Source organism: Taurulus bubalis (assembly GCF_910589615.1).
Source record: "Taurulus bubalis genome assembly, chromosome: 17".
NCBI classification, from domain to species: Eukaryota; Metazoa; Chordata; class Actinopteri; order Perciformes; family Cottidae; genus Taurulus; species Taurulus bubalis.
In genome coordinates this window covers 21,412,449-21,555,095 of record NC_136605.1, presented here as the reverse complement: position 1 = coordinate 21,555,095, position 142,647 = coordinate 21,412,449, and the positions used below count along the sequence as shown (strand labels likewise).

General features: G+C 42.7%; 13 protein-coding genes across 17 annotated transcripts in view; 4 read left to right on the top strand and 9 right to left on the bottom strand.

Annotated features, from left to right (window-relative positions):
- srsf2b (serine and arginine rich splicing factor 2b) overlaps positions 1-1,706 on the top strand; it is a 3,910-nt gene extending 2,204 nt beyond the window's left edge. For 3 of the 5 annotated variants that reach the window (XR_013771194.1, XM_079233464.1, XM_079233463.1), the window contains one exon: positions 698-1,706. The gene's annotated coding sequence lies outside the window, so the exon portion shown is untranslated. The remainder of the gene's footprint in view (positions 1-697) is intronic. The other 2 variants (XR_013771192.1, XR_013771193.1) reach the window with 1 other exon arrangement.
- Positions 1,707-2,133: 427 nt separating this feature from the next.
- LOC306749614 (GTPase IMAP family member 7-like) lies at positions 2,134-4,627 on the bottom strand (the record flags this gene model as incomplete). Its single annotated transcript, XM_079232926.1, has 3 exons — positions 4,598-4,627; positions 2,669-3,354; positions 2,134-2,148 (listed from the first exon to the last, which is right to left on the bottom strand). Exons 1-3 carry the CDS (start codon positions 4,620-4,622, stop codon positions 2,134-2,136), a joined length of 726 nt encoding a protein of 241 aa, XP_079089052.1. The 5' UTR covers positions 4,623-4,627.
- Positions 4,628-8,284: 3,657 nt separating this feature from the next.
- LOC306749374 (eukaryotic translation initiation factor 1b) lies at positions 8,285-10,033 on the bottom strand. The gene is made up of 4 exons (XM_079232655.1): positions 9,881-10,033; positions 9,076-9,239; positions 8,831-8,932; positions 8,285-8,716 (listed from the first exon to the last, which is right to left on the bottom strand). Exons 1-4 carry the CDS (start codon positions 9,909-9,911, stop codon positions 8,672-8,674), a joined length of 342 nt encoding a protein of 113 aa, XP_079088781.1. The 5' UTR covers positions 9,912-10,033; the 3' UTR covers positions 8,285-8,671.
- Positions 10,034-12,065: 2,032 nt separating this feature from the next.
- LOC306749747 (uncharacterized protein) lies at positions 12,066-15,106 on the top strand. The gene is made up of 5 exons (XM_079233069.1): positions 12,066-12,143; positions 13,097-13,177; positions 13,267-13,377; positions 14,081-14,218; positions 14,988-15,106. Exons 2-5 carry the CDS (start codon positions 13,151-13,153, stop codon positions 15,072-15,074), a joined length of 363 nt encoding a protein of 120 aa, XP_079089195.1. The 5' UTR covers positions 12,066-12,143; positions 13,097-13,150; the 3' UTR covers positions 15,075-15,106.
- Positions 15,107-17,037: 1,931 nt separating this feature from the next.
- Positions 17,038-50,401, bottom strand: LOC306749613 (uncharacterized protein). The gene is made up of 29 exons (XM_079232925.1): positions 50,268-50,401; positions 48,641-48,661; positions 48,284-48,461; positions 47,925-48,193; positions 47,137-47,282; positions 46,007-47,060; positions 45,638-45,809; positions 44,992-45,245; positions 44,773-44,873; positions 44,254-44,546; positions 38,885-39,012; positions 36,160-36,337; positions 35,801-36,069; positions 34,919-35,064; positions 33,873-34,842; positions 33,362-33,533; positions 31,700-31,953; positions 31,481-31,581; positions 30,866-31,116; positions 30,700-30,811; positions 22,315-22,468; positions 21,947-22,124; positions 21,588-21,856; positions 20,282-20,427; positions 19,941-20,205; positions 19,591-19,762; positions 17,811-18,064; positions 17,592-17,692; positions 17,038-17,332 (listed from the first exon to the last, which is right to left on the bottom strand). Exons 1-29 carry the CDS (start codon positions 50,320-50,322, stop codon positions 17,048-17,050), a joined length of 6,948 nt encoding a protein of 2,315 aa, XP_079089051.1. The 5' UTR covers positions 50,323-50,401; the 3' UTR covers positions 17,038-17,047.
- Positions 50,402-52,958: 2,557 nt separating this feature from the next.
- On the bottom strand, positions 52,959-75,397 carry fus (FUS RNA binding protein; the record flags this gene model as incomplete). Its single annotated transcript, XM_079232924.1, has 16 exons — positions 52,959-54,290; positions 55,761-55,965; positions 56,114-56,199; positions 56,413-56,569; positions 56,785-56,883; positions 56,954-57,083; positions 58,128-58,237; positions 59,211-59,246; positions 62,931-62,965; positions 66,646-66,859; positions 66,961-67,394; positions 68,823-68,964; positions 69,037-69,197; positions 69,698-69,774; positions 70,130-70,134; positions 75,385-75,397. The coding sequence occupies 16 exons, from the start codon at positions 75,395-75,397 to the stop codon at positions 54,251-54,253; spliced, it is 1,944 nt and encodes a 647-aa protein (XP_079089050.1). The 3' UTR covers positions 52,959-54,250.
- A 337-nt stretch (positions 75,398-75,734) lies between these two features.
- On the bottom strand, positions 75,735-82,237 carry arl6ip1 (ARL6 interacting reticulophagy regulator 1). The gene is made up of 6 exons (XM_079233331.1): positions 82,117-82,237; positions 81,259-81,392; positions 80,660-80,779; positions 79,047-79,164; positions 78,637-78,721; positions 75,735-77,786 (listed from the first exon to the last, which is right to left on the bottom strand). The coding sequence occupies exons 1-6, from the start codon at positions 82,150-82,152 to the stop codon at positions 77,668-77,670; spliced, it is 612 nt and encodes a 203-aa protein (XP_079089457.1). The 5' UTR covers positions 82,153-82,237; the 3' UTR covers positions 75,735-77,667.
- Positions 82,238-83,914: 1,677 nt separating this feature from the next.
- On the top strand, positions 83,915-97,256 carry atxn2l (ataxin 2-like). Its single transcript, XM_079233234.1, has 23 exons — positions 83,915-83,970; positions 84,207-84,258; positions 85,369-85,425; positions 85,776-85,847; positions 85,935-86,118; positions 86,512-86,630; positions 86,755-86,846; positions 88,593-88,799; positions 89,409-89,698; positions 90,407-90,490; positions 90,660-90,797; positions 91,486-91,554; positions 91,631-91,692; positions 92,205-92,473; positions 92,681-92,750; positions 92,840-92,998; positions 93,142-93,205; positions 93,636-93,802; positions 93,943-94,075; positions 94,776-94,885; positions 94,974-95,156; positions 95,975-96,137; positions 96,894-97,256. The coding sequence occupies exons 1-23, from the start codon at positions 83,954-83,956 to the stop codon at positions 96,950-96,952; spliced, it is 2,820 nt and encodes a 939-aa protein (XP_079089360.1). The 5' UTR covers positions 83,915-83,953; the 3' UTR covers positions 96,953-97,256.
- An 867-nt stretch (positions 97,257-98,123) lies between these two features.
- On the bottom strand, positions 98,124-99,962 carry LOC306749611 (uncharacterized protein; the record flags this gene model as incomplete). Its single annotated transcript, XM_079232923.1, has 5 exons — positions 98,124-98,537; positions 98,941-98,982; positions 99,082-99,120; positions 99,614-99,678; positions 99,799-99,962. 5 exons carry the CDS (start codon positions 99,960-99,962, stop codon positions 98,416-98,418), a joined length of 432 nt encoding a protein of 143 aa, XP_079089049.1. The 3' UTR covers positions 98,124-98,415.
- Positions 99,963-107,020: 7,058 nt separating this feature from the next.
- Positions 107,021-117,912, bottom strand: spns1 (SPNS lysolipid transporter 1, lysophospholipid). Its single transcript, XM_079233132.1, has 13 exons — positions 117,752-117,912; positions 115,092-115,303; positions 114,311-114,376; positions 113,906-114,042; positions 112,509-112,660; positions 111,945-112,011; positions 111,004-111,146; positions 110,552-110,704; positions 109,707-109,896; positions 109,544-109,609; positions 108,995-109,093; positions 108,176-108,341; positions 107,021-107,636 (listed from the first exon to the last, which is right to left on the bottom strand). The coding sequence occupies exons 2-13, from the start codon at positions 115,297-115,299 to the stop codon at positions 107,566-107,568; spliced, it is 1,518 nt and encodes a 505-aa protein (XP_079089258.1). The 5' UTR covers positions 115,300-115,303; positions 117,752-117,912; the 3' UTR covers positions 107,021-107,565.
- A 1,364-nt stretch (positions 117,913-119,276) lies between these two features.
- On the bottom strand, positions 119,277-122,980 carry nfatc2ip (nuclear factor of activated T cells 2 interacting protein). The gene is made up of 9 exons (XM_079232833.1): positions 122,964-122,980; positions 121,909-122,004; positions 121,780-121,840; positions 120,999-121,110; positions 120,837-120,911; positions 120,546-120,759; positions 120,304-120,448; positions 120,095-120,225; positions 119,277-119,788 (listed from the first exon to the last, which is right to left on the bottom strand). Exons 1-9 carry the CDS (start codon positions 122,973-122,975, stop codon positions 119,627-119,629), a joined length of 1,008 nt encoding a protein of 335 aa, XP_079088959.1. The 5' UTR covers positions 122,976-122,980; the 3' UTR covers positions 119,277-119,626.
- Positions 122,981-123,771: 791 nt separating this feature from the next.
- On the bottom strand, positions 123,772-129,006 carry sgf29 (SAGA complex associated factor 29). The gene is made up of 10 exons (XM_079232659.1): positions 128,933-129,006; positions 128,333-128,406; positions 128,175-128,250; positions 128,027-128,099; positions 127,533-127,597; positions 127,270-127,399; positions 127,025-127,171; positions 126,489-126,524; positions 125,794-125,956; positions 123,772-124,535 (listed from the first exon to the last, which is right to left on the bottom strand). Exons 2-10 carry the CDS (start codon positions 128,396-128,398, stop codon positions 124,419-124,421), a joined length of 873 nt encoding a protein of 290 aa, XP_079088785.1. The 5' UTR covers positions 128,399-128,406; positions 128,933-129,006; the 3' UTR covers positions 123,772-124,418.
- Positions 129,007-131,466: 2,460 nt separating this feature from the next.
- On the top strand, positions 131,467-132,566 carry nupr1b (nuclear protein 1b). The gene is made up of 3 exons (XM_079232572.1): positions 131,467-131,639; positions 131,732-131,866; positions 132,170-132,566. Exons 1-2 carry the CDS (start codon positions 131,543-131,545, stop codon positions 131,857-131,859), a joined length of 225 nt encoding a protein of 74 aa, XP_079088698.1. The 5' UTR covers positions 131,467-131,542; the 3' UTR covers positions 131,860-131,866; positions 132,170-132,566.
- The last annotated feature ends 10,081 nt before the right edge of the window (positions 132,567-142,647 follow it).

The following is a 142,647-nucleotide window of genomic DNA, read 5'->3' as shown; positions in this document are numbered from 1 at the left end:
TTACACACATTTTCAATGTGACAAATTCCCTTTAAAACTTTAAAAATATTTATTTGGTTGGCCTGTTGTAGGACTCTCTGCGTGTCCTGCAGCCTTCAGTTTAAAGCCACTAAGTTACTGCTGCAATGATTCATCTAAACTGCTTCCTGTAGGTCACTGGTCATTCCAGCTACAGAGTGCAAATCTTATATATAACTAATATTGTGTATTCTTTATTTCCCCCTGTTGAAACGTAAGGTCTCTTGTGTCAGAAAATGTCCACAAGTGGCTGGTTGTATGTGACCAGCAGTCCAAAACTCAAAGACACTCAGTTTATTAAAGATTGATGATAAATAATGAACGATCTATTTCCAGACTGGGGTTTATAAACCTCTGCAGCTCAACGTGAACCGAGAGTCTGCTACCTGCTGAAACAACAAAGTACACCCATAGTACTCTAATAGTACGATACTACTACTAGAGTATGTGAAAATACCCGTGGAGGAAAATGCAGCGTGTGCAAAACATCCTGTGATTCCGGCTGAAGGATGAACTTCAGGAGACGTTTGAGGCTCTGATAGACACTTTCTTATGGTGGAACTAATTATTCCATTAAAAGCTTAGCTTTTATAAACGTAAAGTAAACAAAAAGAGCATAAAATGTGTAACTGGCACCTGACTTTGCATTTTAAATCCTAACTTGTTCCTGTTCTGACAGTTTTCAGGTGAAGGCTGAGCTCCGGGTCCTCGAGGATCGACCTGAGCAACAGTGTCCTGCTGTCAAAGGTTATTATTGTGTCTTCCATGCTTTGCTTTTGTTTTATTCATTTGGTCACTTCATTGATGTGGTTTTATTTTCATACCGATTTTAAAGTCTGGTCAATGTGGAGAGGAACTACTACCGTCATCGAGTCTGTTGTAGTTGCTCTTTTTCTTTTGGTTCCAACCTCACATTGATCCTGTTAACTGAAGCCTGACTCAACAGTTTGACATGATAATAATAAACGATCACATGCAACATGAACGGAAACATCGTGGATGATTTAATTTAACTTTTAGGGAAGTTATGTTTTAGTGGAAAGTAAAGCACCGTACAGTTAGGATAACTATGATCACACACTTCTAGGACTGCAGCTGATTATTTTCATTTCATCTGTTGACCTTTTTTCTACATTTGATCGTTTGGTCTGTAAAGTTTTTGTCAAAAGATTAAACAATTCTCCAACTGATTTATTTTCTTTCGCCGCTCTTTGATAAAATAATGTCGTGAAGCTGTGGTTCTAAATGTCTCGTCCAAATGTCGGCTTATTTTATACGTTAAACTCAGACAGAGTGGAGCTCAAAGTTAGCCGGCTAACTGGTTAATCTGGAGAGACTCAATGCTTAGTGATACGTCAGATAGTTTCAGGTCAGAGGCTCGTCTACAGGACTTCATCTACTGGACTCTAAACAGCGTTTATTTTCTCCTTTTCTATTTCTTTTTTGCTCCTAATCCTGCTTGTGTGTTTGTTTTGTGCACTAGGCGCAGTTGTGTAGCAGTTGAGTATTGCTGGTTAGCTGTTAAGGTGGCGTGTTGCTCTGCTGAGTGCTGGGATGTTTCCAGTGTTCTCCAGAGACCAGTGGTGAACCAGTATGAACCAGTGCTGCGGTCGCTACCCCCTGTAAGACATGTTCCTGCGTGGTCATGGACGACATGTGACTCATTAAAGATTTGTGTTTTGTCTAAACCGCCTCCTCCTTATTGCTCCGTCTCACTTACAGGTGTACAGTTTAACCGTGTATATTTACTATTACTACTAAAAGGTGTACATGTACTACCTGTAAGTAAAGTGCTTCAACATCACATGTACTAGTCTGGTGGAAGAAGTATTCACTTTTTGCAGGTAAAAAAACTCCTTGACAAACTATAAGTATCAGCAAGAGTTAAAGTTAAAAAAACTAATATCAGGATTTTTTATTGCAAGAGGCTAAAAAAGAAAGCTGATTGTTTGGACACATAACAAGAGAAATAATCTATCAGTAAAACATTAAAGTTATGTAAATGACTGAATGCATTGAGACATAAATGACAAAAAGCTCACATAGAATAGTATTAGTATTAGTATTAGTATTGTTTACATCCTCACGTCCTGCAGTGTTAAAGGTTATAAACACTCAGTTTGGAATCTCCTGCCAATAGAAAGGGGGCGGGGCATATACAATATTAATATTAAAATGGACCCCACATTTACCAGACATTAATGCAGCAATAAATATAATCCAATAAAGTTTCTTTCTGAACCGGGCCGTTCAGCATGAATACTTTTTACTTTTAGTATATTAATAATTTTACTGAAGCAGAACATTAACATTGTAGTAAAACCACAATGCATTTAATTACTTTGCATATTCAGATTATTTATTCAAACAAACATTTATTTGTATTGTATTATTAAAGATAAATACCCAGCAGTAAATATAGTAAAACACAAACTCCACCGTTACCAACATCAAAGCGATGAACACATGAATGAAGCAATAATAACAACATATACATTAATGTTGGTACTTTCAGAACATGTTGATGCTGATGTTAAACATCCCTGACTAATAACAGACTGGTAGCTTCAGACATTTATCTACTCTATTTATTCATTATAAATATTGCCAATAATGCTGCAGAGAACAAAACCACTAATGCCCTTCCCACGTAATCGTTGCCTCCCGCGGTTCCTCCCTCTGGAGCTTCCAGTTGGCCCCCACGGCCCCATTGGCCCCCACGGCCCCATTGGCCCCCACGGCCCCCACGGCCCCATTGGCCCCCGTCTCGGTCTCCATTCCTCTGCACCAGGTTTTGGATCTTCTGCAGCAGCTCCACGACCTGAGAGGGGTCCGAGTCTCGGTTGTCGAAGACGTGGTATCCCCCGCGGCATTCCCGGATGAAATCCCGTACGGCTGGATCCGCTCCGATGAGCTCGTCCACGCTGCGGCCCTCGGCCCTCAGGTCGTCCCCCCGGGTGAACAGGGCCACGGTGAAGTGCTCTGCCTCGGGGCCGAAGGCGCTCTGGATCATCCTCAACGTCCGCCGCTCGTCCGGTGTGAAGCGGCCGCTCTGGACCACGACCAGGAACACCACCGTTCGGGGTGCGGCCTGCGACACGCCCCTCTGGATCACACTCAGCACCTCGTCTTGACTTGTGGATCCAAACAGACCAGGGGTGTCAACCACAGTCAGGTTCTGCCCGTTCAGCACTCCACTCTCCACCTGGCACATCTGGGTCACTGCGGTAGAAGACAGACACGACTGGAAGGCCGGCCTCCCCAGGACGGTGTTCCCCGTTGCACTCTTTCCAGCTCCGACCCTCCCGATCAGCACGACCGTCAGCTCTCTGCCGGCTGCAAGCGCAACGAGGCCGTTACTGGTTGTTATGCTTCATAATAGTTCTGTTTATTGTTATGTCTAAAGAGTGTTGAAGTGGGTAAACAGGGCTGACATTTATTGTGTTATTTAGTAAATTCTGCATGAATTCAAAACAATGAAAACAGCCATTATGTAGAAATAGAAGAGGAATAATAGAAGAGGGGATCTAAACAAATCATCAGAGTCACAAAACAACTAAAGACACAAAATGACTAGTGATGGCGAGATGAAGCTTCCTGAAGCTTTGAAGCTTTCCATCCAATCGGTTCGCTCACGTCCCGACGCTTCACGGAGCTTCATCTGCTCTACTGCGCCACCAAGTGGACAATACATGTAAAACAGGCAGAGTGATCATAACGACACCGTGGCTTTGGTGTGTGAAGCTTTAAATTGAATATGAATGTTTGTGACGCCAATACATCAATTATGAACTTATTAATATTGTGTCTATCTTTATGATATAATGGCGGGGTCAAAATCAAAAGTCGAAACCAATTGGGAGAGGGTTGTGATGTGACTGTGGGTCAGTGGTTAGAATATCAGACTTTCAGTCAGAGGATCGGTGTTTCGATCCTCGGCTCCGCTAGTCCATGTTGATGTGTCCAATTTTTTAAGTAAAAATAAGAACTTTTCCACAGTGCTGGGCTTTTTGAGAATATTTGCCTGCTTTATAAAATAACCTTCACAGGCACAGATGAAGCTGTACAGAGAGGAAGGGGGAATCCATTGAGTTTCGCTGCCCCTTATATTTCAAATCGCACGGCAAACCCACGAACCATGTCCTGAATCAGTCACGTGGTCCGACCGGCTCAGAGGCTTCGAACGTCACCGCATACGTCATCGACACAAGCCTCGATACGCGCTTCACCAAAATCTACCTGATTACTCGACACGCGCATCGAAGCCTCGACACGAAAGGACTCATCACTAGACGGAACACTACTCTGGGACAATAGAGGGAACCACACCTGTTTGAAACGGGATGGATCACATTCTGGTCATGTGACTCAACATGTCATCCTCTCGTTTCCACAATCTGAAACACAGCTAGCAGCACCAATCTCTGCCTGTCTGACGGACACCTCTCAGTGGATGACATATCAACTCTGACAAGACTGAACTAGCTTTCCTTCCAACGCGTTCCTGTAGGTCCATGCTGCTCAACATCAGGCTGTAAACTATCAGTAAGAGTACTGTGTGTATAATAAATGTACTTACGAGGCTGGGAACTGGTGCCGGACATGCTTGCCAAGTAAACGCAGCTGTACTGTCAAATAGTTTCATTTTCACTTTTTAATAACACAGCGGAGGCGGAGCTTATTGAACTACTTTAAATACTTATTTATTGTGTTTTTAAGTGAGAAGGTTCCTCTTGTACACATAGTATACACATCATATTAAAAATAAAGTAAAAAGTACTTCAGTACTGGGGTGGATCAATTATTGTGTTCACAAGTACCTCATTAATGATGTATTCAATTCAATTATGTTTATTTTGTATAGCCCAAAATCACAAATACAAATTATTGAGGGCTTTACAATCTGTACAAATACGATATCCCTGTCTTAGGACCTCACATCGGATCAGGAAAAACTCCCTAAATAAAGATAGTAAAAACCCTTTCACAGGGAAAACAGGAAGAACCCTTCAGGAGAGCAACAGAGGAGGATCCCTCTCCCTGATCCATGGTAACATGAGGCGAGGAAGCACAGAGGCTCCGGGAAGAACTAGAGTTATCAATGTGCATTGAAGAGGCATGAATTCATCCAGAAGGAGAGAGAAGAGGAGAGAGGAGCTCAGTGTATCCTCAGATGTCCCCCAGCAGTCTAGGCCTATAGCAGCATGTCTAGGGGCTGGACCAGGACAGACCTGAACCAGCCCTAACTATAGACCTGAACCAGCCCTAGCTATAGACCTGAACCAGCCCTAACTATAGACCTGAACCAGCCCTAGCTATAGACCTGAACCAGCCCTAGCTATAGACCTGAACCAGCCCTAACTATAGACCTGAACCAGCCCTAACTATAGACCTGAACCAGCCCTAACTATAGACCTGAACCAGCCCTAACTATAGACCTGAACCAGCCCTAACTATAGACCTGAACCAGCCCTAACTATAGACCTGAACCAGCCCTAACTATAGACCTGAACCAGCCCTAACTATAAGCCTGAACCAGCCTTAACTATAGACCTGAACCAGCCCTAACTATAGACCTGAGCCAGCCCTAACTATAAGCGCTATCAAAGAGGAAAGTCTGGAGTCTACTCTTAAATGAGGTGACTGTCTGCCCCCGGACTGAAAGTGGAAGCTGATTCCACAGAAGAGGAGCCTGATAACTGAAGGCTCTGCTCCTATCCTACTTTTTAATACTCTAGGAACCACAAGTAACCCTGCATTCAGTGAGTGCAGCTCTCTAGTGGGGTAATATGGTACTATGAGTTCTCTAGTGGGGTAATATGGTACTATGAGTTCTCTAGTGGGGTAATATGGTACTATAAGCTCTCTAGTGGGGTAATATGGTACTATAAGCTCTCTAGTGGGGTAATATGGTACTATGAGTTCTCTAGTGGGGTAATATGGTACTATGAGTTCTCTAGTGGGGTAATATGGTACTATGAGTTCTCTAGTGGGGTAATATGGTACTATGCGCTCTCTAGTGGGGTAATATGGTACTATGAGTTCTCTAGTGGGGTAATATGGTACTATGAGTTCTCTAGTGGGGTAATATGGTACTATGAGTTCTCTAGTGGGGTAATATGGTACTATGAGTTCTCTAGTGGGGTAATATGGTACTATGAGCTCTCTAGTGGGGTAATATGGTACTATAAGCTCTCTAGTGGGGTAATATGGTACTATTAGCTCTCTAGTGGGGTAATATGGTACTATTAGCTCTCTAGTGGGGTAATATGGTACTATGAGTTCTCTAGTGGGGTTAATATGGCACCATAAGCTCTTTAATGGGGTAATATGGCACTATAAACTCCTTAATGGGGTAATATGGCACTATAAGCTCTCTAGTGGGGTAATATGGCACTATAAGCTCTTTAATGGGGTAATATGGCACTATAAACTCCTTAATGGGGTAATATGGCACTATAAGCTCTTTAATGGGGTAATATGGCACTATAAGCTCTTTAATGGGGTAATATGGCACTATAAGCTCTCTAGTGGGGTAATATGGCACTATAAGCTCTCTAGTGGGGTAATATGGTACTATGAGTTCTCTAGTGGGGTAATATGGCACTATAAGCTCTCTAATGGGGTAATATGGCACTATAAGCTCCTTAATATATGACGGTGCATCACCAGTTAAGGCTTTGTAGGTGAGGAGAAGGATTTTAAACGGGATTATTGATCTTACAGGAAGCCAGTGCAGAGCAGCTAGTACAGGAGTAATGTGATCCCTCCTCCTAGTCCTCGTTAGTACACGAGCTGCAGCATCCTGGATCAACTGGAGAGATTTACTAGAGCAGCTGATAAGGAGTTACAGTAATCCAGTCTTGAAGTAACAAATGCGTGGATCAACGTTTCTGCATCGCTTTCAGACAAGATGTCCCTGAATTTTTAAATGTTACGTAGGTGAAAAAAAGGCAGTGCTTGAGATCAGAGGTACATGTTGTACTTTTTACTTTTCTGTACTACATCTCAGAGGTACATGTTGTACTTTTTACTGTACTAACTTTAAGAGGTACATGTTGTACTTTTTACTGTACTACATCTCAGAGGTACATGTTGTACTTTTTACTGTACTAACTTTAAGAGGTACATGTTGTACTTTTTACTGTACTACATCTCAGAGGTACATGTTGTTGCTGTACTAACTTTAAGAGGTACATGTTGTACTTTTTACTGTACTACATCTCAGAGGTACAAGTTGTACTTTTTACTGTACTAGATCTCAGAGGAACATGTACTCCTTACTGTACTAATTCAGAGGTACATGTTGTACTTTTTACTGTACTAACTCTGAGGAACATTTTGTACTTTTTACGGTACTACAGCTCAGAGGTACATTTTGTACTTTTGATACAGTTCAATTCTTTCAGAAATATGACATTTACACTTTCAGGGTGATCGTAATAATTGTAGAACTATAGGATAGGAAGTGAAATACTTTGATGTGAGCTGAAGCTACAGGAGCTGAAGCCTCCAACATGAGGACTCTGCTAAACAAACAAACCAGACGATGCGTTTCAACTGCAGACATTTTATTGAACCAGATGTGGAGTTAGCAGAACAGACTGCTCTCCTCTCCCTCAGAGCACAGTGTGACCTGGCCATGGCTTGTTTTTACTGCATCACTACATCTTTAACTCAGGTAGATAAATTATTGCATTATATATGAAAATTAAAGATTCAAGTGTCCTTAACCGCAGCTGTGGTACCAGAATACTTAGCAGAGCCCAGCCGTCAGCCGGGCGCCAGAGGAGGAAGCGAACCTCTACTAGTAACACTGGAGTTACACGTGCTCCCGTCTTGAAACAATACTTTAACTGGACTAAAGTATTACCAGTATTCAAGTTCACTTCCCACTCTGGAGGGCTCATCTGGTCACAAAAAGAACAGACTCATTACGGGCCTCGCTCCGGCTGAACGCCCGTTCAGGTTTAATACTTGGGTCAGCGGCAAATTAACAAAAAAACGAGTTAGAAAAATTATGCGAAAAGCTAAACCAAAAAGTGCCTGCAAAGATGGTCAGAACTTTACACGATGGCGGCCGAGTTATTGAAAAAGAGGGACGTCTCTTCTGTTGGCCAACAACAGAAATCGACTTCTGCAGCGAACGCCGTAACAAAAAGACCCTCCGGCCTTCTAAATGCACCCACGTCAGCAGGTAACAGTTGTAAAGTCAGGGACCTTCCGGTACAAACCCAGCCCCCAATCCCCATGACAACACTCCGTGTGGAGACGCAACGTTTTATTGAAACACCTTGAAGTACAAAACAAAAAAGTTACATGAAACGGTGCCTCCTTGTTGTGACACAAGACCTAAAAAGAAAAATTTAAAAAGGATATAAACAAAAAAGGGGGAAGGGAAGGGCGGGTCATCACCACTCGTCCCTGATGTTGTGTGGAGCTGCAGTGGTGTGTCTTTGTGAGCGCGAGCCTGCCCCCTGCTGGTGGAGGGCGGTGGTGTTACAGAATCCCATGTTGTCAGAGGTAATTCACGTGTTGGCTAATAGGAGCTGGTGGGGTTGCAAGGGAGAGGAGGGAGGAAGGGCAGCAGCACATAGGAGGAGGAGAGGAGGGGTTAATGGCCTTCTTGGAGAGAAGGGGCTGCTAGCAGCTTCTAGAAGCCGTGGACTTTGAGCTGCTCCTCCTTGGCCAGGCCAATCTGGAAAGAAGAAATGAGATTAATACATGTAACGCGCCCCAGTCGGCCATGTTCTCTACACACACACACACACACACACACACACACAGCGAGGGGAAACCCCACGACGCTCACCTCGATGAGGAACTGGCAGATATTCTTGCGCTGGTCTCCCTGGAGCTGGATCACTTCACCATACTCTGGGTGCTCAATCACAGTCCCATTGCACGCAAACTTCTGCCGGGGGTCAAAGAGGGAGAGGAAACAACGAGTCAGTGTCTGCACAGCACCGCCCTGCAGCAGGGTTTGGCAAACGCCGTAAAAACAAAACCGTGGCAACGGCAAACTACGGCCGACGGTGCTCATGAGGATCTCTGTACCTTCTTGAAGGCCTTGACTAGCTTCTTCTTATCATAGTCGATGGCAATGCCCTGGACAGTGGTGAGGGTCTTCCTGCCGTTCCGCTGTTGGATTCTTATGTGGATATAGTCCTCTGTCCCGGCTGGGAGGCGGTCATCACCCTTAGTTGCATCAGCAAAGGGGTCTGGAAGGAAAGCGAGAGGAGGAAGACGTCATTTAAAACACAACAGCAATCAACTACTTTTATAGACACAATAATCTCATTATCAGCGATACAAAATCAGATGTTCGTGTCTCCTTTGTTTACAATCTGGCAGACAACCCGAGGAAGGGCCGTGTTTTTTCTTTTTCGGGTTGAACTGCGCATGCGCAGAAGCCTGGCAGCGTTACTGCGCTAGTTTTAGCTGCCTATACGGGATTGCACGCGGCTTACCAGCCGTGACGTGGCGACTTCCGTCTTCGGAGCGTGAACCTGGGCCTCTAAAGTACAGCCATGTGAAAAATAAAATGGTATTTTGGTGGTACAAAGGGACGTTTTCACGCGGCCATTTTTCGTGTGGGAAGAATAAGCTAACCGGGCGCCGCTCGGGCCTAATGGCGGCAGACCGAGTGGGAGGCCGCCGGTCGGCCGAGCGGCAGAAATACCGTCAAATAAACACATTTAATAAGACACATCGACCACCTCGAGACTGAAACGTTGTGATTGATTAAATTAAAGCCGATGAAAGCCCGACAGACGCGGGGAGGAAACGGCCGTTAGCTTCGCGAGCACGCGCCCTTCCCCCACCTCACCCCGCACACCTCGGCTCCTTTATGACGACTTACCAAAAGTTTGGAGGTTCTGGATATCGGACATACGATAAGATTTGCTTTCCTTTCGGATGATAACTTGGTTAGCGAGCGGTTCGTCGGCTGACTTTGAGCTATTTGAGTCGTTTCTAGGTTTTCTCTTTCCTCGGGGACGCGGCTCTGCTTCGACGGCTCTCACAAAATGGAGCTCTCCGAAGTCCGTAGCTGGAAAACAAGCCTTTGTAGCCCCGCCCCGAAACTACGTCATCACGTTATTGACGTAGGGAAAGGGGGGCCGTCGTCGTTTGGCTTGCCACGCCCTGATATTGCTCAACTTTACTGGAAAGCTGACGTCATCGTGTCATAATATTCGCAACAGGAACATAACAGAAAATAAAGAAATAATGTAATTGTACATAGAAGAACTAAAGGAACTAAAATAAAATAACATACACAAATCACTACAGCAGCATTTAAACATTCAGGAAAGCAATCGAATATTTAAAAAAATCACAATGTATACTAAAATAGAATAGAATAAAAATGCACAATGTATACAAAAAATAGAACAGAATAATAGTACATTCAATAATTTAAAATACATGAGTATATATAAAATACTGAACTGGAAGAACAACATCAACACTGTGTAGAAGAAGGGGATGAGTTGACTCTTTTTCTTGAGGAAACTTTGATCCTTCAATGTGTGCAGCAAGATGTTGGAGATGCTCTACCAGTCTGTTGTGGTGGAGTGTTCTACCAGTCTGTTGTGGTGGAGATGCTCTACCAGTCTGTTGTGGTGGAGATGTTCTACCAGTCTGTTGTGGTGGAGTGTTCTACCAGTCTGTTGTGGTGGAGATGCTCTACCAGTCTGTTGTGGTGGAGTGTTCTACCAGTCTGTTGTGGTGGAGATGTTCTACCAGTCTGTTGTGGTGGAGATGTTCTACCAGTCTGTTGTGGTGGAGATGTTCTACCAGTCTGTTGTGGTGGAGATGTTCTACCAGTCTGTTGTGGTGGAGATGTTCTACCAGTCTGTTGTGGTGGAGATGTTCTACCATTCTGTTGTGCAAGTGGGGAGCAGCATTGGAGACACCAGCAGACTCAGTAAACTGGTGAAGAAGCTCGGCTCCTTCATGGGCTGCAAACAGCTGGTGGAGAGGACACTGAAGAAACTATTGTCCATATTGGATCACCCTCTCAACCGCCTATTGCAGGGACATTTATATGTATATATATATATATATATATATGTATATATATATATATATATATATATATATATATATATATATATATATATATATATATATATGTATAGATATATATATATGTATATATATATACATATATATATCTATACATATATATATATATATATAAATATATAAATATTCCACCCTCTCCACCACATACTGCAGGACTGCAGAGCACTTTCTCAACAGACTCATCCAGCTACGCTGTCACAAGGACCGATACAGGATAACCTTCCTGCCCACTTCTATAAGACTTTTTAATCAGTCACCTCTGGCCAGATCCTACATTAATTAATCAACACCAACAGCCCTTGCACCGCTTTTGTTGTTTGTTGCTCACTGTACATACTTATATACGCTTATATAAGCTGCATGCACTTCATATACACTACATATACTTTGCATTTGTACACTTTCTTTATTATTTTTATTGTTTAATTTCCCAAATGAATACATTCTGCGGTTTTGTTGTATATATTGAGTTTTGTTGTATTGAAAATCTTTTATTCCTGTTATTTTTGTGTCTTGCTACTGTGACAAACACATTTCCCCTTGGGGATGAATAAAGTATCTATCTATCTATCTATCTATCTATCTATCTATCTATCTATATATATATATATATATATATATATATATATATATATATATATATATATATATATTCATATATACCTCCTGTAACTGTCCTTGTAGTTATGAAAATTATTTTGCACGATGTATAAACAGATTGTATAAGTATTTGTACTTTCGCGTCATAGTATTTGTTTTAACAGTAAATGTTTAAACTATTTGCCCTGTACTGACTGCACGTGAACCAGGTTGAGTTTATTTTCCCCTTCGCGCTACGTGCGCCTGGTTTTGTCCCTTCCGGGGACCCGTCCGAGTCCGACTCCATGGCGACACCTGATCCCGTTTGTTTCAGTGGAAAACGCTCTTTTTGTACAATTAACGATAAAAACCGGACACGTGACGTCACTACAGCTGCACCCGCGTGTATGTGGACTGCGCAAGGCGCGTGCGTGAGGATACGGGACCTTTAGGAGGTAAGAGCTGCGTCTCTTCTCTTTGTTGTGTCTGCACATGGAAACTTGCACCGTTGAAGTATTCAGACCCTCTACTGCTGTACAAGTACAATACCACACTGAAAATACTACAAGACCATATATGTATTTGGCTGAGATCATTTTATTCAGTAAAAGTAGTAATACAACAGTATAAAGTCCTGCATTAATATTCTTCTTCTTTTGCAATCAGCAATAAAAACACAACACACGAGATAGAAACTACACAAACCTGAGCACACACAGCAATACAACACAAATACACAAGTACTGTGAACACTAGAAAGTTACAATACTCGTGAGGAAGAAAGAAAGAAAGAAAGAAAGAAAGAAAGAAGGAGACGTGATGATGCTACCGGTACCTAAATAAATACAAAGTACAGTGAAATAGAAGAAGAATTCATATCTATATCTATATATATATATATATATATATATATATATATATATATATATATATATAGATATAGATATGAATTCTTCTTCTATTTCACTGTACTTTGTATTTATATATATATATATATATATATATATATATTCATGCATATATATATATATATATATATATATATATATATATATGTAAATATATATATATATATATATATATATATATATATATATATATTCATATGCAGAAAAATTTACTAAAAGTATCAAAATAAGTAATAAGTACTGATGGTGCAGACTGTTAGATAATTATTAATATCATCCTTATTAATACAATAAACTAACATTGTTTACACCGGTGGAGAAGGCGCTAATGTGAACTGATTATATGTTTTTAATGTAAATATACATGTAAAATGTAACTATATTTGTACATGTTGTATACACAAGTACAGTACACAAATGGAGATACAGAGCATGTACCTCAGTGCAGTACTGGAGGACATGTACTAATACTGCTGGCTATTTTTTATGTACACAAACAGAGACCTGAATACAGACTGCCGGTCCTCCTCCTGCAGAGCCCACATGGGACAAGGATGTCTTCTCATCGAGAGACAGTGCAGGTGAGGAGGAGCACGTTTCTCTGAGCAGGTGCTCGGCCCGGCTCGGCCCGGCTCGGTGTACTCATGTGTCTGCTGGTCCTGGTCCTCAGGTGTGGCCGGTCTGGGAGCTCTCCATCCCGCTCCCGGCGGTGCTGATGATCACGCTGGGTCTCTACATGGTCGTGCTCGGGCTCGGGCTGTGGATCCGGTCCTGCCTCAAGGTCGGTGCCGCAGGACTCCTCTCCTTTTTTTTCTGCAGCTTGTGAGCCGTCAAACAAACACAATGTGATGTTTACGGGAACTCGTCCTGCACGTAGAAGCGCAGACTACAAGTGGTCTTTGCCGCCCTCTGGTGGTAGAGAGCAGATACAGCAGGAGTTCGCTCAGAGATATCAAACATATCAAACTGTGCTTCTTCTGTTCAACCTTTTCTTAATGAATAGATGATGTCAGTTCTTTTTGTTTTTATTGAAGGATTTATTTCAACTTAAAGTCCAACGTCTATAAACTCTGTGACGATTGAAGGGAGCAGATGTTCCTTCTTTAGTTATTATTGTATTTTAATACTAAATCACAGATCACAGTTAGTTGAACAAACAAATCTGTTTCCTCTGGAAAACACATCTGACGCTATGTCATAGTGGAAACACCGACCTGGAGCAGAGCAGATTCCTTCTTTAAATATTTAAACAAACTAGTTTCCTGTCCTACAGGTAACATTTTAGCTCTCCCTCTGCTGCACACCTGTACGCTTTTCAGCACTTCCTCATTCAGGTATAAATACATACGGCTGTAATGAAGTATCTGGTGTCGTCTGGTGCTGCTCTTTAGTTCCTCCAGTGTGTAGCTTATTCTCTCTCTCTCTCTCTCTCTCTCTCTCTCTCTCTCTCTCGCTCTCTCTCTCTCGCCCCCCCCTCCCATCAGGACCGGTGCCCCCCGGCGTGCGGCGGCAGCTGTCCGGACGTCTCTCTGGGCGAGCGCTGCTTCAGATTTGCAGAAATGTGCGACTGTCGCCTGCCGACCCTCCGCTCGTGTCGGGCCGTCTCGTGCCCGTCTCCTTCAGTAAGTGATCTCACCAGGTCCCACAAGGTCCCACCAGGTCTAATCAGGTCCCACAAGGTCCCACCAGGTCTAATCAGGTCTCACCAGGTCTCATGATGAGGGTCTTCAAAGAGTTGGTGGGAGATGAAGCGCTTTAATGCGGGCTGTCACTCCCAGAATGCTTTTCTTCTGTCCTTCAAATGCACAAAGGTGTGCACTTGAAAGCACCACCAGCGCTGGCAGACGGGGAAACTAGTCACGCCCCATAGATCACAATGCGTTTCTAAAATCTCCCTATAGATCACAATGTAATGTGTCTAAATCGCCCCATAGATCACAATGTAATGTGTTTCTAAATCTCCCTATAGATCACAATGTAATGTGTTTCTAAATCTCCCTATAGATCACAATGTAATGTGTTTCTAAATCTCCCCATAGATCACAATGTAATGTGTTTCTAAATCTCCCCATAGATCACAATGTAATGTGTTTCTAAATCTCCGCATAGATCACAATATAATGTGTTTCTAAATCTCCCCATAGATCACAATGCGTTTCTAAATCTCCCTATAGATCACAATGTAATGTGTCTAAATCGCCCCATAGATCACAATGTAATGTGTTTCTAAATCTCCCTATAGATCACAATGTAATGTGTTTCTAAATCTCCCTATAGATCACAATGTAATGTGTTTCTAAATCTCCCTATAGATCACAATGTAATGTGTTTCTAAATCTCCCCATAGATCACAATGTAAACTGAACTCTCTTCTGTATGTTTTTACCACAGTGTGCTAAGTGTGACTGCGCTTGCACCTGTCAGCCTCCGGAGTGCGACACCTGCAACTGCCTCTGCTTTGAGATCAGGATCAAGTAGACGAGGATGGAGAGAGAGAGAGGATGGTGGGAGAAGGATGGAGAGAGGGAGAATGGAGAGAGAGAAGTGACTACTCCTCTCTGTGACCTTTCACCTCTACTAACACTTCAGTGTGAATATGAGAGGCGGAGTCTGCAGAGTTCGTGGAGTCTCTCAATACCGTCAGACTTCCTGTCTGCGGCTCTCGGCTCCAAATGGATCCGCCTTCGTCTCAAATATGTAAATATAAATATTACATTTTTCATGAAAGTCTCGTAATCTCCTCAAACAGCGGGCCCATGTGTCATTGGGGACTATTTTCAGCAGCGGATTGATCCACATTCGGTGCTCAAGCAGCGGTTAAAATGTTAGTTTTGGACCTTTATTGACTTGCATAGAATATAGAATATTTTATAGTTATTATAAATGTTGCACAACATGTTGTGATGGTGTACTTGGTGTACTCTGTGTTCTTGGTACATCTACCAGGTGAGCAGCTCATACATTCTGTTTTTCTAAGTTTTATTAAATTCTGAAATGTTTTAAAAATGGATCCATCACTTTCTGTTTTCTTTGTCCTTTATTTATACTAGTGATAAAGAGTCTTTTGGAGCTCCTGGTCCTGGACTTTACTTTAAAAGGCTTTCTGTAACGGTCATCGTGTGTGTACCTAATAAACTGACCACTGAAACACACCAGGAAAAGAAACAACACCAACATGTTCTCTGTATGTCCTCTAATTTAATATAGATATTAACCAAAACAATTAAAGCGTCAATCACAACATGACGAAGACAGTGTCTCAGAATCGTTCAATCCACCTGGGAGACAAAGAGGCAGAGAGGCAAAGAGACAAAGAGCTTTCACATTTAAAGAAAGACTCCTTCAAACCAAATAATGATGCATCTAAAGTGCGGCTGAAGTATTTCTTCAGTGGATGAATGGCTTCATGTAGATCTCAGCCTTATGGAACAGAAGCTCCTGTGAATATGAGGAAGATGATTGACAGGCGGGTCAACGCCACTGTGCCTCAGATCAACTCAACATAAAGACTTCATGGCATATCTCTTCTGTTCTACTTCTCTTCTGTGTTTTAGAGCACGTGTCAGACAATATGACCCAAAATTATGATTTGATCCATTTAACAGTCATTCTGTTCTGAAAATGGATGAAATATAGTGCAAATATTCATCATTAGTTCAACATTATATATTGCAAGGATTTCCCACATTTCTTCATTGTATTGATTTAAAAACATTAATAATAAAAACATCCATTGGCTCCCTTCAGAGACCCAGTGGGATAAATATGAATATACTGTTGATCAGTGCAGCTTTAAGACATTCTTCCCAGAATTCTTCTTAGAACAAACCAGAAGTGGTTAATGTTTCTATAATTATTCCTGATATCTGACAATTAACATTTTAGGCTTTCGAGTACAAAAAAAAAACGTAGTTAAAATCTCAAGTTTCCAATGTTAACATCCAGTGCTGATTTGAGGTAATAATCAGATCTTTTTCCTTAAATAAATATCTGTTAGGTGACAGTCTTAATATTTAAATTATATATATAAATATATATACAAAATATATATTTATATTATTATTATTATTATTATCATTATATTACTTATTATTATTATTATATATTATTATTTATATTTTTGTGCAATGCTGTTATATCTTTTATATTTTGTGCCTTATTTTTATATTTTTTTTACCTTAAGTTCATTCTAATTCTGTGTGTCAGGAGGACCCAGCAAAATAAGCATTTCATTGTATAGAATAACTGTTATCTGTGCATATGACAGTAAAAACATTTTGAATCTTGAATCTATCGTCACGTGAAGGACCAGAATCTTTCCTCCTGACCGGATGTTTCCTCCGTGCAGCTTTGGGCTCAACTGTCTTTCAGACTGAGGTTCCTTTGTGCTCATCATGTGACCTACAGGTCACAAAGGTCACATGACGTTACACAGATGTGACGCTGCAGGTTTACTGCACGGAGAGCTGGAGACACACGGAGGAGACGAGGATGATGAGGAGGAGGAGGAGGAACGGGGAGTGAGCAGGAGCGCCCCCGCTGGTGGGAGATGTGGTGTTGGAGGTGGAGGAAGGTAAGAAGCCCACTGTCTCAGACAGAAAGGTCCGGAAGTTGCTTAGTTTGGCAAACATCGTCTGAGCTGCTCGTCTTGACCTGGTGGCGTTTTCAGATGACAACACTGCTGCCTGGAACCAGGAGCCGTCCAGCTTACACATCATCGGACCTCCAGAGTCCCCCTACACACACACACACACACACACACACCATTTAGTATGAACGATTCGATAGAGGACAGACCGAGATCGTAGAGAAAGAACTAAATAGTTTGGTAGTTATTAGTAGTGATACCTTATGGAAGAGGTTTGAATCCGACCTATGACCTTTGGGGTCTCTCTCTCTCTCTCTCTCTCTCTCTCTCTCTCTCTCTCCTGACTATCTCTCTCAAATCCAGACCACATATCATCAGAAGGACACATAGAAGTAGAACTCTCTCACCTGCTCCAGTGTTAAGAGTCCGGTACAAATGGTGTCACTGGCCGACGACGCGTTCCCACAGCTTTCCACCGAGGTCTGGAACTCCTGCAGAACTTCTTCCTCTGAAGATGGAAAACAAGGAAACGGTGAGAGAGGAAACATCTGGATCAAACCCAGACAGGCAGGAACCCGGACCAGCCGATTCCATCCAGAGAGGCGAAGCGACGGTTCTGGACTCACCCCCTCCTCGCCCGGAGCTCCAGCCCGCCACCCAGCACGTGGAGCCCACGGCGAAGGTTTGTCCGTTGTCCATGCAGACGGGCTGGATGTAGTCGGACAGGCCGGGTCGGGCTGCCAGTCGCAGCACGGCGACATTGGACCCGCTCAGGGTGCTCAGGGTGATGTTGGTCACGTTCAGCGTCACCTCAAAGGGGTTGGATCCGTTCTGCTTCAGCCGACCCAACACGACGGTCCATTCAGACGGCGTGGGGGAGCTGTGGGAGATGAGAGAAGTTCTGATTGGTTTGAAATGCACTGTCAGCTCACAGCAAGACGGGCCCGGGTTCTCCCTGTGGCAGTGTGGGTTTCCTCCGGGTGCTCCGGTTCCTCCCACAGTCCAAAGACATGCAGCTCAGATTAACTAGACTCTAAGTTGCCTGTAGGCATGAATGGTTGTCTATCTCTATATGAGCCCTGAGATAAACAGGACACCTGTCCAGGTGAACCCTGTCTTTCCCAAATGTCAGCTGGGATCGGTTCCAGCGCCCCGACCCTGAATAACAGTGGCGGGCCGTGCATTTTCTACCTGGGCCTTCTGTGCCGTCTGATATCGTATACGTAAATACGGGCATGACGGGATGCTGCGTCATTAACGGACAATGCATGTTTTCCACATCAACAAGAACAAATTCACAAGAACCAGTCACATTTAGTTATGACAAAACAATCCAACAAAACTGCGGCACTAAAACACCGCACACTGAAGAGTACAAACCACGAGCCAGAAGGAACGATATTAACTATAAAATAAAAACAACACCATACATTAACACAACGCTATACTGCAGATGTAAAAACACAAACAGCAGTTACTTAGCAAATGCTGTTCACTTAAAGACAAAGTCCATCCGCCTTTCTTTGTTATCAAACAGTTCAAAGACGCGGTTGTACAGTTAATCAGTGGGCTTAAGTTCCAGTAACAGCTCCTTCTTGATGGCCATGGACCAGTGAGGACAGCCGATTCTTTCTGGAATATGTTTTGATTCGTTTTAGGGGTGAACATTTCCGCTCGACAGTGGCAGTTGATATTGGGATCGTCACCGTAAAACATGCCCGTAACCCTCCGTGAGAAAGGCCACCAAGTCCGTTTCTCCTCCTCCTTCAGCCATTGAGTGTTAAAAAAACTACACTAAGCAAAACACTAAAAATGTCATAACTTCTCTTATGCTTCACCCTGAATTAGTCTTACTACTACTGAGTTATGCTAGCAGCTAGCTAGCTTTCTTTTGACAGAAGTCACGCTGGCCCACTGACCAATCACAGGGCATGTTAATACTGATGTATTTCCAGTGGCCCTGGCGCGTCAAAGAATACGCCCAGCATGTCAAACTGAAGATCTGATTGGTTGAAGACTATGACATCATGACAACGTCCCCATGTACTTTAATCTGCAAAGGCCAGCTAGAAGGCCTCTTCCATAGAGACATAGAGGTGAAATCTGATTGGATAAGAGCTCTCCTTAAAATCAGCTGCACTGGAAGCAGAGCAACAAAGGAAGACAGGAGCTGTGCAATGAGAAAATAAGCTAATAGGGAAAATTAATTATTATACATGTAGTGTATTTGTCGAAAAAAAAAAAAATAATAATAAAATGGCTATAACTTTGTCATTCTGTTTAGGCCAGCAGAGAAGGCTTAGCTGGCCCTGACAGCCACCACTGCAGCGGTTCGGATAATGGAATGGAATGGTTGAAAAAGAACCGGCGCACTTCCTCTACAGTTAAACGTCCATGACGTCTCACCTGGAGAAACAGTTGGCGTTGCTCAACACGGCGTCCACGGCCACCAGAGTCCCGCCACATGCGTGACTTCCATTCTTCTGCAGGCTCGCCATCCACGGCCACACGGCAGCCGTCACCGCGGAGCTTCCTCCCAAAATACGTGAATTCATCGGGGCTCGGCCACAGATCACCGCTGAAGGAACAAAGGTCAAGATCAAACACAAGATTTATGGGGGGACTGTTCCTTTATGTACACATTTTGTTCTGCTACATCTCAGAGGTACATGTTGTACTCTATACTGTACTACACAGAAGTAAATATTCAGATATATAATTCAGAGGTAAAATCAGTGTTTACAAGTTGGACTCACGTGGGGTGGTGCTGGTTGGAGGTGTGGTGGTGGTTGGAGATCCAGCACAGGTGACGCCGACGTCACTGTCGCTCCCGGTGGACGCGAAGGTGACGAAGCCCGGCTGATTGTTGGAGATTTGGCTGTTGATCCAGGACTGGTATTCGGACACTCTGGTGTAGACTCCTGGGAAATTAGGCTCTGCACAACCTCTTCCAAAACTCACGATTCCCGACTGGGTCCAGACTCCACCCTGCTTGCTCACCATCGGACCGCCTGAGTCCCCCTTTTAGCAGAGAAACAATCAGGAGAATGACCTTTGCATGAGGTCAAATCTGACACAAACAGATAAAGATGATCACCTGACAGGAGTCCTTCCCTCCCACACGGAGCCCGGCGCAAATCATGTTGCTTGTGATTGAGCCCACCCCATAGTCACAGTTACACTGTTTGTTCCCCACGATGGGCACCTCCACCTCCATCAGGGCTTGTGGGGACGGAGCAGCCACTAAAGAGACACCAATATAGTTAAATAAACAGACTTTTTAAACTGAAAAAATTTGTGATGCAAAAGCTTTATATGTTAAAGCTGCATTGTCTTTCCTGACCACCAGGGGGCGACTCCAATGGTTGTATAGAAGTCTATGCTTCATGTGTTAAAGCAACATTCTCTCTCCTGACCATCAGGTGGCGACTCCTCTGGTTGTATAGAAGTCTATATAAATGACTCTACTTGATGTATTCCCTCAGTAAACATTGTAAACATGAGTTTATGTCTCAATCTCTAGTTTCAAGTCTTCTTCAATACAGCATGATGTTCATTTAGTAAATTATGGTTATTTAGAGTCAAACAGACCAAAAAGCAGGGATGCGTTTCTGGAATATGCTTTGATGCGTTTTAGGGCTTAATTGTCAGCAAATCCACCACCAAGTCCGTTTCTCCTCCTTCAGCCATTGAGTGTTAAAAAAACTACACCAAGCAAAACACTAAACATGTCATAACTTCTCTTGTTTCAGCCTGAACTCTTCTTGCTCCTACTGAGTTCTGCTAGCAGCTAGCTAGCTTTCTTTTGACATAAGTCACGCTGGCCCACTGACCAATCACAGCGCATGTTAATACTGACGTATTTCCAGGCCACCACGCAGGCCCTGCATGTCAAAGAATACGTCCAGCAAGTAAAACTAAAGACCTGATTGGTTGAAGACTATGACATCACAACAACGAGCTAGAAGGACAACCAGCTGGAAGGCCTCGGGCCGCTCTTCTTCCATAGAGACATAGAGGTGAAATCTGATTGGATAAGAGCTCTCCTTTATAAGTTGCACTAGAAGCAGCACTGCAGGCTGAAGCAGAGCAACAGAGGAAGACAGGAGCTGTGCAATGAGTAAATAAGCTAATAGAGAAAAATAATTATTAAAACACACAAAAAAAGGGGGAAAAAAATTATTAGAAAATATCTATAACTTTGTGACTCTGTTTAGGCCAGCAAAGAAGGTTTAGCTGGCCCTGACGGCCCACCACTGATATATACATACACACACACATATGTATATATATATATATATATACATATATATATATATATATATATATATATATGTATATATATATATATATATTACCCGTTGTTACTGTCACGCGACCTCTGAAAATCCCCCCTGACCCACCTTCGAATGCAATGTTGCCCCAGCCGGTGACCCAGGACTCGGTGCCGTGGTGGAAGCTGCTGTTTGGAGCTGCCAGGCAGACGGGCAGAATGAAGTTGGTGAAAGTCACCGGCGAGGAGAGCTTCAGGAGGGTAATGTCGTTATCACTGGTCAAGTCATTATAGTTGGGGTGGTTGATGAGCCGCGTCACCGCCCGTTGGACCTCATTGGGGTTGGCGCCCTGCTGGTTCTGGCGACCCAGAATCACAACCAGGTTGTTGATGTTGTTGCTGAAGAGACACGTCACAGAGAGTTAAAGCAAAGCTCCTTCAGGGGAAATGCAAGAAAAAACAAGAAGGTGCTCCGGGCTCTGTGCTTACGAGGGGAAGAAGCAGTGGGCGGCGCTCATCACCCACTCACTGTTGATGAGCGATCCTCCACAGGAGTGGGACCCAGACTTCTGCAGACTGGCCATCCAGGGCCAGTTGCCCACGGGGGCCACCTCCCCCCCAACGATCCGGGTGTTCAGCCGGGTGTTCAGCGGAGGCCGACCACACACTGAAGAAAGACGGGCGGCAGAACCAGGGAGAGCGATTATTACTACGGTATTACTGCGGGGCTCCTGACCTCCAACAGCCCAGAGCTTCTACTCTCGTTTCATAATGATAATAAATACTAACGATAATAAAACTGTGGACAAAACAACTGAAGTCCCAACAAGAAACAAGTAAAGTAAATTGTGACTTACCATTTAGTTGCGAGAGAGACTCTGAAAAATAGAAAACATTTATATTCATATTTGTGAGACATTGATTGAAGGCTTGAGCAGGTGAGGTGAGTGTAATCCCTTTAACCCATCTGACCCGCTCCACCGCCTCGGTCCACTTCTTCTTTTCTTTGAGCTCAGACAGAAAACACAGCAACATTTTTTTGTGTCATATTTTTATGAATAGCATTGTGAAATGGAGACACGGAAAGGCGTGTGATGACGGAGACACGGAGGGGAACGACCCCAACAGTAAGTGAACGCATCATGGGTCAAATGCAACAAAAGTCAGAATGTACAACAGTAAGTGAACGCATCATGGGTCAAATGCAACAAAAGTCAGAATGTACAACAGTAAGTGAACGCATCATGGGTCAAATGCAACAAAAGTCAGAATGTACAACAGTAAGTGAACGCATCATGGGTCAAATGCAACAAAAGTCAGAATGTACAACAGTAAGTGAACGCATCATGGGTCAAATGCAACAAAAGTCAGAATGTACAACAGTAAGTGAACGCATCATGGGTCAAATGCAACAAAAGTCAGAATGTACAACAGTAAGTGAACGCATCATGGGTCAAATGCAACAAAAGTCAGAATGTACAACAGTAAGTGAACGCATCATTTCACATTTAAAAGCACATCCTGGTGATTTACGGGATTAAGACGACTAAATGTCTGCGGTGTAGCGGATCAATGACTAACTGATCAAACATTGTTCCAGTAACTAAATGACGTCAGGATCCACATTTATCAGATCAACACAGTTTGATGGATGATCTGTCCAGCCACCAGATATTCTTCTTTTCTTCAGTGGATGTTTTGCAATCGGGAGCTGAAGGATGCAGGGCCCTGTGTTTACCTGACACCTGCTTCAGTGACAGACGTCTGTTGTTGCCACAGCGACACAAATCCCCTTTAATGTGATAAAGGTCATACTAAAACTGCTTTGACAAAAAATGTATTCCACTAGATCTCACGTAATAAACCACACGTGGATGTTAAGCAGACCTCAAAGAAAATTGGATGAAGTTTAATATACATATGTATATATATATATATATATATATATATATATATATATATATATATATATATATATATATATATATTTAGACTATAATATCATTTTATACGTTCAATATATATATATGCAGGATTTTTCCGTGTTAACCTTTCATCCATTTAAACGCCGTACATCCTGCTCGACCAGCGGATCGGATCTCTCACCTGATTGTTTCAGGTAATTGTTTCAGGTAATTGTTTCAGGTAATTGTTTCAGGTGTGTGCTGATAGCGTGTGTCAGTTATTGGATGCCTGGTGGAGCCTCCGGAGGAACTCAGTTCAACAACTTCTCTCGTTCTCTATATTTATTTACGAAATGATCACAAGTAAAGAAATATGCGCTGCAGTTGCAAAAGCAGTGAGTGGTCCAGCAACACGCAGGTTGGGCAAAGAACAACTGCCCCACCAACAGAAGTGGGGCCTTTCATACACAGGTTATCGTCACAGGTTCGTCTCGCCTCGTCCTAACATCTGATTGGCTCTATCCTGTCAAGAGGAGGAGAATCATGTTCTCATCTTTTCTCACAAGACTGGACCGTGCAACGACCCGTCTGCTTCACTCATGTCAACATACTGATAAACAGGTGTGAGTGTTGAAGTGCGCAGGCGTGTGACTGACTTGAACTGGACATTTCATAGACAACCAACTCCAGCTGCATAGCTGTGTTATACTGACCTCGTTAACCTCAACTTTAATAGACATGAAGAGTAATGGAGAATAGCAGCAGAATATAAGGATTTATATTATCAGTGCGGAGGAGGGAACTTACCTGGAGTCAGCAGAGTCAGCAGAGTCGCCACAGAGATGCATTTGAAGAGAGCCATGGCTGAGAAGTCCCTCTCATCAGGTCTGCTGCGGCATAAATAACCTCCTCTTCCTCCTCTTCCTCTTCTTCATCCTCCTCCTCCTCGTCAGTCTCCTCCTCTTCCTCCTCCTCCTCCAACACACACAAACCTGTCCAGAGACACGCCCACCACCTCACCTGTTCCAACACATCATCATGTCACGTCTCTTAGTTAGAACTGTTGATTTACTGCCAGCTAGTACTTAGTACTACTTCACTAGTAATACTTCACCTGTACTTTGCATCCCAGGAAAGCGTTGTACTTTTACACCTGGAGGAGAAGGGAAGTATACCTGTAGACACGAGGTTTTGAAATTAAATACAAATGCATTTTAAATATCAGCAAATAAACAAACAATGTATTATTTAAAATAATTAATAAGCAGTTAACTTGTATGAAGCGGTGTACTTGTACCACAGATGTACTTGTACCACAGGTGTACTTGTACCACAGGTGTGGAGTAACATGACTAATTTGAAAAATAAATAAATAATGATTTGTCATGAAGAATATTTCCACATATTCAGTCAGCTGATACACCTAAACACATGTCGATCATAATAATGAACAAATAAATCATTATTATTACTAATAAGATGAAGTTGAAACACTAGTAGTTTAACTTTATTGAAATTGTACTTTCTTGATTCTTGTTGTTCTGAGTTTGTACTCATGGTGGAATTGCACTTATTGTAAGTCACTTTGGATAAAAGCGTCAGCTAAATGAAATGTAATGTAAAAACACCTTTTATATTTAATACACACGTTGGTGGTGAACGATTTAGGGGATTTCTTGAGGAATTACTGTTCGTTAAAGACGCAGATCTTCCAGGAACTCTGAGGAGGCGGACCGGATCGGCCAGTCGGAGCAGATCAGGATTAATTCACACTGAGCACAGGTGTACTTGAACAGCAGGGTCCTATTCTTCATAGCTGGTTTACTGAGATAGCCGGATATTTTTTAGGATAAGATGACGCAGGTCAGGCTTTTCAGTTCCTCGAAGCAAGTTTAGAAAAATCACCATCAGTTTGTTGCTTACCTTAAATATGTATGTTAAAGACCAACAATTGATTAACTTTATACAAAAGCAATCAATGCTTTTGATCTTGTTCAGTTCAGTTTTTCTTACTCAGTGAGAAAAGTCCAGTCTGTGTTGCTTGAACAAGAGCATGAAGTCTGGTTGAATGAGGTGGAGATGTGAAGGACAGCTAACAGGTATCTCAGTGGCGGCTTTGCGCGATTAATGTTCACTCTGGATGCGGACACTGCAGCGCGATGTCCTGTGAGCGCTCTCTGCTCGTTGAGGACAGAAACTACAGAACAAGACGTGCGTCAGTCTGTTGGCAACAAGCCGATCGGTGAGGCTGTGGAAGCGCGCGCGCATACGTAAAACGCCTTCAAAGTAAAAGCAGTGCCGTTGTATTGCATTTATGGCGTGTATTTCTTTCTTTTTCTTTTTTGATTGACCTCACACGGGCCGGACTGGGAGAGCCCAAGATGCCCAGGTCTGAACTACGCCGTCTGGGAGAGATTTTAAGTGCAGCACCTGTGTGCGGCGGCATTAAGCCCCTCCCAATGCAAAAAACAACTAGTTAGCGCATGGTCAAATAAGTAACGCTGTTAATAGTGTGTTGGGCACGTTAACGCGTTTTTAACGGCCCTAGTATATACAAATATATAGTACATGATACATACGCACATGCAGTACGTATATCCTCACAAGTATATATAAATTTGTATACTACTGCCAGCAGGCACATTTAAATGAATATAATCTGATTGATTTTGGTGATGAGGCACTTAAAAATAGCCGATACATTTTCCCAACACTTACGCATTTTACTTGATATTTTGCGATGCTTATGTGACTCTAGCAGACCAGCGGAGGCGGCGTTATGCTGCGTTAACAAAAACAGGAAGTGTTGCGAATATTCGCTACGCTTTGGATGTGAACGCACCATTAGACTTTGCCATGATTATGCACTTAAATTCATCATATATAGTCATAATCATCTCCTGCTCCTCCACGGAGAGAAGGGACGCTCTTTCTCTGAGCTTATTTGCCATTGTAGCTCATGTAGATCATCGAATCTGTGGTCGACTCCTCCCCCTTTTGAAGAGGAGCGTGCACGCACAATTATCCTGATGACTGACGGTTAGAATTAATGAGACTGTTTCAGCACGGATCAGGTATGAAGAAACCAAATTAGCCTTTGATCGACTTTGTTGAGCCACGTACGAGAAATAGGGCCCAGGTGTCTGTCAGGTGAGCGGATGTGCAGTCATTTATGAAAACAGTTGTTTATGTTAATAAAGTAACATTATGAACCAGGTTGTTAATGTTAATAAAGTAACATTATGAACCAGGTTTTTTATGTTAATAAATAATACCATGAACCAGGTTCAAAGTTCAAACGATATTGTATCGATCCACGGAAGCCAAGCATCAATCTTTTATTACAGAAATGATAAACTTGTTGGTCCTAGAATAATAAGATCGATTGCTTTTTCACTCCACTAGATGGAGCTGGAGTGTTGTTTTCTGGTGATGTCAGCAGAGGTCAGCATGATTGGTAGGAAGTTGGTCGACACACAAAAAATGGAGACATTGGAGAGAGAAATTAGAAATCCATCGTCCACGTTTAAATCAAACATCTGTGCTGCAATAAATATGATTGAATGGAGATACACTTTATTTTATTAGATAGTCTTTTATTCCATCCAGTCATACATAGCCTGAAACTCACTTTTTGAATGCTTATTTGTTTCATCACTATATCTGAAGCACTTGTGGATGGCACTTTATCCCAATAAAGTTCATCCACACAACCGACGTAAGTTTTATTTTGTGAGCAGTTTTCTTTTGGCTTTTATTTGTTATTTATTTTATAAAGGCTCACTTTATTTTGGCTTAATCCTTTGAATGACATTTCAGTCATACGAGAAGGTCCAACAACCCATTCTCCATTTCTTAACGCAGCACACGAGCCTGCTGCTCCTTAAAAAATGCACTTTTAAATCTGTCTTGCTCTGGCGTTTGTCTGACACAGGGCAGCTGTTAAACTATTTAACACTTCTACTGCTAATCATTTTAAACTAATACACCAGAGAACAGGATGTTTTCCCCTTCAGCTCCGCTTTCAGAGGGATATCAGCATCAATGATGTCATCCTTGGCCAGATCCCACACACAGCCAATCAATCTTACAATGATTTTGTTCAGTTATTTAATGTACTGGCTCAATTTATTACGTTATCTATCTGATTATTTATTTACTCCGTCTAGTGGTTAACGCCCGCGCCAGAACGAACCACAAAATACTTGTTATACTTATGCGTACTTATATTAATAATAGTGACGGTTCCCCACTGAACCTTTACTCCTCTTTTTTTAGTTTGAACTCTTTAGCTCCAGATTTATATTTTAGTTTTTCTAGTATTTTATAAACTCGTTAAAGCGACACATACACACAGGATGAACTGAAGTTTAAAAGGTATAACTCATGACAAGCTTAATTCAACAAGCATGCAGTTTATCATGCACACACTTTAAGTTTCAAAGCTTTATACGCAACAACAGCCACACAGCCAACCGACAACCGAGGCTCATGAATCTTTAAGTTATGTCTCTTCTTTTATCGTCTATGAATCTGTCCTTTATGGTATCACTTTGTCATAATTTTCTTGAAAATACATAATTTCTTAAATTCACTTTTTAAAGTCTCTTGCATATGTGATATATAACCATGTGTTACATCAACAATTGCAGAACAATCTCAGCTCTCTATATAATGAGGCACCATTGTCCTAAGGCACAAGTGTAAAGAGAAAATATGGCCCTAAAGCTGAAAAATGTAATCTTGATTTTGAAAATTGTTAAAACATAACTTTACTCATGTGGACGAACTGTTTTGGTGCTTGAAATTGGTTTACCAACGGTCTTAGGTCTTAGGTCACAAAAGTAGTGGAATATATGAATAAAATGGTAGATAATAGATGTCTAATACCAAATTTTGTATTATCGTTTTTTGATTAGAAGTGTTGTCTGTCACTACTTTCATCAGAATGAGAGAGGGACTGAGAAAAAATGAGACTGACAAATTACTTCATACTACAGACCAAGCTTCATGGGGTGTGTGCACATGAAAAATTAATAATACAACGGTTCTGTTTTCAAACAAAATATATATTTGAGTCAAAATATGTTCTATTGAAAAACAAACTATTTAGTATGTTTACACAATGTGCAGGTTTCAGTTTCTTTTTTCAAGAACATTTTTCAGAACAAGAACAACATATGTACTCTGCATGTATGTGTGTACTATGTACTCTGCATGTATGTGTGTACTATGTACTCTGCATGTATGTGTGTACTATGTACTCTGCATGTATGTGTGTACTATGTACTCTGCATATATGTGTGTACTATGTACTCTGCATGTATGTGTGTACTATGTACTCTGCATGTATGTGTGTACTATGTACTCTGCATGTATGTGTGTACTATGTACTCTGCATGTATGTGTGTACTATGTACTCTGCATGTATGTGTGTACTATGTACTCTGCATATATGTGTGTACTATGTACTCTGCATGTATGTGTGTACTATGTACTCTGCATGTATGTGTGTACTATGTACTCTGCATGTATGTGTGTACTATGTACTCTGCATGAATGTGTGTACTATGTACTCTGCATGTATGTGTGTACTATGTACTCTTTAACAGCTGCATGGTCGTGTCTCATTGTGCAGAGTAAAACTGAACAGCTGATCGGAGCTGAGCGATGTCTGTATGTGGCAAGTGTTGTTTTTTAGTACACTGCAAGAAAACACTGTGTTTTTTTTCCTCAGGTGGGTAGTGTGATGCTTATCTGACTAAAAAACAGTGTCTTTTCGCAGCGTAGGTGGGTGGGTAGGTCCTTAGGGATTTCCTGAGTGTTCATTGGGTAGTTTCACATAAAATGTCGATGGACACCTGAATTGACAAAAATGCATCAGGCAGAGTTCTCCTGTGAATCACAGAGGATACACACTTTGCTCTTGGCCATGAGACTTATACAGCGCCTTTTCTTTTTTTTTCTTTAACAAAACAAACAACTCTGTCAATGCCCGCTCGACTGGTCTATAAATATCTCAACTCTGCTCCAGTCACGAGTTTTAACCTGATCACTTGATTACTCTCCCCTGCAGGAATTTCTAGCTCACGAGTTTTAACCTTAAAGTCTTATTAATTCCAGCCTCAGGATTTCCACACCTATGCCCTGTAATCACACTCAGGCTTCTTAAACATTTTAAACACTTATTGGGAATGTTATATTGGACTCTCCTATGTAGGAATTTCTAATTCACGAGTCTTTCCCCTGATCACGCGACTAGTGTCATCTGCAGGAATGTTTTTGTTCAACACACATAGACATACAACACAGCACGTGTCCCGGAGTTACCCTCCGTGTTGTTTGCAATGTACTATCGGTTGCCCACGTGACATGAGCGCCTCAGCTGTGTCCCTGCAGACGTGAGTGGTGCATCCCGTACAATCTGCCCAGTCGACAGCACGTTGTCTACGTAGTAAGTGGATCCGGGATAAGCTCCGCCTTGGTATTGAAATAAGTGTTTATTTGTTCATAGAGTTGATTATTATAGGTTGTGTTTAACAGTGATTGTGTGTCTGCTTTCCGTGTCTCCGTGTGTGTTGTCTCTGTGTTCCGGAGCTTTTGCCACGAGTTATTTCCGTGTCACGAGACTACCAGATCTGTCTACCTGAATAAACGGCTGGTAATGAAAAATCAAGTGTGCCTGACTGAAAAATACACAACGCAAGGAAGAGAGAGAATACACAACTGCTACACACAGAACACGAGAGACACTGGATTGATGTTCACTACAGATTTATAGATTTATTTGCAACGAAACATGTCACAAACAAAACAGGCTGGTCCCGGTAATCTGGACAGTAGTTCTTGCCATCATCTGTTTAACATAAACCTCGAGCAAACACCAGGCATAGTAGTTTATGGTACATCATTCAGTGCAGGTAACGCACTCAGCCTTATGGAACAGAAGCTCCTGTGAATATGAGGAAGATGATTGACAGGCGGGTCAACGCCACTGTGCCTCAGATCAACTCAACATAAAGACTTCATGGCAGCAGTTTAATTCTATTCAGTTTACAATTAGGATTTTGTCCATTAAACAGTCATTCTGTCCTGAAAATGGACAAAATATAGTTACAATATTCATCAGTAGTAACATTATGTATTGCAAGGATTTCCCACATTTCTTCATTGTATTGATATAAAAACATTAATAATAAAAACGTCCATTGGCTCCAGACCAAGTGGGATAAATATGAATATACTGTTGATCAGTGCAGCTTTAAGGAATTCTTCATTTCAGACCGGAAACTCTTCTAACCCTAAATAAATGTCTGTTCGGTGACGATCTATCGTCACGTGAAGGACCAGAATCTTTCCTCCTGACCGGATGTTTCCTCCGTGCAGCTTCGGGCTCAACTGCCTCTCAGACTCCAGCTCGCTTGAGGTTCCTTTGTGCTCGTCATGTGACCTACAGGTCACAAAGGTCACATGATGGGACACAGACGCGAAGCGCCAGGTTTACTGCACGAAGAGCAGGAGACACACGAACGAGACGAGGATGAGGAAGAGGAGGAGGAAGGGGGAGTGCGCAGGAGCGCCCCCGCTGGTGGTGGAGGGCTCGCTGGTGGGAGATGTGGTGTTGGAGGTGAAGGTGGAGGAAGGTAAGAAGCCCACTGTCTCAGACAGAAAAATCTGGAAGTTGCTTAGTTTGGCAAACATCGTCTGAGCTGCTCGTCTTGACCTGGTGGCGTTTTCAGATGACAACACTGCTGCCTGGAACCAGGAGCCGTCCAGCTTACACATCATCGGACCTCCAGAGTCCCCCTACACACACACACACACACACACACACATACACACACACACACACACACACACACACACACACACACACACACACACACACACCATTTAGTATGAACGATTCGATAGAGGACAGACCGAGATCATAGAGAAAGAACTAAATAGTTTGGTAGTTATTAGTAGTGATACCTTACGGAAGAGGTTTGAATCCGACCTATGACCTTTGGGGTCTCTCTCTCTCTCTCTCTCTCTCTCTCTCTTTCTCTCCTGACTATCTCTCTCAAATCCAGACCACATATCATCAGAAGGACACATAGAAGTAGAACTCTCTCACCTGCTCCAGTGTTAAGAGTCCGGTACAAATGGTGTCACTGGCCGACGACGCGTTCCCACAGCTTTCCACCGAGGTCTGGAACTCCTGCAGAACTTCTTCCTCTGAAGATGGAAAACAAGGAAACGGTGAGAGAGGAAACATCTGGATCAAACCCAGACAGGCAGGAACCCGGACCAGCCGATTCCATCCAGAGAGGCGAAGCGACGGTTCTGGACTCACCCCCTCCTCGCCCGGAGCTCCAGCCCGCCACCCAGCACGTGGAGCCCACGGCGAAGGTTTGTCCGTTGTCCATGCAGACGGGCTGGATGTAGTCGGACAGGCCGGGTCGGGCTGCCAGTCGCAGCACGGCGACGTTGGACCCGCTCAGGGTGCTCAGGGTGATGTTGGTCACGTTCAGCGTCACCTCAAAGGGGTTGGATCCGTTCTGCTTCAGCCGACCCAACACGACGGTCCATTCAGACGGCGTGGGGGAGCTGTGGGAGATGAGAGGAGTTCTGATTGGTTTGAAAGTGCGAGGGCAGTGCAGTAGCTCGCACTGTCAGCTCACAGCAAGACGGGCCCGGGTTCTCCCTGTGGCAGTGTGGGTTTCCTCCGGGTGCTCCGGTTCCTCCCACAGTCCAAAGACATGCAGCTCAGATTAACTGGACTCTAAGTTGCCTGTAGGCATGAATGGTTGTCTATCTCTATATGAGCCCTGAGATTAACAGGACACCTGTCCAGGTGAACCCTGTCTTTCCCAAATGTCAGCTGGGATCGGTTCCAGCGCCCCCGACCCTGAATAACAGTGGCAGGCCGTGCATTTTCTACCTGGGTCTTCTGTGCCGTCTGATATCGTATACATAAATACACGCATGACGGGATGCTGCGTCATTAACGGACAATGCATGTTTTCCACATCAACAAGAACAAATTCACAAGAACCAGTCCCATTTTGTTATAAAAAAACATGGCAAAACAATCCAACAAAACTGCGGCACTAAAACACTGCACATTCAAGAGCACGAGCCACGATCAGAAGGAACAATATTAACTATATAATAACAACAACACTATAGACACATTAACACAACGCTACTGCAGATGTAAAAACACAAACGGCAGTTCACTCACCAAATGCTGTTCACTGAAAGACAAAGTCCATCCTCCTCTCTTTGCTAACAAACAGTTCAATGACGAGGTTGTACAGTTTATCGGTGCGCTTCAGTTCCAGTAACATGCCCGTAACGCTCCGGGAGAAAGGTGTCGTCAGTGAATCCGCCACCAAGTCCGTTTCTCCTCCTCTTTCAGCCATTGAGTGTTAAAAAAACTACACCAAGCAAAACACTAAACACGTCATAACTTGTTTTATCTTTCAGCCTGAACTCTTCTGACGACTACTGAGTGCTACTAGCTAGCTTTCTGTTGACAAAGGTCACGCTGGCCCACTGACCAATCACAGCGCATGTTAATGCTGACGTACTTCCAGGCCACCTCGGTGGTCCTGGCATGTCAAAGAATACGGCCAGCATGTCAAACTAAAGATCTGATTGGTTGAAGACTATGACAATCAACGATAACGTCCCCATGTACTTTAATCTGCAAAGGCCAGCTAGAAGGCCTTGGGCCGCTCTTCTTCCATAGAGACATAGAGGTGAAGCAGAGCAACAGACGAAGACAGGAGCTGTGCAATGCGAAAATAAGCTAATAGGGAAAATGATTATAATACATGTAGTGTATTTGTGAAAGAATACATCATTAAAAAATAAGTATTACTTTGTGATTCTGTTTCAGCCAGCAGAGAAGGCTTAGCTGGCCCTGACGGCCCACCACTGCTGAATAGGATCAGCGTTTCGGAAAGAACCGGTGCACTTCCTCTACAGTTAAACGTCCATGACGTCTCACCTGGAGAAACAGTTGGCGTTGCTCAACACGGCGTCCACGGCCACCAGAGTCCCGCCACACGCGTGACTTCCGTTCTTCTGCAGGCTCGCCATCCACGGCCACACGGCAGCCGTCACCGTGGAGCTTCCTCCCGAAATACGTGAATTCATCGGGGCTCGGCCACAGATCACCGCTGAAGGAACAAAGGTCAAGATCAAACACAAGATTTAAAGGGGAACTGTTCCTTTATGTACACCTTTGTGGTACCTACCTTGAGAATTTCCATGTTCTGCTGCATCTCAGAGGTACATGTTGTACTCTTTACTGTACTACATCTCAGAGGTAGATGTTGTACTTTTTACAGTACTACATCTCAGAGGTACATAATGTGCTCTTTTCTGTACTACATCTCAGAGGTATATGTTGTACTTTTTATTGTACTACATATCAGGGGTACATAATGTCCTTCTACTCTACTACATCTCAGAGGTATATGTTGTAGGTAGAATCTGTGTTTACAGGTTGGACTCACGTGGGACGGTGGTGGTTGGAGGGATTGTGGTGGTTGGAGTGGCGGTGGTGGTTGGAGGGGTGGTGGTGGTTGGAGGGATTGTGGTGGTTGGAGTGGCGGTGGTGGTTGGAGGGGTGGTGGTGGTTGGAGGGATTGTGGTGGTTGGAGTGGCGGTGGTGGTTGGAGGGGTGGTGGTGGTAGGAGTGGCGGTGGTGGTTGGAGGGGTGGTGGTGGTTGGAGGGATTGTGGTGGTTGGAGTGGCGGTGGTGGTTGGAGGGGTGGTGGTGGTTGGAGGGATTGTGGTGGTTGGAGTGGCGGTGGTGGTTGGAGGGGTGGTGGTGGTTGGAGTGGCGGTGGTGGTTGGAGGGGTGGTGGTGGTTGGAGGGATTGTGGTGGTTGGAGTGGCGGTGGTGGTTGGAGGGATTGTGGTGGTAGGAGGGATGGTGATGATTGGAGAGATGATGATTGGAGGGATGGTGATGATTGGAGAGATGATGATTGGAGGGATGGTGATGATTGGAGGGATGATGATGATTGGAGGGGCGGTGGTGGTTGGAGGTGTGGTGGTTGGAGGGATGGTGGTGATTGGAGGGATGGTGATGATTGGAGGGATGATGATGATTGGAGGGGTGATGATGATTGGAGGGGTGGTGGTGGTTTGAGGTGTGATGTTTGGAGGGGTGGTGGTGGTTGGAGGGGTGGTGATGATTGGAGGGGCGGTGCTGGTTGGAGGTGTGGTGGTGAGTGGAGGGACTGTGGTTGGAGATCCAGCACAGGTGACGCCGACGTCACTGTCGCTCCCGGTGGACGTGAAGGTGACGTAGCCCGGCTGATTGTTGGTGATTTGGCTGTTGATCCAGGACTGGTATTCGGACACTCTGGTGTAGACTCCTGGGAAATTAGGCTCTGCACAACCTCTTCCAAAACTCACGATTCCCGACTGGGTCCAGACTCCACCCTGCTTGCTCACCATCGGACCGCCTGAGTCCCCCTTTTAGCAGAGAAACAATCAGGAGAATGACCTTTGCATGAGGTCAAATCTGACACAAACAGATAAAGATGATCACCTGACAGGAGTCCTTCCCTCCCACACGGAGCCCGGCGCAGATCATGTTGCTTGTGATTGAGCCCACCCCATAGTCACAGTTACACTGTTTGTTCCCCACGATGGGCACCTCCACCTCCATCAGGGCTTGTGGGGACGGAGCAGCCACTAAAGAGACACCAATATAGTTAAATAAACAGACTTTTTAAACTGAAAACATTTGTGATGCTAAAGCTTCATATGTTCAAAGCTGCATTGTCTTTCCTGACCACCAGGGGGTGACTCCTCTGGTTGTATAGAAGTCTATATAAATGACTCTACTTCTCTCTTGATCTATTCCCTCAGTAAACATTGTAAACATGAGTTTATGTCTCAATCTCTAGTTGCAAGTCTTCTTCAATACAGCATGATGTTCATTTAGTAAATTATGGTCATTTAGAGTCAAACAGACCATAAAACAGGCGATGCTTTAGGGGCGGGGTTCAATGTAATTGACAGGTCGCCACCAGAGACGTAGACGGCTTCTCTATGTTACTCCTCCTCAGTCCTAATATGGCCACTTCCTGTTCACTAATTGAAACCAATATGGCGACGGAGAGATCACTGAGCTTCAAAACTACAGTCCACAAACCAACGAGTGACCAAGTCCAGTTCTTATATATCGTCTTTGTTTATCCACAGATGGTTTAAAACATTTTTTTTTTTTACTTTTCCAGCCAAAAGAAAAGATGCTATATATATATATATATATATATATATATATATATATATATATATATATATGGTCGTGTGACAGTAACAACGGGGAATATATATATTTATATATATATTCCCCGTTGTTACATTCACACAGTAACAATCGTTGTTACTGTCACGCGACCTCTGAAAATCCCCCCTGACCTACCTTCGAATGCAATGTTGCCCCAGCCGGTGACCCAGGACTCGGTGCCGTGGTGGAAGCTGCTGTTTGGAGCTGCCAGGCAGACGGGCAGAATGAAGTTGGTGAAAGTCACCGGCGAGGAGAGCTTCAGGAGGGTAATGTCGTTATCACTGGTGAAGTCATTATAGTTGGGGTGGTTGATGAGCCGCGTCACCGTCCGTTGGACCTCATTGGGGTTGGCGCCCTGCTGGTTCTGGCGACCCAGAATCACAACCAGGTTGTTGATGTTGTTGCTGAAGAGACACGTCACAGAGCGTTAAAGCAAAGCTCCTTCAGGGGAAATGCAAGAAAAAACAAGAAGGTGCTCCGGGCTCTGTGCTTACGAGGGGAAGAAGCAGTGGGCGGCGCTCATCACCCACTCACTGTTGATGAGCGATCCTCCACAGGAGTGGGACCCAGACTTCTGCAGACTGGCCATCCAGGGCCAGTTGCCCACGGGGGCCACCTCCCCCCCAACGATCCGGGTGTTCAGCCGGGTGTTCAGCGGAGGCCGACCACACACTGAAGAGAGACGGGCGGCAGAACCAGGGAGAGCGATTATTACTACGGTATTACTGCGGGGCTCCTGACCTCCAACAGCCCAGAGCTTCTACTCTCGTTTCATAATGATAATAAATACTAACGATAATAAAACTGTGGACAAAACAACTGAAGTCCCAACAAGTATCAAGTAAAGAAGTAAAGAAAAACATCAAGTTGTGACTTACCATTTAGTTGCGAGAGAGACTCTGAAAAATAGAAAACATTTGTCAATGCCGAGTGTTATTTTAAACTGGATTAAACATGTACCATGGTTTTGTCTTTACTAAAGTTTATTCCTATTTTAGGGATTATTTTCTAACTATTATCTTCTAAATTTATTGTGAGACTGTTTATGTTGTTCCATGATAAAATAATGTTTCTTCTGGAACCTGTTCATAAAAACAAAGAACTATTTATATAACGATTTATATACTGTATGTTAACTTGCTGTTGCTCCAGAGTGCCTGTTATATTGTTCTGATAACATTACTTTAAAATAATAGCGTGCAATACACTAGTTTTTCATTCATAATTGAATTTTGCGTGTAATGCAATTAATCGCTGTTAATTACAGAAAAATCATGCGATTAATCGATTATATTTTTTCAACTTTGCCCAGCACTAATTCTAACCCATTCTAACACAATATAACCCCCTCAAACCTGTTTTAACCCCATTGAACAACACATCTAATCCCATTCTAACCAAATCTAACCTGTTTGAACTTGTTCTAACCCCATCTAACTAGTGGTGGGCCGTCAGGGCCCGCAAAGCCTTCTCTGTTGGCCTAAACAGAATCACAAAGTTTCAATTTAAATATTGTTTTGTTATTATTACTATTTTTTTTTTATAATTAAAAGTTATAGCTATTTTATAATTTAACACACTACATGTATTATTCCACTCCGCGGAAGAAGCACAAGGTTAGTTAAAGTTGTAATAAATGTAATTTATTTTTTAACTGTATGTTGTAGGGAAATTAGCATGAGTGTTGGTTCGGTTTGTGTGTGTGTGTGTGTGTGTGTGTGTGTGTGTATGTGTGTGTGTGTGTGTGTGTTTGTGTGTGTGTGTGTGTGTGTGTGTGTGTGCGCACTATTAATGCAAACGAGGAGTAAGCAAACATAATTATCGTTTTTGTGCCTGTGTACACAGCTCTTACGTTGGTTTTGGGAATTTATCAATACATTTGAAATCATCAGTCAAGTGCAGGACTATCTTTCGGAGGGGTATGCAATATGAGATACTTTTTTTGGGGTCATTTTTGTAGTAATGCCTCGAAGTGTGATGACGGAGACACGAAGGGGAACGACCCCGACGCCTCAGTGCTGGCAGGATGACTCATGAGTCTAAATATTCATACTCAGACACAACAATCCAAAATACCCAAACCTTATACTACTACTACAACTACTACTGCAGCTACTACACAGTTGTTGCACTACTGTACTACTGTTTGCTTTAATACTACTGTTTGCTTTAATACTACTGTTTGCTGATGCTTTAACGTCACAGAAACATTACAGATGTGAGATTTACTCTTTACGAAGCGTTCTGACAAACTTACGTGATCAACGTATGTTTTTTCATGTGCGGCAGTACGTCCAACAGTAAGTGAACACATCACGAGTCAAACGCAACACAAGTTAGAATGTACAACAGTAAGTGAACGCATCACAAGCATACACTATATAGGTTTGTCTTTGGAATGAGGAAACATTTCAAATGAAATGCTGGTGACTTATGGGATTAAGAATTAAATGTTTGCAGTGGATGTTTTGCAATCGGGAGCTGAAGGAGGCGGGCCCTGTGTTTACCTGAAACCCGCTTCAGTGACAGACGTCTGTTGTTGCCACAGTGACAAAAATCCCCTTTGATGTGTTAAAGTTCATACTAAAACTCCTTCAACAACGAATGTATTCCACTAGATCTCACGTAAAAACCACACGTGGATTTTAAAGCAGACCTCAAAGAAAATTGGATAAAGTTTAATATAATATAATATATATGACTATAATATTATACTTAGCTGCTTCATTCACTCCGGCTGAAGCTGCTGAAACTCCCCAAAGATCCAGAGCTTTCAGATTTGCTTACTTGTCTTTTCTCTGCAGCATCTCAGAGAAATATACTACTTTTTTACTGCTTACTTTGTAGATTGATTTATTTTTAAACGACGGTTTTTGCCTCCAGAAATCCTTAAACTGACCACATTTGGACTTAAAAGAGTTTCTGAGAATCCGGACACGACTTTCCTTCATTTACTTTTTTCTTCTTTCCTCTTTGATCATTTTACACGTTCAATATATTCATATTTTAATTAATTCCCATGTAGTGTGCACTGAGCACTTTGTTTCTTTTGCTGCTACTATTTTGTAAACAAAAAAACCCTGAATTTTAGATGCAGGATTTTTCCGTGTTAACCTTTCATCCCCGTTCATGCATTTAAACGCCGTACCTCCTGCTGATTGTTTCAGGAGATTGGTTCAGGTAATTGTTTCAGGTGTCTGCGGTGAGGAGGGAACTTACCTGGAGTCAGCAGAGTCAGCAGAGTCGCCACAGAGATGCATTTGTAGAGAGCCATGGCTGAGAAGTCCCTCTCATCAGGTCTGCTGCGGCATAAATAACCTCCTGCTCCTCCTCCAACACACACAAACCTGTCCAGAGACACGCCCACAACCTCACCTGTTCCACCACATCAGGCATGTCACATCTCTTAGTTAGAACTGTTCTGCCAGCTAGTACTTAGTATTACTTCACTAATACTACTTCACCTGTACTTCATATCCCAGGAAAGCGTTGTACTTTTACACTTGGAGGAGAAGGGAAGTATACCTGTAGACACGAGGTCGTTCAAAGTGCTCAACAGGAATATGTTTAGAAAACAAATACAAATGCATTTTAAATTTCATAAACAATTCATTATTGAAAATAATTAATAAACAGTTAACTTGTACCAAGTGGTGTACTTGTACCACAAGTGGGTGTACCTGTACCACAGAGGAAATAATGATTGGTGATGAAGAATATTTCTATATATTAATTTTTTTCTCCTGTGTCTCTATGGCATCAAAGCATTTTAAGCCTTTGCAGATTAAAGTACACGGAGAGTGGACGTTGTGGTTGATTGTCATGGACTTCAACAAATCAGATCTTTAGTTTGACAAGCTGGGCGTATTCTTTGACGTGCAGCGCCTGCAAAATGGCGTAGACGTATGATTGGTCAGTGGCCCAGCGTGACTTCTTTCAACGGAAGAAGAAGAAGAAGAAGAAGAAGAAGAAGAAGAAGAAGAAGAAGAAGAAGAAGAAGAAGAAGAAGAAGCTAGAAGCTCAGGCCTGAGAAACGGACTTGCTGGTGGATTTACTGATGACTCTTTTGCGCAGAGGGTTACAGGCATGTGGTGAGTGAAATGCTGGTTATGTTACTGTTTTTACATCTGCAGTCGTATTTAATCATAAACAGGCCACAGCGCTGTTGTTGCTGCTGGTTGAGCCGGCACTGGGGCTGATCCCCTCGCCAAGTGTGTGCAGTGTTTTAGTGCCGCGGTTTTGTTGGATTGTTTTGTTATAGCTAAATGTGACTGGTTGTTGATTTGGACATCATTCAGTGTCTGTTAATAACGCGGCAACGGCGAGGTTGGAGGCTTGCTCCACGAAGTGTCCGCTCTTATGCGCCCCAAGCACCCAGCGCCTCATTTTCGGACAAAAAAAACCGGCACCTTAATAATCTCCACAACCCCATGTTTTTTTAACTTCATTTAAATTGCCTCAATACCGTAACCCTTGTGAGAAGGGTGAACAATTTAAGTAACCGTCAAAGTGGTTAAAATAGTGCCACAGGTCGGTCCACACACCCTGTGTGACCTCCATGCCCATAATAGTGCAAAAAAAAATTGTCCGTATCACAGAGTGAGCATCTGCTGTCCACACATGACGGTCTGTATGAACGAGCCGTGTAGTGGGCAGCGTTCTGACAGTAACTCCCGGGACACTCCTCCCCTCCCCCCCCTCACCAGTCCGCATCTGATGGCCTAGGTCGAAAACCCACGGCCCGCCACTGCTAAACACATAATTAAATATTATCATCATTATAATGAACAACTACTATTATAATAATCAGAATATTTAATTATTATAATAATAGTAATAATAATGAAACACATTTTATATTTAATACACACGTTGGTGATGAACCATTTACGGGATTTCTTGAGGAATTATTGTTTGTTAAAAACGCAGATATTCCAGGAACTCTGAGGAGGCGGACCGGATCGGCCAGTTGGAGCAGTTAAGTCATTCACGCTGAGCTTAGGTGGATCGACATGTGAAACTGTACAACAGGTGTACTTGTGAGCAGATGTGCAGTCATTTATGAAAACTGTTCTTTATGTTGGTAATAAAGTAATACTATGAACCAGGTTGTTTATGTTTATAAAGTAATACTATGAACCAGGTTGTTAATGTTGTTAATAAAGTAATACTATGAACCAGGTTGTTAATGTTGTCAATAAAGTAATATGAACCAGGTTGTTTATGTTTATAAAGTAATACTATGAACCAGGTTGTTTATGTTGTCAATAAAGTAATACAAAACATGAAGGCATGGCAGGTTTATTTGTACATATAAACTCGTGGAATGCTTCCATCACACATAAGCACAAAAGAAACCAACAAAACATTCATACAAGCCTTAAGGAATGGCTTGTTAACAATCAGGTCTGAAGCATTAATGTACTCTCTGTCCTGCCGGCTTTTTATTATGTGCATTTGTCTTGTTCAGTGTTCATGTATTGTATGTGCCTCCAGTGTTTTATATGTGCTTATACTGTAGGTTCACTTTTATTTATCTTTGATGTGAATTAGTTTTGCCTATATGTTACTGTCTGTCTATCCACGAATCTTAGTTCCATTATGTTATTGGAAATGTTGTAATTTCAGGCTGCCATCAAAAAATCTGTCCACGGACAGCAGAGGAAGATTAGCCTCTCTGGCTAACTCTGGCCCACTTACAGTTGTACTGTTGATTCATGTGCATTGTCCTTGCAAAATCAACACATAAATGAAATAACTAATAAAGTAATACAATGAACCAGGTTGTTTATGTTAGTAAAGTAATACTATGAACCAGGTTGTTTATGTTAATAAAGTAATACTATGAACCAGGTTGTTTATGTTAATAAAGTAATACTATGAACCAGGTTGTTTATGTTAATAAAGTAATACTATGAACCAGGTTATTTATGTTGTTAATAAAGTAATACTATGAACCAGGTTGTTTATGTTAATAAAGTAATACTATGAACCAGGTTATTTATGTTGTTAATAAAGTAATACTATGAACCAGGTTGTTTATGTTAATAAAGTAATACTATGAACCAGGTTATTTATGTTGTTAATAAAGTAATACTATGAACCAGGTTATTTATGTTGTTAATAAAGTAATACTATGAACCAGGTTGTTTATGTTGTTTATAAAGTAATACTATGAACCAGGTTATTTATGTTGTTAATAAAGTAATACTATGAACCAGGTTGTTTATGTTGTTTATAAAGTAATTGTCACAGTTCAGCTTCCAGTTTCTCCTGCCACTCTGTCTCCCACACACTCAATCAGTTCAGTCAGTACACCTGTTGGTCACACCTCATCAGCTCTATCACTCTCACCTACTGACTCTGCTGCGCCTGTTCTCGCGAGTATTTAAGTTCCAGCTTCCGTCACTGTTTCCCCTGTGTGTTCTGCTGGGCACACTCGCGTGGTCAACACCATTTGCATGTACACATCTGTCTCTAGTCCCTGTTCCACCGAACACAGATTGGACACAGAACCCAGAGCTGGGTGGGCCTCTCTGAAGTGTATTAAAGCTTTACTATCATGGGGAACTTGGTCAGAACCTTCCGTCTCCTCTCCGTAGGAAGAATAACTTTCTGAACCATCCAGCTGAATGTACCATGACTTCTGTCTGTATTATGGCTCGTTTGATGACTTGTAAACTCGTTATGATCTTACTATATCTTATCATGTAATAAAGTATTCAAAGACTAATGTGGTTAAAGTACTGTTGATTTCGCCTAAGGAAAATTATTAATTTCCACAAATTGGTGACGAGGATGGGATGGACGCTCACGATTACAATGCCATTGCCCAACGTGGGGCTCCAAATCCCAACCTTTTTTCTGTTCCTGGCTAGCTCAGTCAGTAGAGCATGAGACTCTTAATCTCAGGGTCGTGGGTATGAGCCTCATGTTGGGCGTTTGTGTTTTAGGCTTGGACTTAAACTGAGATTAATGTGTTCAGTATCAGACTTAGGTTCCGCATATTGGGCTGCAGACCTACTGCAGATACGACAAGACCTGCATTGCAGTGTACATATTGTGATGGAAGATTTTCTCTGGAAATCGGGGAAGGAGGAATAAGGTCTCTGAATCAAAGTTGAAGGACCAAGTCTGGTGGATGATGAACGTCCAGCAGAGAAGTACAAACGCACCTTGGTTTGGGGCTCAGTTATATACCTTTCCTTCCAAAGGGTCGGACATACACAGACAGTGAGTGTGTAAGGGCGGAGGGAGAGGTGAACTCATGGTATGATGGCCAATGTGGAGAGAACGCTACCTTATCATTAGGGAGGCTACAAGTTTCTGCATAGTAAGCATATTTCTCACCAACACAGTGCCATCAGTGCTTTACTATGTTAGAGACGCAGGTCGTCTCCAGACAGAGACACATTGTCTCCTGTGACCCTCAAATCACTTCTGCTCACGTCGGCTTGTTTTTTACCTTTGACTTAAATAGAATATAGAATATTTTATAGTTATAATAAATGTTGCACAACATGTTGTAATGGTGTACTTGATATACTCAGTGTACTTGGTACATCTACCAAGTGAGCAGCTCATACATTCTGTTTTATTAAATTCTGAAATGTTTTAAAAATGGATCCATCACTTTCTGGTTTCTTTGTCCTTTATTTATACTAGTGATAAAGGGTCTTTAGGAGCTCCAAGTCCTGGACTTTATGCTTTTTAAAAGGCTTTCTGTAACGGTCATTGTGTGTACCTAGTAAACTGACCACTGAAACATACCAGGAAAAGAAACAACACCAACATGTTCTCTGTATGTCCACTAATTTAATATAGATATTAACCAAAACAATTAAAGCGTCAATCACAACATGAAGAGGACAGTGTCTCAGAATTCACCTCAGAGGCAAAGAGACCAGGAGACCAAGAGACAAAGAGGCAAAGAAGCAAACAGTCATTCTGTTCTGAAAATGGACAAAATATAGTGCAAATATTCATCAGTAATTAAACATTGTATATTGCAAGGATTTCACATTTTTTTTTATTGCATTGATTTAAAAACATTAATAATAAAAACGTCCAATGACTCCCTTCAGAGACCCAGTGGGATAAATATGAATATACTGTTGAATTCTTCATTTCAGACCGGGAGCTCTTCTTAGAACAAACCGGAAGTGGAGTGTTTCCCCCTTGTGATGGAGTAGTGTCAGAGTTAAAGCACATTTGAATGTTTCCTTTTCCCCCAAAAATCCGCCTCACTCATCATCTTCTGCACTAGTATGTCCATTTATTGCACTTTTTCTTTAGACGCTGAACCTTTTGCACAACCCATTAAAAGATCTCTCATTCTCACACAAAACTGTACAGCACATTTTAAAACGCATATATTACTTATAGTTTCTTTCTATTCTAAGTCTACTGTCGCTTTGCAGTGAACAAAAACTGGATGATCAAATCATCAGGTATTATATATATACATATTAAAACTTTGTTAAAATCTCAAGTTTCCATTGTTAACATCCAGTGTTGATTTGAGTTAATAATCAGATCTTTTTCTTTAGGTCACATGATGTGACACAGACGCAAAGCTGCAGGTTTACTGCACGAAGAGCTGGAGACACACAGAGGAGACGAGGAAGAGGAGGAGGAGTAAGGGGGAGTGCGCAGGAGCGCCCCCGCTGGTAGTGGAGGGTCCATTGGTGGGAGATGTGGTGTTGGAGGTGGAGGAAGATAAGAAGCCCACCGTCTTAGACAGAAAGGTCCGGAAGTTGCTCAGTTTGGCAAACATCGTCTGAGCTGCTCGTCTTGACCTGGTGGCGTTTTCAGATGACAACACTGCTGCCTGGAACCAGGAGCCGTCCAGCTGACACATCATCGGACCTCCAGAGTCCCCCTACACACACACACACACACACACACGCACACACACACACACACACACACCATTTAGTATGAACGATTCGATAGAGGACATATGGGGATCGTAGGGAAAGAACTAAATAGTTTGGTAGTGATACATTACGGCAGAGGTTCGAATCCAACCTACGACCTTTGGGGTCTCTCTCTCAAATCCAGACCACATATCATCAGAAGGACACATAGAAGTAGAACTCTCTCACCTGCTCCAGTGTTAAGAGTCCGGTACAAATGGTGTCACTGGCCGACGACGCGTTCCCACAGCTTTCCACCGAGGTCTGGAACTCCTGCAGAACTTCTTCCTCTGAAGATGGAAAACAAGGAAACGGTGAGAGAGGAAACATCTCGATCAAACCCAGACAGGCAGGAACCCGGACCAGCCGATTCCATCCAGAGAGGCGAAGCGACGGTTCTGGACTCACCCCCTCCTCGCCCGGAGCTCCAGCCCGCCACCCAGCACGTGGAGCCCACGGCGAAGGTTTGTCCGTTGTCCATGCAGACGGGCTGGATGTAGTCGGACAGGCCGGGTCGGGCTGCCAGTCGCAGCACGGCGACGTTGGACCCGCTCAGGGTGCTCAGGGTGATGTTGGTCACGTTCAGCGTCACCTCAAAGGGGTTGGATCCGTTCTGCTTCAGCCGACCCAACACGACGGTCCATTCAGACGGCGTGGGGGAGCTGTGGGAGATGAGAGGAGTTCTGATTGGTTTAAAACTGTGGGGGCAGTGCAGTAGCTCGCACTGTCAGCTCACAGCAAAAGGGACCCGGGTTCAATCCCCAATCCAGATCATGATCTGCCTGTGGCAGCGTGGGTTCCCTCTGGGTGCTTCAGTTCCTCCCACAGTCCAACGACATGCAGCTCAGGTTAACTGGAGTCTAAGTTGGCCGTAGGCGGGAATGGTTGTCTGTCTCTATATGAGCCCTGAGATCAAATGGACACCTGTCCAGGTGAACCCTGCTTTCACCCAATGTCAGCGCCAAGATAGGATAAGCGGTTCGGATAATGGAATGGAATAGTTTAAAAAGAACCGGTGCACTTCCTCTACAGTTAAACGTCCATGACGTCTCACCTGGAGAAACAGTTGGCGTTGCTCAACACGGCGTCCACGGCCACCAGAGTCCCGCCACACACGTGACTTCCGTTCTTCTGCAGGCTCGCCATCCACGGCCACACGGCAGCCGTCACCGCGGAGCTTCCCCCCAAAATACGTGAATTCATCGGGGCTTGACCACAGATCACCACTGAAGGAACAAAGGTCAAACACAAGCTTTTGATTCAGGGGGAATTGTTCTTTTAAGTACACATTTTTGGTCCTTAATTTGATCATTTTCATGTTTTTCTGCAACTCAGAGGTACATAATGTACTCTTTACTGTACTACATTTCAGAGGTAAATATTCAGATGTAGAATTCAGAGGTAGAATCAGTGTTGGACTCACGAGGTGCGGTGGTGGATGGAAGGACGGTGGTGGTTGGTGGGGCGGTGCTGGTCTGAGGAGCGGTGCTGGTTGGAAGGACGGTGGCTGTTGGAGGAGTGGTGGTGGTAGGAGGGGTAGTGGTGGTTGGAAGGACGTCGGCGATTGGTGGCGTGGTGGCGGTTGGAGGGGCGGTGGTGGTTGGAGGGGCGTCGGCGGTTGGAGGCGTTGTAGTGATTTGAGGGTCGTTGGGGGTTAGAGGGACGGTAGCGGTTGAAAGCGTGGTGGTGGTTGGAGGGACAGTGGTGGTTGGAGGGGTGATTGCAGTTGGAGGGACGGTGGTGGTTGGAGTGGCGCTGGTGGTTGGAGACGTGGTTGCGGTTGGAGGGGCGGTGGTGGTGGTTGGAGGGACGGTGGTGGTGGTTGGAGGGACGGTGGTGGTGGTTGGAGGGACTGTGGTGGTGGTTGGAGGGACGGTGGTGGTGGTTGGAGAAACGGTGGTGGTGGTTGGAGGGACTGTGGTGGTGGTTGGAGGGACTGTGGTGGTGGTTGGAGGGACTGTGGTGGTGGTAGTTGGAGGGACGGTGGTGGTAGTTGGAGGGACTGTGGTGGTAGTTGGAGGGACTGTGGTGGTGGTTGGAGGGACTGTGGTGGTGGTTGGAGGGACTGTGGTGGTGGTTGGAGGGACTGTGGTGGTAGTTGGAGGGACGGTGGTGGTAGTTGGAGGGACGGTGGTGGTAGTTGGAGGGACGGTGGTGGTTGGAGGGACGGTGGTGGTTGGAGGGGTGGTGGTAGTTGGAGGGACGGTGGTAGTTGAAGGGACGGTGGAGGTTGGAGGGACGGCGTTTGGAGGTGCAGCACAGGTTACACCGATGTCACTGTCGCTCCCGATGGACGTGAAGTCGACGTAACCCGGTCGATTGTTGGGGATATGGCTGTTGATCCAGGACTGGTACTGGGACACTCTGGTGTAGACTCCTGGGAAATTAGGCTCTGCACAACCTCTTCCAAAACTCACAATTCCCGCCTGAATCCAGACTCCACCCTGCTTGCTCACTAGTGGACCGCCCGAGTCCCCCTTTAAGCAGAGAAACATTCAGGAGAATGACCTTTGCATGAGGTCAAATCTGACACAAACAGATGAAGATGATCACCTGACAGGAGTCCTTCCCTCCCACACGGAGCCCGGCGCAAATCATGTTGCTTGTGATTGATCCCACTCCATGGTCACAGTTACACTGTTTGTTCCCCACAATGGGCACCTCCACCTCCCTCAGGGCTTGTGGGGACGGAGCAGCCACTAAAGAGACACCAAAATAGTTAAATAAACAGACTTTTAAAGCTGCCATGTCGACAAAAAGGAAAAAATAAAGCTTCATATGTTAAAGCGGCATTCTCTTTTCTGACCACCAGGGGGTGACTCCTCTGGTTGTATAGAAGTCTATGCTTCATATGTTAAAGCTGCATTCTCTTTTCTGACCACCAGGGGGTGACTCCTCTGGTGTATAGAAGTCTATATAAATGACTCTACTTCTCTTGATTTATTCCCTGTTTCTTCAATACAGCATGATGTTCATTGAGTAAATTATGGTCATTTAGAGTCAAACAGACCATAAAACAGGCGATGCTTTAGGGGCAGGGCTTCAATGTGATTGACAGGTCGCCACCAGAGACGTAGACGGCTTCTCTACTCCTCGACTCCTCCTCAGTCCATATATGGTCACTTCCTGTTCACTGGTTGAAACTACGATGGCCACGGCGAGATCACTGAGCTTCAAAACTACAGTCCACAAACCAACGAGTGACCAAGTCCAGTTCTTATATACTGTCTTTGTTTATCCACAGGTGGCTTAAAAAATGTTTTCTTTTTTTTTTTTACTTTTCTAGACAAAAAAAAGATGCTAGATATGTATATATATATATATAATATATGTATATATACCGTCCAATTTAATGCTGCCCCAGCCGGTGACCCAGGACTCGGTGCCGTGGTGGAAGCTGCTGTTTGGAGCTGCCAGGCAGACGGGCAGAATGAAGTTGGTGAAAGTCACCGGCGAGGAGAGCTTCAGGAGGGTAATGTCGTTATCACTGGTGAAGTTGTTGTAGTTGGGGTGGTTGATGAGCCGCGTCACCGTCCGTTGGACCTCATTGGGGTTGGCGCCCTGCTGGTTCTGGCGACCCAGAATCACAACCAGGTCGTTGATGTTGTTGCTGAAGAGACACGTCACAGAGCGTTAAAGCAAAGCTCCTTCAGGGGAAATGCAAGAAAAAACAAGAAGGTGCTCCGGGCTCTGTGCTTACGAGGGGAAGAAGCAGTGGGCGGCGCTCATCACCCACTCACTGTTGATGAGCGATCCTCCACAGGAGTGGGACCCAGACTTCTGCAGACTGGCCATCCAGGGCCAGTTGCCCACGGGGGCCACCTCCCCCCCAACGATCCGGGTGTTCAGCCGGGTGTTCAGCGAAGGCCGACCACACACTGAAGAGAGACGGGCGGCAGAACCAGGGAGAGCGATTATTACTACGGTATTACTGCGAGCTTCTACTCGTTTAATAATGATAATAAATACTAATGATAATAAAACTGTGGACAAATCAACTGAAGTCCCAACAAGTAACAAGTAAAGAAGTAAAGAAAAACATCAAATTGTGACTTACCATTTAGTTGCGAGAGAGACTCTGAAAAATAGAAAATATTTATATTTGTGAGACATTGACAGGTGATATTTGAGGAGGAGCGTTGTGATCATTTTCAAATACAGAAAAGGAGCTTGCAGTCGTTTTTTAAGCTTCCCTCAGAAATCCTTCGGCTTCAATGTAAACGTTGTAATTTACTGCTCACTGCGCTGAAGAAGGATTATTTTCCGCCTATCGTCTTCTTAATTTATTGTGAAAATAATAAAACGTGTCTTTCCCTCTAACCCGTCGTAACCCACTCTAACCCAGTTCTAACCTGTTCTAACCCTATCTGACCCGTTCTAACCGATCAAACCCCATTTAACCCCATTTTACCCCCTCCAACTCCATCTAACCCCCTCAAAGCCGTTCTAACCTTATCTACCTTGTTCTAACCCCATCTAACCCGTTCTAACCTGTTCTAACCCTTTTGGGGCGGCTGTAGCTCAGGGGGATGAGTGGTCGTCCCGCAACCACAAGGAAGCCGGCTCGATCCCCAGTCCCCCCATAGTTCACATGTCGAAGTGTCCCTGAGCAAGACACCCAACCCCCAGCTGCTCCCCGGGCGCCCCACAGGGCAGCCCACTGAAACATTACAGATGTGAGGTTTACTCTTTTTGAAGAGTTTGGACAATTCTACGAGATCAACATATGTTTTTCTAAAAAAAAAACACGATGACTTCATGCGCGGTAGTATGTACAACAGTAAGTGAACGCTTAAGACTTTCATCTTTGATAGCTTATAGTTAGGGCTGGCTCAGGTTTGTCCTGGTCCAGCCCCTAAATATGCTGCTATAGGCCTAGACTGCTGGGGGACATATTGGGATACACTGAGCTCCTCTCTCTCTCTCCTTCTGGATGAATTAATGCCTCTTCAATGCACACATTACTAACTCTACTTCTTCCCGGGAGCCTCTGTGCTTCCTTGTCTCAAGTTTCCATGGATCGTGGCTGTTATGAGCCGGTCCTGCCCCGGTCCTAACCCGACCAGGAGGCCCTCTGGTCGAATGTAGCTCTCAGTCGCGTCAGTTAATGGCAGCTTTCCACTAATGAACCTTGGCTCTTGGTGAGGTGCCAGGTTAGGTTTTAATAGCTAGGAATACGCTCTAAGGGTCTGTTTAGTGGACTACGAACTAGACTTACCGTTCAGAACTATATTGATATTCGACACACAGTACTTTGATTTTTACGACCATGAATACACTTTACTACTTTCATATGAAAAACTTCCAGAACGGCTTTGCTTTAAATGCAGATTATATATTTATTGCAGGATTATTAGTAAGCATAGCAACATCTTAATGATCTACTTCATTTGATTATATTACCGCTTGTTCATAACACAAAGTTCCTGCTGAGCCGAGGCTGGTTGGAAGAGTCTTTGTGGTTTTAGTTGCGTGGAAATGACCCGTCCGGTTCGGGCGAGTCACCCAACTCCTCTTGCTAGTTCCTCCTGCTACTATTTTGTAAAAAAAAGACGATTTCTCCACGTTAACCTTACACCCCGGTTCATGCATATACACACTGTACCTCCTGCTCGGCCAGCGGATCTCTCACGTGATTGTTTCAGGTGATTGGTTCAGGTGTGTGCGGTGAGGAGGGCGCTTACCTGGAGTCAGCAGAGTCAGCAGAGTCGCCACAGAGATGCATTTGTAGATAGCCATGGCTGAGAAGTCCCTCTAATCAAGTCTACTGCGGCATAAATAACCTCCTGCTCCTGATCCTCCAACACACACAAACCTGTCCAGAGACACACCCATCACCTCACCTGTACTTACTTCAGTCATTTACACGTCATTCAGGTGGGCGGACACACAGTCATTAATTAAAACTGCCCAGCAAATAATTTAGAGCTGGTTGAACAGGTTTATAAGAAAGGATGAACATTATGTGTATTATTATTATTATTAAAAGTTTGAGTAAAAGAGCAGAAGAGGTTCTTCGAGGCCATTCATGTGTTCATCCTGATCCATAAAAATAAAGCTGTCACGGGGTGGTTGAAGTTACGCCAACGGCGATGTAAAGTAATTTATTAAGCAACAAAAAGACAGGATCAAAAAGGCTGAGGGACAACTGGAAACAAACAGGCTAACACACAGTACGATCAGACACTGGGGCAGAAGACAAACAGGGTTTAAATACAAGGGGATGGTCAAGGTATTGATGTGCAGGTGGAAACAATGAGGGGAGGTGAAGGTAATGAACAATCAGGAGACACATGGGAGGCAGGGGAGTGTTTGAGGACATGTGAAGGCAATAAACAATCAACAACCCAACACCGTGACAAAAGCCTAATAAAGCTTAAAAATAAAGCCTTCAGATTTACATTATACAAAATATACTTCTGCTCCTACCGCTAACATGTTCAACTTCATAATCTAGCCTGTTAGCATGCTAACATGTCCACCTTCATAATCTAGCCTGCTGGCACGCTAACATCTCCACCTTCATAATCTAGCCTGTTAGCACACTAACATGTCCACCATCATAATATAGTCTGTCAGTGTTACGATACGGTTTAGGCTGGACCCAAGCGCAGACACTGGGACGGCAAGGTAGGGTGAAGGAATGGAAGCCGGCGTTTTTAACAGGAAGGATTTGATGAGATGATTGTGGACAGGTGCTCGAGATGACGTGCAGGTGCGGAGATGAGCCCAGGTGCTGGAAGCCACGCCCACAGCCCAGGTGGTGGGGTGGCTGGAGGGAACCGGTTTGAGTAGGGAGACGTGGAAGGTTGGGTGCACGTTTGAGCCGGACCGCAGAGGGATTGATGATCTTACCCACCTCAGAGGGTCCAATGAATTTGCGGGATTCCACCTGAAGGGGTAAGTCCCGTGAAGAGAGCCATACCCTTTGACCGGGGTGATAGGTGGGTGCAGGGATTCAGCGAGGGTCGGCCAGGCATCTGTTGCGGGTGACCGAACGGAGGATCGCAGACTGGACCTACCTCCAAATCCACCAGCACCTAAGAAGGCTGGCTTGAATGGAGGGCACTGCCACCTCCTCCTCCTGGACCGGAAACAGGGGTGATTGGTATCCTAAAAAGGCCATGGGGCACATGCCTGTGGCGGAGTTGGTCAGGGGATTATGGGCATACTCGACCCAAAGAAAGTGTGCGGACCAAGAGGACAGGTGGCGAGCAGTGACACAATGTAATGCTGTCTCCAAATCCTGGTTTGCTGTTAGTCTGGGGGTGGTAACCAGTGACGAAATCCACTGCTATGTGGGACCAGGGGCGGTGGGGGTTGGCAAAGGGCGCAACTGGCCCGCCGGGGGTTGGTGGAAAGCCTTGCTGCGGGCACAGACTGAGCAGACTGACACGAAGATACGGGTGTCTTGGGACATGGATGGCCACCACAATCGTTGTTTGATGAGAGTGCGGTGGAACCTAGGGTCGCAAGCCAGCCTGGAGGAATGCACCGATTTTAAGATTTGTGACCTGGCGGTGTCAGGCACAAACAGACAGTTTGGGGAGCGCTTGGCCTCCCGGTCGAGAAACTCAACTCCCCAAGCCACCACAGGGGAGGAGGAGAGGATGGGTTCAGGCTCGAGGGTAAGCTTCTCTGTGGTGGACTGACATGAAAGGGCATCGAGTTTGGTTTTGCGTGAACCAGGGCGGTAGCTGAGGGTGAAATTGAACCTTCCCAGGAACAAAGTCCACCGAGACTGGTGGGCGTTTAACCTCTTGGCGGAGGGAAGGTAATAGAGCTTTTTTGTGGTCGGTCCAAACGATGAATGGTTGCTCCTTTCGGATCAAACTCACACTTCTCCGCCTTGACGAAAAGTTGGTTCTCCGGCGCAACACAAGCCTGTTGGAGAACAAAGTGGCTCAAAGGCAGGGTCAATGAGAGGGAGAGGGTATTTGTTCTTAATGGCGATTTCATTAAGGCCACGGTAATCGATGCACGGGTGTAGCGTGCGGTCCTTCTTGCCCTCCCATATGAGGGAAGCGCCAATCTGCATGCAGGAATGGGAAATTGTCGAAGATGTTGACGTCTGGCTCATCAGGTCCCCTCCAGTCGCTGATGAGCCTAATCTTTTGGCAGGAGAGGACAGGAAGTGAGAAAGTGGCCAGCCTGGCCTCAGTAGATGCACACGCCAGCCTTAATTCGCCGTTGTCGCTCCGACGGAGGGAGACAAGCTCGTCCCAGCTGTATTGGCTCCTCGATGGGGGCGGAGCTATGGCGCTGACTCTTCACGCCACCCGAACCGCATCACTAACTTCCTACTCAACCAAACGTTTAATAGCTGCACAAAGAAAACACCGGAAGCACGAATGCATCGTTTGCTTTTTAATCAACACTTTCATTTGAAAACCAGCATGTGCACAATTCAAAAAATACTCATAAATAAAGACACGAGTTAAACTGCTGATGACGTGTGTTGTTTAGGTCTAAACGTGTTTATGACGAGACATGAACTGGAAGTTTGACTGGACCGAGTCATTGACTGGAACGATGAAAGAAAATGTTTTTCCGGTTGCATGACATTTTGTTTTAAATAACCTGGGCCACGTTCCTCGTACGTGGTTTAACTAAGTATCAAATGTCCTATTATCCATCTTAAATTACCCCGATGATGAGTCAGGCTTTGTTGGTTTCTCAAAGGCTGATCCGCGCTCAAACAGTCTCGTTTATCAGGATAATTGCGCGTGCCCGTCCTACTTCAAAAAGGGAAATAGTCGATCACTAAATCCATGATTTTCTAACAGTACAATAGCAAATAAGATCAAAGGAAGAGCAGGATATATGTACTGTATGTGCGTATGTATCATGTACTATGTGTATATACATGTATGTGTAAATTACCATATAACTAGGAGTTTGAATATGTGTATGGGCAGATCAGTATGTATGTATTATTCATAATCAGAAATTCAATCAATTGAAGCAGTGAAAAGAAATTGTGTGTGACTCTCTGTATTCTTTTCATGAGTCCACCGTAATCATTTTCTACTGTCATATAATTATGAGTGCTTTCAACCACCATGTAGATGCAACCCAGCCATCAAGAGGACATGGAGCAAGTAAAAACTAAGCACTAAAACATTATTCAGAATTGTGAGTCAATACAATATGTGCCATGGTAATGTACACGTATTTTTGAACACATCCATAAGAAACTTTATTATCGTTTTCTCTTCTCTTTTCAGATTTCTAGATTTATTCTTACGATTCAGTGCTTATTAAAATAGTTTAAGGACACAAGTGCAGCAGTTTGTGAGAAACTAATAATGACGTTGACAAAGTGTTCTCTTTAAAAGGTGGACGAGTCTGGTGGAAGTAGAACTTCTCCAGAGCTAACGAAGCTAACAAAGCTAACAAAGCTAACAAAGCTGATACACATAATAAACATATGAACAGTGAAGCAGGGCGGATGGGATCTGACTGTAAATGAGGCGACCAGAAGAGGAGGTGGGGCGTTACGGGGGGCGTCACACAGTGGTGGGCCGTCAGGGCCTGCTAAGCCTTCTCTGCTGGCCTAAACACAAAGTTAAAGCTATTTTATAATAAAAAAATGTGTATAATAAAAAGAAGTCAGCAGAGTTCCAGAAGAGGAGAAGAAGAGGAGGAGAAGAGGAGAGATGCTCCGCTAGTAGGGACGGCCTCGTCGCTCCTGTCTGTGGTCGCCCCTGGAAAACAACAACACACCGATTACATCATTACATTCACATTCATTACTCAAGTAGAAGTATAGATACTAGGGTTTAAAAATACTTCTGTAAAAGTTGAAGTATCAACTCAAGCTTTTTACTTCAGTAAAAGTGTAAAAGTACTGGTTTAAAAACTACTTAAAAGTATAAAAGTAAAAGTAATGTAAGGGGAATGTTTTTTTTCCATTAAGGACAAACTCTTAAGCCGCGTCTCAGGGGCCTATAGTGCACTACCCCACCTCCCCCAAAACAATCATTTTTATAAAGGCCATAATGACTATAATGTTTTAAAATGTTATGCTGAAAAATGTGGGATGCACTAGGCTACCCATTTCAGCTGCATATATGCCCATTTAAAATGATCACATTTTATTACAATGCAAATACATTAAAGTACCATATGTGTACTGAGCATTAACATGCGTTTCATGGAGCGGAAGACATGATAACTAGTTGCCTATAAGTATTGTAATAGTGGCGGCGACTCCGACACAAACCCTTAAAGCTGTGGTTCTCAAACTTTTTCTGTAAATAACATAATTGTGTGACTCATCTGTGCTTTTATAAATAACAGAATAAAGAAAATTGCAATCACGTTCAAGTAAATCAGATTGCCCAAAAAATTGTGCAAAAAATTGTGCAAAAAATTACTCATATTTAGTTACTACTAAATAGCTCATTGTGGAAAACAACAAGCTTTTAATTTTTTTTGCCAAACAAAACAGAATGAGAGCAGATATGTGAACCATCAGGTTGTATCAGTATTAGTGGAGCAGTGAGCTGCTTTCCTCGACACATGTGTTATAAAAGGGGTTGTAGATTTGATACGGCCTCTCTCAATTCATGCTCAATATTGAGCTTAGATCTATTTTTAAAATGTAGGGAGTAGAAAGTACAGATATTTGCGTGAAAATGTAAGGAGTAGAAGTAAAAAGTCTGAAAAATAAATACTCCAGTAAAGTATAGATACCCAAAATTTCTACTTAAGTAAAGTAACGAAGTATTTGTACTTCGTTACTTTACACCTCTGCAAGTGAGCAGGTGTGTGTGTGTGTGTGTGTGTGTGTGTGTGTGTGTGTGTGAGACAATAGAGACACATAGTAAAAACAATCAAGTAATATAAATAAAATAACAATAAACAGTAGTAAAAACAGCAAGAGAAGAATACAGTAGCAATTTTCAATTAAATATACAGACGTAATAAGAGTATATAAAAGTACTTAAATGTATTTATATTGCACCAGGTGAGTGCAATTAAAGTATGTGTGTGTGTGTGTGTGTGTGTGTGTGTGTGTGTGTGTGTGTGTGTGTGTGTGTGTGTGTGTGTGTGTGTGTGTGTATTAAAGTCGGAATCTGAAAAGGTTGGTGAAGTATGAAGAGTCTGCTCCTCTAGTGGAATATTAGTGTATTTGTATTAAATCTAATAAACTGTGTGTCACTGGGTCTGACCTTGCGTCCATCTTCCCGGGGCTGTATCCTCCTCGCTCGCCTCCTCGACCTCTGAAGCCGCCTCGCTCGCCTCCTCGCTCGCCTCCTCGCTCGCCTCCTCGCTCGCCTCCTCGGCCCCTGAGGCCGCCGCGCTCAAACCCGCCTCTGCGCTCGCCTCCTCGCTCGCCTCCTCGCTCGCCTCCTCGCTCGCCTCCTCCGAAGCCTCCTGAACGCAGAAAGAGAAGACCGGTGACTTCAACACAGGGGAGACCCCGAGGGAGGGGTCAATATACAACAGACACAGCATGAGGAGGGCAGCTTACATATATATGTATATAAATATACATATATACATGTATGAACACACAACAGACCTCTCTCCATGGGGGACGTCCCAGCATTCGGGGATTTGCACTGGTTGCACTCGTTACGCCACGAGAAGTTCAGGTTGCCACAGTTGCTGGAGAGGAACGAGCAGAAAGGACCAAACTCAGATGAATGAATGAATGAATGAATATATACTTTATTAAACTCAGATGAATGAATGAATATATACTTTATTAATCCCCAAGGGGAAATTTAGTGTTTGTCTTCGTAGAGCTCCAACATCATATAAAGTGACTTTAAACACAACATTTAGAATGTTTCTATGCAGATGTAAAACTACACTTACGGGTTTGAACACTTCCAGTCTCCGGCTCTCTGTTGTCCTCCTCCTGCTCCTGCTCCTCCTTCGTTGCCTCCGTTGCCCCCGTTGCCTCCGTTGCCCCCGTTGCCTCCTGGGAACCCTCCACCTCGTCCGCCCCCGAACCCGCCTCGCCCCATGGGCCCTGTGCCGAGCAGCAAAGCAGCCCGTCAGCAGCTGTTTGTGTCCCGGGTGGACGAGGAGCCCTGAAGTGCTCGTGAGACAGGAGACCTGAACATTCACAGCTCATCTCTCGCTGCTGAGGAAGATCATGCGATACGACTGAAAGTCTCAATGTGTCTCAAGTGGAACGGGCCTTGTGATTAAAATACCAACCTTCAGGTTGAGAGAACTTCTCACCTCCTCGTCCTCGGCCTCCCCTCATCCCACCTCGGCCCCCGAAGTCGGCTCTGCGGGTGGCGAAGGACACCTTGATGGGGTTCCCGCTGAAGTCTTTCCCTGAGGAGGAGAGGGAGACGCTCAGGGTGCTCTCTCTCTCCTCGTCGGGAGCGAGAGAGCAACAACTCACCATCAAACCAGTCGATGGCGGCCTTGGCTGATGGGGGGTCATCAAAGGACACGGTGGCCTCGCCCTTCAGCTTCCCCGTCTCCCGGTCGGTGTACAGGTTGATCATCGGCAGGCCGGTCTTCTTGTTGATCTGAGAGGTCATACATGATATATATGTTATATGTTATATATATATATTATATGTATAATAATTCCATCCATTATATATATACAACATATATATATATATATATATATATATAAATCATATATTTCTATTTTATTTTTATTATTAGTATATATATGATATATATATACATAGTATATATCATATATATTTAAATATATATGATATATATATTACATAAATATATATAATAATATATTAGTATATATATTTATGTAATATATATAATCTATTATATATATATATTATATGTATAATATTTACAACATATATATACATATTATATATTTTATATATGTCTATTTTATTTGTATTATTATATATAAATCATATATATATATGTATATCATATATATTAAAATATATATTATATATATATATATTACATAAATGTATGTAATAATATATATACATATTATTACATTTACATTTATGTAATATATATAATCTATATATATATATTATATGTATAATATATCCATCCATTATCACCCCTCGGGTTGCGGTGGCAGCAGGCTTCTCTATATATAAACATATTATATATTTTTATTTTATTTGTATTATTATTATATATATATATATATATATATATATCATATATCATATATATCATATATCATATATATTAAAATATATATTATATATATTACATAAATATATATAATAATATATATATATATAATAGATTATATATATTACATGAGGAGCCGAGGGAGATTTAATTGTGGAGAATCAGATTTAATGAAACCATCAAGTCTAATTGGATGTTTATCAAAGTACTAATTATATATATATATATATATATATATATATATATATATATATATATATATATATATATATATATATATATATATATATATATATAATTGTGCTGCAGTTTGAGATTTTATTTTAAGAATTTCCTTTGTTGGTACTTCTTACACACTCACACACACACACACACACTCACACACACACACACACACACACACACACACACACACACACACACACACACACACACACCTTGATGATGCCGATCTGCTTGAAGAAGTCGGCCACTGCCTCCACGCTGTACTCGTCTCCCAGACCCTGGACGAAGATGGTGTTGTTGTCGGAGTTATCGAGGTCCGGCACTGAGGAAGAGGAGGAGAGACATCAGGACATCTTCGTCTTATAAAACTACATCGTTCATATTTAGAGGTCTGGACCAGAAATTCAGAAATCCACGTTCTCTATGCATGTATCTGGTAACTGTATGTATTTATTTGATTTTGTTAAGTTTTTAGTAATATGGTATTTATATATATATATATATATATATATATATATATATATATATATATATATATATATATATATATATATATTATATGTATATATAATAATATATATATATATATATATATTTGCCTGTCTGTCTCCCTGTCTCCCTGTCTATCTACCTGTCTGTCTGTCTCCCTGTCTATCTACCTGTCTCCCTGTCTCCCTGTCTATCTATCTGTCTGTCTGTCTCCCTGTCTATCTACCTGTCTCCCTGTCTATCTACCTGTCTGTCTGTCTCCCTGTCTATCTACCTGTCTCCCTGTCTCCCTGTCTATCTACCTGTCTCCCTGTCTCCCTGTCTATCTACCTGTCTGTCTGTCTCCCTGTCTATCTACCTGTCTGTCTGTCTCCCTGTCTGTCTGTCTCCCTGTCTATCTACCTGTCTGTCTGTCTCCCTGTCTCCCTGTCTATCTACCTGTCTGTCTGTCTCCCTGTCTATCTACCTGTCTGTCTGTCTCCCTGTCTATCTACCTGCCTGTCTGTCTCCAGCCCGTACGCCGAGTTCTGTTGTCTATGTTTCTAATGAATATTTTGGGGGCGGGGCTTCTGAGGCCTGAAGCGACTGAAGCGACTGTCAGTGTTGACGACTTGAAGAGTTTCCTGCTCTCACACACACACACACACACACACACACACACACACACACACACACACACACACACACACACACACACACACACACACACTTTAAAGAAAAGTATTCTTTCTCATACATACGTATTCTAATGACATAAAACAGATCTAAACTCTTGTGTTAGAGTGCCAAAAGAAAAGAAGACCTACTGAAGCCGGGTCCTCCGTGTCCCGGGTCTCTTGGTCCTTGAGGGGGAAGAAAAGCAAACAGAAATTAATTGAGGAAAAGAACAAAAGCCCCCTTCCAGTTCCCCGCCCCAGTTCTCTACTGGTTCCCAGCAGAACTAGTGGGAAGCTCTTAGTCTATCAGCTGTGTGTCAGAACTAACCACCACCCTGCCTCCTCGTTTCACACCACACACCTGGACCCCCACACACCTGGACCCCCACACACCTGGACCCCCACACACCAGGACCCCCACACACCTGGACCCCCACACACCTGGACCCCCACACACCTGGACCCCCACATACCAGGACCCCCACATACCTGGACCCCCACACACCTGGACCCCCACACACCAGGACCCCCACACACCAGGACCCCCACACACCTGGACCCACCAGTAGCTCCCTCCTGGGTGTGGTCCTCATGTGGGGTCTCGGGCCCGTCATGCAGAGCCTGACAGCTTCGGCTCTTTGTTGACGCGCTCCACATCGTGACCTCCCCCCCCCCCCCCCCCCCCCCCCCCTCTTCCCCCCCCCTCCACCAGTGTAATTAGGTGCAGTGATTCGGCTTTTGTTTTGTTTCTCAGAGCTGAACACGGGGTTCTCCGTCACCGTCTGTCATTCTGAGAATGTGAAGCGTTTGTTTTCTGAGTCACCTTCTGGGAGACGGAAAGACGTCAGAGGGATTCATAATGTCCTTGAACGCACCAGAGACACACCTTCCACCAACACGACTGTCCCTCTGTCCGTGAGTGAAGGAGTCATGATTCCTCTTGACTTCAACGGAAGTCACTCATCTTACTCATGATATCATGATCATTATTACCATCATTATCATCTGGCATGGAGGATGGTGACTCATCACTTTCATTCTCTAAACACACCGACACACCTTTTCTGTTGAAGAACTCCGTGTCATCATGACATCATAACATGTGTCCAGATGTGAAACACAGCACTCCTTTATTGTTTTTGTGACTCGTGTTTTGTGAGATTCATGTTATTAAAAAAGGTAAAAGCAGCTGTAAAGACCTCGGTCATCATAACAGGAGGCAGCAGCATCCCCGAAGCCTCCTGTTCAACACCGAGAGGCCGAGAAACCTCAGACCCGCATGGTGAACTCTGACCTGTGAGTCACGTTGACCTCTGTGCATCATGTTGACCTCTGTGTATCATGTTGACCTCTGTGCATCATGTTGACCTCTGACCTCTGTGCATCACTCTGACCTCTGTGCATCATGTCGACCTCTAGTTTGCCTCACAACTGTGACTTTCTGTGTACTTTACACACATGAATTGCTTCAATTCAATGTTGGTTTTGATTGTTTATATGGTTTTTTTTATTGTGACATAAAGCAGCCGATTACCTGGATATTCTAAGTAACACACGTGATGTTGCCATCATGAGCATAACAATGGCACATGTCCAACACTAGCTTCCTCACAATGATTGTGAGACAATGAAGTTCCACTTTTCTCTGTTGGCCTAACACAGCCTCCAGGAGGCCACGCCCATCCGAAATACGCTGCATTGTTCCGGAAGGTTGATTACATTATTAAGAAAACCATCAACATTCCTTCCTTTGATTGAAGTTACGGCTACTGGATAATGTTCCACAGCTGAAACCAGTTTTCAACCTGGAATGTAGAACCGAAACTTCCGCCTGAGTCGCCAGAGAACATGCGTGATGATTCTCTTATTGTGTCTTTTGAAGCACAATCTCGTCGAACACGGCAGGTTTTATGACCCAGAGCCCAAAGCTCTGAACTCCCATCAAGCCCTCAAACACCCTGAAGGATCCATGAAGACATAATGTGGGCTTTACCGCCCTCTGCTGGACAGGAGCACACCTGAAGTACGCATCACCACACGAACGCCTTGTTTCCACCAAAGATAAACGGATTGAGGACCTGAAGCTCCGCCTCTTTACAGCCTCTGTGGGCTGTGCAACCGCCTAGAACAGTGGTCCCCAACCTTTTTGCGCCACGGACCAGTTTTGTGTCAGACAATATTTTCACGGACTGTGGGCGATAAATATGACGTAATAAAATGATACGACCGGCCTAAAAACAATAATACAGTGCTTAAAAATACAACTCACCATTACGCCGAATTAGTGGGAGCCCTGAGCTTGTTTCTCTGCAAGGAGCCGGGTCGGGGTGATGGGAGACACCGACGTGTGTTCTTTATGTCCAGTCTACTGCTTAACTTAGACCTTATTGTCCACTCTACTGCTTAACTTTGACTTTATTGTCCACTCTACTGCTTAACTTAGACCTTGTTGTCCACTCTACTGCTTAACTTTGACTTTATTGTCCACTCTACTTCTTAACTTAGACCTTATTGTCCACTCTACTGCTTAACTTAGACCTTATTGTCCACTCTACTGCTTAACTTAGACCTTATTGTCCACTCTACTGCTTAACTTATACCTTATTGTCCACTCTACTGCTTAACTTAGACCTTATTGTCCACTCTACTGCTTAACTTAGACCTTATTGTCCACTCTACTGCTTAACTTAGACCTTATTGTCCACTCTACTGATTAACTTAGACCTTATTGTCCACTCTACTTCTTAACTTAGACCTTATTGTCCACTCTACTGCTTAACTTATACCTTATTGTCCACTCTACTGCTTAACTTAGACCTTATTGTCCACTCTACTGATTAACTTAGACCTTATTGTCCACTCTACTTCTTAACTTAGACCTTATTGTCCAGTCTACTGCTTAACTTATACCTTATTGTCCACTCTACTGCTTAACTTATACCTTATTGTCCACTCTACTTCTTAACTTAGACCTTATTGTCCACTCTACTGCTTAACTTATACCTTATTGTCCACTCTACTGCTTAACTTATACTTTATTGTCCACTCTACTTCTTAACTTAGACCTTATTGTCCACTCTACTGCTTAACTTATACCTTATTGTCCACTCTACTGATTAACTTAGACCTTATTGTCCACTCTACTGCTTAACTTATACCTTATTGTCCACTCTACTGATTAACTTTGACCTTATTGTCCAGTCTACTGCTTAACTTTGACCTTATTGTCCAGTCTACTGCTTAACTTAGACCTTGTTGTTGTCTACTCCTTAATTTATAACCCGCTTCACAAAGACAGGATGTTGAAAATGAAAACAGGGCTTTCAGAGCTTTTTTGGCGATCTGAGGGTTCCCTTGATTTTAGACCAGAACACCGGCAGAGCTAAACAGACTTTTAAGTTTCATTTTCGGGGTAACGTATCATGTAACCTCTTGACATGTGTCAAGATGTTCAGACGCACAGACTGATGTATCCGATCATTTTTCAAAATCTTCCGAACTTAATTATTTTTTCCGACATTTTTTTCATTCTTTCTTTCCCGGTACCAAGGGGCCACGGACCGGTACAGGGCCGCGGCCCGGTGGTTGGGGACCGCTGGCCTAAAAGATGACGGTTCCGCTCTAAACTGGTGGAAACGCGGGTTCCCAGAAACCTGAGGAACCGGCTCGAGAACCAGAGCTAATTTAGGGTCGGAAGGTTCTTACCTGTGACTCTACCTGGTGAAGGTTTTGACCTCTCGTCATGGAAACCTCCAGAAGCTACAAATACTCACTTGTACTCAGATTACTTGACAACTGCTGGAGGGGACCGCCCCTTTCAGCTTCGACTCAAACTTAACAAACCTTTTATGTTTTTTTTTTGTCACTTACCACCAAACTTATTGAATCCTCCACGATCGCCCATTCTGATGAGGAGGAAGAGAGAAAGAGCATTGAAGGCTGGTGCTGACAGCGGTTTCTCTCAGGGGGTTGTGGGTAACCGTCCCTCTCAGTCTGACTTAAACCCACCCCATGAACCCTTAGTCTGCTTCAGAGCCTCGAGGACAAGAGGCCGGCTTAAAGACCTTGTCATGTGACGCTCAAGTCTTCAATGCACTCATTTTATTTCATCCTGTAACCTGGTTGTGGGTCAATTAACCAGCACAACATGTACACCTCTGACCCCTGATGGCTGTATTTTTACGTTTCAGACAACCTCTTTTGCTCTCCATAACTATTCCTCGTTCTTTCCTGCGACTACAAGAAGACTGTGAACTCTCTGTAGACCTCCCCACATGATGGCTTAAGAGCAGAAAGCAGCCTGGAGATCAGGTAAAGCCTAGGGGAAGATTCAGAGATTGATTAAAGCAGAGCATGACACAGAGCGCTGGTTGGGAGGGAGGTGGGAACAGGTGAGAAAGGCAGGTGATGGATGTTTAGTGTGGGAAGGCCACAGTTTACACGCCGCTTTAGTCCAGTTATTGCAGACAAAGAGACACTTGTGAGAACGCCGTACTGGCTTCAGACTCCACGGCCGTTAGAAGGTGCAATGTGTCAGATGGGGCCACAGACTAGTATTATGAAGTGGACGTTGGTTTGAGGACGTTTTGAAGCCTCCAGTTCGGTGTTTTGTCCGTCGCCATCTTGTTTTTATGCAACCAGTGAACAGGAAGTGACCAAATATGGACTGAGAAGGCGTGACGTAGAGACGCTGTATACGTCTCTGGTGTCGAACTGTCAATCATCTTGTAGCCCCTCCCCTAAAACATCCCCTGCTTTATGGTCTGTTTGACTCTAAATGACCACAATTTACTAAATGAACATCATGCTGTATTGAAGAAGACTTGGAACTAGAGATTGAAACATAAACTCATGTTTACAATGTTTACTGCGGGAATAAATCAAGAGAAGTAGAGTAATTTATATAGACTTCTATACAACCAGAGGAGTCACCCCCTGGTGGTCAGGTGGTCTCTTTAAAGAATTGAGGTTGACACTGATATTATATACCGATATTAGCATGCTAACCAGCTAGCCCCGGCCCGTCCTGTCTTGTAATACCACTTGTACCTCTAGAGGCGATAGTGAGTCACTGTAGCGTCCAGTCTGTCCAACATGAGAGGACGAAGACAAACAGCTCGTCAATAATACACCTCTGGTTTGTGTGCATTTTGATCGTTTATTGGATTAAATCCAAAGTGGCAGAAACAACAGAATGCTTGTATCTCCGTTGTGTTCCCCTCACCACCAGGAGACGGGTTGAAATACTTTAACCAATTAAAGCTGGCAGACCTCTTCTGGTCTTCTGGTGACGAGGACGACGAAACAAGTGTTCTTGTTTCTGCCGTTTCTGATTTAATCCAATAAAGAAATGATCAAAACGTACCGTGACATGGTCACACAGACACAGGAAGATTATAAGATAACGTTATTTCTCTCAGAGTTCAGGCAGTTGAATGTTGCATAATCTTGCCCCGCTGTTAGGACATTAAACGTTTGGACCCAGTCGAGGCTCCTCCCCTTATTGGTTTGGAGCTTACGGCCAGATCTTACACACTGCACCTTTAAATACGTAGAGTGAATATCTAAAATATCAAATGACTTGTTGTGTCTTGATCTCATTTGTCGTGGAGTTACAACCTTTAGTTCACACGTTATAGTTTTACACTTTACATGCTCCTCCGTTCTCCAAAACCATTTCAGCTCTTCACGTGAACATTTAACAGAGCTATTGATGACCAACAAGCTGATTGTTGCTCAGTGCCGTCTGCCTGCTTAAAGGAAACTGGTGGGTTGAGCTCCTCATATTATATATATTTATAGAACTATATATCTCGTCTGTGATGAGTGAGAGAACAAACAATGAAATGGAAAACTAATTCTATGTCAATGAGGTCATCACCAACATCACGAGGAAGAACATGAAATATTGTGCAACCTCCAAAACAAGAACATCAACTTACCCGTTTACCAGTTTGTGCCTCACAGCCGTCACAAAGTCTCTAATTTGTCTATTTTCTGTGGAGTATATTGGCTCATAAACATCCCATCATTCATATCCTCATAACACGTGCATCTTTCTGCAGCGTGCACAGAACAGAGAGCCTTGTGAACTCTCTCAACCCTTTACTTTCCTTCTTTGGGCTTTCACAGAACTTCCTCTTTGCAGAAATAAATGCACATGTTAAATCTAAATTGTTGTTTATAATATTGAGGGTGATCATACTATTTCTGTCATAACAATAATGATGATGGAAGGTTTGGGAACAGGAATGTTGTATTTTATCATCTTTAACCCCAGTTGAGCCATTTTTCTGTCACAACACTTGTGAGACTAGTTAAGAGGTTCATATAGCAGTTTATGGGTTACTGGTTTATTGGTTGATGATAGAACACTATAAAATAGCGCTATGTGTTAACAGTATCTCTGCAAAGTTTGACTTTGATTAAGTGAAGTTAAATATTTTTAGTAATTCATTTAGTGCACATCTCGTAAACCGTAGTTTTAGATCAGTTGAGAAACAAAAGTGCCCTAACTTTCTTCCTGGACCTTGAACGCCTCTGGTTCCACAACAGAGGGGCTCTGCTCAAGCAGATGCATCAAAACATACCAAGCAGGTATCGTTTCATCCATAAGTAAGTCATATTTCAGTTTTCTGGCTGGAATATGGTTGATATCTTGCTGAGGCTTTGTCTCACAAGGTATTTGGCGGATTCTGTAGGTCGTAAGCTTTCCAGAAAGGTGCGCTAATCATGTGTAGCATCAAGCTAGGGACATGAAAATGGATATTTCCATAACTTGGGGAGCTCTCTCTCACCTTACAAGAACATATAAGTCCATTTTACATGTGTATAACACAATTCAACCTTAAATATTAACATAAACCAGAAATATGACTTGAAAGTCATATTTCTGGTTCATGTTAATATTTAAGGTTGAATTTTTTTTTTTTGCTATGTCACATCAGTGGCTCTGGTATGGATTCATGGGAGTAGGTTGGTGTTTGGCTCCTCCCCCTGGCTGTGGAGAGTCTGCACACCGGACCAGAGGTGACCTGCAGTCTGTTTATGCAGAAGCAACCTTCCTTCAAGGATGCTTCCTTCACGTTTCCTATGAACCGGTGCAGTGTTGAGCCACGAGGACCAAACCCTCCATGATGGACTCATCAAACCTCCTCCACGTTCAGAGCACTCTATTACCTTTGAGAGACACAGAGGTTTCTCTCCTCATCAGATCGCATTCATCGTTACTTCATAGCAAACCGTCGGAAGTGGGCGGAGCTAAGAACACACTATAAACAATGCATCTGTTCTGGTAACATGAACTCTCTCTGCTGTGTTTGATTCAGATATTAGTAATCACTGATTATTGATGATGCAGTCCCCTCACATGTCGCGTGGCAGAGCTCAGGAGTGCTGAGACATTAGAGCTGCTCGCCTGCTGGTACGAGTCCTCAGAGTAACTCAGGACCTTTGAAGGCCTCTCACTGTTCAGCGTGGAGCTACAAGCGGTTCTTTTCTCCTGCTCCCTCAGGAGAGGATCCCTTTAGGAGCCTCCCTGTTCAGGACTGACACCATGGACCCTGGATGGACCCTAAACACTCACCCCATGCCTCCTCTTCCTCTTGGTCTGCCTCGGCCACCTCGGTCAAAACCGCGATCGTATCCGCCGCCGCGGCCTCCAAATCCGGCGCTGCCGCGGCCTCCAAATCCGGCGCCGCCACGTCCCCTGCCGCCGCGGTCCTGACCTCCGTAACCTCCGTCGGGACCTCCGTACCCTCCACCTCCTCCGCTCAGCGGGGGGCTTTCATCTCCATATCCTGAGGGAGAGTCCAGACAGTCAGTCAAATGAGAAACGGTCTATGTTTGAACCCATGGGCCTCACTGTAAACCGTAAAGTGAAATTGAACCCATCGCTGACCTCCACCTTGACCATACTGGCTCTTTTGGCTGTGGCTCTGTGCTGGAGGGGTGCTGTAGCTCGGAGGCTGGTTGTAGTGGCCTCCTCCGTGTGGGGACGACTGCTGGTGGCCCCCGGTGCCCCCGTAGCCACCAGCCTGGCCCCCGGTGCCCCCGTAGCCACCAGCCTGGCCCCCGGTGGCCCCGTAGCCACCGGCATGGACCCCGGCGCCCCCGTAGCCACCGGCATGGACCCCGGCGCCCCCGTAGCCACCGGCCTGGACCCCGGTGGGCCCGTAGCCACCGGCCTGCCCCCCGGCGCCCCCGTAGCCACTGGCCTGACCTCCGCTGCCCCCGTAGCCGCCGGCCTGGACACCGCTGCCCCCGTAGCCACCTACGCTCTGTCCGCCGCTCGGCGGGTGGTTGTAGCCAGCAGCCTGCGAGTTCCCCTCGTAACTGTGGAGGGTTGAGAAGAGGAACCTGAGCTGCTGCTCCACATATAGATATCCATATACATTTATCATTTTATTTGTGAAAGTATAGCCCGTCACATCCCCTTCCTGTGTATCTGTGTGTACTGGACACACAGGACGTCTTTGAGTCAAGTTACTGTCCACATCCATCCAAAAGTCTGGCGACGCCCCTCACACAGAATGTCCGATTGACTCATACCAAACTTGCTGTGGATCGTGATTGGAGCTGTATCATCAAAAGTTAATTAAAATACTTTTGCTATCTCATTGTATTCAGGAGATAACAACCAATTAACCTCTTAGGGGCGTGTCTTTTTTTCAATACTCATAACTTCCCAACTATTTGGACTAATGACTCCAAATTTGTAGCATATGTACACATTGCATCCTGTAACATGCACGAAAAAAATCATGCAATTTAAGCACTAGGGGGCACTACAGTAATTCAGCCAATTTGGGCCTTTTTGTCATGTTTCGTCGTTTTCAGCATTTGTACTTTTACGAAGTCCTCCTAGAATATTTATGCGATCGACTTCAATTATGTTCAAGAATGATCACAAGACCCTTATGATCTTAAGTTGTGCTAATTGTGCGTTTTCAGTCAACGGCCTTGATGCGTTGTGGACCCAAGACACACCCATTTTGTGCCGTTCGCTATGTTATAGAAAGCTGTTGTAACTCCAAGGTACATCATGAAATCCACAAAGGAATTCTCAGGCATGAAGCCGGTACAGGCCTGAGCACATTTACATGAAGAAATTATCACATTGCCATAGCGCCACCTACTGGCGAAAGGAAATCAGCCAAACAGCATCGGATTTGCATGTAATTTACATGACGTGGTCTACTCTTCACTTGATGTATGTGTATGTTCACATTGTCATAGCGCCACCTACTGGCAAAGAAAATGACATGTTTTATACTATGATGTATTACTCCTTGTTTAGTGGCTTGGGATGCTCAAAAACTCATGCAACTCCATACACATGTCTCCTCATTAAACAAGCTCTTGTAACTCCACTGGAATCTGCATCAAACTTTTCATGCATGATCAAATTCACGGCCTGAGGATATCGACAAGCTTAGTTTCACTCGTAGTCAAAGCGCCGCCTAGTGGCGAAAGGAAATCAGCGTCACGTGACAAACTGCATCCGATTTACATGACATTTACACAACGTGGTCTAAGCTTCACGTAGAGAGACGTGATGCACGCTGTCGAGCGTGTCGTCTACAGGACCCGTTCATCGCTGCTCGCAGCTTTAATTTAATTAAACTTTTTATGTGTGCATGAAATTGTTATGGATGGATTATTGCGTGATGTCAGTGCGTCTCTGGCTGTCTGAGCACCATGGAGGCGGCTCCAGATGAAGCCGCCGCCCCTCCGGCGGTGAGTGAATGGGGATCATCGTACCTCGCGGAGGATGAGGACGGAGGCTGCTGCTGGTACCCGGAGAAGGAGGACGGCTGGTTGCTGTTGTTATAACCTCCGGGGCTGTACGACTGATTGTAGGCTCCTCCTCCTCCTCCCTGGCTAGAGGGTGGAGAACCGTATCCTGCAGGGAGACGACAGGAGTTACAGTCCGCTCCACCACTGGGCAACCAGAGGAGAACCCGTCTTCCTGTACCTGACTGGGATGGAGCGTAGCTGCTGTAGCCTCCTCCCGGGCTGTAGGGGGCGCTGCTGTCGGGGCTCTGGTTGAAGCCTCCGTAGCCCTGCTGGCTGTAGCCCTGCTGGCTGTTGCCCTGGTTGGCCCCTCCTCCTCCACCTTCTCCATAGGACCCATAGCTGGCAGAGGTCACCAAAACAAAACACTCACACCAGATTTCATAATGTCATTTCATATTCTTCTCATACTTTTCTTGCCTTGAAATCAATATATATATTAAAAAACTACATAAATGTGTCAAGGTTGAATGTTACATGACTTACCCCTGGCCAGAAGTTTGAGAATAATCTATGGAGTAAACAAAATGCAGCATTAATATCAAGACATTAATAAGTAAGAACTAACACCTAACGAGCGTTGGAATGCAACGAGGAAAGAAACTGTTTCAAAGAAAAGGAAAACCTGAAAGATGGAGGAGAAACATGAACATGAAACATGGGAACACCGGACGCTAGCTTAACCGGGAACACCGGGCGCTAGCTTAACCGGGAACACCGGGCGCTATTACCGGGAACACCGGGCGCTAGTACCGGGAACACAGGGCTAGCTAAACCGGGAACACCAGGCGCTAGTACCGGGAACACCGGGCGCTAGTACCGGGAACACAGGGCGCTAGTACCGGAAACACAGGGCGCTAGTACCGGGAACACCGGGGGCTAGTACCGGGAACACAGGGCTACTACCGGGAACACAGGGCTAGTACCGGAAACACAGGGCGCTAGTACCGGGAACACAGGGCGCTAGTACCGGGAACACCAGGCGCTAGTACCGGAAACACAGGGCGCTAGTACCGGAAACACAGGGTGCTAGTACCGGGAACACCGGGGGCTAGTACCGGGAACACAGGGCTAGCTAAACCAGGAACACCGGGCGCTAGTCCCGGGAACACCGGGGGCTAGCTTAACCGGGAACACCGAGTGCTAGCTTTACCGGGAAAACCGGGAGCTAGCTAAACCGGGAACACCGGGCGCTAGTGTAACATAGTTGAAAAAGTTCAGGTTAAATCCCGCTAAAAGGGAAAACTCCGCCACCTGCTGTTGCAAATGTGTACCTGCGCTGAATAGTAGACACAAAGGACTATGGGTAATCCTCAGAGCTACAGAGGAACATGTCTATGAATGTCTGTGGACAATACAGATTTAACTAATTGTAAAGGTACTTAAAAGTTGAGCTGGCTTTATATGTTTGGAAGGTAATTGTCTTAGATCATATTCACCTTGATTTCATTAAGTTAACTATTCGTTTGTTATGTGTTTTATTTCCAGTAAAGAATGTCCCCAGTGTAGCTCGCAAACACTATCGCATGCGCTGCTACCCCACGCTGTTGTTCTATAGAGGATGAATGTAGGTATGTTACAATGTTGTTCGATAGAGGATGAATGTAGGTATGTTACAATGTTGTTCGATAGAGGATGAATGTAGGCATGTTACAGTATTGTTCTATAGAGGATGAATGTAGGTATGTTACAGTATTGTTCTATAGAGGATGAATGTAGGCATGTTACAGTATTGTTCTATAGAGGATTAATGTATGTTACAGTATTGTTCTATAGAGGATGAATGTATGTATGTTACAATATTGTTCTATAGAGGATGAATGTAGGTATGTTACAGTATTGTTCTATAGAGGATGAATGTAGGTATGTTAGAATGTTGTTCGATAGAGGATGAATGTATGTATGTTACAGTATTGTTCTATAGAGGATGAATGTAGGTATGTTACAGTATTGTTCTATAGAGGATGAATGTAGGTATGTTACAATATTGTTCTATAGAGGATGAATGTAGGTATGTTACAATGTTGTTCGATAGAGGATGAATGTATGTATGTTACAGTATTGTTCTATAGAGGATGAATGTAGGTATGTTACAGTATTGTTCTATAGAGGATGAATGTAGGTATGTTACAATATTGTTCTATAGAGGATGAATGTAGGTATGTTACAGTATTGTTCTATAGAGGATGAATGTATGTATGTTACAATATTGTTCTATAGAGGATGAATGTAGGTATGTTACAGTATTGTTCTATAGAGGATGAATGTATGTATGTTACAGTATTGTTCTATAGAGGATGAATGAATGTATGTTACAGTATTGTTCTATAGAGGATGAATGTAGGTATGTTACAGTATTGTTCTATAGAGGATGAATGTAGGTATGTTACAATGTTGTTCGATAGAGGATGAATGTATGTATGTTACAGTATTGTTCTATAGAGGATGAATGTAGGTATGTTACAGTATTGTTCTATAGAGGATGAATGTATGTATGTTACAATATTGTTCTATAGAGGATGAATGTAGGTATGTTACAGTATTGTTCTATAGAGGATGAATGTAGGTATGTTACAGTATTGTTCTATAGAGGATGAATGTATGTATGTTACAATATTGTTCTATAGAGGATGAATGTAGGTATGTTACAGTATTGTTCTATAGAGTATGAATGTAGGTATGTTACAGTATTGTTCCATAGAGGATGAATGAATGTATGTTACAGTATTGTTCTATAGAGTATGAATGTAGGTATGTTACAGGATTGTTCTATAGAGTATGAATGTAGGTATGTTACAGTATTGTTCTATAGAGGATAAATGAATGTATGTTACAGTATTGTTCTATAGAGGATGAATGTAGGTATGTTACAATGTTGTTCGATAGAGGATGAATGTATGTATGTTACAGTATTGTTCTATATAGTATGAATGTATGTATGTTACAGTATTGTTCTATAGAGGATGAATGAATGTATGTTACAGTATTGTTCTATATAGGATGAATGAATGTATGTTACAGTATTGTTCTATAGAGGATGAATGTAGGTATGTTACAATGTTGTTCGATAGAGGATGAATGTATGTTACAGTATTGTTCTATAGAGTATGAATGTATGTTACAGTATTTCTTCTATAGAGGATGAATGTAGGCATGTTACAGTATTGTTCTATAGAGTATGAATGTAGGTATGTTACAGTATTGTTCTATAGAGGATGAATGTAGGTATGTTACAATGTTGTTCGATAGAGGATGAATGTATGTTACAGTATTGTTCTATAGAGTATGAATGTATGTTACAGTATTGTTCTATAGAGGATGAATGTAGGCATGTTACAGTATTGTTCTATAGAGTATGAATGTAGGTATGTTACAGTATTGTTCTATAGAGGATGAATGTAGGTATGTTACAATGTTGTTCGATAGAGGATGAATGTATGTTACAGTATTGTTCTATAGAGTATGAATGTATGTTACAGTATTGTTCTATAGAGGATGAATGTAGGCATGTTACAGTATTGTTCTATAGAGTATGAATGTAGGTATGTTACAGTATTGTTCTATAGAGTATGAATGTAGGTATGTTACAGTATTGTTCTATAGAGTATGAATGTAGGTATGTTACAGTGTTGTTCGATAGAGGATGAATGTATGTTACAGTATTGTTCTATAGAGTATGAATGTATGTTACAGTATTGTTCTATAGAGTATGAATGTAGGTATGTTACAGTGTTGTTCTATAGAGTATGAATGTAGGTATGTTACAGTATTGTTCTATAGAGTATGAATGTATGTTACAATATTGTTCTATAGAGGATGAATGTAGGTATGTTACAGTATTGTTCTATAGAGTATGAATGTATGTATGTTACAGTATTGTTCTATAGAGGATGAATGTAGGTATGTTACAATGTTGTTCGATAGAGGATGAATGTATGTTACAGTATTGTTCTATAGAGTATGAATGTATGTTACAGTATTGTTCTATAGAGTATGAATGTAGGTATGTTACAGTATTGTTCTATAGAGTATGAATGTATGTTACAATATTGTTCTATAGAGTATGAATGTAGGTATGTTACAATATTGTTCTATAGAGTATGAATGTAGGTATGTTACAGTATTGTTCTATAGAGTATGAATGTATGTTACAGTGTTGTTCTAGAGTATGAATGTAGGTATGTTACAGTATTGTTCTATAGAGTATGAATGTAGGTATGTTACAGTGTTGTTCTAGAGTATGAATGTAGGTATGTGACAGTATTGTTCTATAGAGTATGAATGTATGTTACAGTATTGTTCTATAGAGTATGAATGTAGGTATGTTACAGTGTTGTTCTATAGAGTATGAATGTAGGTATGTTACAGTGTTGTTCTAGAGTATGAATGTAGGTATGTTACAGTGTTGTTCTAGAGTATGAATGTAGGTATGTTACAGTATTGTTCTATAGAGAGTATGAATGTAGGAATGTTACAGTATTGTTCTATAGAGTATGAATGTAGGTATGTTACAGTATTGTTCTATAGAGAGTATGAATGTAGGTATGTTACAGTATTGTTCTATAGAGAGTATGAATGTAGGAATGTTACAGTATTGTTCTATAGAGTATGAATGTAGGAATGTTACAGTATTGTTCTATAGAGAGTATGAATGTAGGAATGTTACAGTATTGTTCTATAGAGTATGAATGTAGGTATGTTACAGTATTGTTCTATAGAGTATGAATGTAGGTATGTTACAGTATTGTTCTATAGAGTATGAATGTAGGTATGTTACAGTGTTGTTCTAGAGTATGAATGTAGGTATGTTACAGTATTGTTCTATAGAGTATGAATGTAGGTATGTTACAGTATTGTTCTATAGAGTATGAATGTAGGTATGTTACAGTATTGTTCTATAGAGAGTATGAATGTAGGAATGTTACAGTATTGTTCTATAGAGTATGAATGTAGGTATGTTACAGTATTGTTCTATAGAGAGTATGAATGTAGGAATGTTACAGTATTGTTCTATAGAGTATGAATGTAGGTATGTTACAGTGTTGTTCTATAGAGTATGAATGTAGGTATGTTACAGTATTGTTCTATAGAGAGTATGAATGTATGTTACAGTATTGTTCTATAGAGTATGAATGTAGGTATGTTACAGTATTGTTCTATAGAGAGTATGAATGTATGTTACAGTATTGTTCTATAGAGTATGAATGTAGGTATGTTACAGTGTTGTTCTGTAGAGAGGATGAATGTATGTATGTTACAGTGTTGTTCTATAGAGTATGAATGTAGGTATGTTACAGTATTGTTCTATAGAGAGTATGAATGTAGGTATGTTACAGTGTTGTTCTATAGAGAGGATGAATGTATGTATGTTACAGTGTTGTTCTATAGAGTATGAATGTAGGTATGTTACAGTATTGTTCTATAGAGAGGATGAATGTATGTATGTTACAGTGTTGTTCTATAGAGGATGAATGTAGGTATGTTACAGTGTTGTTCTATAGAGAGTGGTCATGTTTTAAACATGCAGATGGAGTATTTTCTATAGTACACGTATACATGTTTACTCAGTTACACATTGTTATTGTAGCCGAGGGTTTATCTTGCTCCTTTACTTCACATTATTAAGAAAACAGCAACATGATGCTCTGTAGTTTGCACAAGAAGGCAACCACGTTTATTCTTGTCACAACCTCCACTAGAACATTTCTCCTTCCGTTTTTCCCTTCACAATAAAAGCCCCAGAAACATACATATACACCCATATAATACACATATAATATACTAGTGTACCACTGTACTAGTGTATCAATGTACTAGTATATTAATACTAGTGTATTAATGTACTAGTGTACCACTGTACTAGTGTATTAATATACTAGTGTATTAATATACTAGTGTACCACTGTACTAGTGTATTAATGTACTAGTGAATTAATGTACGAGTGTATTAATGTACTAGTGTATCAATGTACGAGTGAATAAATGTACGAGTGTATTAATGTAGTGTATCGATGTACTAGTGAATGAATGTACGAGTGTATTAATGTACTAGTGTACCACTGTACTAGTGCATCAATGTATTAGTGTATTAATGTACTAGTGTATTAATGTACTTGTGTATTAATGTACAAGTGTATTATTGTACTAGTGTATTAATGTACTAGTGTATTAATGTACAAGTGTATTATTGTACTAGTGTATTAATGTACTAGTGTATTAATGTACAAGTGTATTAAAACGAGAGCTACGGAGGAGTCACTAATAGACAGCGCATGCGCTGTTGCCCTCAGGAGCTGACAGTAACATGTTGTCCTTTATGATGAAGAATAAACTGATACACGAGCAGGAGACACCTCAGATACGCTTGTACCGGGAGCACTGGGAGCACCGGGACCACCGGGCACTAGTACCGGGAGCACCGGGCGCTTGTACCGGGAGCACCGGACGCTGGTACCGGGACCGATAAGCTGATCACCGGAACGTTCATCTTAACCTTCAGACATTAATTCCGTTCTTCCGGTTTTCTTACCGTTTGACGCCATGTCGACGAGCGGGAAACCCCGTTAACGTTCAGTAAAATCTCCGGTGCGCTAACCGAACGGAGGAGGACCGGGAGGAAGAGGAGGAGGACCGGGAGGAAGATGGATGCACCGGCGTCCCTCGAGCCGTCCTGCCCTGCGGTTCCTCCCGCGGCCGCTGGGGGCGCGCAGGAGCAGCGTTTTATAAATACAACTAATAACAGATCATTTATATTCTAACGCTACATTATATATACATCATTTATTTATATATTTAAATACATGTATTTATTTGGCACAATTCACACAGGCGGCAGATGCAAAAAATACATAAACCAATTCAGAAGCAATGTTTGTTTTTATTAGGGTTAAAATAAAAGTGCTTATTAACTATATTAAACAGAGGAAACGTTAAGAAACCATTTCACTGAATGAAAGCCTTCCATGAGAAATATAACTTCCATATTAAATGATAAACAGAATATATTAGAGTTATGTGGAAGCTCTTCATTGATTTAACAGAAGAAAAGCTTTTAGAAGGTTTAATTTTCTTCTATATTTAGATGACTTATTATATTCTGCATTTAAAATGCTTATTTGTCATCTAATCCAGATTCTCAACCTTTCAGTGATGTATCCCCTGTGAAATATTGTTTTCAGATGAGGACCCCCAGACAGTGCAAAGCATTTTCGGTTGAAAAAAAGATGTAATACACAGCGCTGTGGCATCAGTGTCTGATTTAATATGATATATACACTATTCAGTTTATGAACTAAAGTGGATGTAAGAACAGTCCACTCATTTTTGGTTTTCAAAAGGATTATTGATAAAACAATTTTTGGGGGTTACAAGTGTGAATGAAATGTATGCATACGGAAGAGATATATATTTTTCTCTTCATTTCAAATGAATTATCTGATTTAATTGATAATAATTTAGGAAAGGAATATATAACCACTTTCTGCTGATTGACTGAATAAAAACACATACTTATATTTTATTAAAAAAACAATTTCTAAAGGATTTTTTTTTAATGGATGCTCATTTTAAATATAATTTAGAAAAATCTCACGTACCCAGAGAATCACTGATCTAATAAACAGCTTTGTTTTCTTTCTTTTTGTCAATGCAGCAATAATAAATCCCGTTAAACATGTTAGAAGCTTTACTCCATGGTGTTAAAGTAGATATTGAACGTAGAAAATCTGAATTTGTTTAACGAGCTCATTGCTGCCCTCCAGAGGGACACAAGGGAATATTTAAATTTAAATCAAACTTTATTCATTTTCTTACATAACTCCAATAACGACAAAAAAAATGAAATCAGTTGAAAAGACGTAAACAAACCAGAAAGGATGAGATGAGGAAAGAACATAAATAAGAGAGGAGAAGAGGGCGTCGCCGAGTGAAGGAAATACATGTGGGTCTATTTACAGAAACCCCGCCCACAAGGTCATCGAGGGGGCGGAGCTACGAGACCCCGCCCGCCATATCATAGAGAGGAGCTAAAATACCCCACCCACCAGCTAATAGAGGGAGGACCCAAGTGACCCCACCCACCATGTTATAGAGGGAGGAGCTAAGAAACCCCACCCATCATATCATGGGGAGGAGCTAAGGAACCCCACCCATCATATCATGGGGAGGAGCTAAGGAACCCCACCCACCAGATCATGGGGGCGGAGCTAAGAGAGCAGAGTCCGGCTAGCAGCAGGCTTACGTCGAGAAACCGTTAAACTCAGCAGGAGCTCAACTTTAAATCCAGTTTTGTTTCAGCATTATCCTTTTAAATACAACCAAAGCAGAAGAAGCAAATACTGGAACACTTATATGACCCGTTCCTAAAGTGACCAAAAATAAAATACTGTGAGGAATTCATCAGGGTTAAAATGATGCAGCAACGCTACAGAACTGCTCAGTAGTCTTTGTCCAAGTAGAGGGAGGGGCTTAAAAGCATTACTGACATCTTAAAATGAAGCACTAAGAAACAGAAGGGAGACAGTGTGTGTGTGTGTGTGTGTGTGGTTCAGTGCTGTGACATTAAGAGAACCGTCATGTGATGACTCATGCATGGCAGAGAAACTCTAAAGAAAAGAAGAAAAAAAAGTGGGCGGTAAAGTTTCTAATGGTGGCGAGAGAAATTAAACTCATTTAACGTGATTTAAATAAAAAAGGTGCGTCTCGCTCCGAGGCAGAGACGGAAGAAGCCGGAGGCTCTTTTCTTCTCTCCAGCGCTCCTCTCCCTTTTCTTCGCCACTTCCTGTCGCGGTTCATCTGGCCGTCTCTCCTCCGGCTACTCGTTCTTCTTCTCCTTCTGTTTGAGCAGTTTGTTGATCTCCCTCTTGGCCATGGACGCGTACTTGGTGATGACGCCGTGCTGGTTCAGGCCGGGCAGCAGCAGCAGGAAGCTCACTGCAGAACAACAAGCCACAGGAATGTTGGTCTACGTTTTAAAAGCTCTCCAAATAAATAATACAAAAAAAAGACATGAAACACTGAGCCGGGCCAGGCGGCTGTAACTCGGGGCTCCAGGTGTTGCTCAGCAGGAAGCTGATGGGAGCAGAAACACTTTGCACATGTTCAACTGCTCGGTTACAACATGCAGCTGAAAGCTGCGACTGAAAATTAAATGCATTAAAACTCCCTTCACGCGATTAAACCGTTTCCCTTGTGGGAATAATAATCAGGGTTCATCCACATTCTGACCAGTGGATTTCCATGACAAACATTTAGTGAAATCTGGGTGTAAACAGTAAAAAGTGAGTAAATGTAGAATTTAAACTAACAATGAGAATACAAAGCATACAGTAAACCTTAAATGACACAAATGAATGAGACAATAGTTTGATTAAAAGAATAAACATTTATATTGAAGCCTGTATGTATGCCTGCTTATATTTTGAAAGTCTCTTTTAAAAGCATATTAATTATTTCAAACTCAGCATAAATGAACGTCATGAACACATGAATATAACACATTTACATGAACACATGAATATAACACATTTACATGACTTCTACAAAGACCAAAAAGTGTTTCCTGACTTTGGCTGATCAAAGCTTCATTTTCCAGATAAGCCTCTCGTATCAATGGATTTAATTTTTCATTCATTAAATAATAATCTGTGGATTTAAAATATTAAAGCGTATTATATATTTAAACATACATGTTGGACTAGAGTTTAATCCGGTTCAGGCCGGCTACACAGAGTGAAACCAGCTCATCGTACAGGTTGAGGAGACGATGCGTTCAGGTACTCACCGATCAGGTAGGTGAGGAACAGGTTGTGCACCTGCTGTCCGATCCAGGCCACGGCCAGCAGGCTGCTGATCACGGAGGCAAAGTACTGTGGGAGCAGGAGGTGAGTTACAGTCAGCCCACAGCTCAACAGAGAGCACAACACTTGCATCATAAACACTCCTCAAGTCATTGAAGGAAGCAACAAAGCAGCCATTGAATTTAAAAAAAAAAGAAAAAAAAGTGATTTAGCGGCATGTCTGACCCGGTTATCACAGTGACCCAGTTTGAGGTCTAAGTGGAGCAGCAAAGCCAAATCAGCTGAGGATTCGTTATCTGGAGCACAGAATCATCTCCTGGACTAACGGCCTGAAGGCTGCTTCACGGCAGAAGGTTTAGGTTCAGCTTCTTCATGCCTCTCACATGTCACCTACCATCTTGGGCTTCTCCTCCTTGAGGGCGCAGAGTCTCTTCCACCAGCCCACCATGCGGCGCTGCGTCTTCACCAGGTTACCGCAGATCTCGTGGAAGCGCTGCTGCTGCTCGCTGGTCCTGTTCACAGAGAGAGGGAGAGATCAAGGACGAGACCAGAGACACAGAGCGGCCGCATGCTGGCAGAGGGTGTCCTCTAGTGTTCACTAAAGCAGACAGGGTTGTTCACTATAGAGGGGCGTTCACTAATGTTCACTATAGAGGGGCGTTCACTAAAGCAGACAGGTTGTTCACTAGTGTTCACTAAAGCAGACTGAACAACAAGCCCTCTGGCTGCTCGTCAGGCGGAAGCATCAACGCCGTGTGGTTTGTCACATCAGGCCCGCGTGCCTCACTTAGAACTCTTTGATAGAGGAAGTAAACAAGTGTTGCATAGGAGATAACAACTTTTAAGTTCCTCGGTCATACTGGCCAAAACTGTTAGAACGTGTTCAAGTAAAGAAGACTCATTTTAATCGCGTTTTTAGCAAACTCAATTGTCCAGACATTTTATGATATTAAACTGCTCATTTTGTCGATGAGACAGAACGAGTTATCTGGAGATGTCAGTGTGGTCTCTGAGATCCTGATGCCATGTTTCACCATGTCACGAGACTGAAGCAGTCTAACCCAAAGGGCCTGAACCCTCCTGTGCCTGTTGGGTGACGTACGGCTGCAGGGATTCAACGCTGCAAGACGAGAGAAGCCGGGGAAAGTGGCCTTTATTTTCTGCCCCGCCATCTCCCCTATTTCTGTCCTTGTTGTCATGGAGCCAAACAGACCGATAGCTTGTTAAGCCCCGCCTCCTGTGCCGCCGCAGGTTCAGCAGCAGCCGGGGCGACGCCGCATGTTCTCAAAGGATCTGGATCCGACCCACAGATACAGAGAGTCACTGCTGGCCTACATCCAGAAATACAAAGCTGCCTTTAAACCCAGGCGTGTGACTTGTTAGTTCCCATCCCCCGAGTTCATGTCCTCCACAGCTAAGCCCCGACAACACGCTGCTGCTTTTAACCAGAAAACATCAACTCGCCACTTGAATATTTATCTTGAAAACTCATTGGGTACGAATCCGACCTAACCGGGTCGAGCCCTGCTGAACCCGGGTCACGTTGAGACGCTGAAGGCGTCCGGTGGAGGAGAGGCGGCCAACAGACGGTGCCAACGCAGGCTGTTACTCGATCCCGGGTGTCTGTTGTCACCATCAGCTGAGAGAAGGAGCCGGTCAAAGCTCCTTGATGCAGCCTTATGCAAAACTATACAATGTGTTCTCCTATACAAGCTCTTTACATTTAGTTCCTGCTGGTTCTCAGTCCGTCTGCAGACAGAACTGGATGCAGCAGCGAGAATACAGAAGAACTATTTAGCCGACGCTGCGCAAGAAGGATTTATGTCTTGTTTTACTCCTCAGATCTGTTCGTTGGACAGCTGCCAGGACTTTCTATTTTTAAAGTTAGACACAAAGAACACCCACATCCCAGAGAGCGGCATATTGGTCTAGGCAGGTGGAGGAAAGTGCAATAAAAACAGTTTTAGAGGTGGGAAAGAAACAAGATCGTGACCGTCATGCTCTCACCATTTGTTGGCGCCGAAAACTCGGGGAGCGAGGGTGGGCACCAGGTAGTCCGCTAGGCAGAGCAGCATGACGGCGCAGGAGAGCCCGGTCAGCACGGACGGATCCAGGTAGTAAATCAGCCTGAGGAGGAAGAAGAGGAAGAGGAAGGAGCAGTTAGTTGTGGTTCAGAACCAGAGCCTCAGTTCAAAAGCTCACAATGCAATTAAGATCATTTTTATCTGTGTTCTTCTTAGTTTATAACGGTTTCCATGCAGCTGCTTGTCATGTTAAGACTCCGACACTGTAACGTCTTCAAAGAAAGTGAAATGAGTGCGTATTAAACTGAGGAGGGTGGTGCATTTGGGTAAAAAGGAAAGCATTGAGTTAGCAAAAAGGCTCCCAGCACCCTAACAGTGTTCTAGTCTACAAAGTTATTCAAGCAGACTAGTTCTAAATGGACACGGTTACTTCTGGCTTTGGTTTTAAATGAGGGAACGCAAACACAACCTTTGAAACCCACGTTAGCTCCGTTGATGTAGAAACGTCTGGCTACAGGTACGCCTCACTGACACTGCATGACATCTGTGTGTGTGTGTGTGTGTGTGTGTGTGTGGACTCACATGAAGAGCACGGTGGTGGCCCCGATCAGGGCTCCGGGGAACCAGGGCTTCTCCCAGCGCAGGACTCGGTCCCCGGCCAGGATCACCTCGCCCCAGCCCTGCAGCTGCTCCTCCAGCTGGGCCGTTTCCTGAGCCTGAACCAAACACACACGTTACCAACAACCACATGACAGTGCTAAAACAATGATCAAGAACAGCAGAGAGAACGGGTCCATCTAGAGAAGCCGAGGACAGCAGTCTGAAGGCAAAACCATTCAACTCTATTGAACTAATTCACCATAAACTCTTTATCAGTTAGGTAAGCTGTCCTGGAGACGTGAGAGTCAGAGGCTTTGTGATTCACTTTTATTAGACAAAAAAGGGACTTGACAGGGGTTTCGAAGTTAATTGTAGTTAAAGGTTCAAGTCCATTACATTCTCCACCTGGACAATAGTTTAATCTGCTTGTAAAATGAGTTTATTCTGTTGGTAAAATAGTTTAGTCTGTTGGTAACAAAGAGTTTAATCTGCTGGGTGATAACAGGGTGAGGGTGTGGCTGCCTCTGTCAATAAGCAAGGCATTGATATGACTGTGCAGCACGAGCCTCGTCACTCCTGGAGCTAACTAGCTAGCTAGCTGACGTCAGTCCCACCGAGCGGCGGCCGGTTTACCGGGGAGACTGCCCGTTAGCTCCCCGTTAGCTCCCCGCTAGCTCATCTGCTACTTCGGAGGCTCGACGTCCGCGACTGAACACATGGAGCTAGAAACTAGAATAAAAAGGGCCGTCCGCGCCACAGGGCTAGCCGTTAAGCTAACGTCACGGGTACTTTGGAGCCCAGCTGTCCGGTAAATACGGGAAAACACGGGCAAATACTCACGAGCATGTTGGCGCTCTTGTTGTCGCCGTCAGCCATGGTCTCTGGTAGGTTCTGTTGTGTGAGTCGGTTCGTTGTTCACCAGGTAGCGGCCCACAGCGCAGCAGCTAGCACGCCTCCTTTCTGGCACTGGCGTCACTAACGGTCGGGCTGGAGCAGGTTGTCTTTATGGAGAAAAAATTGCGTCAAAATCCGCAGACGGCATTCTGGGAAATGTTGTTTTGGTTCTTGATGCGAGGCTTGACTGCGAAAGTAGGCGTTCCCTTCTAGGATGTGAACCCATATTAGGAATCATACTCAATTTACATGTATAGTAGGATTTATTCCTTTAGATCATAGATAATACATCTAATAATAATAATATATAAAAGATAATACATCAAATAATAATAATATATAAAAGATAATACAAATAATAATAATAGATAATGATATATAAAAGATAGTAAATATTAAAATAATAATAGATAATAATATATAAAAGATAGTACATATAATAATAATAATAATAATAATAATAGATCATAATGAAACAAAATAGATAATAATAATAACAATACTAATATATCAAACATAATAGATAATTATAATATAACATATATATATATATATATATATATATTAATATTAATAGATACTAATAACAATGATAAAATGACGTCGTCATTTAGCAGGGGCTTCCACCGTGAATGTTTGAGTGTGTCTCTGACTACTATTTTAAATGAAAGCCTGTAAAGATATTTGTGAAAAGTGCTCCGTGTGAATGTGCTCTAGTGTGTTTGTTCTAGAGGGTCTGGCAGTAATATAGTAATAAAGTAATATCGTTATATAGTAATATACTAATAGGGTAATATAGTAATATATTATAGTAATATCTCAGAGACCTGCACAACGCTATCCATTGGTCACCCGGAGTCTGACAAGGTCGTCATCACGGTGGAGGTCAACGTGGGTAAAGAGATCCCCATGGACCCCCAGGGCCCCTGGGGGTCCATGGGGATCTACATGGAGGTGTCAACACGTAGATCCCCATGGAATTAAAGGATGACAAAATTCAGTAATTCTGGATTATTTATAATTCTCATGATTTGAGAGTTGATTCGTTAAATGTATTTGATTTTTCTTAACTGGGATCAAATAAATTAAATTAGAAACTTTTACTTGCAAATAAAAAACAAATATACCCAAATATGTATGTGATGATTCCAAGGCCAAACATTTTTTTTTTTTATGATGATTTATTATTTTGTCAAATTATATGTACTCGACACAATATTTGTGTATATTGTATGTTTGAATGTAATCTTTTTTAAATAATCATTTTATTGAATTAAAAACAGGTTCCGACGTGACCTCTGTGAGGAGAGCCCGGCGGAGAAATGATTGACGTGAAATTTAAACCAATAAAACAAAAGGTCAAAGGAGATTGGCAGAAGATTCTATCCAATGAAGTTTTAGATTAGGTCAGTGGGCGGGATTTACGAGGGGAGCGCTCGTTACTGTATCTCGGCGGAGCCCGGCTAATTTTACCGCCCCGTTCTTGTGCGGGAACATTCACACTCAGTGAGGACTTACAGTACTTAAACATTACTTATTTTAAACACAAGTATTCTTATTTTCAAGTCGAAAACACTTTGATGATTGATATATTTAAATCGTCCGGAAGCAGCCCGCCCCGCCCGAGTCGACCCAAATCACGTGCGCCAGCAGCCCTAGAACTTTTGAGCAAATCGAACGCCCCCTTTGCCGTGTTTTGTTGTTTCTCCGGCGGTGTGTCGCGCTCGGCCTGTCAAACCCGTGCGTGACTTTTCGCTGGAACGACGAGACGGGAGCTCCAGGGATGCACATGACTAAAAAGTAAGACCCGAATACTGGGACTTTGTTCCCGGTGCCGGGGTTTCTAATGTGACGCCATCGTCGTTTTTTTCTGGCGGTTTGTTTTGCGTCTCCGTCGCTAAAGAAAAATTCGACGCCCGCGCCGAGCTAGCTCCCGTTAGCTTGAGCTAGCTGGCTAGCTGTGTGAGGTGTTTTATTGTTCTGCGGGAAGAATTAAATCGGTTTGTGTTCGCTGACGGTTGTTTTTTCTTCTGCAGGACGAGGAACACAATGAAACCGCCGTCACAGACCTCCCCTTTAAGCAGCATAGTAAGTAGTGACGGAGGTTATTTATTGGGAAAAGATAACCCTGGTATTAGCAGGGGCGGGGCCAGGGGTGGAGCCAGGCCGTGTAAACACTCAGGGCTCAGCACGAAGCTACGGGGTGCCCTGGGGGCGGGGCCAGGGGCGGGGCCAGGCCATGTAAACACTCAGGGCGTATTTACAGGTAGTATGTGAACAATATGTATATTTCACAAATATTAAATCAGCATAAAATATAATTCTTGGCCTTGGAATCATCACGTACATATTTGGGTATATTTGCTTTTTTATTTGCAAGTATAAATTTCGGATTTTAATTTAATTTATTTATTCCAGTTAAGAAAAATAAAACAGATAAAATCTCAAATCATGATAATTATAAATAATCCTTCAGATTTACTGAACTTTCTTTGTTTTTTTGTTTATACTTAAATACACTTTGAATTTACTAATTCATATAATATATATAATAATAATAAACATTGATATGAGTTTCAAAATAACAATATTTATCAAACTGTAATGAGTTTACAGGAGAAACATAAGCTATAAAGAATAAAAAAAGTGCAATATATACAAATCATAGGATAGGGTAATAAGAAAAATGCACAATATATGCAAAAATAGAAAAGACTAATAAGATGGAAGTGAAGTCAGGTTTCTTCATGTCGCCTAAAATCATTATTATTTGTACTATTAGTAATCTTAGATTCTTCATTTGCATCAAGAAAAAGAGGCATTTTTCATGTAAAATAATATTTAGAAACAGATTTATAATCTCATATCCACTTATATGTCAATTCATAAATAATAGTTTGTCCACAGACCTCGGTCACAAGGTTATTTTCGTTATTGATTAATCTGCTGAATACTTTGTTGATCAATCGGTTAGTTTATAAACTTAAACAAAATGTCTTTTTTGTTCTTTTTTTCTAAGAAGTTAAAAACCCAAATATATTTAGATTAATTTTTTTTAAGCCAAAGAAAGTTTTGGAAACTTTTATTCCCCCCCTCCCCCCCAAAAAAAGAATTGTTAAATAATCAATCTTTAGGAAATTGTTGCTGATTTTCATATAGATATCAGCCTAAAAAAGCTTGTATTGTTGTGTCCTGCAGGTGTTTGAAGGCGTCTACAACAATGCCCGAATGCTTCACTTCCTCACAGCAGTCGTGGTGAGTAGAGACATGTTTAATACTTTATAATTCATCTCTAATATCTATTTTATATTCATGTGAAACATCTGGATTCATTCTAGTTCATCACCAACACTACATTTTACTAGATTACACCTGAACGCATCACAAGAACGTTATCATTTACCTTCAGCCAGTACTCACTTTCACTGAGCAGAGCCTGAACGCATCACCATGTAACTGAAGTGAACCTCCGCTGGTTCGTAGATGTCGTAGCTTCTTCAGTTCTCACTGTGACTTCAACAACGTGTTAGAACCGACGCAGTGGAAGTCTGAAGTCGTCCTAAAAATGTGAAACCGAACAAACCGGAGCTTTCTGCTGGTTTCAGGGCTCCACCTGTGATGTGAGGGTGAAGAACGGAGCCGCGTACGAAGGAATCTTCAAGACTTTAAGCTCTCAGGTACAAAATAAAAATATAAACACAAAAACCTGAGTCGTGATCAGAGATCATCTGTTATATTGATCTGTTTATCTTCTGTCTGCTCAGTGTGAGCTGGCTGTGGATGCTGTCCATAAACAGAGCGATGGAGATGCAGGAGGAGGAGGAGAGGAAGAGGAAGGCCAGTCCTCTTCTCCCAAGATTGAGGACATAACGGACACGATGATCTTCAGCCCCAGCGACCTGGTGACCATGACGTGCCGCGACGTCGACCTGAACTTTGCTGTCAGAGGTGACGAGAACCTTCTGAATTATTTTAATACATCAATAACAGTATTGCTCTCCATATACATGTTCTAGTTATTCTAGAGATGAATACTTTACCTGAACACATGGTTATTATTGTTTATACTGCTGTGGATTAAATACCTGACGAATAAAAGCTTATTTTATTATTAAATATCCAACATGTTCCAAGTGTTCACTTCCTGTTTTTTACACAATCTGATTAAAGTAAACAGATTATTTGAGGAGAGATTCTAAATGAGACGCGTTGAATAACATTTCACAATTTCAAGCCGATTGTTTTCTGTGATGGAATCGTTCACACATGATGCGTTCAAGGACCGTCAGAAAGATGAAAATCGAACAATAACGAGGTGTGTTCACGTGTTCACGTGTGCAGACACGTTCACCGACACCTCCATCAGCTCGTCGCGGGTGAACGGGGACCACCGGGAGAAAGTCCTGCAGAGGTGGGACGGGAACGGCAACGGAGAAAACTTTGAGCTGGAGGCCGACACGGTGAGGACACACACACACACACACAGTGAGAACACACACACACACAATCACGGTGAGCTCTCAAGGCTTTAAACCGTGGACCTTCGTACCGCTTCGTCTTCACGTCTTTCTCTTTTCCTCTCAGTCCAACGGCTGGGACGCCAACGAGATGTTCAAGTTCAACGAGGAGACGTACGGCGTCAAGTCCACCTACGACGCCAGCCTCTCCATGTACACGTGAGTCACTTCACTGCTATGAGCCACTTCACTGCTATGAGCCTCTCCATGTACACGTGAGCCACTTCACTGCTATGAGCCATTTCACTGCTATGAGCCTCTCCATGTACACGTGAGTCACTTCACTACTATGAGCCTCTCCATGTACACGTGAGTCACTTCACTGCTATGAGTCACTTCACTGCTATGAGCCACTTCACTGCTGAGTCACTTCACTACTATGAGTCGCTTCACTGCTATGAGTCACTTCACTGCTATGAGCCACTTCACTGCTGAGTCGCTTCACTGCTATGAGTCGCTTCACTGCTATGAGTCACTTCACTACTATGAGCCTCTCCATGTACACGTGAGTCACTTCACTGCTATGAGTCACTTCACTACTATGAGCCACTTCACTGCTATGAGTCACTTCACTACTATGAGCCTCTCCATGTACACGTGAGTCACTTCACTGCTATGAGTCACTTCACTGCTATGAGTCACTTCACTACTATGAGCCACTTCACTGCTATGAGTCACTTCACTACTATGAGCCTCTCCATGTACACGTGAGTCACTTCACTGCTATGAGTCACTTCACTGCTATGAGCCACTTCACTGCTGAGTCACTTCACTACTATGAGTCGCTTCACTGCTATGAGTCACTTCACTGCTATGAGTCACTTCACTGCTGAGTGGCTTCACTGCTATGAGTCGCTTCACTGCTATGAGTCACTTCACTACTATGAGCCTCTCCATGTACACGTGAGTCACTTCACTGCTATGAGTCACTTCACTGCTATGAGCCACTTCACTACTATGAGCCTCTCCATGTACACGTGAGTCACTTCACTGCTATGAGTCACTTCACTACTATGAGCCACTTCACTGCTATGAGCCTCTCCATGTACATGTGAGTCACTTCACTGCTATGAGTCACTTCACTACTATGAGTCACTTCACTGCTATGAGCCTCTCCATGTACACGTGAGTCACTTCACTGCTATGAGTCACTTCACTGCTATGAGCCACTTCACTGCTGAGTCACTTCACTACTATGAGTCGCTTCACTGCTATGAGTCACTTCACTGCTATGAGTCACTTCACTGCTGAGTGGCTTCACTGCTATGAGTCGCTTCACTGCTATGAGTCACTTCACTACTATGAGCCTCTCCATGTACACGTGAGTCACTTCACTGCTATGAGTCACTTCACTGCTATGAGCCACTTCACTACTATGAGCCTCTCCATGTACACGTGAGTCACTTCACTGCTATGAGTCACTTCACTACTATGAGCCACTTCACTGCTATGAGCCTCTCCATGTACATGTGAGTCACTTCACTGCTATGAGTCACTTCACTACTATGAGTCACTTCACTGCTATGAGCCTCTCCATGTACACGTGAGTCACTTCACTGCTATGAGTCACTTCACTGCTATGAGCCACTTCACTGCTGAGTCACTTCACTGCTATGAGTCACTTCACTGCTATGAGTCACTTCACTGCTATGAGCTTCTCCATGTACACGTGAGTCACTTCATTACTATAAGCCACTTCATTGCTATCAATCACTTCACTACTGAGCCGCTTCACTACTATGAATCGCTTCACTACTATGAGTCACTTCTGTTAATATAGATACAAATATTAATACGCTTAAAAAAAACAACAAGAGTTCACAAAGTCACGTGTGTGTGTGTGTGTGTGTGTGTGTGTGTGTGTGTGTGTGTGTGTGTGTGTGTGTGTGTGTGTTTTTCTCCCAGCATGCCTTTGGAGAAGGGGAACTCCGAGGTCTTCCGCCAGCGGGAAGCGCGAGCCGCTCGGCTGGCTCACGAGATCGAGGGCAGCCTGCAGTACCGCCGCAGGGTCTCCCTGGAGAACGACGAGGGGCGCAGCGAGGAGGACAAGTTCAGCTCGGTGGTCCGGGAGCGGGAGGACCGGGCCAGCCCCGGGTTCACGCCCAGCGGCAGGCAAGTCCTGCTGGTCCACGCCTTCAAAAGACAACGAGGACGGAAATCAGATGTTCCAACCGAAATAAACATTTTAGCTGCGACTTAATCGCAACGAACAGATAAAAAGTAAAGATGCAGAAGTAACTTCATCATGATGCTGATCTGTCAAAATAATTAATCTGATGTTTTGTTTGTTTTCTCCTCAAGACGACGAGCAAACAACTTTTAAAACGCTTGCTTTCTGAATGGAGTCTGGTTGGATCGGTGCTAAGCTAAGCTAACGTCGTAGCCGCTCCATCAACGCTTAACATGACCTCATAAACACTTGTTTCCTGGATGGAGTCTGGTTGGATCGGAGCTAAGCTAAGCTAACGTCGTAGCCGCTCCATCAACGCTTAACATGGCGTCATACATCCCACGTGGTTTATATACACGTGTATTTATACACGGCCCGTGTACTAATATGACGTATCGTAGACTTCTGAATGAACACAGACGGATATAATATTAGTTTCCTCCCTTTCTGATTTTAAGAATTTAGCGAACTGATGATGATGAAGAAGTGTCCTCGTCATCGTCCTCCCAGAATGCCTCTCACCGCCTCTCCCTTCCTCCGCCTCTCCTCAGGGAGGGTAAATACATCCCTCTCCCGCAGCGGGCTCGAGAGATCGGCCTCTCCGGCAGAACCGGAGCCTCCGGCCGCACCGCGGCGCCGCCGCCGGCGTCCGCCAGACACCCGGCGCCGGGCTCGTCCTCCGACCGGAGCAGCCCGCTGTCCCTCCGGTCCACGTACTCTCCTCACCGGGCCGGCAGCCCGCCGGCGGCCGGCAGCCCGCCCTGCAGCAACCACGTCCTGCCGCACTCCCTCTCTCACCCGCAGGCGCCGGGCGACGCCTCACGCGCCGCCGTCAACGGAGGTACGGAGGAGATGTTGTTATCAATGAGAGAAGCTTTCATGAAGAGACTTCTTTTAATTTAATTAGGGGACTCTAAGAATGTAGAAATGAGCATTCAATTAAGACGTTATCACGATGTGTTCAAGGTCATCTTATGAAATGTAGTTTCTGATGAGAAACTTGAATAATTTCTGTCAATATAACGACAGCGTGAGAAAAAGAGACGATTTTTAACAACTGGTTTAGGGCCACAACTACTTTTTTTTAATAATTTGTAGATCAACTAATATTTTCAGTTATTCCGGTAATTCCTTAATATATAAAATGTCAGAAAAACACCTGTAACAAATATCTTTAAAGATGTAAAATGTAGAAAAGCAGAAAATACTCACGTTTTTAAAGCATGAACCAGCAAACCTTTGACAATTATTATTTTTTCCCAGCAGTTTGAAGAAGTTATATGAAATAGATATTAGAGATTTTTAACTTACGATACCTCGTTAAAACTTTTGAATTGTGTTTTCTGACAATAAGTGAAATTGCTCTTTTCTTTTGTTTACAACTATTTGTATTGACATCAATGGAAACATTTACAAACCGTGACTTAATCTATTATATATATAAATATAATTACCACAATATGAATGTTGCATTTACAGATAATGTGAGTAGGCAATAGATTTATGGATCACATTCATAACAATGTTGTTGTTGTTGTTTGTGTCTCAGTCACTTCCAGAACTTCCCCCAAAACCCAGAGACTCCAGAGCAGCAGGACCCTGAGGAACCCGACCTCCCAGTCCTCATCTGCAGGTAGGACCCTCTGGAGCCGGGTCCAGACTGAACCCGTATCAATACTAGTACTCTGATCAATACTAGTACTCTGATCAATACTAGTACTCTGATCAATACTAGTTGATACAGACAGATAAAGAGACAGACAGGCAGGCAGAGTGACAGACAACCCTCTCTCCTCCTCCAGCCTCTCGGGCTCCTAAAGCCGACGCCCCCCTGGACCTCCTTCCTGTGGGCGGCGGCCCCGTGTTCTTGGACTCCTCCTCCGTCACCATGGCCACCGGCTCCAAACCCTCCGGCCCGACGCCGCTCTTCCCCGTCGACGGTGAGACGGGTCTGTGGTCGCTAAGCGTGTTCAGATAGACAACAACAACAACAACAACAACCAGTGGAGTAAACAGAAGCGCAGAGGAACGTTTTCATGCTTCAGCCGCTTGTTTGAGACGAAATAAGAGAAATAAATCACACCTTTAATTATTATTCAGCAAAAAATAACCAGAGAATGAGAATAAAACAGATTAAATATTACATTACTAACATATTAAATATTCATTTAAAACTGTGAAATTGTATCAATAACGGCGAAAGAAATGGAGTATATAAAAAATAAAGTTACATATATATGATATATAAAAAATGATGATATATATATATATATATATATATATACATTTATATATGTATATATATATATATATATATATATATATATATATATATATATATATATATATATATATATATAAAATAATATTATACATTTCAATTATTTGTTCTATAAAATGTCAGATTTGGATATATTTTCAGATAATAGTCACAGAGAAATAAAATACTCACATTTTTAAAGCGTAAACTAGCAAACTCATTATTATCTATCATTAAATTGTAAAACCTGACGCAGTGAACAGAAAATGCTCAACGTGAAAAATAAACGATATGCGTGGAAATATTAAAATGTAAAGTGTGCTCTGTATGAACTATAATGAAGAGCTTTCTGCGTCTTCTCTCCACAGTGAACGAGATCCTCAGCTCGGCCGCCAAGGAGAGAACCGAGAGTCTGTCTGAAGGGAAGAGCTGCAAAGGTGAGCGGGAAACCCTGTTTTTCAATGTGGCCGAGGTGCACGCTGCTCATTGTTAACTCAGCTCTTCGTCCTGCAGCTCCCACGGTGCAGCAGAGGAACCAGCTGGAGGAGCTGCGCAAGTTCGGCAAGGAGTTCAGGGTGAGTTATTCATTTAACACACACTGTGGTTCAAAGAGGGGGACATATACACATTTATTCTAGGGATATGTTACAATATTATTTTAAATAAATACAGTCGATAATTGAGGTTGACTTACTTCCTCGTTACTTCCTGACTTACTTCCTCGTGACTTCCTGGTTTACTTCCTCGTCACTTCCTTGCTTCCTCGTGACTTCCTGACTTGCTTCCTCGTGACTTCCTGGTTTACTTCCTCGTCACTTCCTTGCTTCCTCGTGACTTCCTGACTTGCTTCCTCGTGACTTCCTGGTTTACTTCCTCGTCACTTCCTTGCTTCCTCGTGACTTCCTGACTTGCTTCCTCGTGACTTCCTGACTTACTTCCTTGTGACTTCCTGTCTTACTTCCTCGTTTTTTCCTGACTTACTTCCTCGTTACTTCCTGACTTCCTCGTGACTTCCTGACTTACTTCCTGTCTTACTTCCTCGTGACTTCCTGTCTTACTTCCTCGTGACTTCCTGTCCGTCTCTCAGCTGCAGCCCACCTCCTCTCCGTCAGCGAGCCCGGCCTCTGCAGACCCTCCTCCTCACAGCTCCGCCTCCTCCTCTTCCTCCTCTTCTTCCTCCCCCGCGCCGCCGCCCAAACCCGCCTCCTCTGGCCAAGACCTGCAGCCGGTGACGGAGGTCGTCCCGACCGCCGGCCCCGAGTCCTCCGGGCCCGACGGGCCGCAGCCCGGGTCGAGCCCCGGCGGCGAGGACGGCCGTCCAGAGAGCGGCGAGCGGCCCGAGGCTGCAGCGGCAGCGTGAGTAGTGACCGTTGCCCAGGAGCATGCTGGGTAGGGGAGCAGACTTGGGTCCCAGCTGGGTTAGTTTAGCGTCCGGCATCTTCATCATCGTCATTTCTTACGTCGGCCATCTTGGAAAAGAGATTTGCTTTTTTTAAAGTCTTTGTTAAATAAAAGTTGAAATTTTTTCGGCTGATTCCGAAGATTATTTTTTTATTGTTCCAGACACGTGAAACACTCCACGCTGAACCCCAACGCTAAAGAGTTCCTCCCCATCAAAGTGAACGTGGTCCAGGTTCCTCCCCTATGTCTTCATCTTTATTCTTTATTCTTTATCAAACCTTTCATGTAGAATCACGTGGTTGTTAAACTCTGTTGTGACAGAAGCCAGCGCCGACGCCCACTCCTCCCAGACCGACGCCCCCCAGCCCCTCATTGGTCCTGGCTCCTCCAGGACAGCCAGGGGGCGGAGCCATCTACGGCAACCCACCACACTACCTGTCCTACGTGTCCCCGCTGCACATCCAGGGACACCAGATCCAGGTCTGGATCCCTCTTTAGGAAATATATATATTTAATAATGTATATATATATTATATAGTATATATTCCCCGAATTTATGTATATAATAATGAATATTATAAATATAAAATGTTTACCTGTTGTCACACCTGTCTCCTCCTCAGGCTCCTCAGATGTATCAGTACACTATGTCAACTGTCAACCAGGGAAAATACCCCAGAGCCAAAGGTACGTACACACACACACACACACACACACACACACACACACACACACACACACACACACACACACACACACACACACACACACACACGTCTCTACTTGTAATGCAATGTCCGTTGGTTCTCCGTTAGCGTTGCTGCTAACGTTGCTGCTAACGTTGCTGCTAACGTTGCTAGCTCTCCTCCTGTTTGTTCTCCGTTAGCGGTGCTGCTAATGTTACTACCTCTCCTCCTGTTTGTTCTCCGTTAGCGGTGCTGCTAGCGTTGCTGCTAGCGTTGCTGCTAACGTTGCTAGCTCTCCTCCTGTTCGTCTAAACACTGATTGGTTGTTCACAAAGTCACATGACCAGTGATTGCATCACTACCGAGCCCAGCAGCTGACCACAGATCAGTCGGTTCCCCGTCACTGATGACGTGTGTTGTGCTGCGTTCAGGGCCCGTGGTGGGACAGCGTCCGGAGCACCACGCCTCCCAGGCCTCCTCCATGATCTCGGCTGCAGCCTCGGCAGCAGGACCCCCGCTGGTGGCCTCGCCGTACCCCCAGTCCTACCTGCAGTACGGCCAGGTGATCCAGACCCTGCCGCCCCACTACCACGGACAGGTACCGTATGCAAGCTCACAGCAGAGCTAAATATAAATATATATGTATATGTATATGTGTGTATATATAGTACACAGTCGGACGACTCCTGGCTACATAATAACTTATCGCGACTTTTCTCTGTTTATTGAATCCTCCAGCCGATGTACTCGATGCTTCAGGGCGGAGCCAGGATGCTGACCTCCGGGGCCCCCCCTCAGCAGATGGGTCCTCCCGGGCCCCAGTACCCCGGCCAGGCTGAGGGGCCACAGGGGCCCCAGCAGGCCATGTATGGTAAGCAGGATCCAGTCTTCAATTTATCCTCTTCTATGAAAGGCACGATTTTAATTCATCTAATCGTTGAACTTTTTGCAAATTGTTTAGTTTTCACAATAAAGTGAGAATGTTTCTTGTGTTCTTAAATATGACATTTTTTTATCTTAACGTAAAACAAGTATCAAGGCTGAAGGGAACAAAAAAAATCAACAACATTAAAACTGCCAACGTTGATAATAATATTTCTAAATAGTCAGTAAACGGTTTGAAAGAGCTCAAAAATTATAATAATAATAGCACTAAAAACAGCATTTACACTGAAAATATAAAGAAATAAAATTTGGTGTTTACCGTATTTAGTCGGTTAATATGTCAAAATAATAATATGACATTTGAAACTGAGTGAACCCTGTGGGACTCCTTCACCAACATTTTTACTATATTATATATTTATATTTTATACAATTTTCCAGTTCAACTTCAGATGAAAACAGTATTATCACCAGAAGATCTTTTTTCTTTTAAATGTAAGAAAGTTCTCTGCTGATTTAACGAACATTTCACTGGTTGAAAAGTTTAGTTTGAGATCTAAAGAGACAAATTATACTTTTATGTAATAAAGAAAACACGGCGCTGAAGAACTTTGACGTGGAGTCCAAAGACCTGGTTCTCCGAGGTTCTCTGAGGTTCCTTAACGTTCCGTCCCCTCTCGTTTCAGCCCAGTCCTTCTCCCACCACGCGGGCGCCCTCCACCACCCTCAGCCCTCCAGCACCCCGACTGGGAACCAGCCCCCCCAGCACACAGCTCCCAGTCCGGGACACAACCAGGTACCCGGAGCTCCCGGTAGCCGCCTCTTGTTGTCCTGGTTCCTGCTGAAAGCCTCTCTTGTGACCCGGTCTCCCTCTGTCTCCTCAGGCTAGTCAGGCCGGTCCTCAGCCTCAGTCCATGTTCCACTCTGGGGGTCTGCAGGCCCAGACGCCCCCCAACCTGCCGCCGGGCCACAGCTCCCCCCAGGCCTCCTACGCCATGCAGGGCTACAGCCTCCCCGGACACCAGCCTCTGGCCCACGGCTTCCCCTCCATCAGCCAGCTCACACAGGTAGCGCCATCTTTACACACTCTTCTTCTTTACCGCCATCTTTAAACACGCCTCCTTCTTCATTACCGCCATCTTTAAACATGCCTCCTTCTTTACCGCCGCCTCATCTTTAAACACGGCCCCTTCTTCATTACCGCCATCTTTAAACACGCCCCCTTCTTCTTTACCGCCATCTTTAAACACGCCCCCTTCTTCATTACCGCCCATCTCCATCTTAAAACACGCCCCCTTCTTCCTTACCGCCATCTTTAAACACGCCCCCTTCTTCTTTACCGCCGTCTCATCTTTAAACACGCCCCCTTCTTCATTACCGCCGCCTCATCTTTAAACACGCCCCCTTCTTCTTTACCGCCACCTCATCTTTAAACACGCCCCCTTCTTCTTTACCGCCATCTTTAAACACGCCCCCTTCTTCATTACCGCCACCTCATCTTTAAACACGCCCCCTTCTTCTTTACCGCCATCTTTAAACACGCCCCCTTCTTCATTACCGCCACCTCATCTTTAAACACGCCCCCTTCTTCTTTACCGCCATCTTTAAACACGCCCCCTTCTTCATTACCGCCGCCTCATCTTTAAACACGCCCCCTTCTTCATTACCGCCGCCTCATCTTTAAACACGCCCCCTTCTTCTTTACCGCCATCTTTAAACACGCCCCCTTCTTCTTTACCGCCACCTCATCTTTAAACACGCCCCCTTCTTCATTACCGCCATCTTTTAACACGCCCCCTTCTTCCTCACCGCCATCTTTAAACACGCCCTGGTTCTGCAGTACTTGTGGTCCTGGTCCTGTAGTAAAGGCCCGTTGTCTCTGCAGGCCCACGTTGCAGGGGGTCTCTCTGGACCGCATCACTCTGGGGGTCACGGCATGCCCCCCGTCATGCTGCACTACGTCTCCCCCCAGCAGGGCGCCGGCTCCAACCCCCAACATGGCCCCCAGCAGGGGGCGCCGCAGCACTTCTACATCGGACACCCACAAGGTAGAGCGCGCCGCCCTGGACCCAGACCTGGTCCCGGACCCAGACCTGATACTGGACCCAGACCTGGTACTGGACCCAGACCTGATACTGGACCCAGACCTGGTCCCAGACCCAGACCTGATACTGGACCCAGACCTGGTACTGGACCCAGACCTGATACTGGTCCCAGACCTGGTCCCAGACCCAGACCTGATACTGGACCCAGACCTGGTACTGGACCCAGACCTGGTACTGGACCCAGACCTGGTCCTGGACCCAGGGGCCACAATAAGGGTTAAAAAGACCGGACGATACTGCCCTCTACAGGCAGACGGCTGTAACTACAGAAGTAGTGATTGTTTTTGGTTTACAGTTTCTCTTTGTCCAAATAATAATAATATTTAAATATATTTGATTTGAAGTTTAACCTCAAAATCACAAGAAATTCTCTCAAGATAAATTACGGCGGTTGACCGTAAAACGTGTGAAGAATTGAAACACGATTAAAGACCTTAAAAAGGTCTGAAACTGTTTTCTGGTATTTGTATAATTGTACAATAGAGGACGTACTATGTTTTTATTATGAACCACTATGAATATTATAACTTTTTATGACATTATACTTTGACATTTTTGTGAAATACCACGTTATATCAAATATTAAAAAAGTATTAAAAAGCACTCTTTCTTGAAAGTGTGTCATATATAAAATGTTTGAATATTTTTGGTAGATTCATAAAGAAGATGAATTAAATGTTGTAATGTTTTGTGTTGCAGCTCTTCAGGTCCAGGCTCACCAGACCCAGCAGCTGTCCTTCCACCCGTCTGCCAACTGAACCCCACCTGGCTCCTCCCCCTGACTCCAGCCCCCCATCTGGCTCCTCCCCCTTCCACCTGGCTCCAGCCCCCCATCTGGCCCCTCCCCCTTCCATCTGGCCCCTCCCCCTTCCATCTGGCTCCACCCCCTTTAATAACATAAACAATGAATACACGGTAATAACCAGAAGCATCGTACATTCCCGACATGAAACAACGTTTTAAATGTAAATAGAAGGTTTTCCGGCTGAGGGGGCGGAGCTTCTCCTCGCTCCTGTTTGTCCTTTTGCAGACGGGACCAGTTCATTAATAAAACCACTGAATCAAAACCACTCTGTGTACTGGGACGCTTTTTTGTTTGAGCAAATTAAAGTTCTGGTTAGACATTTAAAATATATTATTACTTTATTCATTATTATAAAAACATTCAAAAGTCATAGTATAGTTGTTGCTTATTGTTTATTAAATATAACGAGATGAAGTAGATTTATTTATCATTAATAACAGATTATTATTAAAGTGCTTCTGAATAAAAAATAAATAGGAAGTTAAAGTGGATTAAACAGATTAGATTTATTCTTAATTCTGCCTCATAAAAATCAATAAATCATGAAGTGAAGAGTATGAAAAGTTTAGTTTGGGTTTGTAATTCAGATTTAAATCTAGTTAATAATAATATATATAAATGACTCGAGGAATAAAATGAAGAAGAGTTTAAAGTTGTGACGTTTATTTGCAATAAAATACAATACAAACATTTCTAGAACACAAATAAACATAAAAACATCAAAGGCTCGTTAAAGATTCTCAGGAGTCGTCAGTAAAATGTAAAAAGCTTGAAAAACTGAATTTAATCTCCAGAAAGTCTAATCTTGAGATTATTGATCCAGATCAATAATATTAATAATATCAATCATTCACATTTTTAGAAGTAAAAAAAAAACAAAAGACAAAAAACAGGATTAATTTCAAAAAGTTGATCAGAAACAAAGTTAACAGAAAAACGCTCTTAAATATTTTTAGAATTTAAAATCGTGATTCAGAAGCTGAATTTTCATAAACATCCGTCATAATCTCTCAGAAGTTTATAAAGTACTTCTACACAGTCTGTGTATTACTACAGTAGAGGGAGTAGAGTGTGGACAGGAGTCTGGTGAGTTAGAAGAGAGACAACAGCTTCAGCTCCGTCAGAAAGGTGAAGATATAATAAATATAACGTTCATTTAAACTGATATTGATCCTTTTAGGAGTCTAAAATACGTAGTACAGTACTTTGCTCCATCTACAGTCGGAATACACAGACTGTGTAGAAGTATATCATACAAACACACTTGATAAGCATCGCTACTGTCCCTTTAAGTGTTCTTAAAGGGACAGTAACGTGGGAGTGGAGACCCAGTGAGATTTTGAATTATTGATTATGTCTTTTTAAATGTGCCGAACAGAGGAATATTAGAGATCCATGAACTAAAGAAGGAGAAGCTCACTGAGGTCCGTCTGTCTGAGTCCCATCGAGGACGTTGACGTAGTTCCCTTCATCATCGTCATCACTGTCGTCATCTTCATCATCACTGTCGCTTTGAGCCGACAGATCTGCAGTTGATCCTGCTGGATAATAATAATAATCTGCTAGATTACTGTTATCATCAGTGTGGTATTAGTACTTGTAACAGAGTATTAATAAGCAATATTTACTTTGTATTCGTCTGAAATATAAAAGATATTCAGACAAAGTTTTTTAATCCAGCTGAAAAGAAAATTTGAGGAATAATAAAGTATATCATCATATAATCTTAAATCTAATCTAATAAAAATACAATATACTACAATATAATGTATGTATAATATATAATTATACAATATATTGTATAGCAAAATAATATATAATGTATAGTATAATATATAATATCATTTATAATAACAGTTATAAGCTGTAAGTGCTTCTACAGCACAAACAGGAAGTTCTGGTGAGGTCATCGTCACATGACCTGAAGCCCCGCCCACTCACTGTGCAGGTGCAGCATCTCCACGTTCAGGTAATCTCTGTCGTCTGGGGGGGAGGAGACAGTTACCATGACGATCAATACGTCAACATGTGAATCATAAGAATAAAGAACTAATAACAAATAATTCAAATGTAAAATCTCACCTTTCTTCTCTGGGACGTTTTCATAATCATGTGGAACGTCTGAAAACAAACAAACAAACAAAGATCAATATTCATCTTCAACTCTTTCTGATCAATGACGATCAAAATCTAACGAGGAAGACGATTTTAGTCCTTATGGTTTTTTCTCTCCAACAAAAAGATGGAGGCTGGTGACAGTAAATACATATTTATATATTTAAATATGTATATATATATATATATATATATAACGATATATTTGTATATTTAAATATATATAAATATCCTATTTATATAAATATATTTAAATATATATAAATATATATATATAATATATGTATATATATAGTAAGTCAGAGACAATGGATATATACATTAAATTAGACAATTATAGATATTATACAGTAAATTACAGATGATATACTGTAAATGAGATGTATTAGAGATATTATGATGATAAACTGTAAATGCTGAAGAACCTCCATTAGTTAAACAGAAATAAAAACTTTTTGTCTAAATCCCAAAACTCGTGTTTCTGTTTTCCAAACGGTACCTGAACTGGGCGTGGAGGCTCGGCTCCGATTGGTCCGAGGGGTTTCCACTTCAGGTAACACAATGCTGCAGAAACCAGAGAAGAAGAAACCAGAGAAGAAGAAAGCAGAGAAGAAGAAAGCATCAGACGTGAACTACTCGCAGAAGAGAAAAGCCCCAAAGGATCATGGGAAAGAGGAAACCTACATGTAGCCTTCTCCATCGCTCTCAGTGTTAATGTAGTCCGGACCTGAGGAAGACCACACGTCATCTTCATCATATTCATTATCATCATCCATCTTCTTCATCACCACCTTCTTCATCATCATCACCATCAACTCATCCACATTTATCTTCATCATCATCATCATCCTTGATCTTCATCATGGATCAAGACCACCACGCCCCACAAAGATAATTAAAGGTCAGGAAAATATAAAGAATACGACATTGAAGGGTTGATTATTGGATCTTATACAGAATATTACAAGACTCATAATAATTATATTATAATATTTCTGATTTGTTGATCATAATCTCGTGACTTTGAAACAATAAAGCAGTGAACATCCTCACAGAAGAGCCGTTAGATAAGAACTCTAATACACGGTTGATGTCGTTATGTTTGTGTTTCTCACCGTCTGCTGGATTCTCATAACTTGGATTACTTTCTGTAAGAAAACATTATTAACACATATTACGTATGAATCACAAGTTAACGAATGAAAGACGACAACAACAACAACAACAACAACAACAACAACAACAGAATCTGACCCGTTTCTGTGAGGATGAAGGACCCAGGACCAGCTGACGGTGAACTGGAAGTAAAAAACATGTCAGAAGCTTCACATATACATAAATATGTGTATATTATGTGTTTTTTATTATAGTAAAAGTTTTAACAAGATGTTTTCATGTTATTACGACGTATATATAAAACGTATCACGTTTTAACAAGAAACCATTTTAATTGCAAAGTCTTCACTTTAGATGAGGTCACAAAATACTTAACTAACGAGTAGTAACCACCTGAATTAATCATGAATTGCAGTATTAAAACACGTTCATAAAGTACATGCTAACCAGTAGTGCATCATCTATAAGTCCTTAATAATTGGTTTGCAATAAATATTACTTACTTTACAAATGGGGAATCCATCATTTATAAAGTATGAAAATCCAAACGTATAATCAAGCTTATTAATCAAGAATGAAACATTATAACTGTGTTTATGAATTGCATACTAATGAGTTATTACAGTTCCTGTTGGGATAATGCTTGATAAATGATGAATGATGTCATCATATGAGGGAAAAGGGACTCACTATGGCGGCAGCAGGCTGGAGGCTGCGTCCGTGTTCAGGGCTGCAAACCAACAGACAGGAAGTCGCCTTCGTCAACAACAACAAGACGAGCGGAAGTGACATCATCATCAGCGTAGAGTCGAAGTCGGCCTGATGTCTAAATAACTCTTCTGCTGGTGCGTTTGTGGTCGTACTTTTAATCGTGTTTTAATCACCAGACATTAATAGACTTATTGATGATTTAACTTCCATCTTTGTTTGTACGCAAGTATTAAAAACATCCATCAGCAGCTGACGGAGACTTCTAACTTCTCTCAGACTCACTTGGGTGGACGACTCGGAACTGAGTGGATCTGATTGGTGGAGAGAAGAAAACATTCAGCGGTCGTCTCATTTAAAGCTCACAAACCATCATTATCATCATGTACTTGAGAGAAAAGACTCACGGCATGTAGTCCTCTGACGCGTGGCCTTGCCTGATGGAGACTGATAGGAGGAAGCAGAGAGAAATAAGACATTTTATTATATTTTATTTAACTTAATTACCCGTTGAGCCGGCGGTGAGCCGGCGGTGAGCCGGTGGGCGGCGTCTCACCCGGAGGACCTTTGAGTCGGCAGTGCAGACAGACGACAGCCAGCAGGACCATGGAGACCAAGATGGCGGCCGATATAACCCAGAAGATCCAGGGGACGGCCATGTTTCACCTGAGGGGACAACGGGAGACCTTCAAAATAAAAGACTGAAACCTCTTTATAAATATCAGATGGATTGTGATGAAACTTCAAAAGTTATTTATTGTCGGGAGTTTGCTGTGAAATAAATAAAATACGACTTTAACTAAGAGGCCTTCACTGTCAATACTGTTTATAAACATAACAATATCAACACTGTCAGATAATCAAGTGATTCAAACTGACCTTTTTATTTATATATTTATTTCCGAACGATAACATCTTTTGTCTCCATCTATTCGTTCTCTACAATATTTTGGATCCATGTTAATGTGAATTTAAAGACATTTAAATGTGGGAAAAAAATATTGAAAACATTATTTCAACCAAAGATTTCACGATTTCATTTTCTTTCATTTCTTTCACTTTCCTCGTCATCGTGGAGTCACAGGAAGTAAAAGCATGAGACACGTGGCGCTGATATCCTGCACCAAACACCCCGGTTTACTGCAGTAAAAGTACTGCGAAAATACGTAGAACGTAGCATGAAGGTACAAGTACCTCACATGTGTACTTTTGCACCACATACTATATTTCATTCTTCTCTCAGATCTGAATTACTTCTTATGACTCGTGGATAATTTGTAGTTGTTTTCATTTTAACTTTTTTATTTCCCCTCAAAACAAAACTCTGAAAGATGAAAAGATTAAAAGCAACAAAAAGAACGGATGTAGGAAGGAAACAGTTTCATTAAAGTAAAGAACCAAAAGGATGAAATGTGTTCATTTAAACTTTTTACTTGATAAAATACATTTAATTAAAGTGTTATGTTTGCAAAAAAAGCTCTAAAGGAAATTACTCCACTTCTCTGTCCTGACCACCAGGGGGCGACTCCTCTGGTTGTATAGAAGTATATGCTTCATGTGTTAAAGCTGCATTCTCTCTCCTGACCACCAGGGGGAGACTCCTCTGGTTGTATAGAAGTATGTGCTTCATGTGTTAAAGCTGCATTCTCTATCCTGACCACCAGGGGGCGACTCCTCTGGTTGTATAGAAGTCTATATAAATGACTCTACTTCTCTTGATGTATTCCCTCAGTAAACATTGTAAACATGAGTTTATGTCTCAATCTCTAGTTTCAAGTCTTCTTCAATACAGCATGATGTTCATTTAGTAAATTATGGTCATTTAGAGTCAAACAGACCATAAAGCAGGGGACACTTTTTATTATTCACATTATTGTACCTAAATAACCTTTTTTTTTATCAATGTCTGCTGAGAAAAGACAGACAACAGTCACGATGATGCAGAATAATATGCATTATATTAATATAGTTTTATATTCATTGATGCATTAATGTGCGGAGTATCTTTATTATTATTATTATTATTATTAATAAAGTTTGGTCTTCATTTTATTTGTTCATCGCATTTTGTATATTAATCAACTGTCAGATGAATGTACTAAAAAGTACAATATTTACTCCGAGATGTAGTAGAAGTATTAAGCAGTATTAGTCAAAGTATCGCTTGTCTTTAACACTTCGCAGTATTTGTACTACTACTAAGTATTTGAATACTTCAGTACTAGTACAAGTACACAAAGTGTTTTCTCCGTTCCTCTGAACGTTCGGTGACCCAGAGGCTCACTGCAGCTCCCCCAGGTGCATGCTGGGAACCCTCCATCACGCATGGAGGCCACGGATGATGGAAAGGACAAGAAAGACTCACCCGGAGACCCGAGGACGGACGGCGGCCTGGCGGCGACGAGGACGACGGAGGATGGGTGCTGCTGGTCTCGTGTCCCCCCAAAGGATCCGGTCCTCATGAGGCGCCTACTGCCCCCGGTCCACCACCATGTCCGGACACGCCTTCACTCGGGTTCGGATCTGGAGTCAGATCTTCAGCCGTCTATCTGACTCGATCTCGTGCCCACAAAACCTCTCGGGACTCTTATGGAAGGGGGACGACCCGAAGACCCACAGAGACCCAACGATCCAAAGAGACCCAAAGACCCACAGAGACCCAAAGACCCCTAACGATCCAAAGAGACCCAAAGACCCACAGAGACCCAACGATCCAAAGAGACCCAAAGACCCCTAACGATCCAAAGAGACCCAAAGACCCAACGATCCAAAGAGACCCAAAGACCCCTAACGATCCAAAGAGACCCAAAAGGACCCAAAGATCCAAATACCCGAAGAGAAGAGACCCAACGATACAAAGAGAACCAACGAGACCCACAGAGACCCAACGAGACCCACAGAGACCCAACGATGCAAAGAGACCCAAAGACCCAAATATCCAAAGAGACCCAAAGACCCTAAGAGAAGAGACCCAAAGAGACCTACCGATCCAAAGAGACCCAACGATCGCCAAAGAGACCCAAATATCCAAAGAGACCCAAAGACCCGAAGAGAAGAGACCCAAAGGAGACCTAACGATCCAAAGAGACCCAAAAGGACCCAAAGATCCAAAGACCCGAAGAGAAGAGACCCAACGAGACCCAAAGAGAGCCGAAGACCCGAAGACACCGGGTCTCGGTTTAGAGGACGACGCCGTGTGGACCCAACGAGGCGTTTGTTTGATGATGATCTAACCGACGCTGGAAACTTGAGAAAAGATTTTTTCACACCAACTCTTTCGACCAATCAGAAGCCACGAAGCTGCAGCGCTGCAGAAAACCGCCTCGACTTCCTGCCGCTCAGGAAACCACAGCTCCTCTCCTCTGCACCTCAACGGCCTCGTTCTCCTTCTGTGGGGCGGAGGGAGAGAGAGAGAGAGAGGGAGGGGGAGAGAGAGAGAGAGAGAGAGAGAGAGAGAAAATACCAGATCTGGGCCACTTTTCCTCCTGCAGTTGAAGGCGATGATGTCATCATCAGACCAAACGACAAGATGCCGACGACCTTAAAAAATAAGGCGACGACCAAAAACCAAGATGGCGGTGTGCAAAAATAATAAAAAGATTATTGAAGTTATGTAAATATGAGAGTTTCTTTTTCTCCTCCCCGGCTCCATTCTATGATTATTAATATCATTATTATTTTTACCTACGTTGGCGAGACGCTGCTCAGTCACGTTGAGGCTAAAAGAAGATGATCAGTAAATGAGGAGCGCAGTCATCTTTCTTTTTTGTAAAGTCAATGAAGTGGCTTGGAAGGAGGGAGGAGGAGGTCAAGGAGGTTGGAGAAGATGGAGGTTAGAAAAGAGGATTGAATTCTGGATTGGTAGAATGAGGAGAGAAGGAGGAGAGTTAGGATGCATGATGAAGAGGAGTCTCTGATCTTCATCTTCCACTTTCTGGATGAGAAGGAGTCAGTTGGGAGGGCTGATGGAACCGAGGAGGCCAGAGAGGAGAGAGAGACAGATGTTGCGACAGACAGGTGCCGAGTCTGTTGATGTGGTTTGTTTGTCGGTTCCAGAGAGAGAGATGAAGAAGTGGTCGAGACATGAAGTGGAGGCACAGCGAGGTCACATGTAGAGCAGTTTCTGGTGAAGATAGAGTCGAGGTGGTTGCCGGCTTTGAGGAGGCGAGGAAGGACTGAGTGAGAGAGCAAAGGAAGACAGGAAGAGCAACAGGTCACATGACTTCTCTGTCTGGATGTCTTTAAATGTGTGAACGAGTCCGAGGTCTAAAGTATCTACGAGTAGATATGCACACAGGTATGGAAGGAAAACACATTCACAGGGAAATGTTTTACTCAGCCGTCCCCGAAGACTCCAACGAAAGACTCCTGTGTCTTCATCCTCCAGTCTTCACTGACGCTGAGGCTGATGCTTCAGAGCTGAGCTGGTGAGCTACAGCGGTGTCGACCACAGCTCGTTAGGGGAATGGCCTCCAATGGAGACTACTGGGCTCAGGACATCAGCTCCCTTTAAATCAGTGAAGTTTGAGTTTTACAAGAATCTCCTGTTCTTGTAAAACTCAAATTTTCTTGAGGAAACTTCAATCCTTCAATGTGTGCACCGAGACGATGGAGAAGGTTTACCAGACTGTTGAGGACGCTGAAGAAACTATTGTCCATATTGGATCTCACACACACGCACGCACACACACACACACACACACACACACACACACACACACACAATAATAAGTTGTCACCTCTGACCAGATCCTCTTACAATAGAATCAACAACGCACCACTTTAGTCGTTTAGTTAGTCACTTTATATATACTGTATATACAGTATATATATACTGTATATACTTTATATACACTATATATATACTGTATATACACTATATATACACTGTATATACTGTATATACAGTATATATATATACTGTATATACACTATATATACTGTATATACTTTATATATACTATATATATACTGTATATACTTTATATATACTATATATATACTGTATATACTTTATATACACTATATATATACTGTATATACACTATATATATACTGTATATACACTATATATATATATTTTATATACACTATATATATACTGTATATACTTTATATACACTATATATATATACTGTATATACACTTTATATACACTATATATATACTTTATATACACCATATATACTGTATATACTTTATATACACTATATATGTACTGTATATACACTATATATATACTGTATATACACTATATATATATACTGTATATACTTTATATACATATATACTGTATATACTTTATATACACTATATATATACTGTATATACAGTGTATATACAGTATATATATACTGTATATAAAGTATATACAGTATATAGAGTGTATATATATATACAGTGTATATACAGTATATATATACTGTATATACTTTATATACAGTATATATACTGTATATAAAGTATATACAGTATATACAGTGTATATACAGTATATATATATATACACTATATATACTGTATATACTTTATATACAGTATATATATACTGTATATACACTGTATATACACTTTATGTACACTGTATATACTTTATATACAGTATATATATACTGTATATAAAGTATATACAGTATATACACTGTATATACAGTATATATACTGTATATACTTTATACACTTTATGTATACTGTATATACTTTATTTACACTATGTATACTGTATATACTTTATATACACTGTATATACACTTTATATTTTCACACTATTTAGTTTTCTTGCATTGTATATAATTGTAGAGTATTTTTCATACTAAATATTTGTATGTCTCTTATGCAACTTAAAAGAGATATATATATATATATATATATATATATATATAGATATATATATATATATATATAATAATTTTGCACTACTTTTACAAACACTTCAGTAAAAACATTCCGGTCAATAAACCTGACAATAATAATTATAATATTTAAATAAATGTTCAGAGGTCTGATGATTTTCTCTTCTTGGATCATTAATAATGATAATTGACCGCCTTATGAATAAAACATTCCATCAAACACACGCGTGACAAGTTAATTCCTGTTTAATAGTTCACAAAAAAATCAAAAACATTCTTCTGCTAAAATAATTTGAGGTTAACAAACAACTTGGAATATTAACGTTCATTTCAAAGAGTTCACGTTCTGCAGCTCAGAACCAGAAACATCGAAAAAACTAAACACAGACGTAATGTTTGTAGAAGATAAATATGATGAAGAGGAGGAGTCTCTGATCTTCATCTTCCGTTGTCTGGATGAGTATTAGTGTTTCAATGCAGACGCAAAACACGACTCTGGATATTAAAGCGGTTTATAAAACGAGTTCCTTCGGCTGACCCCAGACCAGCCAGGCGAGACGAGGACGATCAGTTCAGAGGCCGTCGGGTCCTTTGAGTCTCTGGAGACGTTCACAACAAACCCTCAAAAATTAAAAATAAAAACTTCCCTCAAATTGTCGCCGTGTTGCAGCGGAAAATTATGTAATAAAAAAAGTATAATTTCAAGAATTTAAAACGTAGAGCTGAACGCTTCCTGCGTGGCAGAAAAACACTCAGCGAGGTCCGGAGACCCGGATCAGATCAGAACGCTGGAGACCGGGACCCGGGTGGACCGGCCGCTCTTTGGGACCACGATGGGCTCGTCGTCTGGGAACAACAACAACAAGTTTATGTTTATTCTGCAGCGCTGAAGACTCACCATCATCATCATCATCATCATCATCATCATCATGTACCGACTAGAAGTAGAACTAGAACACGTCTTTAGTGCAGAATAACTCAGTTATGACATAAATTATGAAAGAAAAAGAAACAACATAATCTAAATACATAACACGTTTCACAGTGTCTCTGATTTGTGGTCACATGACCGTTGGTCTCAGGTGAATCAATCATGACGTCATAGTTTCACCGAGGAGCTCAGAGTTTAATGTTTCCAACACAATCTGGTGAAAGTGAACGGTTTATTTGTGGAGAGATTTTTTAAATGAGACACGGAGAATAAAATATCACAAAATGCGTTTCCAGAAGCGTTCGTCACACACGACGCGTTCAAGGACCGTCGGAAACACGAAACACTCTGACGGTCACGACGTGTTTTTACAGATTCCAGTTCTGATGAACCGCTTCAAAGAAAACTATCCGTCCCGCCCGGTGGGGTTCTGGGGTTCTGGGCTCCGTCTCACCTGAGGCGGGGTTCTCGGCGCGGCGCCGGTCTTCCTCGATGAAGAGCGCGGTGGCGAGGAAGAAGCCGCCGCCGATCACGGCCACGAAGGAGCAGAGCAGCAGGGAGAACTGCAGCGAGCGGAACTGCCACAGGAAGGAGTCCGTCTTCCTCAGGGAGTCCGACACCTGAGGCACACGGGAGGTACTTCATACACACACCTCAGTACAGGGAGGTACTTCATACACACACCTCAGTACAGGGAGGTACTTCATACACACACCTCAGTACAGGGAGGTACTTCATACACACACACACACACCTCAGTACAGGGAGGTACTTCATACACACACACCTCAGTACAGGGAGGTACTTCATACACACACACCTCAGTACAGGGAGGTACTTCATACACACACACCTCAGTACAGGGAGGTACTTCATACACACACACACACACACACACACACACACCTCAGTACATGGAGGTACTTCATACACACACACCTCAGTACAGGGAGGTACTTCATACACACACACACACATACCTCAGTACACACGAGAGGTACTTGTACTTCACTCACTCACATACTTCAGTACACACAGTTGCTATAATTTTTTATAATTGCTCTTGGTTGTATTTCTCATTTTAAAAAAAAAATAAATAAATAAAAATAAATAAATAAAAATAAATATATATTTTTTTTTTTAATGAGAAATGCAACCAAGAGCAAAAAAAATAAAATATATATATATATATATATATATATATATATATATATATATATATATATATATATATATATATATATATATATATATATAAATAAATAATACTCACCACTCCGATGAGGTAGGGACTCCCGGCGTCTCCCAGTAGATGTGAGATGACGATCTGAAACGCTTCAGCTGTGGCGCGACGAGTCGGAACGACGACGTACTGAAAAATAACAAGTTATTTATTTATCACTTACAGATATTAACACATCTTAAATCTGAATAAAAGAGAAAACAATGCAATTAAAAATTAGGATCTAAGACAAATAAAAGGGCTAGAGATATCTATCTATCTATAAAAAATAATAATGTGTGTTTTCCAAAGATTTTACATTTTCATGAGATGAGCTTCAGAATAAAGTGGATTAAAAAAAATGTAACTATGAATAATACAAATTATAATAAGTTAATAGATGAAACAATATAATTAATCATTTTAACTAATACATTTAAATTTAAAAAAGAGAATTAAATGAAAATAATTAAATAAAAACAATACTCAGATAAAGCAGTAAAGAAGTAAAAAAGATAAATTCTGTAATAACGTTTCTGAGAAGCTTCATGAAAAGCGACTGTCCCTTTAAGAGGTTCTGCATCCAGTAAGAGAACCAACCAGCAGGATGTCGGCCACGATGGCCCAGTTCATGGAGAGGAAGGTCTCTCCGAGGAAGATGAAGACCTGAGTGGGCGGAGAGGAAACGTCACCACCATCATCATCATCATCATCATCATCATCATCATCATCATCATCATCACCGGTGCGTTGGCAGACTCACGTATGTGGCGACGGTGCTGGCCTGAGCGCACACGATGGCGAGGTAGAGGAACGGCGCCGACAGCAGCAGCCCGGTGGCGCAGACCAGCGGGTCGGCTCTGGCCGTCCTCGTCCTCAGCTGCCGGCTGAGCTGCACGCCGCTGGCCACGCCCAGCACACCTGTCACGCAGGTGATCACGCCGAAGATCAAACTGTGGGGGTGAGGGGCAGGAACGTCAAAACCACAGAAGAAGACGGAGTCGTCAATCAGTCGTTAATCACAGGAAGTAACAGGACAGGAAGTAACCATATTAGGACTGAGGAGGAGTGACGTAGAGACCTGTCAATCACCTTGAAGCCCCGCCTTAAAGCGTCCCCTGCTTTATGGTCTGTTTGACTCTAAATGACCATAATTTACTAAATGAACATCATGCTGTATTGAAGAAGACTTGAAACTAGAGATTGAGACATAAACTCAATGTTTACTGAGGGAATACATCAAGAGAAGTAGAGTCATTTGTATAGACTTCTATACAACCAGAGGAGTCGCCCCCTGGTGGTCAGGAAAGAGAATGCAGCTTTAACACATGAAGCATAGACTTCTATACAACCAGAGGAGTCGCCCCCTGGTGGTCAGGAGAGAGAATGCAGCTTTAACCCATGAAGCATAGACTTCTATACAACCAGAGGAGTCACCCCTGGTGGTCAGGAGAGAGAATGCAGCTTTAACACATGAAGCATAGACTTCTATACAACCAGAGGAGTCGCCCCCTGGTGGTCAGGAGAGAGAATGCAGCTTTAACACATGAAGCATAGACTTCTATACAACCAGAGGAGTCGCCCCCTGGTGGTCAGGAGAGAGTTTACCTGTCTGAGGAGGCGCAGTTCCCCTCCACACATGGAGGCCGCTCCCCGGTGAAGACGGCGGCTCTGAAGAGGAAGGTCGGAGCCCAAAGAGCCAGAGAGCCGGTGACGAACGCCACCGCCGTGAAGCCGAAGGTTGACAACACGAAGCTGTAGCTGCAGAGAAGGAGAGACAATAAACACATTTCATCAGTTCATAGTTATCTTCTGATCCAACGTGGTTTCATTTCCGTTTAACGCTTTCAGTCAAACTCAGGTTCCGTTATTCAAATGTTCCACAACGACTCAAACGCCGCACAAGGAAACGCCTCCTGCAAAGCAAAAGATAGCAGCGCCAACTAATTTAGTTATATAAAAGATGGAAGCCTCTATCTGCGAGTTGTATAATCTGCATTACGTGGTCATTGTGCAACAGCTTCAGTCTGAACACTAAACCAGACAGGAAGTGGACCTACTTCCTGCTGAGCGCCTGCAGGTCCGTCAGCCAGCCGGTCCGCTGCATGTGGTGGTCCGGTCGGTCCTCGATGCCGCCTCGTTTAGGCTCCTGGACCACGAAGAGCAGCAGCAGCACGGCCAGCAGACCCAGACCCGGGGTCACCTGAGGGGGAGGAGCATACAGGTGAGGAGCTTAAAGGGGAGAAGCATACGGGGGAGGAGCTTACGGGGGAGGCGCATACGGGGCTGACGTCATGGATGCTAGTAACTTTAGCAACATCGCTAACGGAGAACCAACAGGAGGAGAGCTAGTAACGTTAGCAACACCGCTAACGTTACTAGCTCTACCCTTGTTAGTCTAAACACTGATTGGTTGTTTACAAAGTCACATGATCAGAACAAACAGGAGAGCTAGTAACGTTAGCAGCACCGCGAACAGAAGAACTAACAGGAGGAGAGCTAGTAACGTTAGCAGCACCGCTAACAGAGAACCAACAGGAGGAGAGCTAGTAACGTTAGCAGCACCGCTAACGGAGAACCAACAGGAGGAGAGCTAGTAACGTTAGCAGCACCGCTAACGGAGAACCAACAGGAGGAGAGCTAGTAACGTTAGCAGCACCGCTAACGGAGAACCAACAGGAGGAGAGCTAGTAACGTTAGCAGCACCGCTAACGGAGAACCAACAGGAGGAGAGCTAGTAACGTTAGCAACACCGCTAACAGAGAACCCGTGTAGGTTCCCTTCATTTACATGATGATGCGTTCATGCTCTGCGCAGTAAAATGAGTCAAAACACTATAGATTACTAAAACAAAGTAAAAGTACCCCATTTAGTATATATAATGGTTCAAAGACTTTAGAGTAATCTGGATCCTTGTAAGCAGCTGATGTAATAAACTGTACCTGTTATTATGGATCATCAATAATCAATAACTAGCATCAGGTGGAGATCGGTGACTCACCCTCAGAGCCCAGTGCCAGTCCTGAGCTGCAGCACTGACTTGAGACCCCACGATGTACCCGAGACCGCTGAGGGGAGAAAAGACGACATCATCATCATCATCATCATCATCATCATCATCATCAGGGCGCTAGCGGTTTGAGCATCTGAGCCACCGTCTGTCACGCGGAACCAACGTTCACAAGTAAGATTTCCGCCAGGAATCTTTTGGCGTTACAACATTAGCAATAGTGCTACGTTAGCAACATGTGCTACGTTAGCGGATTCGAGTGTCGGCGTGAAACATTTGTTGCATTCTGGGAAATGTTTTCTATTTCAAGTGTTTTTTACACCCGCTAACTCTTTAAATTATGTCATTTTTACTTTTTGCTGTAGACAAAATAATTTTAATTAATTGAATTAATTTCAAAATAGTAATTTAAATCGACTATGTAAACTTTTGTATTTAAATCTTTAACGTTTACATGTATTTGTATTTTTTTTAAACTTTTAAAATGTTATCAAGAGATCAGAATTAATAAAACAATTTCGATGATAAATATAAAAGAGATAATTATAAGCCCACCTGCCGACGGGGATGGCGAAGTAGAAGACGGAGAGCATGTTGGTGCGCTGCCCCTTCACGTACAGGTCTGCGATGATGGTGGGAGCGATGGTGGAGTAACTCGCCTCGCCGACGCCCACCAGACCACGAGTCACCAGCAGAACCCAGAAGTGCTGCAAGAGACGGGAGACGGGTCAAGAGACGAGAGACGGGTCAAGAGACGGGTCAAGAGACGAGAGACGGGTCAAGAGACGGGTCAAGAGACGAGAGACGGGTCAAGAGACGGGTCAAGAGACGGGTCAAGAGACGAGAGACGGGTCAAGAGACGGGTCAAGAGACGGGAGACGGGTCAAGAGACGGGAGACAGGTCAAGAGACGAGTCAAGAGACGGGAGACGGGTCAAGAGACGGGTCAAGAGACGGGAGACGGGTCAAGAGACGGGTCAAGAGACGGGAGACGGGTCAAGAGACGGGAGACGGGTCAAGAGACGGGTGACGGGTCAAGAGACGGGTCAAGAGACGGGAGACGGGTCAAGAGACGGGTGACGGGTCAAGAGACGGGTCAAGAGACGGGAGACGGGTCAAGAGACGGGTGACGGGTCAAGAGACGGGTCAAGAGACGGGAGACGGGTCAAGAGACGGGTCAAGAGACGGGAGACGGGTCAAGAGACGGGTCAAGAGACGGGAGACGGGTCAAGAGACGAGTCAAGAGACGGGAGACGGGTCAAGAGACGGGTCAAGAGACGGGAGACGGGTCAAGAGACGGGTCAAGAGACGGGAGACGGGTCAAGAGACGGGTCAAGAGACGGGAGACGGGTCAAGAGACGGGAGACGGGTCAAGAGACGAGAGACGGGTCAAGAGACGGGTCAAGAGACGGGAGACGGGTCAAGAGACGGGTCAATAGACGGGAGACGGGTCAAGAGACGAGAGACGGGTCAAGAGACGGGAGACGGGTCAAGAGACGGGAGACGGGTCAAGAGACGAGAGACGGGTCAAGAGACGGGAGACGAGTCAAGAGACGAGAGACGAGTCAAGAGATGAGAAGAGACGGGTCGAGAGACGAGTCATAACGGGTCAAGAAAGGAGTCATAACGGGTCCCCAGAGGAGTCATAACGAGAGACGAGTCATAACGGGTCAAGAGAGGAGTCATAACGAGAGACGAGTCATAACGGGTCAAGAGAGGAGTCATAACGGGTCCCCAGGGGAGTCATAACGGGTCCCCAGAGGAGTCATAACGAGAGACGAGTCATAACGGGTCCCCAGAGGAGTCATAACGAGAGACGAGTCATAACGGGTCAAGAGAGGAGTCATAACGGGTCAAGAGAGGAGTCATAACGAGTCAAGAGAGGAGTCATAACTGGTCCCCAGAGGAGTCATAACGAGAGACGAGTCATAACGGGTCCCCAGAGGGACTCACCTCTTTGGGCGTGTAGGAGCTGGCCAGCGTCACCAGAGACCAGAACGTGATGCCGACGCTCATGATGTACTTCCTGTTGTAGCGGTCGCCCAGGTAACCGAAGACCGGAGCCAAGAACATGTAACTGCAGATAAAAACTGAACAGACGACCTCCAGGTGTTTATTCAAGGCAGAGTACTAATATAATAAGAAGCATACTATAAATATACTAATATATTCTCTTTAGATATGTACGTCCTCATCTCGTTTCTATCTCATGAATCAAAACTAGTTTGATTCTTAAAAAAACCCAGATATTTACACATAAAATAGAGTTTATTCTGATGTCTCTGCATTAATATTTCAGCAGACATGTGAACTGGATCAGAGCCGCTGAGCCGAGGTCAGTTCTCTGGTTCTTCTCACCCGTCTGAAGCAGACCGGACTTCTCATCATTGATCCCAAAGTAGTGCTCGATGTCGGGGAGAACGCCTGAAGAGACACAACACGATTATTTATGCTCATATTTATCATGTTCCTACTCAGATGTTCAGTTGTGATCAATATAATTAGTTTACTGTGAAGCTACTTCATACCAACATATTCTCTGTATTATAATTATTATTTTATTTCTTTAACGAGGCTCATAATTAAACAATTCATTCACAGTGTAAAGTTAGTTTTAAATAAAAAATGTTTACAAATTGAACAATAAATAAATGTTTAATTCATATTTATTTGGGTTTAATTAATATTATCAAATAGTTCGTTCCGGGAAATTATGAGGAAATCACTGTAAAATAAAGTATTTTCTCCTGAATGTATTTTCTATAATGTTTATTTATTCCCCGTCTGTACAAATACTTTGTATAAAAAAAAAAGAAAATACAATATGAGTTAATATTAATATTTAATAATGTTGTAAATTAAAGCAAAACTAAAATCTAAAATCAGTTTGTCCTTCATCCTTAAAAAGTGAAGCCAAAAAAATACATTTGATTTTGTGACTTTAAATCTCCGAAAATATTAAATATTTATCTAAATTTGTGACTTTAATATTAAAGAATAATTTTAATAATTCTCTTAAATTTTGTGACTTTAAATCTGAAGATATGAGTTATTTCTTGTATATTTACGATGTCTACATAATAATGAAGCGTTACTCCTTGGTTCTCTCCTCTGATTGGCCGAGGCCCGGCGTCGTTACCTGCCACGGTGAAGCGGTCCATGTAGTTGAGCAGGTTGATGTAACAGAGGATGAGGACGGTGAGCAGCGCTCGGCCCTTCGTCACGCCGCTGGCCGGCGATTCTTCCTCCGTCGTCCGCTGAGCCGCGGCGCCGCCGGCCGGCTCCTCCGCCTCGCTGTCGTCAGAGAAGAACGGAGCCGAGTCCGCCGCGGTCTCGCCCAGAGACATGGCGCTGAGGATCAATACAGACCATCAGGAGGATCAATACAGACCATCAGGGGGATCAATACAGACCATCAGGACGATCAATACAGACCATCAGGACGATCAATACAGACCATCAGGACGATCAATACAGACCATCAGGACGATCAATACAGACCATCAGGACGATCAATAACATGAGTTCCATTGTCAACAATCTGATTTATAAATCAATAACCAACTTTATTTAATTATTGATTAGTCAAAAGATTATTTTCTACAATAATTAATTCTTAAAATGTCAGAAAACTGGGAAACGGTTTCAACTCGTATTTGATGAAGGAAAGAAGAGGAAGAGGAGGAAGAGGAGGAAGAGGAGGAAGAGGAGGAAGGAGGACCAAGTGAAACCAGTCATGTGATCACATGACTGGTTTCACTAAGTCATGTGATCACATGACTGGTTTCACTAAGTCATGTGATCACATGACTGGTTTCACTAAGTCATGTGATCACATGACTGGTTTCACTAAGTCATGTGATCACATGATCACGGAGCTGGTGTAGTTGTGTAGTTGTTGTGTCGTTGTGTAGTTGTTGTGTCGTTGTGTAGTTGTTGTGTAGTTGTTGTGTAGTTGTGTAGTTGTTGTGTAGTTGTTGTGTAGTTGTTGTGTAGTTGTTGTGTCGTGTCGTTGTGTCGTTGTGTAGTTGTTGTGTAGTTGTTGTGTAGTTGTTGTGTAGTTGTCGTGTCGTTGTGTCGTTGTGTCGTTGTGTAGTTGTTGTGTAGTTGTTGTGTAGTTGTGTAGTTGTTGTGTAGTTGTGTCGTTGTTGTGTAGTTGTTGTGTCGTTGTGTAGTTGTTGTGTCGTTGTGTAGTTGTTGTGTCGTTGTGTAGTTGTGTCGTTGTTGTGTAGTTGTTGTGTAGTGTCGTTGTTGTGTAGTTGTTGTGTAGTTGTTGTGTAGTTGTGTCGTTGTTGTGTAGTTGTTGTGTAGTTGTTGTGTCGTTGTGTAGTTGTTGTGTCGTTGTGTAGTTGTTGTGTCGTTGTGTAGTTGTTGTGTCGTTGTGTAGTTGTTGTGTCGTTGTTGTGTAGTTGTGTCGTTGTTGTGTAGTTGTTGTGTAGTGTCGTTGTTGTGTAGTTGTTGTGTAGTTGTTGTGTCGTTGTGTAGTTGTTGTGTCGTTGTTGTGTAGTTGTGCGTCCTCGTGAGTCAGTCAGAATGAATATTCTAATATTTATATGTATTTATCATTATGATGATCTATTGATAGTACAAAATATTATAATAATTGAATTATGACTAAAAAAAAAAAAAAAAAAAAAAAAAAGAGTACACGTTGTAAACAGAGTTGATTGATTTCCTGAGTTGATCAGCTGTCAATCACTTCACACTCAGAGGGAAATTTATCTGATCGATCAATTGTTTAAAATGCTCAGAGTGACGTCTTTAAGTTAAATATATATACAAGTATTCAGTTTAAAATGTTTAAATATCTTCACAGACGACTTTATAATAATAATTTATGTTTTCTGTCCCTCCATTGATCGTTTCAGCTTTAATATAATTTATGATCATGTATAATAATCATTGTGGAGGTTAAAGCCACATTCATGTTAGGAAGTGAGATATATTGATTATTGTTTTATAATAAAGAACCAGCAGCAGATCTACTGATCATTCATTGATTATGGATCTGATTATTATAGAACAAATAATCAATCAGTCCAAAAAATATTTTTTCTCATAACCAGACATTATTGATGTTGTAATAATGTCTCTGATCAATAAGCAGATCTAGATGCGTTATTATTATTATGTACGTTTCACCTGAAAGACATTACTGATCACATGAGCTCACAGGAAGCAGCTGCTCGGTAAAAGGGGAGGAGCCTGGACTTTGACTAATCGATCAGAGCTATCGCAAGGTGATCAGATCCCCACGGATCCATACTGTTGAGAGCACCCACGTGCACGCGCAGCAGTGCCCCACGTGCGCGCGCAGCAGTGCCCCTCCTGAAGAAGAGCAACAGGTCGCGGTCACACCAGACTCCATCCACCATTCTGCCGTTTGATCTCATTTGATCCTCAACTGACGTGACGATAGTCTTCAACTGTTGCGCAATCATTTGCGACATTTTCAGACGCTTTCCGGTTAAATTCGGCGGCTTGAGCTCAATCCCTCCCCAGCTGTACAACTACCCGCACGTTGCGTTATAACAGCTGCTGTGACATTTGTAAATAAAGTGATCGATTCGGAAGACAAGTTAGACGATTTAAACGGAAAGCTTTTTATTTAAAACGTTAATATAAACCAAGACGCGGAACCAATGCGCCACAGTTTTAAATGGAGTCTGGTGCGTGGAGAAGGACGAGAGTTCATCCACTCCTTCTTCTTTAAAACAAGTGTGAGGAAACGAAAATAAAAAGGAATAGTCCTTTTTTTTTTATGTTAATTGTGCAGCTTGTTGTTGTTGTGTTGGTTACCTGCTGGATGACGCTTCTACTTCTTCTTCGTCTTCTTCTTCTTCTGCTGCTGCTAAATGTCGTCTTCTCCCGTGAACGTTATTCGCGACACATATCGACGGTTTACGGTTCAATGACAAGCAACACAAACGGCACGGTTTCCTCGTAAACACCCGTTTTAAAACGAATGTTTACTTCAGAGATGACAATTCTGCACCGCCGCCATGTTGGATCTGACTGGACTTCCGTTCCGCCGCTCACATGACCTTCTTATGCGCGAGTCACGTGATGAAAACACGAGGTTGGTCGAGGTTGTTTACATTGGACTGATTCCATTGTAAATCAATACCATTATTATTAATATTCAATACATGTGCGATTTAATCTAAATTATTTATAAATAAGCTCATATAGAATATTAAATAAATAAAAAACGTTTTGAAAAAGTTACTTATTTATCATTTTATACGTTCCCCTATTTATTCATTTCCCCATAGATGTTTACCATGCAAGTAACTATTCCTACAATATTAATTAAATAGTACATTTACTCCAGTACTACACATCAGTGGCGGGCCGTGCATTTTCTACCTGGGCCTTCAGTGCCGTCTGATATTGTTTACATAAATACACTGACAGGATGCTGCGTCATTAACAGACAATGCATGTAGTTCACATCAACAAACGGTCACATAGTTATTTAGCCGAGGGTTTATCTTGCTATACTTCACTTTATTAATAAAACAACAACACGTAGTTTGCACAAGATGGCAACCACTTTTATTCTCGTTCCACACTTCAATAGAACATTTCCTCTCCTCCTCTTCTTCTGCTTTTCCCTTCACAATAAAAGCCCCAGAAACACCATCAGAACACTGCTTCCTAGAGAACTGTTCAAGTACTCAATATAATAACTTACAGATATAACAAAACATGACAAAACAATCCAACAAAACTGCGGTACTAAAACACCGCACACTCAAGAGCATGAGCCGATCAGAACGAATGATATTAACCACCGTAACATCCGGGTTATAAAGCAGCTACTTTTTTTTTTTCTTCTCAACTTTGACCCGTGCAGCTGATTTGTGTCATAACTTCTCTTATGAATCAGCCTGAACGCTTCTGTAGCAGCTAGCTAGTCACGCTGGCCCACTGACCAATCACACGCCCAGCATGTCAAACTAAAGATCTGATTGGTTGAAGACTATGACAATCAACGATAACGTCTCCATGTACTTTAATCTGCAAAGGCCAGCTAGAAGCGCTCTGCTTCCATAGAGACACAGAGGTGAAATCTGATTGGATAAGAGCTCTCCTTCAAACCAGCGGCACTGAAACCAGCGCTGCAGGCTGAAGCAGAGCAACAGAGGAAGACAGGAGCTGTGCAATGAGAAAATAAGCTAATAGGTACAAATAATTATAATACATGTGTATTTGTGAAAAACAATTACATTATAAAATAGCTAGAACTTTGTGATTGTGTTTAGACCAGCAGAGACGGCCCACCACTGGTTCATATATGTATGAGGTATCGTTTTAGTTTTATACTTAAATTACATTAATTAGATGTTTTTTTTAATCTACATTTCAGATTTAAATTTGTATCCAAAACTCAGTTTATAAAAACCACATGCTGTAAATAATAATAATAAACAAATGAAGAATATTGTTAGAATTAACGCTTCCGCTCATTTTATTATTATTTCCGGTAACAGTAAGAAAAAGTACAAAGTAGAAGTTATTATCACAACATTCAAATAAGTTCAAATAAGTTTACAAGTGTACAAAAACATACAATCACATTATCCGTCTCATCCCTCAAAGAAAGTAACGTTTGCAAACGGAGCAGCTACCGAGTGGCTCGTGTTCTTCTACACGTGGAAGGTTCTGGGTCTAGACCCAGACCTCGATGATGTCGCCGTCCTCCATGTCCAGCTGCGCCGGCGTCTGTCCGGCCGTCAGCTTGCTGCCGTCGAAGTGGAAGCGGACTTTCTTCTGCGCGGCGACGGGAAGCCGGGAGAGATAGCGAGAGAAGATGGAGCCGAGGGGAGCGTCCTGAAACACACAGGTGGAGTTTCCCCAGAGCGCCAGTTAACCTCTTTTATTTTGAAGGACTTCCTGTTTGCGTTGTTTTATTGAAGATGTTTAAATACGTTTCCGTCACTTCACGTCTCAACTGTTCACTTCCCGCCGGAACTACAATACATTAGTTTAACCGCTAAAAGCAGCGGAACCATACACACACACACACACACACACACACACATACACACACACACACACACACACACACACACAGTGAGGTCACAGGTTCGAGTCCCGCTGCAGGAAACAAGCTGACGAGGAGGCGGAGCTACTCACTCGTGGCAGAGAGTATTCCTGCGCTGCGTCCCGGTCTTTGCTCTGCAGCCTCACGGTGACGGTCCCGCCGCTGCCGCTGCCGCCGCCGCCGCCGGCTTCAGCGCCCGCCTCCGCCGCCATGACGACGCACTCTGCAGGAGAGAAGGAGCAGCGTTACAGACCATCGGGTCGCGATGGTTCACGCTTCGTGAGCCGGTCACGCGACCCACCGATGATGTCGGCGATGCCGAGGCCGAGCTCGCCGACGGTGGCGCCCGTCGGGAGCTCCGCCTCCTCCCTCAGCAGCAGGAGGCGAGGAGGCGGGACGGCGAGGATGACGGACAGCCGGGTCAGCACGTCACTGAGGGGCGTCGACTACAAACAAACAAACAAACAAACAAACAAACGCAGCGTTAGGAAACAAGCGGGCGTCGTCGGCGTCTCGCCCGCGGCTCGTCGGCTCTTCCCGTACCGACAGAACCGGGATCTTGTGCACGTCGGTCCGGCAGCGGATCTTCAGCGGGATCTCCCGGACCGCCGAGCTGTACGGAGAACCCTGCCGTCCGGAGGCGGGACTAACGACGATGACGTCATCTTCCTCCTCCTCGTCGTCCTTGACGAACTTCCTGTCCCCAGACTCCGGAGACATGAGGGAGTTCACCGCCCGCAGCTTCCTGTTGATCTCACTGAGGAGGAAACACACGTTCTGTGTAACACTCTGTGTTCCTGAGTGTTCCTCACGCTGAACCGGGGACGGAGGTACCTGATCTTCTTGGTGACCTTTCTGGACTGCTTCTGGACCGGACTCACCGGAGGAGACGGGCAGCAGGACGCCGCTCTGAAAGCAACGAGAGAGAGAACTTAGAACCTCGGAGAACGTTCGCGCCGATGTCACGCCCCGTGTTTTATTCGTTTAACGACTCACCGTTCCACGTTCTCCGGCTGGGGTTCCGCGTCGTCGTCCTCCTCGGAGTCGCTGAAGTCGATGACGTTTGGCGCCGAGATCCGAGAAGAAAAGCGTGACCACAAACCTTCGTCTGCCGGGGAACACAAACAAGCCGCCTTCAAGTTCTACAGCTCGTATGACCACGATATGAATACCAGACCATAATGTCCTTGATCTCTAACGAACCCGCTACTCCAGGCCTTTAAAAATATATATATGTATGTTATGATTTTACTTATTTTCAGCATAAATATGATCAAAAGCCAAAAATGACTCCGAGTTTTTTTTTTTTTTTTTTTTTTAAATTGTATTGTTCGGTGCCTTCCCATCAACCCACAGAGTAATACTGCACATCTTTAGAAATATTACGACCTAAAGCATCTCAATCTTTAATAATAATCACTATAAACACAAGCATTGACGTGTTAAGAAGCATATTCAGTCGAAAAAGCGTGTTTTTCAGTTCAGAAATTGAATTTTGAGACACTTCTACTGGTCAGAAGATGATCTAGATTGATTTATTAGACTTCCTCAGGCCCGTGCGGCTAGAGGGACGTCTCTTCCCACAAGGGTTACGGTACTTTAGCAATTTAAATGAATTAAATCGGAACTGTGGATGAGGAGATAGCGCAGTTTTAGTTTTGAAAAAACACAATTCTCATTTTCGGGACAAGGGAAAAAAGAGCTGCGGGGCTTATAAGGTTAAAGCGCCGGACCCTCCCGACTGCCCCTGAACGCCTCTCCTCCGGTCTGGTGTTACCTGAGTTCTCCTGGTCGGTAAACACGGCCGCCATCGACGTCAGCTGCAGGCTGCTGCTCACCTGAGGAGGAAGCGCTCGGTCAGACTTTAGGGAAACCTCTCAGACACCAACGCGTTGAGGACGCTCACCTTGTTGGAGTAGACGGGCACCGAGACGATGGCCGCCGGGTCCAGGATGCGTCTGCGCTTGGGGGGAGGCTTCACCTGCTGCTCAGCATCACACACCTGGAGGACACACAGGCGGTGCGTTCAGGTGCAAACAAAGTAAAAGTAGAACATTTAGTATTTTTTATGGTTTGAGGGGTTGAGATGACTTTTCAGACGCTTGTTTTCTAATTATTGCTCATGTATTCCTTGTTTCAGGCTATATCACACACACACACACACACACACACACACACACACACACACACACACACACACACACACATACATACATACATACATACATATATATATATATATATATATATATATATATATATATATATATATGGACATTAAGTATTGGATTGTTTGAGTTAATATTTACACTAATATCTCCTCAACAAACACATCTACAAAATCCAATTTTATTTACTTTTGTTGTTATATATATATATATATATATATATATATATATATATATATATATATTTTTTTTTTTTTTTTTATAAAATATATTGTCAAAAATATTACACATACACAGCTTATGTATATTAACTTCGTGCTCTTTATATTATTGTGACGTTTGCATTCACTGATATTATTTATCCGAAACCGAAAGTTGAAGCTATCATCTTTGATCACAGAAATACAACTACGGGCTTTTATTTTGAAGTGTCCTTGAGCAAGACGCTGAACCCCAGTTGCTCCCCGGAGGTTTATCAGCTGCCCTCTGCTCCCCCTCGGGATGGTTAAATGCTGAGAATAATGTCACGCATGTATGTAATATAACAAATGTAATAAAGTTGAGTTTAGTTTCCCAATAGCGTAAGTTAACCTCTTTTATTTTGAAGGACTTCTGTTAGCGTTATTTGAATAAAGATGCTAATAGTTTAAATACGTTTCCGTCGCTCACGTCTCAACAGTTCACTTCCCGCTGGAAGTAACTACGGCCACAATACATTAGTTTTTATTCACGCAATTCACCGATTAAATGTGTTTTTAACCGCTTAAAGCAGCGGAAGCATCTGATCACTCACCGAGTCCGCCATGTTTGTTTCTGTCTCCGCGAGCAGCTGCTGCCTTCAGGGACTGTGGGCATAAATTAATCCGTTTCCGTTGTTTGGTGTTGCCTTCACGGACTGTAGGACATGAATCACTTTCGGTTGTCTAGTGTTGTATTCACGGACTGTGGGAAATATTTCCTACATGCGAATGACGGAGCAATGATGTATAGGTGTGTATTTAGCAGTGGTGGAAGATAAGTAAGTACACTTGCTCAAGTAATGTGTGTTGTACAGTTTGAGGTACTTGTACTTGAGTATTAACATTTTAAACTATATTACGCTTCTACTCCACTACGTGTCAAATCATTTTTACTTTATTTAGGAGCTATAGTAAGAAACTAATTGTGATTAATAAAACATTTATATAATCAATTAATACATAATTTTCTTCTCGGGAGATATTATATATAATTTCTAATATTATTACTGATTAATGAATGCTAATACAATGTAATATACATTAATATTATTACATTTAGAACCAGAAAATATTTTTACAGGAAACATTTCTTCAATCATCCAAATATTCACCAATATAATCAATAATTTTGAACAAACGGTTTCAGCTTTTCTTTTATGAACTGTTGCAGTTTAATTTATAACGATAATCACATTTCATAAACTCGTCATGTGTTTTATGTGAATATTTTAATCTGTAAAGTCGCTAAAATGAGTAGAAAGTGGCATGAAAGTAAAAGTACCTCAAATGAGTATTAGAGTACATGTACTGTGTGTGTGTGTGTCTCCATGTGTGTGTGTGTGTGTGTGTGTGTGTAGAATGAAGCATGGAAACATTTCATCACAGTTTTTTTTAAGTTTCTTGTTTCACACGACGATCATCAACACGTCATCATGATAATAATAATAATAATAATAATAATAAAAAAAACAAATTGTTCACAGACAGAAAAGCAAAACAGCTCCGCCCACAAACATGAAGAGGAACCGGCTGCTGGTGTTTGAAATCAAACGCTCCTCCTGCTCAACACTGTAAACTGGGTTATGAACATGCAGGAGTCGGGGTGCGTTCCAATACTCTCGGGTCCTTTTCTCCTCTGCGTCCTGAAGGTTTCTCTTCTCTTCTGCGTCGAGCTTCACGGACCGCCGTCTCTGGCGTTCACAGAACAGATGTACGAACCCAAAATAAACATTTTAGCTGCGATTTCATTTCTATAAACCGATATGAAAAAAAAAAAAAGATGCAGAAGTAACTTCATCATGATGCCGATCTGTAAAAAGTCAGTTTTTGTTTGTTTTCTCCTCAAGACGACGAGCAGACGACTTATAAAACGCTTGTTTTCTGAATGGAGTCTGGTTGGATCGGCGCTAAGCAAACGTCGTAGCCGCTCCATCGACGCTCAACAAGATGTCGTACAGTTCAAACACAGGAATAAAAAAGGAAACGGGAGCTCTCGGAGAAGCTGCTCGTCACTTCTTCTTGTTCTCTTTGCAGGCGACCACGTATCTCTGAGCCACGTTGAGCGGAGGAGAGTAGCCGTCAGCGTACGACGTGTCCTCGAACAGCACCGAGTAGTCGTCCTGAGGCTGGGGGAGGAGGAAGAGGAGGACTTTAGAGGAGGAAGAGGAGGAGTTTGGAGGAGGAGGAAGAGGAGAAGAAGAGAATCCAACAAAACCAAAGGTTTCTGCCACAAGAATTAATTACTATGAGCGGCTGCTGGTTTTACCTTATCTTAACTTTTTCTTATCTTTACCCAACTTATCTTAAATCGAGGTTAACTAGGTTGAGTATGTTAACTAGGTAAAGCAGGTTAACTAGACTAAGCAGGTTAACTAGGTTGAGAAGATTAACTAGGTAAAGCAGGTTAACTGGGTTAAGTAGGTTAACTAGGTTGAGTAGGTCAACTAGGTCAAGCAGGTTGACTAGGTCAAGCAGGTTGACTAGGTTAAGAATATTAACTAGGTTGAGCAGGTTAACTAGGTTGAGCAGGTTAACTAGGTAAAGAATATTAACTAGGTTAACGAGGTGAAGCAGGTTAACTAGGTTAAGAATATTAACTAGGTTGAGTAGGTTAAGCAGGTTAACTAGGTTAACTAGGTTAAGAATATTAACTAGGTTAAGCAGGTTAACTAGGTCGAGCAGGTTAACTAGGTTAAGAATATTAACTATGTTAACTAGGTAAAGCAGGTTAACTAGGTTAAGAATATTAACTAGGTTGCGCAGGTTAACTAGGTTAAGAATAGTAATTAGGTTGCACAGGTTAACTAGGTTAAGCAGGTTAACTAGGTTGAGTAGGTTAAGCAGGTTAACTAGGTTAAGAATATTAACTAGGTTGCGCAGGTTAACTAGGTTAAGAATATTAACTAGGTTAACTAGGTAAAGCAGGTTAACTAGGTTAAGAATATTAACTAGGTTGAGCAGGTTAACTAGGTTAAGAATATTAACTAGGTTGCACAGGTTAACTAGGTTAAGAATATTAACTAGGTTGAGCAGGTTAACTAGGTTAAGAATATTAACTAGGTTGCGCAAGTTAACTAGGTTAAGAATATTAACTAGGTTGAGCAGGTTAACTAGGTTAAGAATATTAACTAGGTTAACTAGGTAAAGCAGGTTAACTAGGTCAAGAATATTAATGAGGTTAAGCAGGTTAACTAGGTCGAGCAGGTTAACTAGGTAAAGCATGTTAACTAGGTAAAGCAGGTTAACTGGGTTAAGAATACTAACTAGGTCAACTAGGTTAAGCAGGTTAACTAGGTTAAGAATATTAACTAGGTTAACTAGGTAAAGCAGGTTAACTAGGTAAAGCAGGTTAACTAGGTAAAGCAGGTTAACTAGGGGCCTCACCCGGTGTGGAGGCGTGTGGATCAGGGCCCGGTAGAAGCAGGTGGTCTGTGGGTAGAGAGCCAGAACCAGCTGGTCCTTGCTGAACAGAGCCTCAGGGTCCGTCTCTGGGTTTGCCTTCCACTGAGGCAGCGGGATGATCCTCCGCCGGCTCAGAGTGTGTCTCCTGATCACACACACACACACACACACACACACACACACACACACACACACACACACACACACACACACACACACACACACACACACACAGTCATGGTCTGTTTGACTCTAAATGACCATAATTTACTAAATGAACATCATGCTGTATTGAAGAAGACTTGAAACTAGAGATTGAGACATAAACTCATGTTTACAATGTTTACTGAGGGAATACATCAAGAGAAGTAGAGTCATTTATATAGACTTCTATACAACCAGAGGAGTCACCCCCTGGTGGTCAGGAGAGAGAATGCAGCTTTAACACATGAAGCATAGACTTCTATACAACCAGAGGAGTCGCCCCCTGGTGGTCAGGAGAGAGAATGCAGCTTTAACACATGAAGCATAGACTTCTATACAACCAGAGGAGTTGAAACTAGAGACTGATTGTTGTTTTTGGTTTAAACATTTCTGAGGCCCGAAAGGAGGAGATGAGGAAACATAAAGAGTATATTAAGTATGAAGTATAAAGTATCGTGAAGTATTTCACTCACTCTTTGCCCTCTTCGTCGATGTCGTCCACTTCATACCTGCAGAGGTCAAGAGAGGTCAGTGTGAGGCGTTCAGGGACTGCAGGAAATATATCGAACACCTCACAACAACTCACAGCCACAAAGAGACAAACAGTGGAACTTAAGATCCTAGTAGTACTTGTACTTTACTGGAGTATTTCACAGCTTCTGCTACTTTTTACTTCTACTCAAGCAATAAATTAAGATTTTATGAACAAAAACACGATCAGTTACACAAATATTAAGTAGTTATAACCGTAAAAGATTACATTTGACTTTAAATTACTTCTTACATAATACATCAATAATATTTTCATGTACTTGTTCGTGAGTATTTATGTATTTTATTAAGAGCTAACAGTTAATTAATTAAACTCTTTTATTAAGCAGTTTAAACTTTAACAAATAAAGTTACTTGTTGGTGGAATGGTTGTAGCTCACCACCTTCGCTAGAGTGTGTGTGTGTGTGTGTGTGTGTGTGTGTGTGTGTGTGTGTGTGTGTGTGTGCGCTCTCTTACTTGTTGGTGGAATGGTTGTAGCTCACCACCTCCGCTAGGATCCACTGCTCGTCTCCGTCCACGGCCTTCACCCTCGCCGCCACCTTGTCTCCTTGTTTGGCCACGTAGTCGCTGCTGGCCGGGGTCGCCCCGCAGAGAGGGGGGGGGCTGGGTCACATGACACAGGTCAGTGTGTGAGTGTGAGAGAGTGAGTGAGTGTGAGAGTGAGTGAGTGAGAGGTTGATCTGAGAGGTTATGGATGTTACCTCTCCCCCGGCTTTCCGATCCACAGAGGAAGCGTCATGGCCGACTGCTGGAGGAGCGTCATCAGGACGCCGCGCCGCATCGTCTTCCTGGGAGGGTCGCTGTCGCTGTACACGCCCGCCATCTTAGCAGCTGCAGAAGAAGAAGACACATTCACTTCCTGTTGCACAGCTTACAGAGCAAACGGTTCAACACACACACACACACACACACACACACACACACACACACACACACACACACACACACACACACACACACACACCTATCCTCCTCTCCTCCAGTAGAGACTTGATTTCTGCTATTTTGTCCAAGGCGTGACGCAGAATGCTGAGAAGAAACAAAACAAACCGTTAAACTCACTTCATTGTTTGTTTCTGTACAAAACTGAATATAAATATATATAAATATACATGAATATTCTACTGATTCCTCCGAGCTTAAGTGGCAGCTTTCAACTCATGTTGTTGTCTTCCTCCTCATCCTCTTCCTACTTCTTCTTCCTCTTCCTCCCCCTCTTCTCTCCTTCCTCTTCCCACTCTTCTCTCCTTCCTCTTCCCCCTCTTCTCTCCTTCCTCTTCCCCCTCTTCTCTCCTTCCTCTTCCCACTCTTCTCTCCTTCCTCTTCCCCCTCTTCTCTCCTTCCTCTTCCTCCCCCTCTTCTCTCCTTCCTCTTCCCACTCTTCTCTCCCTCATCTTCCCACTCTTCTCTCCTTCCTTCTCTTCCTCCTCTTCCTCCTCTTCTCTCCCTCCTCCTCACCTGCACTCGGCCTCGGCGTCGGCCTTGGCCGTGGTGTAGAGTCCTCTGAGCTTGGTCCGGTAGTAAGGAGACGCTGAGGGACGAGAGAGACAAAGGGTTGAGTGGACGAGGACTCAGGAGGTGGAGCTAAAGAGGCAAAGACACTCACTCTTGTTCTCCGTCTGCATCCTCTCGTGCGTCTTCTGGATGTTGAGCAGGTTGTGTTCGCTGCGTGACCTTTCCTCCTGAAGACACAACACATCTGATGTTTACACAATTCGGCCCCGAAAAACCGGCGGTTTGATCCCCGGGACGCGCCCGACTCACCTGCGTCTGCTTGATGAGCTGATGGAGCTCCGTGAGCAACTCGGCGATCTTGGTGTCGGCCGACATGTCGCCGCCTTCAGGGGTTCAGGCGAAACACAGGAAACCCAGTTAAGAAATGACTGGAGGAGTCAGACTCAGGAGGACCAGCACACATTGTTATTCATCTTAACACTTTATTAAATGGTGCGTTCAATGAATGCCGAATAATAACGTGGATCCCACCGGTTCTTAACAACATTGCACTGAGCGTGTATGTCTTCTGAGTGAATAAATAGTTATGAATTCACAGATGTCTGAATGGAGTTCTGCGTAAACTCTGATTGTGTGAAAAAAAGAAACGCCTCGTTATGAAGTCAAAGAGACGACGGTGGCTTTTAGTGATCAGGAGGCGGGAAAATACACAACTGTGTTTATTAAAGAGACGAGATGCTGCTAGTTGTGGGGATGAACGAGCCCGTGCTCGTGCAGCCTGCTCACCTGTTAGCAGGTGGCTAAACTGTTGTGCTTGTGCAACAAAAACATGACCTGCATTTATTTCCACTTCCGGAAGTTACTACTAAAACATGCAGTGCGTGTTTCCGGGACACAAAATGTTCTTACCGTGTGAGGTTCTCTTTTTATTTACTGTCGACTTGCTAATGCTAACAACACGGATAGCTTCTTCTTCTTCGTCGTTTTCTTCTTCGTTTTCTTCTTCGTCGTCTTCTTCGGTGTCACATCTCGGAGTTGGCGCCGCCTCACAGCGCTGCCAGCTGGACGGAGTCTGCAACTGCAGGTTTGACACAGAACTGTGTACTCAAGTTTGTTTGAACCATTTCGAGGTACTTGTACTACTTGAGTATTTACTTTACAGCAGGGAAATATTGTACTTTTTACCCCGCTACATTTATATAATCATATAATCAACGAATACATGACAATGTATTATATTAAACTGGAGATGAAGTCATTAAAAAGAGCTCCACATTTAAAGTGATGAACACATTAACGCATCAATAATTATAATACTACAATACAATGAATATTATTCTGCGTAATGCGTACTTTTACTTTTGGTACTTTAAGTATATCTTGTACTTTTACTTGATTAATGAATGCAGGACTATTACTGTCAGAGTACTTCTTTCTTTCTTTAGATGTTTAACCTGGAAGTAGTTTAAAAACACAAATCACCGTGAAGTATTATATGATTCATATTTAAATTTGCAGAAACAAGACATTGGCGATTTAGTGAAGAAACCTGCAAGTTGTTTTACTTTGTTAAAGAGTATTTTGCAGAGTTTTGAATACTTTACTTGAGTAAATACTCTGAATACTTCTGTCTGTGACCTCATTAGGTCACGCAGACCTGCAGCTTGTTATCGCGCCATGTCTGAGATAAACATGTCAATCAATAACTAATGTCCTCAAACTGAAGCCGGCAGGTTCATGAATCTTTTTTATGATTATTTTAATAATCATAACTTCAGACAAACAGAATAAACTCATAAAATAAAACGTCTTTTTGCACGTTTGCATAGTATGTTTCATTATCCTGCACATTATGTATCATATGCACTTCCTTTTATTATCTCTATTTGTCTTGGATAGATGATATATATATATATATATATATATATATATATATATATATATATATATATATATATATATAACTATAATTAAGCTGCATTGAATTAAATATAATGTTTACTTTCACTTTTCTAACATTAGAGCTTTCTTTAGAACTGAATGAATCCTGAAGGACAAAAGAAGAAAAGAGAAGACAATAGTAATAAATATCAAGTATAAGAAGTGATACTAAACTAAACTAGAAAAGTATGAAGTATGAAAATATTATTGCACTTGATATGTTCAGATTGATGCCTGCAAGCAGCAGCCGGTTAGCTTAGCTTAGCATAAAGACTGGAAACAGGTGGAAACACCTAGCTTGTCTCTGCATAAGAAGATTAAAAGTTACATCGTTTCTTTAATCTGTTTTTCTACTGGAGGGAAAAATAAATACTGGTTATGAAAATATTATATTTAATCTGAAAATAAAGTAAATACAGATTGAAGTGAGTTTAAAAGTGAGAGCAGCTCTCTGTTTACTCAGGAAGATCAAATATAGGAGGAGCACTTCAACAGCTCATGTTCAGGACAATATTTACAGTGAGGAAGAGGAGGAGGAGGAGGAAGATAAAGAAGAGGAGGAGGAGTTGAAAACTGCAGATTGAGCTCAGAGGAAACAAAACGTTTCTTAAAATAGCAAAAATATGAATAGAGTCTGGTGGCCGAGTCTCCTCCTCGTCTCCTCCTCGTCTTCCTCCTCCTTCTCCTCTTCATCCTCCTCCTCTTCCTCCTCCTCCTCTCCCTCAACAGTCACGTCATCTGTTTTCTACAAAAACAGAATTTTCCTGTTGAAACGACCGACTGAGTTAAATATTAAAGAGACTTTTATGAACAATACAATATTTAATGTGTGTTTAGTTTGAGTCTGATTATAATAATTCTGACTCAGCGTTGTACTTTAAACTACATGGAGAGATAAACGTTTATGAGCTATGAGTTATGAATAAGTCTTTATGACTATAATCTGCTCTTCATCAGACACAACAATCAGTAAAGCATTCAGACGTTCAACTTCACTTTTAGAAGTTCAGTCCAAAGTTTGTTTGCACGCACACACACACACACACACACACACACACACACACACACACACACACACACACACACACACACACACACACACACAGAATGAGGTCATTGTGCTGATAAAGAGCAAAACAAGTCTGATGATGAAGGTCAGACTTCACATGGTGATAACAACTTCATAAAAAACATTTCTCAGTTACAGAATTCACAAATAAATGGGAAAATGTTCACAGTGAGAATACGGAAACTTATTATTATTATTATTATTATTATTCACATGTGAGGTAATAACTTTAAAGTAAAAAGACATTTTCAGGTGTAAGTTGTTCTTTCAGTAAACAGTTACAGGACTCCTTGTTCTTCTGTTTGATGACATGACGCAACATTCTGCAAGAGTGTGTGTGTGTGTGTGTGTGTGTGTATGCGCGCGCGTGCGCGTGGAGGAGGAGTCCCGCTCTCCGGTATAAAACACGCAGAACTCTTTCGGGACCAAAACATCTGCTCTTCTGCTGCAGGACCGAACACACAACTGAGTTTTAAACCTTCAACTTTTTTTAAACATTAAATATAATCATGAGTCACGTGGACGTGAAGAACATGAAGCCCTCGAGCTTTGAGGACGAGCACTACGACCAATACGAATATTACAACCTGACCGACAAGTACACAGGTGAGTTATCTCGTGATAGTGTTGTTGTGTTGTTGTGTTGTTGTTGTTGTTGTTGTTGTTGTTGTTGTTGTTGACACTGAGGTCTCCCACAGAGGGCTCTGCCCGCAAAGGCCGCACCAAGAAGGAAGCCAGCGACAACACCAACAGGCCCCTCCCCTCCGGGCACGAGCGCAAGATCGTGGAGAAGCTGCAGAACATGGAGAAGAACAGCAAGGCGTGACCGCGAGGTGAGCCGAGTCTACGCATGCGCGGCACGCCGAACTTAAATCACATTTTGCACTTAGATTTGTGGTTTTTATTTATTTTAATTCTGCGCCGAATTAAAGAGTGTTTATTTATATTGGCGTCCGGTGGAGTCGCCGATTCTACGCATGCGCAGCACGCCGTCACGTCTAGCTGACGCCTAAAACCGGATCCTTCCTGAATGACGTTTGGCAGATGACGTCAGATTCTTCTCTGGCAAAAACAACTCGTTTAGAGGAACTTCCCCTTTAAGAGTCTCCTCCTTTTAACCCTCTGAATCCTGATAGGGCGACTCGGACGGCTCACCCCGAACTGGACCTGGACCTAGACCCGACCTCCTTGGCGACCGATGACCTTGGGAGCGTCCTGAAGGTGAGACCCGGGGCGTGAAGAGGAGCCCACAGACCCAGAGAGGAGGAGGCTGTGGCTCCTCCCCCTGCTGGTGGATGGGAGCACTCACCTGCTCACCTGGACCTGGACCTGGTCCCTGCTCACCTGGACCTGGTCCCTGCTCACCTGGACCTGGTCCCTGCTCACCTGGACCTGGTCCCTGCTCACCTGGTCCTGGTCCCTGCTCACCTGGACCACGAGGGTGCAGTGGGACCTGGGTGCTGCAGTAGTGGTTTCATGTGACACGCTTTCATTGTGGATTTCTGTTTTTTACCATTAAAGTTTTCTTAATAACTGGACTTTGTCGTTTTTCTAAAAGTTCAATTCTGATGAAATTAAAGTAGATTCTAAATTAATATTTAACCAGAGAGTTAAAATGTTTTATTTTAATATTTTGTATTTCTCTGAAAGAGTTAAATTAGTAACTCATGAACCCCTGCTGTAGTGTTTTAATATTATTCTAATTCATTATATTAATAAAATGTCATTCATAGAAGACACGTGTTTGAAACCTTGTGTTTTAATATAAAAACTAATTTTACAGACGTCAATATGAAAACAAATATAAAAAAATAACCCACGGTCTCTATCGTCTATATAATATTTTATTACCTTTAATTCGTTTAAAAATTCTAGAGACATAACAGCCACACAACCAAACAAAGGAAAGAAGAGAGAAAAACAAACAGTCGACATGAACAAACAGGAAGTTGAACCAAATAAAAGCTCAAGGTGCATCTTATTGTGAAGGGCTATAATAAAAAAAAATGAAAGATACAATATAATAAAACATGTTAACTGACTCTGTTACATTCAGGAAAGTGTGATTAAATTGAATATAGTCTAACTTAAATATTTGAGTATATTCAATATTTAATCCCTGGGGTCCAGTGAGTCTCTGAGGGTCCAGGTCTTCAGGCCTTTGGGGGTCACTCTGGGCCTGAGAGTTCAGACGAGTTCAGATGACTGTAAATCTGCTGCAGGGTGTGACGCTCGTGTCCGCCAGCAGGTGGCAGCAGTGGTCAAACATCCAGACGCCTGACTGAGCTCTCGCTCTCTCTCTCTCTCTCTCTCTCTCTCTGCAGTGCGGGGACTCAAACCCACAACCTCTGCTGGGTGGACCAGACAGCTGCTGCTCGCTGGTTCTTACAGAAACTTTAAATGTTGCCGTTCAGAACTGCAGCTTTTCTGAAATGAGGTTACACAACGATGAGGAGTCACAACTAATATCTGCATCATCCCCATGAACACACACACACACACACACACACACACACACACACACACACACACACACACACTCTCTCTCTCTCTCTCTCTCTCTCTCTCTCTCTCTCTCTCTCTCTCATGGATCCAGCAGGAACCAAACGAGTGACAGGTCCACCAGTTCTCTAAATAATAAATGTTCTTCTGTTCTGAACCGAAACACTCTGCAGGTTTATAGTCTGCAGCTCATTTACATTCAGACACTGTCTGCTGCAGATTATGGGATGGATTCATAGGTACAGAGATGGGGAGACAGACAGACAGACAGACAGATAGAGACAGTGTTTGACTCTCAGTTTTTAACTCTTTGTGTTTAACTCTTTGTGTATAACTCTCAGTTTTTGACTCTGTGTTTGACTCATTATCTTTCACTCTTTGTGTTTGACTCTCACTGTTTGACTGTTTTTGACTGACTATTTGTGTTTGACTTGTGTTTAACTCTTTGTGTTGAACTCTTTGTGTTTGACTCGTGTTTAACTCTTTGTGTTGAACTATTTGTGTTTGACTCTCACTGTTTGACTGTTTTTGACTCTGACTCTCTGTGTTTAACTCTGTTTTTGACTCTTTATGTTAGACTCATTCTCTTTCACTCATTGTGTTTGAATACTTGTGTTTAACTCATTATCTTTCACTCGTTGTGTTTGACTCTTTGTGTTTGACTCTCACTGTTTGACTGTTTTTGACTCTGACTCTCTGTGTTTAACTATCAGTTTTGACTCTTTGTGTTTGACTCACAATCTTTCATTCATTGTGTTTGTATATTTGTGTTTAACGCTTTGTGTTTGACTATTTGTGTTTGACTCTTTGTGTTTAACTCTTTGTGTTTGACTGTGTTTAACTCTCTGTGTTTGACTCGTTGCATTTGACTCTCTGTGTTTAACTCTTTGTGTTTGACTCTGTGTATAACTCTTTGTGTATAACAACTCTTTGTGTTTAGCTCTTTGTGTTTAACTCTTTGTGTATAACTCTCAGTTTTTGACTCTGTGTTTGACTCATTATCTTTCACTCTTTGTGTTTGACTCTCACTGTTTGACTGTTTTTGACTGACTATTTGTGTTTGACTTGTGTTTAACTCTTTGTGTTGAACTCTTTGTGTTTGACTCGTGTTTAACTCTTTGTGTTGAACTATTTGTGTTTGACTCTCACTGTTTGACTGTTTTTGACTCTGACTCTCTGTGTTTAACTCTCAGTTTTTGACTCTTTATGTTAGACTCATTCTCTTTCACTCATTGTGTTTGAATACTTGTGTTTAACTCATTATCTTTCACTCGTTGTGTTTGACTCTTTGTGTTTGACTCTCACTGTTTGACTGTTTTTGACTCTGACTCTCTGTGTTTAACTATCAGTTTTGACTCTTTGTGTTTGACTCACAATCTTTCATTCATTGTGTTTGTATATTTGTGTTTAACGCTTTGTGTTTGACTATTTGTGTTTGACTCTTTGTGTTTAACTCTTTGTGTTTGACTGTGTTTAACTCTCTGTGTTTGACTCGTTGCATTTGAATCTCTGTGTTTAACTCTTTGTGTTTGACTCTGTGTATAACTCTTTGTGTATAACAACTCTTTGTGTTTAGCTCTTTGTGTATAACTCTTTGTGTATATCTCTCAGTTTTTGACTCTGTTTGACTCATTATCTTTCACTCTTTGTGTTTGACTCTCACTGTTTGACTGTTTTTGACTCTGACTATTTGTGTTTGACTTGTGTTTAACTCTTTGTGTTGAACTCTTTGTGTTTGACTCGTGTTTAACTCTTTGTGTTGAACTATTTGTGTTTGACTCTCACTGTTTGACTGTTTTTGACTCTGACTCTCTGTGTTTAACTCTCAGTTTTCGACTCTTTATGTTAGACTCATTCTCTTTCACTCATTGTGTTTGAATATTTGTGTTTAACTCATTATCTTTCACTCGTTGTGTTTGACTCTTTGTGTTTGACTCTCACTGTTTGACTGTTTTGACTCTGACTCTCTGTGTTTAACTCTCAGTTTTTGACTCTTTGTGTTTGACTCACAATCTTTCATTCATTGTGTTTGAATATTTGTGTTTAACGCTTTGTGTTTGACTGTGTTTAACTCTCTGTGTTTGACTTGTTGCGTTTGACTCTCTGTGTTTAACTCTTTGTGTTTGACTCTTTGTGTTTGACTCTGTGTTTGACTCTTTGTGTTTGACTCTGTGTTTGACTCTGTGTTTGACTCATAATCTGTCACTCATTGTGTTTAACTCTCTGTGTTTGACTCGTTGTGTTTGACAATTTGTGTTTGACTCTTTGTGTTTCGACTATTTGTGTTTGACTCTGTGTTTGATTCTTTGTGTTTTGACTCTTTCTATTTGGCTCTTAGTGTTTTGACTCTTTGTGGTTTGATTCTGTGTTTTGACTCTCAATATTTTGACTCTCAGTGTTTTGACTCAGTGTTTCTTCTAAATAAACAGGAAGCAGGACAAACAGCAGCCAGCAGGATTTGGCTGTTTGAAGCAGGGTCAGTAAATATTTATAGAGACGACTGTTGTTACATAATCAGCTTCAGATACGACTCAACACAACATCACATTCCGTGTTCAACACACACACACACACACACACACACACACACACACACACACACACACACACACACACACACACACACACACACACAGCCCCCTCCTCCTCTGCAGAGGAGATACCAATGCTTTTAGAAACTCCCTTGGTTGCTTAGCAACTAGACCTCAGGATTGCCAAAAGAAACCTCAGATTCTACTGATGTGATGAGTGTGTAACACGATATGATGGAACTGTGTGTGTGTGTGTGTGTGTGTGTGTGTGTGCGGCTGCATCTTTTTATTGAAGTATCTGTGTATTAAAATAATCACATCTGTCCCAAGATGAAGAAGATTGATCTGTAGCCGTATGGATATATAATAACAACACATTTGACTTCTTCTTCTGGTTGTATAGAAGTATATGCTTCATGAGTTAAAGCTGCATTCTCTCTCCTGACCACCAGGGGGCGACTCCTCTGGTTGTATAGAAGTTTATGCTTCATGTGTTGAAGCTGCATTATCTCTCCTGACCACCAGGGGGTGACTCCTCTGGTTGTATAGAAGTCTATATAAATGACTCTACTTCTCTTGATGTATTCCCTCAGTAAACATGGTAAACATGAGTTTATGTCTCAATCTCTAGTTTCAAGTCTTCTTCAATACAGCATGATGTTCATTTAGTAAATTATGGTCATTTAGAGTCAAACAGACCATAAAGCAGGGGACGCTTTAGGGGCGGGGCTACAGGGTGATTGACAGACAAAACACTGAACTAGAGGCTCAAGTGTGACGTTCAGAATAATTAGACCCTCTGATTAAATAATGAAATTTCATGTTTTCTTTGTCTTTCTTTGTTTTCCGTGTCTTTGATAATCTTTAATAATCTGAAGAGAAACCGGCTGAACGAACAGAACAAACATCCTGCTGCCACGGCGACAATATCTGATCTGTTGTTTCATTAAAGTCAACATGACCGTGTGTGTGTGTGTGTGTGTGTGTGTGTGTGTGTGTGTGTGTGTGTGTGTGACCTACAGGTGGAGTCCATCACGCTCTCTGTGGCCCATAGGTCAATAAATACTGACTCTATCACATCCTGTAATATGACTCTGTGTGTGTGTGTGTGTGTGAACTCATAGATATCGCAATGAAACTGACATTAAGAAGATTATTTATCGTATTACAAGTTTTATGAACTCTTATGTTTAAATATGCAAATGAGGTGTTATGTAATGGTAACTTTGGGTGAATTTAGAAAGCAATCAGACAAAGTAATGAAATCACTTCCACTAAAGAATCTCCTGCAGACCTCCATCATAAAAAACTACATTATTAGTCTTTGAATCATGAATCTCTAAACCATAAAAGCGTTTTTATATCTGGAAACCGAAACGCCGCCGGGCCTTTAACGCCTTTAACGCGTCTCCGAACCCAGAGCTTCCACTTCCTGCAGGAGCTGGGCTCGAGTCCCCGCCTCGCCCAGCACACAGATCGTTTCCCCTGAAGAAGAAGACGATATTCCCACTGCTCTTCTGAGAGGAATAACGACGCCATGAAGCGAATATAATGATGATTACAAGCAGGAAGCTGCAGGAGGCGTCGCTGGAACCTCTTCTGCTGCTCGGCGATCCCGTCTGTGGCCGAGGAACACCGACACTATCAGCATGAAGCATGAAGCAGCAGAGGCGCCGGAGACAAGAGGGAAATGTGATATGAAATCATATTTATCTTACGCAGCTCGCCGGATCACAAGCGGGTCAACTGGGGCCGTGAACTGGTGTGAAACTGGTCTTTAACTGGTCTTTAACTGATCTTTAACTGGTGTGTAACTGGTGTTTAACTGGTCTTTAACTGGTCTTTAACTGGTGTGTAACTGGTGTTTAACTGGTGTGTAACTGGTGTGAAACTTGTGTGTAACTGGTCTTTAACTGATCTTTAACTGATCTTTAACTGGTGTGTAACTGGTCTTTAACTGGTCTTTAACTGATCTTTAACTGGTGTGTAACTGGTGTTTAACTGGTCTTTAACTGATCTTTAACTGGTGTGTAACTGGTGTTTAACTGGTCTTTAACTGATCTTTAACTGGTGTGTAACTGGTCTTTAACTGGTCTTTAACTGATCTTTAACTGGTGTGTAACTGGTGTTTAACTGGTCTTTAACTGGTCTTTAACTGGTGTGTAACTGGTGTTTAACTGGTGTGTAACTGGTGTGAAACTTGTGTGTAACTGGTCTTTAACTGATCTTTAACTGATCTTTAACTGGTGTGTAACTGGTGTTTAACTGGTGTGTAACTGGTGTTTAACTGGTGTGTAACTGGTGTGTAACTGGTCTTTAACTGGTGTGTAACTGGTGTGTAACTGGTGTGTAACTGGTGTGTAACTGGTGTGAAACTTGTGTGTAACTGGTCTTTAACTGATCTTTAACTGATCTTTAACTGGTGTGTAACTGGTGTTTAACTGGTGTTTAACTGGTGTGTAACTGGTGTGTAACTGGTCTTTAACTGGTCTTTAACTGGTCTTTAACTGGTGTGTAACTGGTGTGTAACTGGTGTTTAACTGGTGTGTAACTGGTGTGTAACTGGTCTTTAACTGGTGTGTAACTGGTGTGTAACTGGTGTGTAACTGGTGTTTAACTGGCGTGTAACTGGTGTGTAACTGGTCTTTAACTGGTGTGTAACTGGTGTTTAACTGGTGTGTAACTGGTGTGTAACTGGTGTTTAACTGGTGTGTAACTGGTGTGTAACTGGTCTTTAACTGGTCTTTAACTAGTCTTTAACTGGTGTGTAACTGGTGTTTAACTGGTGTGTAACTGGTGTGTAACTGGTCTTTAACTGGTGTGAAACTGGTCTTTAACTGGTGTGTAACTGGTGTGTAACTAGTGTGTAACTCGTGTTTAACTGGTCTTTAACTGGTGTGTAACTGGTGTGTAACTGGTCTTTAACTGGTGTGTAACTGGTGTTTAACTGGTGTGTAACTGGTGTGTAACTGGTCTTTAACTGGTGTGTAACTGGTGTTTAACTGGCGTGTAACTGGTGTGTAACTGGTCTTTAACTGGTGTGTAACTGGTGTTTAACTGGTGTGTAACTGGTGTGTAACTGGTCTTTAACTGGTGTGTAACTGGTGTTTAACTGGCGTGTAACTGGTGTGTAACTGGTCTTTAACTGGTGTGTAACTGGTGTTTAACTGGTGTGTAACTGGTGTGTAACTGGTGTTTAACTGGTGTGTAACTGGTGTGTAACTGGTCTTTAACTGGTCTTTAACTAGTCTTTAACTGGTGTGTAACTGGTGTTTAACTGGTGTGTAACTGGTGTGTAACTGGTCTTTAACTGGTCTTTAACTAGTCTTTAACTGGTGTGAAACTGGTCTTTAACTGGTGTGTAACTGGTGTGTAACTAGTGTGTAACTCGTGTTTAACTGGTCTTTAACTGGTGTGTAACTGGTGTGTAACTGGTCTTTAACTGGTGTTTAACTGGTGTGTAACTGGTGTGTAACTGGTCTTTAACTGGTGTGTAACTGGTGTGTAACTGGTGTGAAACTTGTGTGTAACTGGTCTTTAACTGATCTTTAACTGATCTTTAACTGGTGTGTAACTGGTGTTTAACTGGTGTTTAACTGGTGTGTAACTGGTGTGTAACTGGTCTTTAACTGGTCTTTAACTGATCTTTAACTGGTGTGTAACTGGTGTTTAACTGGTGTTTAACTGGTGTGTAACTGGTGTGTAACTGGTCTTTAACTGGTCTTTAACTGGTCTTTAACTGGTGTGTAACTGGTGTGTAACTGGTGTGTAACTGGTGTTTAACTGGTGTGTAACTGGTGTGTAACTGGTCTTTAACTGGTGTGTAACTGGTGTGTAACTGGTGTGTAACTGGTGTTTAACTGGTGTGTAACTGGTGTGTAACTGGTGTTTAACTGGTGTGTAACTGGTGTGTAACTGGTCTTTAACTGGTCTTTAACTAGTCTTTAACTGGTGTGTAACTGGTGTTTAACTGGTGTGTAACTGGTGTGTAACTGGTCTTTAACTGGTGTGAAACTGGTCTTTAACTGGTGTGTAACTGGTGTGTAACTAGTGTGTAACTCGTGTTTAACTGGTCTTTAACTGGTGTGTAACTGGTGTGTAACTGGTCTTTAACTGGTGTGTAACTGGTGTGTAACTCGTGTTTAACTGGTGTTTAACTGGTGTGTAACTGGTCTTTAACTGGTCTTTAACTGGTGTGTAACTGGTGTTTAACTGGTGTGTAACTGGTGTTTAACTAGTGTTTAACTGGTGTGTAACTGGTCTTTAACTGGTGTGTAACTGGTGTGTAACTGGTGTGTAACTGATGTTTAACTGGGATTAGTTGAACCGGCGTGGAGGACGGACGATTAAAAATATCGATCTGCATCTGAAATCAATGAAGACGATAAGAAACGGAGAAAATCAGTTTTAAAGCTCGGAGACGAACCGCAGAGAATTGTGATGAATACTTTGCTCATGCAGCTCCAATTTCATATTTAATGAAGCTAAGATGTGTTAGCTGATGGGTTATGCTATTATTATTAGTATTGATAAAACACATTAACAGCGTCGTGGTGGAAGAAGTATTCAGATATTTTACTGCAGTAAATACCACACTATAAAGATACTCCACTGGTGAAAGTCCTGCATTCAAAACTTTAGTAAAAGTATCATATTCTCCGCAAAACATACCTAAAAAAAAATACTGCGTATGCTGTAAATAGAAGTATAACGTAGAAGCTACCGGTACTAACGGTGCTGACAGCGCTAACGGTGCTAACAGCGCTAACGGTGCTAACAGTGCTAACAGCGTCAACAGTGCTAACGGTGTTAACAGTCCTAACAGCGCTAATGACCCTAACGGTGCTTACAGTGCTAACAGCACTAACAGTGCTAACGGTCCTAGCAGCGCTAACAATGTCGACAGTGCTGAACGAGCTAACAGTGTTGTAAACGCCCTATAGGCGACTAAATGAAGCGCACTTTGATTATGTGAGATTTCTCTTGTTTCAATATTAATGGAAACATTTGTGATATTTACACAACATTTACATTGTATATTGTTTAGACATCCCAAAGGTTGTGTAAAACACATTAACTGCAGTATTCAGATCCTTTACTTCACTCAAAGTACTAATACCACACTGTGAAAATACTACAAGTAAAAACCATGCCTTTAAAAACTTACTGAAGTGAAAGTATCATTATCAGTAGAAGTTGAAGTTCCCTCAAGACTGGAAGCATAAAGCTGCATAAAACGGAAATACTGAAGTACAAATACATACAGGTTGTACTTCAGAACATTGCTTAAATAAAGTACTGTTTACTTTCCATCCTTAGTTAATAAATTTCTGGTATGAAAGTATGTACACATGTCCTCTAACGCTGGAGGAAGTAAAAACAACAACAACAACAACAACAACAACAACAACAACTGGTCAGTAGAGGAACACTAGCCACCAGCCTGAGTCTTACTTCGAGCTCCTGCTTCATCCTCTCAGGTCTTTTGAGCTTAAAGCTTCTTCCACAAGTCTACTCCCCTCAGAGCTGAATATCATGTAATTATGTAATCATGAAGGCTTTAACAAACCCGGAGACGAGAGATTAAACGTGTCCAGAAGAAAGCTGTTGTTGTTTGAAGGATTTCATGTTTCTGTGTGAAGAAGCTGGAGACGGGATTCAAGTTATTAAAGTTATTAAGTTATTAAAGTTATTAAAGTTGTTGCTGTGAAACTAAACACTGTCTTGGTTTCATTGAAGAGTGAAGAGGTGGAAGTCTGAATGTTCATCTTTATATTCATATGATATGTATTGACTCCGATCAGCTGATTACCTGTGATGCACGTTTAAGTGAATATATCATAAACAATACATATTTGATACATATAAATAGTGAAACAGTGAAACACAGAAAAGCTTCTCGGCTGCTGACGATAAGAAAAACGTTTGTCTGTTAAGAAACTGCTTTAATGGAGAAAAAAGGAGATTATACTCTGTTAGAGGTCCTTAAACCAAACTGTGCTAAAGGGGCCTTCATGCATCAATTGCGCTGCTCGGGGAATAAAGCGATGGTAAAAGTGGACCATCCCTAAACACTCCTGCAGCGCTGTGTAAAGTTACTCACCGCCTCCACCTTTAACGGGACGGGAACGCCCCGTCCTTCGTGATGCGGTGTCCCAGAAAGTCAATGGTGGTTAATCCTACATTGGTGACCCTGACCTCTACTGGACGTTTCCAGAGAGAAGATGACGAGACTCTAAAGGAACCGAGCCTCTAAAGGAACCGAGCCTCTAAAGGAACCGAGACTCGAGACTATAAAGGAACCGAGTCTCTAAAGGAAACAAGCCTCAAAAGGAAATGAGCCTCTAAAGGAAACGAGACTTGAGCCGCTAAAGGAACCGAGCCTCTAAAGGAAATGAGCCTCTAAAGGAACCGAGCCTCTAAAGGAAATGAGCCTCTAAAGGAAACGAGACTCGAGCCTCTAAAGGAACCGAGCCTCTAAAGGAAACAAGCCTCTAAAGGAAACGAGCCTCGAGCCTCTAAAGGAATTGAGCTTCGAGCCTCTAAAGGAAACGAGCCTCGAACCTCTAAAGTAAACAAAC

Excerpts from the sequence above, each read along its gene's own strand:
- atxn2l (XM_079233234.1), top strand. Across the intron at positions 85,848-85,934 it reads TCAAGACTTTAAGCTCTCAG|TGTGAGCTGGCTGTGGATGC; the intron begins GTACAAAATAAA and ends CTGTCTGCTCAG. Across the intron at positions 90,491-90,659 it reads CTCCCAGTCCTCATCTGCAG|CCTCTCGGGCTCCTAAAGCC; the intron begins GTAGGACCCTCT and ends CTCCTCCTCCAG.
- LOC306749374 (XM_079232655.1), bottom strand. The coding sequence starts at position 9,911 with ATGTCCGATATCCAGAACCTCCAAACTTTTG. Across the intron at positions 8,933-9,075 it reads TAGTCAAGGCCTTCAAGAAG|AAGTTTGCGTGCAATGGGAC; the intron begins GTACAGAGATCC and ends GACCCCCGGCAG. Across the intron at positions 8,717-8,830 it reads TCTGCCAGTTCCTCATCGAG|ATTGGCCTGGCCAAGGAGGA; the intron begins GTGAGCGTCGTG and ends TCTTCTTTCCAG.
- LOC306749747 (XM_079233069.1), top strand. The coding sequence starts at position 13,151 with ATGTCTTCTCATCGAGAGACAGTGCAG. Across the intron at positions 13,378-14,080 it reads GGATCCGGTCCTGCCTCAAG|GACCGGTGCCCCCCGGCGTG; the intron begins GTCGGTGCCGCA and ends CCCTCCCATCAG. Across the intron at positions 14,219-14,987 it reads TCTCGTGCCCGTCTCCTTCA|TGTGCTAAGTGTGACTGCGC; the intron begins GTAAGTGATCTC and ends TTTTTACCACAG.
- sgf29 (XM_079232659.1), bottom strand. The coding sequence starts at position 128,398 with ATGTCGGCCGACACCAAGATCGCCGAGTTGCTCACGGAGCTCCATCAG. Across the intron at positions 128,251-128,332 it reads AGCTCATCAAGCAGACGCAG|GAGGAAAGGTCACGCAGCGA; the intron begins GTGAGTCGGGCG and ends TTGTGTCTTCAG. Across the intron at positions 127,400-127,532 it reads ACTGGAGGAGAGGAGGATAG|CTGCTAAGATGGCGGGCGTG; the intron begins GTGTGTGTGTGT and ends CTTCTTCTGCAG.
- arl6ip1 (XM_079233331.1), bottom strand. The coding sequence starts at position 82,152 with ATGGCTGACGGCGACAACAAGAGCGCCAACATGCTC. Across the intron at positions 81,393-82,116 it reads ACAAGAGCGCCAACATGCTC|GCTCAGGAAACGGCCCAGCT; the intron begins GTGAGTATTTGC and ends TGTTTGGTTCAG. Across the intron at positions 79,165-80,659 it reads GTTTTCGGCGCCAACAAATG|GACCAGCGAGCAGCAGCAGC; the intron begins GTGAGAGCATGA and ends CTCTGTGAACAG.
- spns1 (XM_079233132.1), bottom strand. The coding sequence starts at position 115,299 with ATGTCTCTGGGCGAGACCGCGGCGGACTCGGCTCCGTTCTTCTCTGAC. Across the intron at positions 114,043-114,310 it reads GTCCGGTCTGCTTCAGACGG|TTTTTATCTGCAGTTACATG; the intron begins GTGAGAAGAACC and ends TCGTCTGTTCAG. Across the intron at positions 111,147-111,944 it reads ACTGGCACTGGGCTCTGAGG|GTGACCCCGGGTCTGGGTCT; the intron begins GTGAGTCACCGA and ends CCTCCCCCTCAG.
- nfatc2ip (XM_079232833.1), bottom strand. Across the intron at positions 120,760-120,836 it reads AAGGTCACCAAGAAGATCAG|TGAGATCAACAGGAAGCTGC; the intron begins GTACCTCCGTCC and ends TTTCCTCCTCAG. Across the intron at positions 120,226-120,303 it reads CGGCATCGCCGACATCATCG|AGTGCGTCGTCATGGCGGCG; the intron begins GTGGGTCGCGTG and ends TCTCTCCTGCAG.
- LOC306749613 (XM_079232925.1), bottom strand. The coding sequence starts at position 50,322 with ATGGCTATCTACAAATGCATCTCTGTGGCGACTCTGCTGACTCTGCTG. Across the intron at positions 48,462-48,640 it reads GTCTCTCTCGCAACTAAATG|TGTGTGGTCGGCCTTCGCTG; the intron begins GTAAGTCACAAT and ends GTCTCTCTTCAG. Across the intron at positions 31,954-33,361 it reads AACGCCAACTGTTTCTCCAG|CTCCCCCACGCCGTCTGAAT; the intron begins GTGAGACGTCAT and ends CATCTCCCACAG.
- nupr1b (XM_079232572.1), top strand. The coding sequence starts at position 131,543 with ATGAGTCACGTGGACGTGAAGAACATGAAGCCCTCGAGCTTTGAGGAC. Across the intron at positions 131,640-131,731 it reads CCTGACCGACAAGTACACAG|AGGGCTCTGCCCGCAAAGGC; the intron begins GTGAGTTATCTC and ends GGTCTCCCACAG.